The 133,310-nt window shown below is 41.6% G+C and overlaps 3 protein-coding genes and 2 long non-coding RNA genes across 14 annotated transcripts; 1 reads left to right on the top strand and 4 right to left on the bottom strand.

The window, feature by feature from the left end:
• Positions 1-14,752: 14,752 nt before the first annotated feature.
• On the bottom strand, positions 14,753-83,824 carry LOC134226523 (ankyrin repeat domain-containing protein 50). 7 transcript variants are annotated; one of them, XR_009983502.1, is made up of 10 exons: positions 83,670-83,824; positions 82,297-82,723; positions 32,844-37,068; positions 30,743-32,096; positions 30,378-30,683; positions 29,996-30,306; positions 29,688-29,886; positions 29,338-29,623; positions 16,683-17,104; positions 14,753-16,588 (listed from the first exon to the last, which is right to left on the bottom strand). XR_009983502.1 is itself a non-coding variant. In XM_062707358.1 (9 exons), the coding sequence occupies exons 3-9, from the start codon at positions 36,618-36,620 to the stop codon at positions 16,915-16,917; spliced, it is 6,423 nt and encodes a 2,140-aa protein (XP_062563342.1). In that variant the 5' UTR covers positions 36,621-37,068; positions 82,297-82,723; positions 83,670-83,824; the 3' UTR covers positions 14,753-16,914. The 7 variants fall into 7 exon arrangements, 6 of the variants coding, with proteins under 6 accessions (XP_062563342.1, XP_062563349.1, XP_062563365.1 ...); XM_062707358.1 differs by having other exon boundaries at positions 14,753-17,104; XM_062707365.1 differs by having other exon boundaries at positions 14,753-17,104; positions 82,297-82,695; positions 83,670-83,820.
• Positions 83,825-93,260: 9,436 nt separating this feature from the next.
• Positions 93,261-94,159, bottom strand: LOC134209321 (uncharacterized). The gene is made up of 2 exons (XR_009978749.1): positions 93,703-94,159; positions 93,261-93,633 (listed from the first exon to the last, which is right to left on the bottom strand). It is a non-coding gene; the product is annotated as an uncharacterized LOC134209321 (long non-coding RNA).
• A 5,554-nt stretch (positions 94,160-99,713) lies between these two features.
• On the bottom strand, positions 99,714-103,292 carry LOC134226515 (zinc finger protein 14-like). The gene is made up of 3 exons (XM_062707347.1): positions 103,042-103,292; positions 102,192-102,978; positions 99,714-102,125 (listed from the first exon to the last, which is right to left on the bottom strand). Exons 1-3 carry the CDS (start codon positions 103,065-103,067, stop codon positions 99,858-99,860), a joined length of 3,081 nt encoding a protein of 1,026 aa, XP_062563331.1. The 5' UTR covers positions 103,068-103,292; the 3' UTR covers positions 99,714-99,857.
• A 16,024-nt stretch (positions 103,293-119,316) lies between these two features.
• Positions 119,317-121,816, bottom strand: LOC134209195 (zinc finger protein 227-like). Of its 2 annotated transcripts, none has more exons than XM_062685213.1 (4): positions 121,648-121,816; positions 120,804-121,572; positions 119,999-120,082; positions 119,317-119,931 (listed from the first exon to the last, which is right to left on the bottom strand). In XM_062685213.1, exons 2-4 carry the CDS (start codon positions 121,459-121,461, stop codon positions 119,426-119,428), a joined length of 1,248 nt encoding a protein of 415 aa, XP_062541197.1. In that variant the 5' UTR covers positions 121,462-121,572; positions 121,648-121,816; the 3' UTR covers positions 119,317-119,425. The 2 variants fall into 2 exon arrangements, with proteins under 2 accessions (XP_062541197.1, XP_062541243.1); XM_062685259.1 differs by having other exon boundaries at positions 120,804-121,435.
• A 3,127-nt stretch (positions 121,817-124,943) lies between these two features.
• On the top strand, positions 124,944-126,222 carry LOC134209093 (uncharacterized). Of its 3 annotated transcripts, none has more exons than XR_009978725.1 (4): positions 124,944-125,060; positions 125,154-125,292; positions 125,376-125,589; positions 125,878-126,222. It is a non-coding gene; the product is annotated as an uncharacterized LOC134209093 (long non-coding RNA). The 3 variants fall into 3 exon arrangements; XR_009978724.1 differs by having other exon boundaries at positions 125,841-126,222; XR_009978720.1 differs by having other exon boundaries at positions 125,376-126,222.
• Positions 126,223-133,310: the final 7,088 nt, after the last annotated feature.

Raw genomic sequence — 133,310 nt, 5'->3', positions numbered from 1 at the left:
TGCAGCATGGGGTAGATTGCTGCAACACCCAACGAGGGTGAACGAGGCACGAAACAAACGCGGAACAGACAAAACTCGATTTTTCGGAGGAAAAAGCGCTAGCAGGAAGATCGAAACCGTGAAGAGACGGAGCAACTGTACCGCGCTTATAACGAATGAAAGTTTTATGAGAAGTTAAACCGTTCACGTAAGGGCAACGTGCCACAGCCCGATATGTGTAAGGACATAAACGGGAACCTTCTTACAAACGAGCGTGAGGTGATACAAAGGTGGCGGCAGTACTACGAAGAGCACCTGAATGGCGATGTGACAGACAACGGTGGCGGTCTGGAAATGAGCCTAGGAGCACGTGCGCAGGACGTACGACTTCCGGTTCCGAATCTCCAGCAAATCCAGGAGGAGATCGGCCGGCTGAAAAACAACAAAGCCCCTAGAGTTGACCAACTACCAGGAAAGCCTTTTAAACACGGTGGTGAGGCACTGGCTAGAGCGCTGCACTGGGCCATTATCAAGATTTAGGAGGAGTAAGTTTTGCCGTAGGAGTGGATGGAAGGTGTCGTGTGTCCCATCTACAAAAAGGGCGATAAGCTGGATTGTACTATTGTAGCAACTACCGCGCAATCACATTGCTGAACGCCGCCTACAAAGTACCCAAGCATTCAAAAGTTCAGATTTTACTGAAATTTATTCCTAACCGAACAAATTGGTGACCGAACACATTGAGTTCCAAGCACCTTAACGGAACTTCAAAGTTCACTTTTGCACTCCCACCATACTAAAAATTACTTAAAATGCGAGCTGATTAAGCCAAAACATTCCCTCTTATCCGAACTTTTGGTTGCTTGGGTACTCTCCCAAATTTTATGCCGCCGCCGAGTGAGTACGTGGGGCAGTAGCAGTCGGGATTTATGGGTGAACGCTCTACCAAAATCAGATTAAGAAAATTATTTTGAGCTTTTTAGTGGAATGTCTTCGCTTGTCATAAGACGAGTTTGTACCATCCCATTTAATTTTCCACCACTTGATTGTACCTTGACAGATACGTATTTCGACCTCAACGACTTAGTCGAGTAAAGTACGAGTCACTAAAGACGACCTTACTGTTGAGGTCGAAATACGTATCTGTCAAGGTACAATCAAGTGAAGGAATTAAATGGGGAGGTACAAACTCGTCTTATGACAAACCAGGTGCTCATCAGGAATTGCAGAAATGCTGCGAATAATACGTGCCCACACATCATCCATTTATTGACTTCAAAGCCGCATATGATACAATCGATCGGGATCAGCTATGGCTACTTATGCAAGAAAACGGATTTCCGGATAAACTGATACACGCTAACTTTCACCTACTCAGTGACTGAGTAAAATTGTATTGCTTTCTCTTTCTATCCCATGGAAATTTTACTCAATTTCTGTCAAAAGCAGGACAACTCAAAACTATGAGTAATCCTGCTTTTGACGGAAATTGAGTTAAATTTCCATGGGAAGAAAAGAGATGGCAATACAATTTTACTCAGTCACTGAGTAGGTGAAAGTTAGAGTGAAGGTGATGGTCTTTCGTGTCTGCTATTAAACATCGCTTTGGAGGGAGTAATACGAAGGGCAGAGATTGACACGAGTGGTACGATTTTTACGAAAGCCGTCCAGTTATTTGGTTTCGCCGACGACATTGATATTATGGAACGTAACTTTGAGAGGATGAAGGAAGCCTACATCAGATTAAAAAGCGAAGCTAAACAGATTGGACTAGTCATCAACACGTCGAAGACGAAGTACCTGATAGGAAGCGGCTCAAGAGAGGACAATGTAAGCCACCCACCACGAGTTTGTATTGGTGGTGACGGAATCGAGGTGGTTGAAGAATTCGTGTAGTTGGGCTCACTGGTGACCGCCGATAACGATACCAGCAGATAAATTCGGAGACGCATCATGGAAGGAAATCGTACGTACTTTGGTCTCCGCTAAACGCTCCTATCGAGTAGAGTTCGTCGCCATACCCAAACTGACTATCTACAAAAACCTTATTAGTTCCGGTAGTCCTCTACGGACACGAGACCTGGACGATGCACGTGGAGGACAACGCGCACTGGGAGTTCTCGAAAGAAAAGTGCTGCGTACCATCTATGGTGGGGTGCAGATGGCAGACGGTACGTGGAGGAGGCGAATGAACCACGAGTTGCATCAGCTGTTGGGAGAACCATCTGTCGTTCACACCGCGAAAATCGGAAGACTGCGGTGGGCCGGGCGTGTAGCTAGAATGTCGGGCAGTAATTCGGTGAAAATGGTTCTCGACAACGATCCGACGGGAACAAGAAGGCGAGGTGCACAGCGGGCAAGGTGGATCGATCAGGTGGAGGACGATTTGCGGACCCTCCGCAGACTGCGTGGTTGGCGACGTACAGCCATGGACCGAGCTGAATGGAGAAGACTTTTATGTGCAGCACAGGCCACTCCGGCCTTAGTCTGATAATAAATAAATAAATAAATAAATATCATGATGCTAATCTCCCAGAACGGTAATCGAACCAGCCACCTTAAGCATGGTCTTGTCTTGCTTTGTAGAAATTAGCTACAGCAAAGCCGGAAAAAATGTCGACGCTTGATGATTCCAAAAACGGTCGGTGGCGGCGCACACCTCTATTGATAACCCTTTGGTAATGAATTCGTACATTGTTGATCAGAGATATTCGGAAATTGAAGTATCGATTCCAAAAGTACTTGGTATCGAATCAAAAGTATCGAGTATTTAATCGTATTAACTAGTTAGTATCGATTCATCCCTACTGATGTTTTGCCTCGTGTTCACGAATGATTATGAAATATTATCGAGTTGCTCGGCGACCACCTGCATCCCGGCTAGTGGCCCACCGAGGGCTGATAGGGCTAAACCCTGTCATTGCTGGGCAGACTCCGGTGCTGATAAATGCAGCCTCCGTCACTCCGCTATCCGCCTCTCTGAGAGGAGACCTCACCAAACCCCCCTTGGCAAAGGGGACTACCACCTCCATGCTTAACGCATCGTCAATAGAATTATTTTGTTTTGTTTCACTCATTGTAAATGGGCCCCCCTTGTGGCTGTCGTCGAATCCTACTGGAGTAGTCGCCTTTAATGATCCCATGGTTATCTTTGCATGCCTTACGGCATGCAGGGAGGCCATGCAAGGGTTGACACTTACGTGTTCAGAGCCAGATCAGCGCAAGTCATGAAAGGGCATCTAATCCTACTGCACCCCAGCAGGCAAAGCTTGGTGACAGGATTGGATAGCGTGCTACAAGGCCCGCCTCGTTTTAGGTTGCGGAAGACAGCCTAACCATTAGTAATTTTTCATTTGTCCTACCCAAAATTGATATTTTTTTGCTCATGGTGTCTTTGTCCAAAGAGACTTATTTAAAAAAAAACAGTATTTCTGAAACACCCACTACTCAAAAGTATAGGTTTTCCTCTTTCACTTAAGTGTAATTATAAAATGTTCTATCGGGGTCCGGGGATCATTTTTCCATACATTTTTGGTGGAGGTGAGTTTGGTGGTAAATGGGATTTCTATGGAATTAGCACTAAAAATAACGAAAAAAATTAAAAATTGTTCTAGATCCTCCGATAAAACATTTTAATTTACCCGCGACATGAAAGAGGTGGCGGCAGCACTACGAAGAACACCTGAATGGCGATGTGCCAGACGAAGATGGCGATATGGTGATGGACCTGGGAGAACGCGCGCAGGACATAATTCTACCGGCTCCGGATCTCCAGGAAATCCAGGAGGAGATTGGCCGGCTCAAGAACAACAAAGCCCCTGGGGTTGACCAACTACCAGGAGAGCTATTTAAACACGGTGGTGAGGCACTGGCTAGAGCGCTGCACTGGGTCATTACCAAGATTTGGGAGGAGGAAGTTTTGCCGCAGGAGTGGATGGAAGGTGTCGTGTGTCCCATCTACAAAAAGGGCGATAAGCTGGATTGTAGCAACTACCGCGCAATCACATTGCTGAACGCCGCCTACAAGGTACTCTCCCAAATTTTATGCCGTCGACTAGCACCAACTGCAAGGGAGTTCGTGGGGCAGTACCAGGCGGGTTTTATGGGCGAACGCTCCACCACGGACCAGGTGTTTGCCATTCGTCAAGTACTGCAGAAATGCCGCGAATACAACGTGCCCACACATCATCTATTCATCGACTTCAAAGCCGCATATGATACAATCGATCGGGACCAGCTATGGCAGCTAATGCACGAACACGGTTTTCCGGATAAACTGACACGGTTGATCAAAGCGACGATGGATCGGGTGATGTGCGTAGTTCGAGTTTCAGGGCATTCTCGAGTCCCTTCGAAACCCGCAGAGGGTTACGGCAAGGTGATGGTCTTTCGTGTTTGCTATTCAACATCGCTTTGGAAGGTGTAATACGAAGAGCAGGGATTAACACGAGTGGTACAATTTTCAATAAGTCCGTCCAGCTATTTGGTTTCGCCGACGACATAGATATTATGGCACGTAACTTTGAGAAGATGGAGGAAGCCTACATCAGACTGAAGAGGGAAGCTAAGCGGATCGGACTAGTCATCAACACGTCGAAGACGAAGTACATGATAGGAAGAGGTTCAAGAGAAGACAATGTGAGCCACCCACCGCGAGTTTGCATCGGTGGTGACGAAATCGAGGTGGTAGAAGAATTTGTGTACTTGGGCTCACTGGTGACTGCCGAAAATGACACCAGCAGAGAAATTCGGAGACGCATAGTGGCTGGAAATCGTACGTACTTTGGACTCCGCAAGACGCTCCGATCGAATAGAGTTCGCCGCCGTACCAAACTGACAATCTACAAAACGCTAATTAGACCGGTAGTCCTCTACGGACACGAGACCTGGACGATGCTCGTGGAGGACTAACGCGCACTTGGAGTTTTCGAAAGGAAAGTGCTGCGTACCATCTATGGTGGGGTGCAGATGGCGGACGGTACGTGGAGGAGGCGAATGAACCACGAATTGCATCAGCTGTTGAGAGAACCATCCATCGTTCACACCGCGAAAATCGGACGACTGCGATGGGCCGGGCACGTAGCCAGAATGTCGGACAGTAACCTGGTGAAAATGGTTCTCGACAACGATCCGACGGGCACAAGAAGGCGAGGTGCGCAGCGGGCAAGGTGGATCGATCAGGTGGAAGATGACTTGCGGACCCTCCGTAGACTGCGTGGTTGGCGACGTGTAGCCATGGACCGAGCCGAATGGAGAAGACTCTTACAGGGGATGGACAAAATAATTAGGATAGGCAAATTTTAGGTAAAATTAGATGTGTTGTAACTACCTTAGTTATCATCCGATTTTGACAATTCAGGCATGCCCGAACTAGAAAATTAAAGCAGTTTGACGGTACGTCCATGGAACCGACTATGGCCACCGGATTCCGGAGATATTCCGGGTTTTTCGGAGGTAAGTTCAAAACCGTAAATTTAAGGTGGATATTAGGAGAAGTTGTGGTTAAAAATTGAATAATATTAGTAACCACAAATGAAGTAGGGCTCTAGCTGATTGGAACCATATATTGAGATTTGGAATCGGACCAGAATCAAGTGAGATATGTCCATTTCTTTAAAATCGGTTCCGATCGATACTTATCAAAGGGGTCAGGCCACAACTTCATTTGAATCTCGTGTAGAAGATAAAAGATATAGGATAAAAACATAATCCATTTTGGAGAGTTACACTAAAGTAACACTAATTTGAGAAATAAAAATTAGAGTGTAAGCGAGAGTGCTGTCAGTAAAAAAATCAGTTTTGAAACGGATTTAGCTGTGAACGGATGTAAGTGCGTTTCGTGGGTTCACGACAATGGCAACAGTCGGTGGGATTTCCCCTGTTGTTTTTGTTTTGTTTTGACGGAAATTCGGCCACGATGTGCTTGCCTCATAGGAAGATGAGGCAATTGAGAAAAGTTTGTGATATACGTGTGTTTTGTGTATAGATCGGATGACTGATGTAGCTATACTAATGAGGTAAGTTTGGTATAAATAATGAATATTGTGCACTTCCCACCTTGATCGGCTCCGCACTTCAGAAAAGAGCGAGGTCATAAGATGCGTAAGTAGTTAGATTCCTTTGTTCTTCCGGCAAACTGATGAATCAGTGAAACGGTTTTGCGCCATCGAAAATGGTTGACGTTTTCAAATACACTGAAACCCAAAACTACCCAAAAGTGGGTTGTTTTCACTCAAAACCGCACTTTGGGCTAATAATTCAATTTTAAAGGCCAGTATAGACTTAAAAAGTAGAGAGGTTACGGAATTTTGTTCAATATTACCAAGAGGAATTTTTACTTACGGAATAATCAAGCAGAATATTTTTCCGAATGTAATGTGACAGCTCCCATTACTTTGCGTGGGAACCTTACAAATATCAATCTTGTTTTTTGTTCTGTTCATGTGAATACTGTTGTAAGAATTTTGTTTCGATTCTTTACTTTTCCAATTCAGTGAACGGAATTTATCATGTGCTTGAGATAGAAAAAGAAATTTCTTGAATACGATACCAACCTTAAGTAAAAAGTTTTCTAGCACTGGCAGTTTGTCTTATCACATACAAAAATTTGCTCAAAGCTGAGATTAGTTTACGCAAAGTGGTTCAACTCAAAGTTGAGAATATTGAATATACTCAAATGTGGGCTGAGCGGGTCTGGTGAAGTGCGTTGCCAGTTTATTTGTTTCAACAAGGCATAGAAAAATATTTAATGATTTATACTTTAATTCCATTTTATCGGCTTTTATATAAATAAGTTATATAATAGAGCAAACTGACATTTATTACTAATGATTTGAGCAGTGATTTAATTGAAAAATTGACAGAGATAAACTTGAAATAATATTAAATTAAGTAAAACATTGACATAACTGCTCGAAGTACGATTTATAAAATCCGATACGATAGAAAGCTGGAATCGGCAAAACCTGAGAGTACAAATAACGGCAGCCCTGTATATGTAATATTAGGCAACTCGCATCACAAGTTTCCACTATCGGAGTTCGGTTTGGTAGCGGCCTGATGACATTACTATGTGAGAAGTGGTGATACGATTGATCTTAGAGTATTTTATAGCAGCAGTCGATGCTTTTAATTGACCTTAAATAAAATAGAAAATAGACTGAGCGAATAAAAAAATTGACGGGAAAGATCAATTGTTTCATTTTTTTTTTTGATGTTATGAGCAGTTTTCAAACGACATAAGGTTGACTGATCTATTTATGACTTACGAAACGCAAAATATCAGAGAGATGATAGTGTAAATTTGTTACATAAGTTCTATAATCTACATAATTTGGCGATCCACTATCTTATTCATGAATTGAATCATTGTGATATGTTTGACTTAATAGTTTGAGCCTATGAATGAATTGGCAGTTGGTTAGCTAAAATTATACTTTTGATTTATTAGAAGTGGATGCATTCGGCACAAATTCAATTCTATTGGACTTTGCTGTAGTGTCTTGGTATTATAATATTGTAATGATTTGATTTGATATTATGTAAAGTGTTAATGTTAGAAGAAAGGCTCAAAGCTTCAACAATTCACGAGATATGCTCTCGGACTTAGTTGGATCAAGAAGATCCAACTCTGGAGTGGGTTGGTCGGTGGCTGGATATGCCATCGGACCTAGTTGGGTCAAGAAAATCCAACTCTGGAGCGGGTTGGTCGTTGGCTGGATACGCCATCGGACCTAGTTGGGCCAAGAAAATCCAACTCTGGAGTGGGTTGGTCGGTGGCTGGATATGCCACCGGACCTAGTTGGGTCAAGAAAATCCAACTCTGGAGTGGGTTGGTCGGTGGCTGGATATGCCATCGGACCTAGTTGGGTCAAGAAAATCCAACTCTGGAGCGGGTTGGTCGTTGGCTGGATACGCCATCGGACCTAGTTGGGTCAAGAAAATCCAACTCTGGAGTGGGTTGGTCGGTGGCTGGATATGCCGTCGGACCTAGTTGGGTCAAGAAAATCCAACTCTGGAGTGGGTTGGTCGGTGGCTGGATATGCCATCGGACCTAGTTGGGTCAAGAAAATCCAGCTCTGGAGTGGGTTGGTCGGTGGCTGGATATGCCATCGGACCTAGTTGGGTCCAGAAAATCCAACTCTGGAGTGGGTTGGTCGGTGGCTGGATATGCCATCGGACCTAGTTGGGTCAAGAAAATCCAACTCTGGAGTGGGTTGGTCGGTGGCTGGATACGCCATCGGACCTAGTTGGGTCAAGAAAATCCAACTCTGGAGTGGGTTGGTTTCAGATCAGTATCAGTACTTGAAGGTTAGAACATGTAACATCGTAGTGTAGAAAAGTTATTTGTATGTTTTCTGATTTTGATGCTTGACTGATTTTAGAGTCTGGAAAACTCTACCCACGATTGCAAAACCCAGATCAGTACTTTAAGGTTAGAACATGTAACATCGTAGTGTAGAAAAGTAATTTGTATGTTTTCTGATTTTGATGCTTGACTGATTTTAGAGCTTGGAAAACTCTACCCACGATTGCAAAACCAAGATCAGTACTTGAAGGTTAGAACATGTAACATCGTAGTGTAGAAAAGTTATTTGTATGTTTTCTGATTTTGATGCTTGACTGATTTTAGAGTCTGGAAAACTCTACCCACGATTGCAAAACCCAGATCAGTACTTTAAGGTTAGAACATGTAACATCGTAGTGTAGAAAAGTAATTTGTATGTTTTCTGATTTTGATGCTTGACTGATTTTAGAGCTTGGAAAACTCTACCCACGATTGCAAAACCAAGATCAGTACTTGAAGGTTAGAACATGTAACATCGTAGTGTAGAAAAGTTATTTGTATGTTTTCTGATTTTGATGCTTGACTGATTTTAGAGCCTGGAAAACTCTACCCACGATTGCAAAACCAAGATCAGTACTTGAAGGTTAGAACATGTAACATCGTAGTGCAGAAAAGTAATTTGTATGTTTTCTGATTTTGATGCTTGACTGATTTTAGAGCCTGGAAAACTCTACCCACGATTGCAAAACCAAGATCAGTACTTGAAGGTTAGAACATGTAACATCGTAGCGTAGAAAAGTTATTTGTATGTTTTCTGATGTTGATGCTTGACTGATTTTAGAGCCTGGAAAACTCTACCCACGATTGCAAAACCAAGATCAGTACTTGAAGGTTAGAACATGTAACATCGTAGTGCAGAAAAGTAATTTGTATGTTTTCTGATTTTGATGCTTGACTGATTTTAGAGCCTGGAAAACTCTACCCACGATTGCAAAACCAAGATCAGTACTTGAAGGTTAGAACATGTAACAGTGTGGTGTGGTAAGAGGATTTGTATGTTTTCTGATGTTGATGCTTGACTGATTTTAGAGCCTGGAAAACTCTACCCACGATTGCAAAACCAAGATCAGTACTTGAAGGTTAGAACATGTAACAATGTGGTGTGGTAAGAGGATTTGTATGTTTTCTGGTTTTGATGCTTGACTGATTTTAGACCCTGGAAAACTCTACCCACGATTGCAAAACCAAGATCAGTACTTGAAGGTTAGAACATGTAACATCGTAGTGCAGAAAAGTTATTTGTATGTTTTCTGATTTTGATGCTTGACTGATTTTAGAGCCTGGAAAACTCTACCCACGATTGCAAAACCAAGATCAGTACTTGAAGGTTAGAACATGTAACATCGTAGTGCAGAAAAGTAATTTGTATGTTTTCTGATTTTGATGCTTGACTGATTTTAGAGCCTGGAAAACTCTACCCACGATTGCAAAACCAAGATCAGTACTTGAAGGTTAGAACATGTAACATCGTAGTGCAGAAAAGTAATTTGTATGTTTTCTGATTTTGATGCTTGACTGATTTTAGAGCCTGGAAAACTCTACCCACGATTGCAAAACCAAGATCAGTACTTGAAGGTTAGAACATGTAACAATGTGGTGTGGTAAGAGGATTTGTATGTTTTCTGATTTTGATGCTTGACTGATTTTAGACCCTGGAAAACTCTACCCACGATTGCAAAACCAAGATCAGTACTTGAAGGTTATAACATGTAACATCGTAGTGTAGAGAAGTAATTTGTATGTTTTCTGATTTTGATGCTTGACTGATTTTAGAGCCTGGAAAACTCTACCCACGATTGCATAACCAAGATCAGTACTTAGTGTAAAAAAAAGGTTATTTGTATGTTTTCTGATTTTGATGCTTGACTGATTTTATAGCCTGGAGAACTCTACCTACGATTGCAAAACCAATATCAGTACTTGAAGGTTAGAACATGTAACAATGTGGTGTGGTAAGAGGATTTGTATGTTTTGTGATGTTGATGCTTGACTGATTTTAGAGCCTGGAAAACTCTACCAACGATTGCAAAACCAAGAACAGTTCCTGAGGTTTAGAACATGTAACAACGTTGTGTAGAAAAGTTATTTGTATGTTTTCTGATTTTGATGCTTTAGTTTAGATTCTCGAAAACTCTACCCATGATTGCATAAGACGAGAGGAACATAACTATTCATCCAAAAAATTTAAAATATATATTTTTAGAGTAGAGGAGAAGGTGAATGTAGAAGATAAAAGATATAGGATAAAAAAATAATCCATTTTGGAGAGTTACACTAAAGTAACACTAATTTGAGAAATAAAAATTAGAGTGTAAGCGAGAGTGCTGTCAGTAAAAAAATCAGTTTTGAAACGGATTTAGCTGTGAACGGATGTAAGTGCGTTTCGTGGGTTCACGACATCTCGCTTTTTGATAGATCGGCCACTATGATTTTATTCTAGAAGTGCTCCAATGTGTCCAGAATAAAAAACCAATTGAATAAACGGATCCTGGAGTCGCTGGGATGTCCCCGGGGAACCTGTGAATGGGGACATTTAAGTTTTAGCACCAAAATCAGTCATTCGACGGCTCTTTTTTCATGGTTTTCGATCAGGAAGCGAAGTATGAATAGAAAATGGTCCATTGACGGCTCTGACCGTTTCCAGGATCTACGGATTGGCCTCGGGGAACCTGTGGAAGGGGACATTTTAGTTTTACCAAAAAAACAGTCGTTCGATGGCTCTTTTTTCATGGTTTTCGATCAGGAAGCGAAGTATGAATAGAAAATGGTCCATTGACGGCTCTGACCGCTTCCAGGATCTACGGATTGGCCCCGGGGAACCTGTGGAAGGGGACATTTTAGTTTTACCAAAAAAACAGTCGTTCGACGGCTCTTTTTTCATGGTTTTCGATCAGGAAGCAAAGTTTGAATATAAAATGGCCAATTCACGGTTCTGACCGCTTCCAGGATCTACGGATTGGCCCCGGGGAACCTGTGGAAGGGGACATTTTAGTTTTACCACCAAAACCAGTTATTCGACGGCTCTTTTTCCATGGTTTTCGATCAGAAAGCGAAGTATGAATATAAAATGGTCCATTGATGGCTCTGACCGCTTCCAGGATCTACGGATTGGCCCCGGGGAACCTGTGGAAGGGGACATTTTAGTTTTACAAAAAAAAACAGTCGTTCGACGGCTCTTTTTTCATGGTTTTCGATCAGGAAGCGAAGGATGAATATAAAATGGTCAATTTACGGTTCTGACCGCTTCCAGGATCTACGGATTGGCCCCGGGGAACCTATGGAAAAGGACATTTTAGTTTTAGCACCAAAACCAGTTATTCGACGGCTCTTTTTTCATGGTTTTCAATCAGGAAGCAAAGTATGAATATAAAACGGTCCATTGATGGCTCTGACCGCTACCTGGACCTGCGGATTGGCCTCGGGGAACTTGTAGAAGGGTACATTTTAGTTTCAGCACTAGAACCAGTCATTCGACGGCTCTTTTTTCATGGTTTTCGATCAGGAAGCGAAGTATGAATATAAAATGGTCCATTGACGGCTCTGATTGCTTCCAGGACCTACTGGTTGCCTCCGAGGAATCTGTTGAAGAGGACATTTAATTTTTAGCACCAAAACCAGTCATTCGACGGCTCTTTTTTCATGGTTTTCGATCAGAAAGCAAAGTATGAATATAAAATGGTCCATTGTCGGCTCTGACCTCTTCCAGGACCTACGGATTGGACCCCGGGGAACCTGTTAAAGGGGACATTTTAGTTTAAGTATCAAACCCAGTCATTCGAAGGCTCTTTTTTCATGGATTTCGACCAGGAAGCGAAATATGAATTAAATCAAAATAATTAAATGACCATTGACGGCTCTGACCGCTTCCAGGACCTACTGATTGCCTTCGAGGATTCTGTGAATGAGGACATTTTAGTTTTAGGACTAAAACCAGTCATTCGATTTTTGATCAGGAAACGAAGTATGAATATAAAATGGTTCATTGAAGGCTCTAACCGCTTCCAAGACCCACGGATTGCTCCTGGAGAATCTGTGTAAGGGGACTTTTTATTTTAAGCATCATAACCAGTCATTCGACGTCTCTTTTCTAGTGGTTTCGATTAGGAATCGAGAAATCAATATAAAAGGGACCATTGAAACTCTGACCGCTTTCTGGACCTACAGATTGGCCCAGGAAGCCTGTGGAAGGGACATTTTAGTGTTAGCACCAAAACTAGTCATACAACGGCTCTGTTTTCATGGCTTTTGATCAGGAAGCGAAGTATGAAGTAGGCAGGTCCCTTCTGAGCTATTCGTAGGTCCAGAAAACGGTCAGAGCCGTCAATGGTCCATTTCTTGTTCATACTCCACATTCTGATTGAAATCCATGAAAAAAGAGCCGTCCAATGATTGGTTTTGAGCTAAAACTAAAATGTCCCTTTCCACAGTTCCCCGGGGGCAATCCGTAAGTCCTGGAAGCGGTCAGATCCATTAATGGTCCAATTTATACTCATACTTCGCTTTCTGATCAAAAATCACGAAAAAAAAGCCGTCGAGATAAAGGTTTTGGTGCTGCAACTTAAATGTTCCTTTCCACTGGTTTTCCGGCGGGAATCTGTAGGTCCTGAGAGCGGCCTGAGAGTCATCAATGGTCAATTTTATATTAATGCTTTGCTTATATTAAAGAAGAGCTGTCGAATGATTGATTTTGGTGTAAAACTAAAATGTCCCTTCCACAGGTTCCTCGGGGCAACCAGTAGGTCCTGGAAGCGGTCAAAGCTGTCAATGGACCATTTTATCACAGACAAACAGACGTAACACTTCTCATTTCAACATCGTACACGTGTACAACGGTTGATTTAAAAAACATCTGTGCTACGCGATTGTGCCAAGAGAGGCGCTAGTGTTCAATCGCTTTGACATTTGATTAGTGTATATGCTGCTGAATGTTTTCTGTGTTGATGACGATGATGATGATGATTGATATAGATGTATGCGTTAGGAGCAAACGTCAAATGGTAAATAATCATGGCCGGCTGTGTTTTTCGCGATTCTGATTACAGATGGCAGTAGTGTTTTCCGAAAAGCGAATGACGATAATTTTTCAAACAGTTTGTATGAAGAGTTACGTCTGATTGTCTGTGATTTTATATTCATACTTCGCTTCCTGATCGAAAACCATGAAAAAAAAGCCGTCGAACGACCGGTTTTGGTGGTAAAACTAAAATGTCCCATTCCACAGGTTCCCCGGGGGCAATCCTTGGGTCCTGGAAGCGGTCAGAGCCGTCAATGATCCTTTTTATTTTCGTACTTCGCTTTTTGATCGATAACCATGAATGAAGAGCTGTCGAATGGCTGGTTTTTGTGCTAAAACTAAAATGTCCCCTAAAATGTTCCTCGGGGCCAATCCGTAGATACTGGAATCGGTCAGAACCGTAAATTGACCATTTCATATTCATACTTCGCTTCCTGATCGAAAACCATGAAAAAAGAGCCGTCAAACGACCGGTTTTGGTGGTAAAACTAAAATGTTCCCTTCAACAGGTTTCCCGGGGCCAATCCGTAGATCCTGGAAGTGGTCAGAGCCGTCAATGGACCATTTTATATTCATACTTCGCTTCCTGATCGAAAACCATGAAAAAAGAGCCGTCGAATGACTGATTTTGGTGCTAAAACTTAAATGTCCCCATTCACAGGTTCCCCGGGGACATCCCAGCGACTCCAGGATCCGTTTATTCAATTGGTTTTTTATTCGGGACACATTGGAGCACTTCTAGAATAAAATCATAGTGGCCGATCTATCAAAAAGCGAGATTCAAATGAAGTTGTGGCCTGACCCCTTTGATAAGTATCGATCGGAACCGATTTTAAAGAAATGGACATATCTCACTTGATTCTGGTCCGATTCCAAATCTCAATATATGGTTCCAATCAGCAAGAGCCCTACTTCATTTGTGGTTACTAATATCATTCAACTTTTAACCACAACTTCTCCTAATATCCACCTCAAATTTACGGTTTTGAACTTACCTCCGAAAAACCCGGAATATCTCCGGAATCCGGTGGCCATAGTCGGTTCCATGGACATACCGTCAAACTGCTTTAATTTTCTAGTTCGGGCATGCCTGAATTGTCAAAATCGGATGATAACTAAGGTAGTTACAACACATCTAATTTTACCTAAAATTTGCCTATCCTAATTATTTTGTCCATCCCCTGTATATACCGCACAGGCCACTTCGGCCTTAGTCTGAATAAATAATAATAATATGAAAGAGGTTTCAGAGATACTGATTGTTATAAAATAATAATCCTCCATAGAAACACCGTGTGCTGTATTCTTTTACCCAACATATCACATCTTAAATGACAGTGGTGCTTTAATACAATTAAAAGAATTTCGGATTTGTTCATGAAGATAAAGATAACATAGGCGATCATTGGAAATTGATTTCAATTTATATTTTATTTTCACTAGAATCTACTACCAATATGCTTCTGTATTTTTCCTTTACTTTTATATCAGTTACCTCTGCTTGTATCAAATATTAGAGGAGAAGTACGTTTGTTTCAGTTAGGTGTAATAACTTTTGAACTCAACCAGCCTTAGGTGGCTCGCTTAGAAGACGAAAAAATCCGTTATAAAGTAGAATTATGCAGTTTATTGTGGTATACGGTCAATAATAATAAATACACAATTTCGTTCATGATTGACACCACTTAGCGGTTCAGTTTAACTCATTTGTTCATTTGCTTGAAATTTCATACGAGATAGGAAATAAATAATTTCAGTAATTATGTGGTTACAGCGGAACTCGACTAAACGCAAGAATAACTTAATAAATTACATACTTACTTTTATATCATACACACTTGTGCTCGTCTCTATCAGAAAAGCGAACGAAAAAAAAACTGATTGCTTTTCACAAAAACAAGGAACACCTACTACACTGATAATTCTAAAACGTAAACGGAACAAAATAAACAAGGGGACTAGAATTGGCAAACTAACTAAACTTTTCGATTTTGTCGACATTTCCTTGTCTTCATCACACTCTTCATTCTCTCTAATATAAGTCTACCGCTAATAATGGTAGATGGGTACTCATATAACGTTTCCATGGTTGGATTGATTCTCAATTGTTCAGTGGTTTTATGTTCTTTTTTTCATAAACTCTTATAAATTAAATGCTTTTGCTTTTGTTCATTGTTTGCTTCTCTATTTAGTTATTTTTCTTTCTCTCTTTCAAAATACGAATAACATATTTTCCTTCGACAGCATTATCTTTTCAACTAGCTCACACTTTTAAGAATTGGGTTTAGCGTAGTGTAACTTTGATATACATTGGTTGTGTTTAATTACTGGTTAAACTTTGATCACTGTGCTTTGCTTCAGTTTTTTACTGTATTCCGATTCCAGGTTGTTAATCATTAGTTTTATTGGACTCAAAACATGTATTTTACTGCGGAATTAAAAAGTTCGTTGAAAGTACTTTTTGAGGAGTTTTTGGAGTGGGCCCGCCTTCCGTGTCAGTATTGGTACTGCAATACAAACTTGATCGTGTCAATGACAACTCATTCGTTACATTCATGAGGCTTGTATCATTCTATAAATATAGTCTGATAAAATAGGTGAACTCTTGCTTGGTTCAGCAGTACAATGTAGGAATTTAAAAAAACAATAACACACTGGGTTCGATACTCGGCATAATTATAAGTATTCTCCGTATTCTCTTGGAAATTTTTATAAAAAGAACAGAAGTACTTGAAGATAATAAAATCGAAACGAACTAGACGTTTCCAAGTCAGGAATTAAGAGAGATACGGAAAGATAATAAAACAGGGGATCGGTGGACCTTGCGACAAAAGAAGAAATCGTTACTTCGAGTATTAAAAACCCTTTCTTTTAAGGAACTGAGCCTGCAAAACAATAAAAATCAAAAAAAGTTGTAATTGTTTAAATAAATTTTAATAAATAATGTTTTCTGACAGTTACAAGATTATCACATTTGTAAAAATCCAATGAAATAGGTAAAATCATCACAATGTAAATAGAATAAATTACCGAAAATTTAAAAAACAGCTTCATCTGCCTCTCGATAGTACAAGAGTTGACATTCTTCCATTATAGCCACCAATCAATCAATGTTCATCAATAATTGAATCAAGCCTAACAGCATCAATTTCACAACACCTGTTTGCGTCCTGTAATAATTGTTCTAACTTCCTGAAGCAATTGCCTTTTGAATCTCTTGTTTTACCATATAGAATACTAATGTTTACCTAAAATGTAGTACATTTATATTCAGTTCTCAATGTATTGGGGTTTCTGAGATTACTAAATCTTAGTGCAAGAGAAATAAAATTAAATGCTTACCGAACAGGTCTCGCTTGTTGCAGAATTTCTAGCAGCACTACCGGAAATGGAAACTACAGGCGCCACTTGATGCTTCTTGTTTAGGTTCTATATAGTGCTGCACAGTCTCTTTTTTAGTGAAAATTTGTCCGATTAATACTTTGTATTTGCAATTTTCCAGCAGTATTTGATTTATAGCATTTATGTGTGGTACTTTCTACTTCATACCTTTTGCCCTGTTCAATCAAACCTTTTACATCTGGCTCTCCTTTCGCCACTGGAACGTACCGGACTTGACGCCGATACTGGACGAACCCTGACTGCTGCCGCCACTCGACAGTATGTTGTTTGTCCTCCGTATCAACTGCGCGGCCGAATCAATCCGATTGCGGATCAGTCGCATGGCTGGATTCGTTGCGATTCCACTGCGTTTCGATGATTTTCTGTGGAATGTAAAACAAAGACCATGTTTAATATTAGGTTTGAATAAAATCTGCGAACGACAGTTTCTTAGTTAAAGTCTAGGGACGATCGATTGTGATTTAATACTACTACTAGTGATTTTTTTAAACAAAAGCAGTAGGCAGTACTTTACAGGTGTGGCGGAAAAATGGAATATTATGTTGGTTTCGAAGCCCTTGATAAACAGTATTGGATCATTAGATGGGGGCCGTTGCATTGGTAAATTAGGAAATTTCAAACAATTCCTATGGACATTCCAAAGACTTTCCGGAAAATTTCAAGTGGAAATTCTGAAGGGTTTCTCGTAGAAATTTCGGAGAATCCCCCTTACAAATTCCAAAGAATGTATTCTGGAAATTCCAAAAACTGTTTATTAGATATTCCAGAATGCTTCCTTTCTATTTTTTTATAGAATGCGTTGGAGAATTATCCTGCTTATCACAGAAGAATTTCCAAGTTGTAATAACCGAGATACTGCATATAAACGGAGGTGGACAAACGGAGAAATGCGAGAGGAGTTGACATTAAAACACATGTTGCTACGTTGGATATCGCAAATTAACTGCGATCATCGTTTATTCGAATAGAGTATATCGGCTGCTGATAACTCTTATTAGATGTCTATCTCTCTTCTCTAGTTGTCATTGTCGGAGTTCGGTCATAGGCCTGACACTACACAAGAAAAATCCATGATAGTTCTAATCCGAAATCCAGACTATTACTTCAGTGGAATTCATAGAAGATTTTTCTGGAGAATTATTTCGTTATAGTCTTCCAAACAAAATCTGGAAAAATCCTAAAAAAATCAAACATGTGAGCTTCCCACAAAGCTGCTGTGTAGATTGTTTTCCAAAAACAAGAAAAGTCTACGTAGACTGTTAGTATACCCTTCCGTCCCTCTTCGTAGACTAACGTAGACATCAGACCCAAACCGATGCCTTCTCCTTCTTTGGAGGAGCGACTATGGACGGAGCAGATCGGGGTGCAGGGTGCCCGAAGGGCGTAGATCCGAAAAGGTGACTTCTCGGCTAAAAAGGCCATCAGCACAAGGGACCGAAAATTCCTGGCGACTAATGAGTAGGGCAAAGCGGAAGTCGAACGCATCTCGACCCACAAAGAAAGCTAAGGACAGAGGCGAGGCCTTGTTAGTTAAAACTGATAAGGAAAAGTACGCTGAAGTCCTTAAATTGATGCGGGCGGCCGAAAAGCTTTCGGCGCTGGGTCAGGACGCACGAAGCGTCCGACGCACCAAGACCGGTGAATTGATCCTGGTTCTGAAACGCGGAGCGCAGGCTAGTGGGACTGACTACAGGAAGCTGGTTGAAGAGGTCTTGGGTGACGACGCCGAGGTGAGGTCGTTGGGGGCGGAAGTGATCCGCCAGTGCAAGCAACTGGACGAGATCACGAACGCGGACGACGTCGTCTCTGCCTTCAGAGATCAGTGTGGTATAAAGGTCGAGGCGGTCCCTTTGGCATGCAGGTAGTCTACCTTAGGTTACCGTTTGTGGAAGCAAAAAAGATAATGGAGCGAGGAAAGTTGAAGATCGGCTGGTCAGTATGCCCAGTGAGCAAATTTCAGCCGCCTTCAGTGAACAGGTTCGGTGCTTAGAGTCTGGACACAAGTCCTACAACTGTAAGGGCCCAGACCGTAGCAACCTGTGTCGTCGTTATGGGTGGACCTTCGTGTCCCATCGGAGAGACAAACAAGAAGAAGCCGTGCAAGTAACACAGCTGAATCTTAACCACTGTGGAACTGCCCAGCAACTGATGTGGCAGTCGGTCTCAGAGTCGAGGACCGATGTCGCCCTCCTGTCCTATCCATACAACGTCCCTGTCAACGTCGCTTGAGCAGTGGAGAAGAACAGCCGCTGCACCAATCGAAGAGGTCAAGCGTTACTAGAGGCGCTAGCGAAGCTCGACGCAGTGCTAGTCAATGATGGTTCCGCTAGCACGTTCAGAAGAAACGGGGTCGAGTCATGGAGTGACGTAACGTTTATCAGTCCTGGTCTGGCATCAGACATGGACTGGAGGGTGGATGAGGTTTACACCCATAGGTATCATCTAGCAATTCGCTTTAAGACCAACTATGGCATGCAACATCCGAGGTCCGGGGATTCTTGTCAGGTCCGTGGGTAGTTCCGCCAGCATGCCGAGGAAAGCCCTGCCGAGAAATAGAAGACACCAGGGATGAAAGAGCACCGAGGATGAAAGAGCGGACCGCCGTGAAGTGTTTTGAGCTGCGAAACTGGCCTTTAACAAGGCCATCAAGAGTAGCAAGAGAGCGTGTTTCGACAACCCATGCGAAGGTACCAACGCGAATCCGTGGGGTGACGCCTACAGGATAGTGATGGCCAAGACCAAAGAGGGCTCTTCACCTCCCGAACGGTCCCCGGATAGGTTGGCGAGGATTATCGAGGCATTCTTTACGTCCCGAGCCACAAGTCCCTGGCCGCAATATGGGTGCGGCCATATTATAGATAATTATTGAAGGAAAAAAAGTGCCTCGCCCGCCTGTAGTTGGTGCGTATGCCCGTTTGATAATTAAAATTTGAATTAGAAGATTTGGGAGCCAATTGATATCTTTTTTAGCTAGTCCATTAAGAATACACGATTCTCATGTGTTTTCCGTCATTTCATTGGTAGATTGGTTACTTCAGACTTCTATTTATCTTCGGTATGTGAGTATTAAGTTGAACGAGCTTGAACGAGTACGAGGGGCATCAAGGGATAAAGATGAAGAGTTTAGCTTGCAGTGATTTGGCAGTTTTCTTTTAATTATTCAACCCGCAACCGTTCGAGGATCTCCCCTGAGGAATTGTCTCAATAAAATCGGGTAAATCAACAGACTGGTGGTCTCTCGCACGCGAGCCTAAAGCCACCGCAGTTAATAAAAATCTCATACGATTTTGCGAACGGTTACAAGACAACCCAGGCTAGTGTTTGTGTTCGTTTCTACGAAAGCATGCCAACTGGAGATATCCAGTGATTTATCAACTGCCAAATCCGACAGTGCCTCAACCGGTTATTGCTTGGCGAGGCTACTCAACGCAGATATGGGCAACAGCAAGACGGCGGAACAGTTGTTATACAGTTAGAGCATCAAATGGATATTCAACTATGGTTAAAATGTATGAATTGGTACCTCCAGGCAGATGTAGGAACTGAAGCAAACGCTTATGAAAATGTATCAATCACACCCCCTTTGCGCCATGTCTGTTGTCTAAGAATTCCTACAACTATGATGTGCAGACGCCCGAACATTGTTTGATCGATCAGCCGTTGAACCTTCTCCCGGAATCCGATATGTCTGTCGTTCCTGTGGTGCTCCGGATTCACTTTACACTAGTTTTACAGATTCACTTAGGAATATACAAACACGTCTTACTCTTCCAGATGCACAATTTATTCTCTCTCCTAAAATCATGGCCTACTACTACAAACTAAAAGTACTGCTTAGCACATCTTCCTTTTTTTTTAAATATGATATGAATAATAAATTTGATTTTATTGGATGATAATTATAGGCTTCCGCAGCTTCGTCAATTTACATTGCAATACCAGATGTGGGTATTTCACATTCCTCAGGTGTGAATCCCGCAAATGCTTCTTCGATTTCCTCAGTGTTACTAGTTGCTATACTTCCCGATTCATCAGGATTGTTCACTGCTTCCCATGGTACTTTCTTAAGATGAGCCACGTTCCTTTCGTAGGTTCTTCCAGAATCTTGATCTTCAATCGTAACTTTAGGACCCACACGGTCTATTACACTATACTTTGTTTTCTTGAACTTCGTCGACAGTTTGTTCCTTGGGATTAGATCTTCCATGAGTACTGTGTCCCCTTGCGTAATGCATGATTGCTTCGCATGACGTCTGCTATCTTCTCTGTCTTTCCCTTTTCTGCCCCCACTCGCATATCAGTCCCATACCGTTTTTTCGCATACTGAGATAATAGCCATTGAAGTTCCAAATCGCATCTTCCATATGAAACTTCAAAAAAATCTAATAAATTGAAACATCATCGTATCTTGCTCAAACTTTGCTGAGTTGTTCATCATTCGATAGATTACCGTATAACGATTTAGTTTGATCGAAACATGGTTCAGTTTTGTGCAATCAGGTCATGTAAATTCTTAGTGGAACTGTTATGCGCGCACTTTCAATATGGGACGCACATGATTTGGTATTTTTTCACTGATGGGCAATTTTTATTATTATTTATGGAAGTACATTAGAAATGAACCCTATTCAGTGGGTTAACTCAAAAGTGACGAAAAGTCAAATGGGGCTGTTATGCGAGTGTGGGCAGTTTTTGTTTATTCAAAAAATCTTCATCTCGATAATCGGAAGAAGGAGGTACCGTTTCAATGTCTTCGATAGCGGGTAATTTAGACCTTATTGTTCTTACTTGATACTTGATACTTGATGGGCTACAGCTCTTCGATGAGCCTACGCCGAATGGAGTATCCTTCTCCACTGGACTCGATCCTGGGCCATTCGCTTCCAGTCGCCCTGAACATTGAGCGCCCTCAGGTCCTCTTCAAATGCAAAAAGCCATCGTGTACGCGGCCTTCCACGAAGCCTGCGGCCTCTTCCGGGTTCTCTACTAAATATTATCTTCGCTTGACGTTCTTCCGGCATACGAACAACGTGACCAGCCCACCGTAGTCTGCCGTGTTGTATAAGCTTAATAATATCCAGCCCTTTATACACCTGGTACAATTCGTGATTCATGCGACGCCGCCAGATACCGTTCTCCTGTTTACCGCCGAGTATTGTCCGCAGCACCTTACGCTCAAACACTCCGACAGCTCTCCGATCAGCCTCCTTTAACGTCCATGTCTCATGGCCGTATAAAGCCACCGGAAGAATCAGAGTAGTATACAGCGCGAGTTTTGTTTTCGTTTGCAGACTACGGGACTTAAGCTGGTTACGAAGTCCGTAATAAGCCCTATTTGCAGCAGCAATACGCCTTTTTACCTCGCGGGTAACATCATTATCGCACGTCACTAATGTTCCAAGATACACAAATTCTTCTACCACTTCAAATTTCTCACCATCCAGCGCTATTTCGCTACTACCACCACTAATGAACCCACGTTGATTGCCAGCGACCATGTACTTCGTTTTGCTGGTATTGATCGTGAGTCCAATCCTCGCTGTCTCCCTCTTAAAAGGCGCAAAAGCCTCTTCCACGGCACGGCGATCAATTCCGATAATATCGATATCGTCCGCAAATCCCAGGAGCATATGCGATTTTGTGATAATGGTACCGCTTCTTTGCACACCAGCTCTCCTAATCGCTCCTTCGAGCGCTATATTAAACAGTAGGTTCGAGAGTGCATCACCCTGCTTTAATCCATCTAAGGTAACAAATGACGTCGATATTTCATCCGCAACCCTTACACTTGATTTCGATCCGTCCAACGTTATACGAATCAGCCGTATCAGTTTCGCCGGAAAACCATGTTCAAGCATAATTTGCCATAATTCATTCCGTTTCACTGAATCGTACGCCGCCTTGAAATCAATAAACAGATGATGTGTCTGCAAGTTGTACTCCCGGAATTTATCAAGGATTTGTCTCAGGGTAAACATTTGATCCGTCGTTGATCGGCCCTCACGAAAACCTGCTTGGTATTCGCCGACGAAGGACTCAATCTGTTGAACAGAATACGGGACATAATTTTGTACGCCGAATTAAGGAGGGTTATTCCTCGGTAATTGGCGCACTCCAGTCTGTGCCCTTTCTTAAATAGAGGGCAAATGAGGCCGTCCAACCAGCTAGCAGGCATTTCCTCGTCTTCCCATATTCCCATTTTTTCCTGCGCCTCACTAATAACTTGTTCTTCGTACTCTTTTTTCTTCCTGCGGTGGGTTCGTTTTTCGGCTGCTCTTGCTTCCTTGTACCGATCTCTATTCGATCGGGTACCTGACACTAACATCCGGCTTCTGGCAACGTTCTTCTCGTCTGTCACTCTCTGACACTCCACATCGAACCAACCCGTCCTGGGTCGCCTCTGTGCTGTGCCTACCACTTCTTGTGCTGTTGTGCTCACCGCTCCATGGATCGACTCCCATAGATCGTTGATGTTGTCGCTAACGTTGATTGCACTTATCCGTTCGTCGAGCTTCTGGCGGTACTCAGCCGATACTCCTTCCGCCGACAATCGCTGGATATTGTAACGCATCGTTCGCTGTGATCTTTCGTTCGATACAGTTGACAACCGTGATCGAATTTTACTGACAACGAGGTAGTGATCAGAGTCAATGTTCGGACCTCTGAATGTCCGCACATCGATAACATCCGAGAAATGGCGCCCATCCACCAGAACCTGGTCTAACTGGTTGCAAGTTTCACCATTTGAGTGTCTCCAGGTGTGCTTTCTGATGTTCTTTCGTGCAAAGTAGGTGCTACTGATGGCCATCCCTCTGGCAGCAGCAAAATTTACTAGCCGTAGGCCGTTGTCATTGGTAGCGGAGTGAAGGCTTTCCCTACCGATTATGGGACGAAAAAAGTCCTCTCTACCGACCTGAGCGTTAGCGTCTCCGATAACAATTTTCACGTCATGCTTTAGGCACTCTCCATAGGCTTTATCAAGACATTCATAAAACGTGTCCTTCACGTCGTCGGATTTATCGTTTGTCGGTGCGTAAACGTTGATTAGGCTGTAATTGAAGAATTTGCCCCGTATCCTCAACACACAGATTCGTTCGCTAATGGGTTTCCACCGCATCACTCACTTCATCTGCTTGCCCATCACTACGAAACCAACTCCATGCTCTGCTTTTTCACCGCCGCTGTGATAGATGTTATACTTGAATGCAGTATTGGTCGTGGGGTCCACGGCTCGGAATTCACGTTCTCCGGATCTAGGCTATCGGACTTCTTGAATAGCAGCCACGTTCACTCCAACCTTCTGCAGTTCACGAGCCAGAAGGCTCACTCGTCCAGGTTCATTTAGGGTCCTGAAATTCCAGGTACAGAGTTTCCAATCATAGTCCTTATTTCGTTGCCGGGTCGGTTGCCAAAAATAACGTTCTCTTTTTCTTCTATCTCCATTTTTCGTGGTATTTGAGAGGCTTCAGTAAGCTACCTTACCGGGGTCGCGTTACCTACATCGCGATGATGGGGCTGCCACCTTAGGTATAGCTGACGCGATACAGCATTTCGTTAATCAGCCGCTGGGTACCAGGCAGACGCTGTTTGAGCCGCACCTCCTAGTGAACAGACGCTCGAGGCGTACCTTCTCACTCTAGCTGATGTCAGAAGGACAACAGTGCCCAGGCTGCACTACCAGCTAAGTACACAACCCTTAGCTGGCGGTCTTTTGTCATCGGACGACCCGTGGAAGCGTGAGATAGGGACTTGTGGGGACCAGAGCTCTGTTGGGCGCTCCTTCCTTGATGTCAACCCACCATTTTGCAACCCACCTTATTGTTCTACCATAGCACAATTCCGTCGGCGTCTTCCCTGTTGTGGAATGGGGAGTTGTGTAATCCAAGCCCATGACTGATTTGCAACCTCTTCAAAAGCGATCGGTTCTGGCGTTCAACCAACCCGTTCTCCTGGGTCCAGTATGGAGCAGAATGATTAAGAATGATACCGTGTATCTTACTGTATTCTTCAATTTCATTGCCAATGAATTGCTTGGCGTTGTCAAGTTTAATGGTTCTAGGATACCCTAAGCGAGTGAAAATTTTACTTAGGCGATCAACAGTTTCATTATAGCAGTTATGTGAGTCATAATTTCGACCTTTTTGCACCGACTGAAGTAATCTATAACGACCAATAAGTATTCGCCAGAGGGGAGGGGCCCCATGAAGTCGATAGCGATGTCAACCCAGGGCTTTGATGAAAGTTGTCTTCGACACATTGGGACTGGCCGGCTTGGGAGTCCAACCAATTGACATCCTTCGCATGCTACACAACATTCCCGATTTTGCTATCGGGTTATTCCAGTTGCCGGTCCGGAGACATTCTCTAACGACCGTTAACTCAGGTTCATCACGGGTTGCATTTTCAATTTCATCAACATCAACGCCACTGATTCCTGAATAGCTCATAAAGATGTTATCTTTTTCGAAGTCTTCAGCAGTTTCAGAGTACACCAATCGAGAGAGGGAATCTGCAATATTGCTACTATATTTCCTTTGCGATATACGACCTTGAATCTAAATGATTGTAGTCGTAAGACCCATCGTTCAATACGAGCGCATGCTGTAGAAGTTGGGGAGAAAATCATTTTCAAAGGTTTATGGTCTGTTTCCAACTCGAATTCTCGACCAATCAAGTAGGTATAATGAATTTTTTTCCACTGCCCACACTAAAGAAAGCGCTTCCTTCTCAGTTTGGCAGTATCGCTTTTCGGTACATGAGAGACTTTTGCTGGCATAGCATTTTATACGAGGGTTATTGTTATCGTTGTTCGCAAATTGTATTAAGACAGCACCCAATGCAACAGGAGAGGAAGGAATTGTCGAAAAAAGACAACGTATTCGCTATCATTTGCTTCAATTTTTCAAAACTTTGTTGATGTTCCTCCTGTCCCCAAAAAAACCTTTTGGAATTACATATAAGTTCTCTCAAGGGTGCAGTAATGGTTGCTAAATCCGGGATAAATTTTCCGACGTATGTTACAAGACCTAAAAAACTTCTAACTTCGTCAGAAGAACGAGGTTCACGAAATTTCTGTAGCACTTGTACTTTTTCCTCTGTAGGCCGAATTTCGGCCGGAGAGAGAATATGTCCCAAAAACTCTAACTTTATTGCTATGAAGATGCATTTCTCTTGGTTAAGAAGTATATTACGGTCTTTTAGAGCTGAAAGAACTTTGTTTAAAGCATTATCATGCTCTTCCTCAGTTTCTCCGAATACTACGACATCGTCAATATAACTGATTACGTTGACGCAGTCAGCAAGAATCTGTTCCATAACTTACTGAAACATTTCGGGGGCACATGAAACGCCAAACATCAGCCTTTTGTATCTATATAATCCCTTATGGCAAATGAAAGTTATAATAAATCGACATTCTTCATCTAATTCAATCTGTATTTTAGTAGGATTTGTATTATTAATAATTAAAATATATTTCTCAGAATTATTTTTTTCATCCTAGATTTACCTGATGGAACGCGTCTTTAATATCCAGACGACTGAAGAACTTTAGCCGACTTGAGGCGTGGGAGAAAACTCTCGAAAGTTGGCATCATATGACGTTCTCTTATGATGGCCTGATTAGCGCGTCGCATGTCGACACACAAACGAAGGTCTCCATTATATTTGACAATAATTACTAATGGAGAAACCCATGCTGCTGTTGCTGAAATAGGTTCAATAATATCAGAAACTAGCAGTTGCTCCAATTTCTCTTCAATTCGGGTGAGGAGTGCGATTGGCGGAGTTCTAACTCGTTGAGCAACAGGAGGCACATCACTATTGACTGGAATTTTCAACCGAACGTTCTTCATCTTGGGAAAAGGCCTTCCACCTACAGGCACAATTTCGTTGATCGATGTGTCCACAGCATTCAGCCCAATTTTTAACACCCCCAAGCGCTTCGCAGTATCTTTCCCCAATAATGGTTGCGACCCTCCTTCGATGACATAAAAAATGGCTGTTTCTTGCTTCCGATTTCCTCCATCGCCAACAGTGATCACTGATTCAAAAACATGCGACACGACCAAGGGCTTCGCATGTCGACCATAACCTCGCAACACGGTATTCGGGACCTTGCTTGGTTGCCAGCATTGGAAACCTTGCGCTAGCATGCTTTTCCAAGTGGTGTCATCTATAATATTCTTGCAGCTGCCAGAATCAATTAGCATTTGAATTAGGACATTTCCCACATCGGCCCAAAGATTTTCGTCGCCATCGCCTATGTTGCAAATGAAACTTTGCGACTTTTCCCGATCCTATAATAATCGCTCTCACATTGTCCAGTTTTGGCCTTTCGAATCTGGGTCAAAAAAATTACCAGGTGAATTTCCATTTCCAGCAATTACCTGTACCTGGTGCTTTATAGATTCGAATGAGTTAACCATGCGTGTTACTTGTGGTAATGCCAGTGCTTGTTCGGGTTAAAGGTTTTTCCCTCAACTCGGTAGAAGCATAATAGATTTTTTTGTCAATGATTCTGAAATCTCGGCTCTCTTCTGCAGTTTTACCAAAATCACATTTCTAAGCTTGTTCGGTGCATCGCATCAAAAATTTCGTCAATGGCTCACATAATCCATCCGTCTCAGAAGCCATCTTGCAAAATTAATTTCTTTCGAAAGAATCGTGCTGCTTCGAACTGAAATGATCGTACAATTTGTCGATTACTGTTTTGAAAGGATCAATTTTTTTTAGCAATATCTTCTTGAACATCTGCACCCTCTATTGAATAGAACAGATCTTGAAGTTCCAGACCACCCTTAGCCAATAGAATGTTTCTCAATTCGGTAGCGTTTTTCTCTTCACTGACAGCAGCGATTACTTCGAAGTTTCTTTTCCACCGCAGCCATTCTTTACGTATCTGCGTTTCGGGAAGGTGGTTAAATTTGAATGGACAGATGTTCCAATTTTCCATTCCTAGTAGGCATTGACTTTGACGACAGCTGAAAACAAATTCAAACATGCTTTTTTTTTACCCAGCCCGGTGGCATCCCTATCTCACACAATATAGGTTTGTTTTGCAGCCAACATTGCGCGACCGTATCCCACTGACAGTTCTGTACCCTAATGAGAATCAAATGTGATGTTTGTAAACAAAACACATACCATCATGAATTTTACACTGAGATGTTGGCTACAGAAACATGGCGTCGTGCCAGGTGGCTGTTTTTACCTTACTAATGCTCCGGATTAAACAGATTTTCGAATTTTTTTGGAGACCCTTGGCCTTTTCCTGTTGTTTTTCAGCGGATTAGCTTTTTCTGCTTTTCTGCTTCACGCAGCGGCTGCACGCCTCGTTTCTGCTTCCGCGTAGCGGCTACACGGCTAAATTTCTTGAAAAGCGGCTTGACGCCTATCCCTGCTCTACGGCAGCGGAAGAATCTGTTTCTGCTTATTAACAGCGGCTTTTGCCTGTTTCTGCGTAGCTGCAGCGGCTTCTTGCCTGATGGTAAATTAGATTTTTCAAAATGTTTCCTTAATGTGTATGTTTGATTTTAGACTAAATTTTTTTTCACTCTCAAACTATGGTTCCACCCAATCGTCGCCAGATGTAGTGCTCCGGATTAAGGACCGGCTTGTAGTTCACCAGGGATTAAATCCAAAAGAGAATGAACAAGTCTCTCACTTATCATCTCTGTATAATACATATACGATATGTAGCATACCGCGAGAGACTTTTTTCGCAAGCTGTCATGATAGAGAACTGATTCGGGAGGCTATACCCCATGATAAATTTCTTTTAGAAGGCTCCAAATGAGGGGAGCACTAGCTCTAATGATGCATTTCAACTTGTTCTACACAGCTGTGCAGTAACCAACACGAAATGAGCGAAAACAAAGCGAGAATCACGACTGCCGTTATAATACAAGTTTGATAAATTTGTTATCATGGCTTGTTATGATTCGGAACAGTTTTTGCCTCTCTTTTATTGTTGATCAATAGATAACATTGAGAGCGATTTCTGCAAACCCTGTAGTTCACTTTACACTAGTTTTCCGGATTCACTTAGGAATATACAAACACGTCTTACTCTGTCAGATGCACAATTTATTCTCTCTCCTAAAGTCATGGCCTACTACTACAAACTAAAAGTACTGCTTAGTACAGTTCCTACAGATTGATTGTACATGTGGCAAAGGATGTACAAGAAAACCACCGTCTGGAAACGTTGGCAAGCCGGCAACAACACGTAAGTGTGGCACAGGCAAAAAGATTTTGAAGGGAAACCAATCGGTACGATTGGCTGGAACCAATGACAATGCGCAATGGGAGTAGATGGGTATGCAAAAAATGAATACTTCAAGGAATCAAAGGAAGGGGCTGTTTATCTACAAGAAAGTCGACAAGCTGGAGTGTTTGAACTATCGAGCAATCACCACTCTAAATGCTAATTACAAAGTGTTATCCCAAATCAATTTCCATTGCATACTGGGTACCACGACCTCCTGAAGCGGTAGCCACTATACCAGCGAGGTCGTCCAATAATCGTCATAATATATATTTATGCAGAAATACTAAAAACTGACATTGAACAACGCAATGATAAAACACTTACCCTCCCTGCTGTTGCTCCTTCTGATTGTTGCCCAGGATGATGCGCATGTGGGTGTCCCGCGCAAAATGATTGTCCGGCGGGTGCATGATAGTGCTGTTGTTCGACAGGCTGATGTTCATCTCCTCGAACTGCTTGCCGAGCAGCGCCAACGATGACGGGGGTTGATTCTGACCCGGCGAACTGACATCGCTGCTGGGCGAATGTGGTGGGGTCGCATATAGCGGCGACATGCAACCCAAGTCGAACAGATCAGCATCGTTCGGATGGCTCATTCGAATGTTTGAAGCTGAGGAAGAGGATATTTTTTGTTAGATTTCCAGGGGCTGAATGAGCAAGAAAGCTACACTTACCGATGTTAGTTTGGTATTCCTCTACATTTGGCAGAATTTGGGAATGTTTTTTGCCACCATATTTGCTGTTGGTACCGCTGCTGCCTCCGCTAGATACCTGGTGGTGAGGCTGATGTTGCTGCTGTACAATGTGGTGCGATTTGGAATTGTGATGTCGCGAGTGTTTTTGCAGTTGCTGAGTGAAAGACATGGGTACTTGCTAGAAGATAAAGAAAGAGAAGAATATAATGATTTCTCGAATAAAATGCTGGAGAAGTATTTCACGACTCTGACTGTGCATCAAACAAATAAGAATGTGTTCAACTCACCTCATTACTACTACCGGTCGATTGACTAGAGATGACACTTTTCCGTTTTTGCAGACTGCTGTTGTCCGATTGCATTGTATTCTCGTAGAAATTACTATTCTGCGTGGAGCTTGTTGCATTTAACGACGGTGCATTATTGTTGTTGTTGCTGTTGGTATTGCTGCTATTACTGTTGTTAGGCATTAGCAAATTCGGATTCGGAAACGGACCCGAGGGAGACGGGTTGTGTATCGAAGAAGACGGCGGTAGCTCATCTGGGGATTTGAAGTTCAAATTCTGATGGGCTGCCATTTTCCCACCATCGAGATCGTCTGAAAATGAAGATCCAATTAAAGATTTAAGTTTCTCATAATATGAACATCTTGAAACACAAGACACTTACTTTTCGTGAAATTCTCCAATATTCGGAGAACGTTGTTTCGGTTCGATTTCGCCGCCAATTTGATTGGCGTTCGACCGCAGTGGTCGGATTTGTACGGATTTGCACCGTACTTGAGCAAATAGGTGACACACTTTTCGTGCCCTTCCTGTGCAGAAATGCCCAACGCCGTGGCACCCTGTTTACACGCGTGGTCCGGAATAGCTCCATAGTACAGCAGTAGCTGCATTACCTCATGGTTGCCCTGCCAGGCACACGAATGTAGAGGAGTTCGGGACTCGAGATCCATTGCGTTGACATCGGCGTTGCCTAAAATCAAGTCAATTCGTTAGATTTTGTAAGCACAAAGCTAGAAGTGAATATCTTACCTAACGTAATCAAAAGCTTAACCATTTCGGCATGTCCTTGCCAAGACGCCACATGAAGCGCTGATCGTCCTTCGCTGTCTGAAATATTAACGTCCACGTTCGAATACTCCAGCAAGAATTTCACCACCTTCAGTTTATTCTCCAACGCCAATATATAAAGCGTTGTTCGAGAATCAGCGTCCTTTGAGTTGACGTCGCATCCAAACTTAAGTAACGATTGCACGCACTCAAAATGCCCTTCCAAACAAGCCAACCGGAAAGCCGTCTTCCCGTCATGAGCTCGTTGATCGACACAGGCCCGATGGATGTTTAAAATAGCTTCCAGCACTGCGTTGTGGCCTTCTTGCGCTGCTAAATGCAGTGCTGCTTTACCCTCATTATCACATTCATCAATCTTGGCACCAGATTCCAGCAACTGAATGCAAATATCACCATACCCTTCGAAGGCAGCGTAATGCAAAGGCGTCCATCCTGCATTGTCTCGGTGTGTTTCATCCAATCCGCGATCAAGCAGTTGTCTCACCGTTTCCAGATTACCCTGAGCGGCTGCCACACTCAAAACGGTTCGTCCCTCCGAATCCATGCAGTCGATTCCACAACCCCAGAACAGCAATAGCTTCACAACGTTCGCGTGACCTGACGTACACGCTGCCCACAAGGGAGTCCTACCCATATGATCAGCCATATCGGGATCTGCGCCGTTTTCCAGAAGCAGCTCACAAATTTCCGCATTACCCTCGAACGAGCTCACCAGCAACGGTGACATACCTTCGTTGTCTGTTTGATCTGTGTTGGCGCCATATTCCAGGAGAGTCGAGATTACTTTACTGTACCCAGAACTTCCGCACAAGGCTGCAACACACAACGCATTTCTTCCATCCAAGTCGGTATGATTCACATCCGCACAATTTTCCAGCAAGATCTCTACAATATCATAATGGCCCATATAAGATGCAGCAATGAGCGACGTGCGACCCTGTTTATCAATCGAGTTCACATTCGCCCCGGCTTCGATCAATATTTTAACAATGTCCTCATTTCCACTCCAGGCCGCCGCCCGGAGCGCTGTTCGTCCTTCCTTGTCGGCACGATCTATTGCACAGGCGCCACTTTCGATCAGCAGTTTTACCACATCCGTGTGCCCTCCCCACGAGGCGGATCGCAAAGGTGTCCAGCCATCTCGATCCGCATGGTTTACATCGGTTTTGCGGAACCGACCCGTACCGTCATTCAACGGCTGTTTGTAGTTCAGCAGGAGCTTCACAATTTCGATGTGTCCATTTCGGGCAGCAATGTTGAGTGCTGTCTGTCCGTTGAGGTCCTCGATTTCCAGATCGATCGGATCCTTGCAGGCCTGGGAGAAATAAATAAATGTGTGCAAATCAATTTAAAAACCAAAATGGTCTAGAATTATTTCTAAACTAACGTTCGAATATCCAGGAATTCTACTACTAGGAGGACTATGGCATGAATATACAAATTCCTCCAAAATCTTCTCCAAAAGATTCTTTAAAATTCATTCAACAATTTCTCCAGAAATTCTTCAGGAAACACTTTCATAAAATCAGTTCCTTCCGACATTACTCCAAATGCGTCTTCTAAAATACCCCAAAAGTTACTCCTGGAATTCTTGTAAGAGTCCATGAAATTGCCCTACATTTTTTCCCTAGAACTACCTTGGATTTTTCCAGAAATATCCGTAAACTTCTCTAGAAATTCCTCAATGAATTCTTAAGGGTAGTCATTTAGAAATGAGAGATTCGTGATGGATTTTTCAGTTAAGCTCCTGCCAGAATTTCCGAAGGAGATCCTGAGGGATTATTCGAAGGAGAAGAAATCGTGGATGACTTCTCGAAGGAATTTGTGGAGGACTATGGCATGTCGTGAAAAAAAATATGCAGGGGAATTTTTAGAGGAACTACATACTTGAAAAAATTCTGTAGAAAATTCCAAACAAAAAACAGGAAATGTTTTAGTTTGGAAGTTTACACTGGAGTGGGTCCATAACCCATCTTGTCTAATATAAAAAATCAAGTAATGAAGAATGAAAACCACCGAACCTATTCCCAAAATAAAACATCTTTGTCACGAGTATACTCACATTCAATGCCCGCTCCAGCAACGTATGGTTTCCTTCGTTCGCCAGAATATGAATCAACGCCTTGCCCTTGTGCAGCTCTGCGTCGAACATATCGTACTGCACCCTATCGTTCTGTATATCCGACTTGGAATCACCGATTCCGCTTCCATCGCCACCGCCACCACCCACACCACTTTCGCACCGTTCCATCATTTCTGGATGACCCCCGGTACCGCCATCGTAACGGTCTATACCGTATCCACCGGAACCACCCGCCGCAGCCAGACCCAACTGTTCGCCACCGACGCATTGCTGCAGGCTCAAGTTAATCGACTTTTGCAACTCCTGCTGGCAGCTTTTTTCGCTCGAAATCAACAGTTCGGCCAGTTCCGAGTCGATGTTCTGCGACCGATCGGACAACACCGGAGAATTGATGGCCGACGATTCGCACGACAACACCGTGTCGGCGTTGTTGATGCCCGTTTCGATGAGCAGTTTGAGCACTTTGCAGTCCGTCGGAAGATTTGGTTTGAAGAAATCGTTTAAAAATCCGTTGAACTCGTCGTTTAATTCGGCATTAAGGTAGCGCTCGAGCATCAGGCGGGTTTTTGCAGCTAAGTTGACGTCGGTTTTACATTCGTCCTCGCACAGTGCGCAGCAATTCAACAGGTTGGTATAGAAGCAGTCGCTTAGGTTCGATTTCGTTTCGAGAAGGATGAGGAGCAGGTCGAGGTTGATGTTCTTGTTGGTAAGATATTCGCCGGTCTTGATTAGATGGTACAGGTAGAGACGCAGTTTGTTTGGACAGAGCTGATCGGCGACCATGGTGTAGTACATGGAAACCATGACATGGCCCTCGTTGAGATCGCAGAGGAACTTCTTGGTAGAGAACTTGACGTCGATGAGCCAATCGCAGAATGAGTTGTGGAAGATCTTTAAAGCGTACGGATTCCGAGGACTGTACTCGACGATGTTTCGCATGAGATCAAGGCGTTTTTCGAATTCTTCCATTTCTAGTGAGTAGTTGTGGGTGCGGAGACAGTTAAACAGGAAATACTTGTCGACGTAGTTGTTGCACACGAGAAGGATGTTCAGAATGGGTCGTATTTTATTGTACTGCTTTTTGTTGAACGACTTCTGACAAATGTACAGATAAAGACCATTTAGAGTACAAGGAATCAGTTTTATCTCCCGGAAGGTGAAGAAATTCTCCTTGATACCGGTAAGAACTTTAAATAAATAAAGGAGACAACCATTGGATTTTATGTAGAGCTGATTCAGACTTTCGATAATATCTTTGGTTAGATTGATGCCACGGAAATCCGTATTCAGTCTATTGATAATGTACTGCTGGACGTCCTTGACCACGTGACTCTTGCGCAAGTCATCCAGCGTAAGTCGTTTGAATCCAGTAAACAGTTTAGTTATGTTTTTGTTTTGTTTCTTCGCTGTACACACCATGAAGAGCCATTTGGGCATCAGGTGAATGTGGTTGGAAAGCAATTCGGCAATGTTACGACTCTTGGTGACCTGTTTGCCCTTCAGAGTGGAAATAAGGTTTCCATCTTGGATGTAATTCTCATCGATCGAATCGATCAGCAGCAGCAAGGCATTCTTAGGCGGGCATAGCTCTAACAGAGGAAAGAGTATCGCTTTCTTGAAACAATCGTCCGGATTCTTTTCGATGCTGTCAACGGTGATAGACTCGAAAATATCCGGATTACTAAGTAGCATCTCGTAGTAGCCATCGGCAATGACTTGCCTGCAGTTTTTCGACTTTGGTAATGGTGGTGGAATGTTGGAAGGTTCTACAGGGGATGGCACTTCCGCCGGAGCTGAGGGCTGAGGAGATTCTTCCGGTTCTAGATCTTTGATCTCCGTGGTGACGTCCTCGATTATTTCCTCGTCCAGCCTTATGTCGGACAGATCGGCAATGCCCTCACCACCACCGTCCATGATTTCATCATCGTCTACTTCGGATTTCAGTGTTTCTTTGTTAGGGACGGCCTTGGTTGGAGAACGGATGCTGCTCCCGATCGCAACAGGGATTTTGGAAACTTTTGATCGACAAGGACTCATTGTTTTGTCTTTTTTCTCTGTAGATTCATTTGTGGGTTGTGTCTTTTGAAGTGGAGGATGGGTTGTGTACGGATAGCTTGGGGTTTCTTTGTCGCGACTTAGACTTTCTACCGGTTCGGACTGCTGTCGGCAGACTTTCTTTTTCGAACAGAACTCAGCGACCCGTTGATTGATTTTTATTTCCGTAAGAATCATATCCTCTAACTCCTTATCGTATTCGACAGTTTCCTTCTCGTCTGCTTTAGGTTCAACAGCCTCTGGTGGTTTTTGATCTGCTTCCGGCAGGGCTTCGTTGCTACTTATTTTCGTTTGCGGCTCAGCTTCGTTAGACGTGAGATCATTTGAGTTCGAAGTGTTGTTTTGGTTTGTGACCGCCGTACATATAAAGCTCGAGTGACTCAAGATTTGTAGGATGATACTGCGAATGAACATGCTCAGACTATGACACTCCGGGTTTTGCGAATTCACAAAATAGCAGGCCAGAAGGCGTCGATTGAGCATTCCTTTAGTGCCAGAAGTTCCGTCGATAATGTCGTTGCAAATTGAAGTTTTGCCGGAACCGTTGGAGCCCAGGACTAAATAACCAAGCGATGGAAGATCGGCGCCCCGATTTGACTGTTGATGGGTAGATGAAGCCCGAGGAAAAAATCCTGATGTGGAGGATGGCACACATTCGGTAGACTCAGCGCCAGGCGGAATTGGAACTGGTTTTTTAGACGCGCGTTGCTCTAGACACATGGCAATCTTTTTGAGGACCCATTCCCGGTTTAAATAAGCATTAATTTCCGAGTTCAACGATGAATCATACACTTTGGGAGACCGATTGACGCTTCCTTGATGGGATCCACGGCCATTGAGCTGATTATTACCTGACGGTGGTTTCTGACTAAGAATGGGATTTTGCGAGGAAACTGGCACTGGGTCCTGATCCAGCTGTTCATTATCTTCTTGACTTCTCTCAGCAGAACGATTCCTATGCAAATTAGTGAGCATTTCCAGTTTTTCGTTACACCGTGCTTCAAGCTCATCCAGCGATTCGTTGATGTCAACGTCCAAGTTTTTGTCTTCATCCTCATTGGCCAAGCTTTTGTAGCCGAGAAGCGATTGATCAATTTGATCTTCTTTCGCTTGAGTACCACCATTCATAGTTTCGTTGAGGACATTTTGCTGAACCAAATTGACAAAATGCTCCTTCCGTGCCAAGTAGGAGAAATTCGAACTTTGGTATTCTTTGTGCAGTTCGATCTTTTTGTGCATTTGAGAGGTGTCTTTCAAAAAATCTCGTATTCGCCTGTCCTCCAGTTCGGCGTTAATTATTTTCACGTCTCGATCGGAGCAGCTGTTGTTTAAATTATCATCAACCGCACGCGTTGCGCGACGTTGATCACCAGACGTAGGCTGAAGTTGTGCTTTCGGAGTCGCTCCTTGTGGGAGTTTCGGACGGTCCGATTTCTTCAACGGTGTCGCATACAAACTATCTTTGCTGTTCATGGCCAAATTGTTTTGAATTTTGTTGTTATTTTCCAGCTTCTGATGATGTTCGCCACCCGAGGCGCACTCATCATCAACTGCACCGCCACTTGCAGTTGCACTCCCGCGTTCCTCATCATCCTCTTCGCCTGCTCCGTTTCGCAGTTCCCGGCATGGTAGGTTTTCGTAGATATCATCAGCATTCGGCATTTTACCGTTTGTTATTTTTCCATTAAACGATGAAGCCATTCAAGCGCTTAGTTCCAGTATTTATTGGCTTATTTTAAAGTCTTTATTCGATTTCCAAACTCGTTCCATTTAAAAGTGCGCACATAAAGCGTGTAGCTTTCTCTCACACATCATATTGGACGATTTTTGACTCCGTTTGCGCTGGTGCTCGTCATCGCGTCTCTTTTCTTTAGTTTTATTTATTTTTCTTAATTGCACCAGCAAATTATGAAACTGCGCACACTTGTACTTGACGCCGGCTTGGGATTCCAACGGTGGCTGTAAAATGTTACTCAATTTTTACCAGCCGTCGTCGTAACCAAGCTCTTTTCGCAGTCGTGAGTCTGCAAAATCTACAATTTTCGATTCACGGTGGATCGTCACCAACTCCCCGAGTCGGCTAAGGCAGTCACTACCACGCACTAGTTTCACTACTCCTGTTGGTCGAGTTGGTTCCGCACTGATCGATCTAAAAATAAAACAAGAAGAAAACGTTGCAAAGATGCGATATTAGTAAATGCGGCACATGTGTTGGTAGATCTAGCAGAGAAGTAGTCGCTCAGAACGGGGAAGTCAAACGCTGTGCGCATTACATCATATTCCGTTATAAATTGGTTCTCAATGTTGTTTAATTTTTTTTGTGTGGCTCAATGCACTTCGTTGCGAACCGCCAAGCAAGCCGGGGCGGCAAACATGTGGGTTGTTTTAGTTGCGGTATAGCGCCAATGTTTTGCCAACACACCGGCTGCCACCAGCATGTTCGGCTCGTGGGAGGTACGGCACAATACAATACCTGCCTACATGCTGGCTGGTTCGTTGGAAGAGCGCAATTTTGCGGTTCGTTGTCGGATTGGTAGCACATTGCGTAGACGACAGGCGCCACAAGTGGGGTTTAGGGTTTTTATGAGCTCTATTATGAGTGGATGCAAATTTTCTCTTTGTATTCTGGAGAAATTATTCGATTTTATGTTTAGTAGGGGTAATGACGGCTTTGGCAGGTTTTGTTCTATTATTGGCAGGGGGGTTTTTTATGACCGATTATGCTCAAATTTGGCCCAAACATTCTTTGCATATCAAAGAATATTGTGGCCAAATTTCATAAAATTCGGTCGACAAAAACCCCCCTGCCAATAATAGAACAAAACCTGCCAAAGCCGTCTGTTCCCCTAGGTAACATAGACAAAAATATTTTGACTCGCGTTTAGATTACCCATACATTTTTATAACAGTCTCATGTTGATAGGAAATAAGGCAAGCATGGGACTGTTGTATGCATGGGCACTAAAGCCTGATGCGATGCAAAGCTATAGCCATATATGGTTCAAGATCTTACAAATTCCTTACAAAAACGTCTAATAAGTTTTTTTTTGTTAAATATTTTAGCTGTGCATATGCACAGCACATGTTTCGAAATCGACAAATTGATATGAAATTTGCGAAAAAGAATCCACGTGTCTTGGAGGGACTCGAACCCTCAACCTCCTACTCTCTAGATAGGCATGATAACCCCTACACAACAATACCACTTAAAGGTCACGTTTGCGGAAAAGCTATCAGAATCAGAGTACCAACCTCCACCGATCGCTTACGTAAGGCAATCAAAGTCATCAAATGCTTCAGCCAAGCAAGCCTATGACACAGCAGAGTGCGATTGATTCGCATTCTATACCAGTCTGCCCAGCCCGTTGTTGAGGAGCATGGAGGGCGATCCTCTCGTTTAATAAACAATGTGCACTCGCTTGACTGTGGAGTCCCTTACTGTTCGAGCCGCGAAAAGTTGATTTGATTTTTGCAATAAATACCTATCCCAACAAGCAGTCAACGTGGAGGTATGGCCAGAGTGAGCACAACCCAGTGCTATTTTTGTTGGTGTTCTAGGTTCGAATCCCATTGCGGTCTTAATTTATTTTATAAATGTACACTGAAAATGTTCGCGAAAGATGAGTGAGGCGTAAGAATGTTGAAATAAAAAAGGAATTTCATCAAGTTTTTTCATCACGATTTTCGTTTATTTTCCAGGCATGCTCTAGAGAAGAAAAAAACCGAGTGAAAGATGTTTTTCGCCACAGACTGCCAAAAAAGATTTTCTTTCGACCCAAAAATCGCTTGTTTTTGTTTCACTGAAACGAAAAGTACGAACCCTGCAAATTTAATACATCCGAACAACAATATTCATGGATGTTTGTACTAACGAAATTTTTAAGAAACTACTTTAACAACATTAAAACAGTTACAACAATTACAACAGAATCGAATTAGCTTCATGGTGAGTGAGAGTCATCCACCGTATCTCATGAGTCATAAGAACGAATTTAGTGATGAACTTAAATTCAAAATTAAAAAATCACTTAAATAAAAGAAAAAACATCATAAGAACGAAATTATTATTGTTGATGTCATACGCAGGGGCGTCTCGTGGACTTTTGCTACACCTGTTCTACCATGCTGATAAAAAAAATATTCATCAAGCTGAGTGGTTTCGAATGAAAGTTGAACATTTAATCTAATATTACAACCTTTTCTTGTACAACTTAACCAAATATTAGAAAAAAAACAATTTAAATAGAAAAGATTTACAAAACAATAAATGACTCATTTTTGTTACAAAAATGTTTTAAATTTAGATACACTTAAAATTTTAGACTCTCGCAAATCGTCTAAAATCTAACTTAGTAACAGTTGGCAATAATTGGATATTGCTCAGAATAAAGCTCTTTCATATCGGATCATTCCACCATTCAGGGTACACGGGTCCCATCGCCGCTAATATTTAAACTCTCACATATTTTGTTGCTATGAAAGAAATGTTATTAACCATTATTAGTATAATAATTATAGTATATAATTAGTATATAATTATACAATTATTGTTTGATGCGACCCCAGATTGTGACGGCCAATGAGTCACATTTAGAAGTTGAAATGTGTTCCAGTTATTTAATTTTTCAAATTTAGTGAAAACTATACCTTTTTCTCTATTATTTCTCTATTAAATCAATCAATTTTGAGTATTCGTAAAAAAGCATTATTTAATCTCTCTTTTCAAAACGCAAACATTAATTTAATATTGTTCTTGATGCTTTGCATATTCATCACGAGAAAAAAGAAAACCAAACTGTTTCCAATCATCGGCGCGAAAGCGTGCGCGGCAAAGCACAGCCCGACACTACGATCGAGTTCAACCGAAGGTGCGCGCATCGTTGATTGTTCTCGCAGCGCGTCGAACGGGTTTGACTCCTGCGCGCATAGCAGAACTTGCATCTAAACGTGCTTGCTTCGCATGCGAAAGAGGATGATGTGAGAAAACGGAGAAAGCTGGCAACGCTCACGCTGGTTCTCTGCGCGCGGAGAACGAGTGAGCATACCAAGGAGGAAATTATTTCAAATCTCGCTTAACTTTTCAAAAGGTCCTAAGTAACATTTTTTTCATGAATTAATTTGAATAGCGCAATCAACAGAACAACATGAAAGCTATTGATAGCAGTATTCAAATTAATTCATGAAAAAAATGTTACTTAGGTCCTTTTGAAAAGTTAAGCGAGAAATCATTTATCATGACGCAAAACTTAAAATTTGACTTATGGCAGCGCTGCTGTTGGTTCTTCATTATAGATCGTACGACTGGCAAAAGCTTTATATGTGATGGGGTGTGGTTTTTCGGAAAAACACACATTCAGCTGTACGGCATTTGACATTTGACTGTACGGCATGTGGCGTTAACTTGATCTGCCTACGAAATATTTTGTTTCTTTAGATGTTAAAATCATTAGAAATATTACGTGAAGCTTTGTTTAAAAAAATTATTGAGTAAATTATTTGCCCTAATAATTAATTGCCAAGACATTAATTTCTTACTTCTGACCTAAAAATGGTTACCTGTTCCATGAACAGGTAGAACGTATGGACGAGTCGCCCCTGGTCATACGATGCAGGATTGAAAAAAATAATGAAGTTCGAATAAAGCAGTGAATCAGTGTTGAAACAACAAATTTGAAGATTAAAACAACAGTGCCCTTGTTGTTTGATGCAACAAACAGTTGTTTCAATCGTACAAGATTCTTCTGCGTGTATAGAAAGCTTTTCAAAATTTCCACGAGGAATTTTCCGGAATTTCCGCTGAACCTTTTCAGAATTTAAACATTCAATTTTAATTAAACGAATTGCTTTGGATTTCTACGGGACATTCTTTGTTTTGCATATATGAGATTCTTCAGAAAATTACTAAAAATACGACGTTTGGCTGAAAATCATTCGACGCAAAAACATTTCGTGCGAAACGATTATAAATGATGAACGGTTTGACCAAAAATTTCATTTGGCCAAAGCGTCTATCGGCCGGAAAAAGAGTTGTCTCTAACAGGTTGTTGACCAAACACGGTCGTTTGGCCGAATAAGTCAGCAGGCCGAAAGTGCCGTTTGGTCGTAATGGTCGTTTGACAGAAAGGGCCGTTTGGTCGAATGGATCATACGACTAAATGGCCATTTTCTGCCGAATGACTAATCGATATTTTCGGTCGTATGTCCATTTCGTTAAATGACATTTTCGGCCAGATAGGTCCAATGATTTATTTGGTCAAACACCTTTCGGCCTAATGGCCATTCCTGTCGTTTGGTCGAAAGTCAAATGGCAAAAAGCCATTTGTTCGAATGTCGCTTGGCCAAATAACACGGTAAGCCAGGTCGAAAATGGTTAGACCGAAAATGTAATTTGGCCAACAAAGTTGTTTGCCCTAGCCACCCTGTAGTCTGAAACTGCCGTTTGGTCGAAATAATCGTTTGGTCAAAAATGTCGTTTTTCCGAATAGATCATTTAGTCGAAAATTACCTTTGGGATCGTCCACAAATTACGTAACGCTTAGAGGGGGAGGAGGGTTTAGTAAAGTGTGACGATCCATACAAAATTTTCATTTTCTTCATACAAAAAGTGTGACATTGGGGTCTATTTTTTGCGTTACGTAATTAATGGATCTTCACTATCTCCAAAACACTCCGAAACTTAAGGCATGATGCCCATTTCGGCCAAATGGCCCTTTCTGTCAAACGACCATTTCGGCCAACGGATTTTTTCAGACAAAGGAACTGTTCGGCCGAACGACATTTTCGAGTCGAAAAATTGTGTAAATGATAACACGTTTTACTAAATGAAGATTAGGTAGCCGTTTTTTACTAAAATTAAAAAACCCAACTTAACTCATCGAGTTGTGATACTGCCTTTCTTACATTTAGCCAAGACACCAACCTTCTATGGCGCTTATATAGTTAAATTTCATTTTAATAATAAATTTTAAATGCAATGAACGATCGTTATCAAATTCAATAGTTATCAACAAGGTTTTTTCCTCTGTCGAATGCAACTTGTTGCGAGAAAATCGGTAAAGAATTACTATATGATATGAATATGAAAATATGAAAATGAAAATGAAATGAAAATAATAATAAATAGGTGGGAGCTCAGGTGAAATACCCTGGGCGTCCATGAAAAAGCACCATTTCGAGTAGGTGGGAGCTGAAGGCCCAATTCCTAAGCACCAATGAAAAACCACCCTCGGGCGAGCACTGGCGCTTGAACCTAGCTATTTAGCACTGCAAAGAATTAAATAACTTTACAGAACCCGTAGCTTCCGGGAATGAAAGCACACCCAGATATGGAGTTACGCTCAAGAAGAATACCACCCATGCGATTGCCCGAAGAGGGAGCCCCTACTGAAGCTGGTCCTGGAACGGGGGACAGAGCGAGCGGCCAGCAGCTAGAGGAAGGAGAGGTGCAACAGCGACCCTCTAGTCATCGGGCTCAGCCCGTGCCGACAAGGCAAAACAGAAACGGCAGCAAAAGAAATCACCAAGGCAATGCTGCACCTGCTGATGTTGCTGTGGTTGATTGACGTCAATCACTCACGTTAGCAGGCCGCCGACGGCAACGGATCATGTGGACAAGGGAGATGAATCAGTACGTGATCCGTTGCTACTACGTTTGCACCAGGATGGAGACGGATATGTCCGGCAGACTGGCGATGCTGGAGATGTTCAATGAGAGGTTCCCTCGGTTTGCACCCCAGCTTGACCAGAACAAGTTGTATACATGCCAGAGAGCTATTATGTCACATAATATGCTGACTCCAGAAGACGTAGAGTACATCCAGCGGGAAATGCAGGGGGAATTAGGAGAGGAGGAGGAGGCAAGATCGAGCGATACGTCGAGAAGGAGTTCTGTTGGGTTGGATGCATCAATCGCAAGTAACCGTCGCGATTCGATTGCACCCGCCGCTCCAGGACCAACAGTGGAATTGCAACGACAGCAATTGAAGGACGAACTGGCTAATCATATGGGCACAGCAGTTACACAGTTCCGTGGAACAGACCCCATGTCCCGACACCGGATACCCAAGTTGCAGTACTCCTATCGGTTGACGAGTACAGTAAGCATCCTTAACCAGGATATTTTGCCACAGTACTTGGAATTTCCTAGTACTGTGGCAAAAACACGTTCCAAGTTGGAAACCGTGGAGAACCTTGAGGAGCTGCAATTTATCGTGTATTCAGCTGCAGTGGCTGTTGTAAGAACGTTGGGATTGCAAACGCGCCCACAAGGTGAGAGTGATGGACGCGCACGCCCCAAAGCACGAAAACCCGCGTGGATGCGACGTCTGGAGACCCGCATCGCCACACTGCGGTCAAAGGTTGCTCGATTGACGCAGTACAAGCAGGGGAATCGATCAACCAGGCTTGTGAGGAAATTGTGAAACCCACAAAACTCTGATCTCACCGAGGCGAACATAAGTGAGATCCTCGACACCCATGTACAGCGGTTGAGTGCTCTTGCTAAAAGACTGCGACGTTATGGAGAATGTTCGAAGAGGAAGGAGCAAAATGGAATGTTCAACATCAACGAAAGGGAGTTCTACAACCACATCCGAAACGACAAAGCCGATTTTGGCGAGGGCCTTCCGGAGATTGGAGAAGTCACGCAGTTTTGGTCCAATCTATGGGAGAACTCCGTCATACATAACGGCGATGGGGTGTGGATGGCAGAAGAAGAGCAATATTGTGGTGGAATTGGAGACATGACCGCTATCAACGTGACCGCCCAAGACATACGTGAGGCTACCCGGTATACCAGGAATTAAGCTGCACCAGGACCCGATTTTGTGCATAATTTCTGGTATAAAAAACTCACAACGGTCCACGGGCGGATGGCGGAATGCTTCAACACGGTACTAGATAACCCCGGGCAGCTACCGGAATTCATCACTAGGGGTGTCACTTATCTTCTGCCGAAGGATCGGAACACTTTGAACCCAGCCAAGTACATACCAATAACGTGCCTTTCGAGTCTGTACAAAGTGCTGTCATCGGTAATAGCGAGGAGCAGAACCATGACCGAGGAACAAAAAGGTTGTCGACGTAACACACGAGGCTGCAAGGATCAGGTCATCATTGATGCAGTCGTTGTTGGGCAGGCCACCCACAAGCAAAGAAACCTGAGCATGGCGTATATCGACTACAAAAAGGCATACGACTCAGTACCTCACTCGTACCTTCTTAAGGTACTGCAGTTGTATAAGATAGACCGTAACGTCATCAGGCTAATGCAGCACGCTATGGGGATGTGGAGCACATCCGTACACATTACCGATGGAGAAAAGGTGTTACGGTCCAGGACTCTCAGCATCAGGAGGGGCATATTCCAAGGCGATACCTTTAGTCCTCTATGATTTTGCCTTGTCATGAACCCTCTTAGTAGAGCACTCAACCAACACAACTATGGCTATCATTTGAAGAGTGGGGAAAGGAGTACAAACATTACCCACACCTTCTTTATGGACGACTTGAAGCTGTTTGCGGAATCTGTGGAGAAGCTGCACCAATTTCTGCGGCTTGTAACGGTATTCAGCAACGACATCCGGATGGAGTTTGGTATCGATAAATGTCGATCCATACATCTACACCGGGGTCACCTGGTGGATGCCGACAGTTTCCGCGTCAACGAACAGGAGGAGATTCGAAACATGGTTGAAGGCGAAACGTACAAGTTCCTAGGTTTCCTGCAACTGAAAGGAATTCGCCATACGGCGATCAAGAAAGAGCTGCAGGAAAAGTTCTTGTATCGTGTCAACGGTATTTTGAAGAGCCTCTTGTCGGCAACAAGGTGAAGGCGATAAACACGTTTGCTGTGCCCTTGTTGACATACAGTTTCGGGGTGGTGAAGTGGACCAAGACTGACTTGGAGGTGTTAGAACGAGCAGTACGAGTGGCGTTCACTAAGCATCGCATGCGCCATCCAAAATCGTCCATTGAGAGAGTCACCCTGCCACGTACAGTAGGAGGAAGAGGCATCACCGATATACAAACACTATGTGTTTCCCAGATCCAGCAGTTGCGAAGATACTTCGTGGAAGGCCAGAACCGTGTGTGAAGCTGACCACGGATTCAGTGCCCTGCATCTTGCGCAGGAGGACTATCAGCTGAATTGCGACATCAAATCTGTCAACGAGATGATCATATCGTGGAAGCAGAAGGAGTTGCATGGGACGCATCCCCTTCAACTGGAGCTGGATATATCGACAAAGTGGCGTCGAATACGTGGCTGGTGCGGGGTGAACTCTTCTCGGAAACAGAAGGATTCATGGTAGCCATCCAGGACCGGGTAATTGCGACGAAGAACTATCGGCACTATATATTGCACGAAAACGTGGAGGATCGCTGCAGGAAGTGCAATTCAGTAGGAGAGACGATCGAACATATCGTGTCCGGATGTTCAGCCTTAGCTGATTCAGCCTATCTCGGTCGTCATAACGAAGTAGCCAAGATTGTGCACTAACAGCTTGCTTTAACCAGTTTGTCGCTTACTACAAATATGTGCTTGTCCCGGTTCTGGAAAATAGTTTCGTGAAGCTGTACTGGGATCGCGAGATCATAACGGATGTCCTCATTCGTGCCAATCGGCCCGATTTTGTGGTCTACGACAAAAGGATGAAGCGGGTAACCCTCATCGACATTGTTGTACAGCTAGACCATAATGTCCAAACAACATTCTCCAACAAGATAACGAAGTACCACGACTTGGCGGAGGAGTTGAAGCAGATGTGGCAACTGGAGGACGTGCGTATAATTCCGGTTGTTATCTCAGCAACCGGAATCGTCCCGAAATCTATTCTGAGATCCTTAGGAGAGCTGGAACTATCTCATAACCTCCATAGCATCCAAAAGACAGTGGTTTTTTGAACTTGCAGCATCGTAAGAAGATTCCTGAACCACCATAACTAATACATCCGGTGCAAACGTTTATTATAGGATTTTAAGTCAACCGGCGAATGAGATCCACAGAGCCTAATCCCCTTTGGCATTCAGATTGCCCGGGGTAGGTGAAAATTCCCAGCACGCTTGCTGAGGAAGTGCCAAAACTCTATAATAATAATAAGAAGAACAGTATGGCGTAGCGTCTTGCTCGAGTTGTGGTTTGTCAGTGAGCATCTAACGGATGGCCATAGCTCCGTGTTACACGGAACAATAAGACGAAGACAAGAAAATTTATGTCAGATGAGCAAAGAAAGGCATAGATAGCGTGCATATAAACCACATCGCGATCCCCTAAAACAACTCGTACTTCCCTGTAGGGTTGGTTTACCTCGGGCCACAAGGGTTTCCAATAGTTGCTCCCTGGAGGCGTCGTTTTCCGAACAATACCAAACTAACTGATCGATGTCATCGTAACTAGGTCCGTACCTACATAGGTTGCTATCGACCAGGTTTATTCTGTAGAGAAGTGCGTTTAGTGAATAGTGATTAGAAATAAGCCTCGCACGATAATAAAGCCTCGACTTAAGTTCTCACCTCTGAACCATGCTCGCGCAGAAACTTTAGGAATTGTGGAAAATAGCCACCGTCTAAGTTCATTGTGTGACCTAATCATTTGCCAATTTTGAAGAGTACTCTGACGGACTAATGACTAATCGGAAGAACTCGTTGTTCGAGATTTGTCTATCATAAACTTCACCTTCCTGTGCGCCCACCTTTGCTGGAGACCCATACAAAGGTAATCTTGAATAATCTATCGACCAAATCACGCATCTGCTCTCTTTTAGTTGCAAGAAAGTAAGATGCGTGCTTAACTGGTTTCATCAACCGGAGTGCCACGATATAACTAAGACTATCCGAGAAGATGAAATAATGGTCTATGAGCTGATTGGAAATTAACCCCAAAGTGAAGTTAATCTCTGCCAGCTCAACAGCATAAACCGAACACGGGTCTTGAAGTTTTCGGAAGGTGGTTGAATTTACGTTGAAAACACTGAAGCCAGTGGATCCGTTAATGCTAGGAGAACCATCAGTGAAATATCTGTTATTGAATTTGACATGTTTATATTTTTCAGAAAAAAGGGAGTATATAGATATTTGCCGAAGGTGATCTGGTATTCCTTGAATAGCGTGTATCATGGACAGATCGTATTCAATGGAGGAACTGTATTTAATTAACTCGAGACCGGTTATAACATGGAAGACAAAGATCTGACGATATGTAGTTGAGATAGACTCACAGGTATCTTGACCGATGAACCAGATCAAGCATATTATCGAAGTTTGATCAGTAGTCTAAGTGAGAGCTCCCAGTAACGGTGCTTTAAAGGAGTTACTCCAGTAAGCACCTCCAGAATCATGTTATGTGTTGAATGCATACAGCCTCGCTTTGATGGAGCCTACTTGCGGATACATGCAGCTTTTTATAGAAGATTAACAGAGCCCACTGTCAAACCCCACCACATCCTAGGCAGGCGTCACAACTCGCAGATGGTCTGGGGAGGGATTGTCAAGCCCTTGGACATAGTCCCTGCTGCCTTCACTACTTAGCGTGTATTGAATGAGACCGAGTTTCCCGAATTGGACGCATAGTCGAATCACTCACAATATGACCATAAGGACATACCCAACAAACAATTTAAGCTGAATGAGCTAGTTTTTTGGCTGAAGAAAACTATTTTTGGTTGAATAAGTGCTCTGTGTTTCAATGTTTTTTGGGACAGTATCGTTATTGGCTGAAAATTCGTGTACGTAAAGAATAGATAGCTCAAGTCCTACTAAGTTGGTTATCCGTACCATTGTGCAACTTCTTGTCAATCACATAATAGCAACTACGAGTTATACAGGGGATGGACAAAATAATTAGGATAGGCAAATTTTGGGTAAAATTAGATGTGTTGTAACTATCTTAGTTTTCATCCGATTTTGACAATTCAGGCATGCCCGAACTAGAAAATTAATCCAGTTTGACGGTATGTCCACCGGAACCGACTATAATACCGGATCCGGAGATATTCCGGGTTTTTCGGAGGTAGGTTCAAAATCGTAAATTTGAGGTGGATATTAGGAGAAGTTGTGGTTACAAATTGAATAATATTAGTAATCACAAATGAAGTAGGGCTCTTGCTGATTGGAACCATATATTGAGATTTGGAATCGGACCAGAATCAAGTGAGATATGGCCATTTCTTTATAATCGGTTCCAATCGATACTTATCAAAGGAATCAGGCCACAAATTCTTTTGAATCTCGCTTTTTCATAGGTCGTCCACTATAATTTTATTCTAGAAGGCCTCTAATGTGTCAAGAATGAAAAACCAATTGAATAAACGGATCCTGGAGTCGCTGGGATGTCCCCGGGGAACCTGTGAATGGGGACATTTAAAATTTTAACATCAAAATCAGTCATTCGACGGCTCTTTTTTCATGGTTTTCGATCAGGAAGCGAAGTATGAATATAAAATGGTCAATTGACGGTTCTGACCGCTTCCAGGACCTACGGATTGGCCCGGGGGAACCTGTTGAAGGGGACATTTAAGTTTTAGCACCAAAACCAGTCATTCAACGGCTCTTTTTCATGGTTTCCGATCAGGAAGCGAAGTATGAATATAAAATGGCCCAATGGCGGCTCTGGCCACTTCCAGGATCTACGGATTGGTCCCGGGGAACCTGTGGAAGGGACATTTAGTTTTACCACCAAAACCAGTCGTTCGACGGCTCTTTTTCATGGTTTTCGATCAGGAAGCGAAGTATGAATATAAAATGGTCCATTGACGGCTCTGATCGCTTCCAGGATCTGGATTGGCCCTGGGGAGCCTGTTGAAGGGGACATTTTAGTTTTACCACCAAAACCAGTCATTCGACGGCTCTTTTTTCATGGTTTTCGATCAGGAAGCGAAGTATGAATATAAAATGGTCAATTGACGGTTCTAACCACTTCCAGGACCTACGGATTGGCCCCGGAAAACTGTGGAAGGGGACATTTTAGTTTTATCACCAAAACCAGTCGTTCGACGGCTCTTTTTTCATGGTTTTCGATCAGGAAGCGAAGTATGAATATGAAATGGTCCATTGTAGGCTCTGACCGCTTCCGGGATCTAAGAATGGATTATTTTATATTCATACTTCGCTTCCTGATCGAAAACCATGAAAAAAAAGCCGTGGAATGACTGGTTTTGGTGGTAAAATTAAAATGTCCCCTTCCACAGGTTCCCGGCCAATCCGTAGGTCCTGAAGCGGTCAGAACCGTCAATTGACCATTTTATATTCATACTTCGCTTCCTGATCGAAAACCATGAAAAAGAGCGGTCGAATGACTGATTTTGGTGCTTAAAATTTAAATGTCCCCATTTACAGGTTCCCTGGGGGCATCCCAGCGACTCCAGGATCCGTTTATTCAATTGGTTTTTCATTCTTGATACATTAGAGGCCTTCTAGAATAAAATTATTCAAAAGAATTTGTGGCCTGATTCCTTTGATAAGTATCGATTGGAACCGATTATAAAGAAATGGCCATATCTCACTTGATTCTGGTCCGATTCCAAATCTCAATATATGGTTCCAATCAGCAAGAGCCCTACTTCATTTGTGGTTACTAATATTATTCAGTTTTTAACCACAACTTCCCCTAATATCCACCTCAAATTTACGATTTTGAACCTACCTCCGAAAAACCACCATATCTCCGGAATCCGGTGGCCATAGTCGGTTCCATGGACATACCGTCAAACTGGATTAATTTTCTAGTTCGGGCATGCCTGAATTGTCAAAATCGGATGATAACTAAGATAGTTACAACACATCTAATTTTACCCAAAATTTGCCTATCCTAATTATTTTGTCCATCCCCTGTACGATTTAATGCTAATAGTCATCATAACAACAGTCCAGCCTACACCGTTAACATTATTACCATTGTAACCCGGTGCTTGAGCTTCGGTTGGTTTTTTTTTTCATTCCAGCTGCTGTGGCCTTGTTACTAAAGGTCTTTCTGGGTTATGGGATTCGTTTCACATCTATTCATCAGAAAAAGCAAAACATTTAATATTGGTCAGATTCGTTAGGCTTCAGTCTTAACTCTTTCTTCTTTTCTATACGCATCATACAACTAATTATTGTCAGGGTTAAATCTTTTCAAACTCTGTATGAAGACATAAAATGTGATATATCTTTGACAACTCAAGCTTTTGTACAAATCTGTGTCAAGCTCATAGAACATTTGCTCTCTACTGAGTCTCTCTAGTTAATATAGGACTGATATGTAAACATCTTCAGTATACCAGATATAATATTGTATGGCTGCTGCTGATGGATAAGCAGTGCAAACTAGTGGCACTATTTCTCCGCCAAATGAGATCATAATCTGTGTTGCACGAAACATGGACAGCACTACGAGGAACGGAAGCACTTACTTTTACATCACGATTGCCCGGTAGCGGTTGATTCAATGCGTTATTCATCGTGAAATTACATCCCAACCACGATAGTGCCTGCTCCAGAAGTGCTTCCCATTGGTTTATTCAAGCGGTATGTAGTAGTAGTCGCAATTGTGCATCAAGCCACTTAAATCACGGCTTTCTAAGAAATAAACTCAGTCTTTCGCGGAATGTATTTGCAATTTATCGAATGGCCTATGGGGGGAAACCTCTACCCAAGCTCTAGACCTAGGCTAAGTAAAACACAGTCACGACGAAAGCGTTAATGAGTGGAAAGCCAATTATCACTGACCACTCAACTGGTTGTATATCAGATTTCACAGCTCGCCAATGACCTGCTGTACCATCGTCATGCAAAAAATACCGAGAATCCGTCACTGCACCTAATAACCACGCGCCATGTCTGCCGTCGATTCTCCTTCGGAGTGAGCGTCGGTCGTCCCACATGACATTGAACCTGTTCTACGTTTTTAATGAATCGACTGCTTTGAGCGTGCTTACAGCGGCACACTAGGAGTTAACTTTCTGAAATCAGTATGGCGAAAGGCATCTAAGGTTCGATTTCTTCAAATTAAGCACTTTAATCGAAAAAATATTTGGTAGGCGTAGTAGCGGACACCATCCCTCATAACCGGTACCAAATAGTTTATCATGAAAAGTTCCTTGTTTTGAGAAAACCAGCGTTAGATGTCTTTCGCCATACAAATTTCTGGCGGTTAACTCTTGCTGGCTATTTTCGCATATACGATAGCGCCTGGAAGTGGAAGCGGCGAGTAGCAAATCAGCCACTGCCAATAATTCATTGCTTCGTTTTCGATAAATAAACAATGTCTGGTCGTCATACTACGGAACTATGCTTGCGGCCCTCCGTGAAAAGTAAGCCCGAGTATAGAACACGGAGAATGATTGGAGGCACTTGAGTTTCAGTTGAGCCACGAATGAACGATAGGATGTTTTCATTCCCAATGAATTATTGGCAGTGGCTGATTTTCTACCCGCCGCTGTCACATCCAGGCGCTATAATATATGCGCAAAATAGCCAGCATGAGTTAATCACCAGAAATTTGTATGGCGAAAGACATCTAACGCGGGTTTTCTCACCAGTAGGAACTTTTCGTGAAAAACTATTTGGTACCAGTTATGTAGGAAGGTGTCCGCTACTACGCCTACCAAATATTTTTTCGATTAGGGTGCCTATTTTCGAGATATTAACCATTAGATGCCTTTCGCCATACTGATTTCCAAAAGTTAACTCCTAGTGTGCCGCTGTAAGCACGCTCAATGCAGGCGATTCATTCGAAGCCATCGCCCATCAGCTGCTACCTTTGCGTCGTAGATGCCTGCCCAGCGAGTCATTGAAAAGAGTGAAATATCGATTTTTGGCTGTCAGCGGTGCTGCAAAAAAGCAAACAAAATATGATACATAGTGGTGCAGATAGGGAAGTTTCGTTGTATTCACTATTCGTGTACAGATATACTTTTCGCTTTATCTAACATTTGAGCTCGGAATGATGGAAGGGTAGAACTTTGTCTACTTGTTTGTTTTTTTTAAGTATTCTTATCGCAAACTTAAGAATGACCAAATATAGGAGCGTAACTTTGGGGGCAGCAATTTCTGTGTGAGCATGATATAAATGTTTGGTTTGGAAGAAGGATGTGGAAACAAACCTCGTGTTTTATCATTCGCTACATAAATTGACTCTTCTCATATAAAAAGAAGAGGCCATCAAATGGCTTGTCGTAACACGGAACCTTGCAAACCTCTGAAGTACGAACAATGATAAGAAAAATATACATACATTGAGGCAAACGATGCATCTCCAAGAAAGGTTCACTTTACACATTCTACCTCTCGAACAACAGCATGGGTTGAGCTTACCAGGCTTAAGAAAACATTTAAGCATCTACCTACAACATAGGCTGTTCTAACTCTTCATCAACGGCTACAGCTGATTTGCTTAACATGCACATAAAAACATGCAGGTGTCCCTTAACCTTCTGTCTGTGCTTACAGTTGTCATATTGACCCAAAATTGAAATTGCTATATTTTTTTAAAATATGTATCCAATTTTGGATTTTTTGGATGTTTTGAATTATAATTTAATCATCTTTCAGGGCGTTACCTAAGATTGAGCACTGGGCATGTACCTCACAGAGTAGGGTTACTATAAGGTATTGGAAAGTCTACAACCGGTTGTTGATAACAGTTGGATTGCCGCCGGGCTACCAATCATCCAAAAATTTCTTAGTTTGAAATTCGATATTCCTGAATTTTGTGAAGCATCACAGGGAGGCCTTGCAAAGTATACGGAGCAATCCAAGTACGAAGAAAGCCACCCACCTAGATTTCTATAATATCTGGTAAAACTACAGAATGCCAGATGCAAGTAAACTGTTATCCGCGGTGGTAGAATATAGCAGTGGTCACATAATGTAGACGTCCATTAGGTTTCAAATCAACTTTCAAATAAAGAACATAAATACTACTTTGAACTAGTTCGTAGTTTTGTGTTTTTGTTGATTTGAAATGTTAAAAAGTGATATATTCTTAAATTCATTAATATATTTTTGCCTTTCTCGTATACTAAGTATACGAAAAGGCTATATGATCACTCCAAAAACAATTTTTTTATAGAAGGCCCGGAGACCCATAGTGTTATATACCGATCGACTCAGTTCGACGAATTGAGGTGATGTCTGTGGGTTTTTTTTTCTTCCTAAGCAATGGAGGGGGAATCTGCTCAACAGACATCCTGGGTTGTCCAGGAAGTGCTGGGTTAGGGACCACCTCCAACAGCAAACGAGGGAGGCAGGACTACGCTAAACCGTTTCGATTGCCGCCAAGTCCAGAGTCCCTTCGGTACAACCAGAAAGTAATGCTTCAAAGGGGGGCCAGTGCACAACGCACCCTCGAGGTTAGCAGCGTGTCCTTGCAGCACCGAACATCGTGACTCGCTTTTTTTAGAACAACACCATGGTATCGTGCCAGCGCATTACCGACTTTCCAGGTGGCCTTACCACGCCCTATGTCCTCGGAAGGTGGGAAGGGTCGACTTCGTATCAAGATGATGCCGCGTGCACCCCAAATTGACCTCTCTGCGATAGTGTCTATTCTCCGACACACAGAGGGACTTGCCGACGCGGTGCCTACGCCTGCCCCAGCCTTGACGAGGACCCCTTTTCGTCCTCGGGCTCGTATCCCGCCCGGTTGACCGACGCCGCGAAAGCGACGATACCATGTTGTTCTTCGCGCGGCCACTTGTTCGATAAAAGGATCGAGTTCGACCACAGGGCACCAGTATGACCCATGAAGTCGACTCCGAACCCTTGGGCCATCTCTTATTTGCGCCAGAACTAGCCATCCTTGAGTTCACGCGCCACCTTCTGTGTAGCTCCGAGACGATTTGAACGATAGCCGATAAAACGGCGTTCCAGCCAACTTCATCTTTACACATCCTCCGAACTAGGTTGTCCGGGGTAGTGTGCAGACCACATGTGGCAAGCATGCAAGCGAAAACGTGGGCACCTGCGCACACCGGGCACTCGGGCGAGGCCGAGCAAGCCAGCTGCGTTACCTGCACTGTGATTTTGGAGCACGCTTAAACGCCGGGCACATCGAACCCCCCATGGGGTGCTTGCTGTTCGCAGCTTTGCTGGAACAAATTAAACAATTGGGAGGGTTCGTGCAGCATTCTGCCTTATCCATTCCGCAGCGTCGGCAGAGCTTGCTAATGTCAGGGCCTTTGCAGTCCCATTGCTTGGGCCCGGGTCCAGGCACTTTAAGCAAACTTCAGGTTGCTCGTATATGCTCACAGGGCACACCGACCATCTCACCTTGACGCTCCCTAACTTGACTACCTTGGAGGCGTCCGCTGCAGATAGCCGAACCAATGCTACCTGCGTGCGTGAAGCTTTTATCCGTGTATCGTTTTTGGCTTGATTATATGTTATTTTTATTCTCGTTAATTCGTTTAATGCGTGTAACCAAAAGTGCATTCGAAGCTCTTAAAAAGAAAAACATTTCTTGACAACGCCATCGGATACATCATCGACATCGTCGTGCTAGTTGAAACTACCGTCAAAGTGTCATTACCGTCTACGACATAGCATCCCGCTTAACGATGCGCTTTGGTTGCGGTAAATGCTCCCTACCCATCGGTGGACTAGATGAGAGTATAGATTGTGGTGGATGCAGTGTGTGATACCATTTACACTGTATGAATATGAACCAGTATCAGTGGCGTGTATGCGTCGATTTTGAAAACGTACTTTGGCTGTGTGATGACTGTCTGTCGTCATTCCGCAAGAACCATTCGCCGTCAGCAAAAGATGAGCCCAATGTGCTAGTACAAGATAAGGAAAATGAGGAGTGCAAAATCGAGCATATTGTTAGTGCACTTCAATCAGAAATGACGACATTAAAACAAAGTATTGCAGACCTACAGCAATCGATGAGCAGTGGTTGTCAACCGATTCGTAACAGAATGGCAAAACCGTTCACTTCTACGCCTCAAAGCAGTTCAAATCGCTTAGACTGGTCATCGAATTCAAATGATTCGGGTCAGCTGTTGAGAGGATCAAATGTAGAAAATATCTCCGTCGGCGTTCGTAAGTTCTGGATATTCTTTACTAAAGTGGCTAAACATGTTTCTGCCGATGCGATGCGCGAAATGGTATCCAATGCTTTGCAATCAACGGAGCAACTAGAAGTTGTGAAGCTGGTCCCGCGCTGGAGTAATTTGGAGGATCTGCGATATGTATCGTTCAAAGTTGGTGTAAACTGGAAGGACAAGGAAAAGGCGCTGGCAAAATCAACGTGGCCAACTGTTCTTATAGTTTGTTTTTCATCGTTAAATTGTTACATAATCGTTTTTCCAAGTTAATGTGAATTATTTGTATTAGATTAAGTAAACAATCATTGGGGCAACATTTGCCTGTTGATTGAGATCAAATAAACAAGAATACATAAGTGCCGTGACGAGCTCTTCGACTTCGGTGATCTCGTCCAGGTCTTCAACCCTTAGATTCACCTCCGTCGTGAGTGCCCTCACCTTGACCGTCTCGCCTAGGACTTCCTCCGCCAACTTCTTGTGGGCGGCGCCCTTTTGCGAGACGCCCCGCTTTAGCTCGAGGATCATCTCGCCCATCCGGGTACGTCTTATTCGTACGTCCGTCGTGATGACTAGGGCATCGCCCCTGGAGTGAATGGCGCCTACCCTAGACTTCTTGCTACCCTCATTCGCCTGGGTCTTCTTTTCGGCTCTTGACGTCTTCGGTTTCCTCTGGACCAGGGTCCAGGAGGCGTCATCTCCCTCTATTTCCCTGGTCTGGTGCGGCTGAGAGCTCTCAGCCTGCCGTAACCCCTTACCACCGTCTTTCCCGGGTGAACGGATCTTTCCAGGTTTTGGTACCTGGCCGGGGTTCAGCTTCCCAGCCCCACTAACCTTGTTCGGGGTAGTAACCCTCCGCGTTTTGGAGCGGCCCCGAGGAGCTCATCCCCTGGAGACTGATGAAACATCCGCTGCTCGAGTTCCATGTTTTTCAACGAACGTTTTCTTCACAGGGACCGACTGTTTAGTTCGATGACATTTACTTCCAGGGTGCAGCAGCCGTAAAAAGTGTAGACAACAACCTCCCGTGCACCATGTTTACGGTACTCGTCACTGAGTGGCGATACCGGCGTTTCTATCTGTGTTGTGATTTTCATAATTTTCACCATGAGCTCATGGAAGAATGGTAATTGGAAATCGGTAAAATGTATGGAAAAATCAGGTATTTTGCAAATTTATGGAAAATGGTTGTGTTTTAGAAGAAAGTAGAAAAAACGTAGTGTGCTGTGGCCGCGAACAGTCGTAGATTTTCACGACTCGTCATTTTTATCGAAAATTTATGAAAAGAAAATGTATTTGATGAAAAATTATGTTTCCCGGTCAAGTGCTCTCTAATGATTGGATAGTTTTTGTTGATCGCAATCCCTCTGTATTACGAGCAACGTCTATAAAAGGCTCTATCCAATCGATTTTTAATGCTACATAGCGAAAATGAATTTCACGGACATCGCGATACAGGTATGTTCCAGGTGAGTATAGGATGCGTATCAGCAAATATCTCTCGAACCGGATCCATTGAACCTGTGGTCTGAGGATGACAATATTATCGCAAAGAAGGAAAGCCGTGTTTTGTATGCAGTCGAAATCTTGATTGAAGTGCATCCTAAATCAAGCGTCACACCTGATGTCCAACCGAACATGTCCATCGCGATGCAAGCATGTCCCATCAAGAGCACATTTTTAAGGGTAATTTGATTCCGTGCGTTGGTTGCGGAAGGAGATGGTATGTATTTTTGGGACCAAAGTAAGTACCTATTTCACTATTTTAGCTATATCACTGAATATAATGCCGCGATAGGAGAAAGTTGTAAGAAAAAAGATTGTCAAAAAATCCTAAAGAAAAATCCGCTCAATAAATCACAAAATCATAAATTGTGTGGGAACGAACTCTTAGTAGAAGAATTGTACTATAGTGATTGGTGGAAATAGCTGAAGGTCTGATATATTTTTTCTACACTGGGCCCAGTCGTCCAATGAATGTCAATTAAACGCTCGGGCTCGAAGATCTTCCAATACGCAAGAGACTTCCACCTGGACTTTTATACATGGAACATTAGGGCGGACCAGCGAAGCCTTCAGCATAATGTAGGATTGGTATTTACTGGCATCGAGCGGCGGATCATCGGAAGATTAAAAACTTGATCACATCCGTCTTCACCTATGTAGATAAGGAGGCCTTAGTAATTTTCATTCAAAATTATTCCGCTGAGATCAAACCATTATATTTTTGCGTTGACAAACGTTTTAAGTTTGAATAATTTTAACAGACATAAAATCGTGTAGTGTCATTTCTCATTCTTTTGCATGATTCTATCTCAAGGGTACCATTTAAAACTAAATTTACTAAATTTTACTTTAAATTATTTTACCATTTTCATTTTGTGAATGGAAAATGGATGGAATGGAAATGTGAATGGAAAACTAACTGTGTTTATTAAAAAGGAAGGATGTGTTTTCTATTTTTCCTATAAGTTTCTATGCTTCTGCTTTGCTGAATAATTTTACGTTTCACTCACTTTTTTGTAACACTGTTATACCTTACTCAAATTTTCACCGCATTTTAAAGCACCTAAATAATTTATACTGTCAATTGCTATTATTAGCTCAAACCACTCAATTCGTTCTTCAAACCTTGAGCACGATAAATAGGTAACGGGCGGCGGCTGAGTTTTACAGTATGTCAATGTATTATTTGTCAAATCCTACTAGAACCGTATTTGTCAAATTCTTCTAGTATCGTCGTCGTTTGAGGCGTTAGAATTATTTTACGTTCAATATTTGTATTTCCTTTTGCCCAATAAGTGTACACTTCTTCCAGCACTTATTTCTAGACTTATTTCTAGAGCGTTATACAAGTGGCGTGGCTTTATAATTATTTCAAACTGAAACAGGCTTCCGAAAAGAAAATGCTCACAAATAATTTTAATTGATTGAAAGATTGGTTAATTTTGATATGGGGTAGGCGATATTTTAGCTCGACTCTAACGAATAAGGGTGAATTCGAATCCTAAAAAATAAACGTTTTGAGTGGGTATATAGATTCTTGAAGTTGCTTTTGCTTTCGAGAAATTTATTAAAGGTATACAATTATTGGAAAATCTTTCAATAATTTCAATATAAAATATTCCATCTTTGTACGCAAAGCAAAATTTGATTTACAAATTTATATAAATGTTGTATTTTGTTCCCCCAAAAAATGTTGTGATTTTATTAAAGCATACAGCCCCTATAAACACATAATAGCCCCATCTTTGCTGAATTTCCTATTCATTAGGAACAAACATGTGATTATGAGCAGTATGTTTGTTATAAAACGAGGTTGTTATCAGAACAAATAATACAGGTATTTTGGAATTGGTGAACTATTTATCGGAAGGATATAGATACTATAACATAATAATTTAACTTGATTAGGAAATAAATAAGGGGAAGGGGAGTGTAATAAACTTTCTTTTCTTTCTCGTTTCAGAGAGCGAGCATTGGCGCTTAAACCTAGGCTAATTATCCAGGGAAATTTAATATCTTTGCCTTTCTTAGCATGGTCACTTCCAACGTTCGTTCAATCTTATTATATCATTTGCTTATAATGATATTCCTAAACTATATCCCTACCCACCATCCAACTCCTTGACATCTATGAGGGCGTCGGTGAGTCGCTGGCCTCTCGTTAAGTAGATGTCATATCAACATTTCCTTCCCTTCCCTAGTAACGGAGAAGATGGGCGTGGCCAGCAATGGTAGCTTTCATGCTTTATCATTTTAGACCCCCAATTGGATTGCTATTAATTCCAAAATAGTAATCCATAAGCAGTTGGGGTAAGAAAGTTAAAGAAAATACATGACAGCTATCAGTATGCAATCTACGAAATACTCCGTTACAACGCAACGCAACGCAATGGTTGTGTTTTAGAAGAAAGTAGCGATAAGGAATGAAGTATGATGTGAAAAGATCCTGCACTTAGTTTGCACTGATTAGTAGTTTAGTGAAGAAATTTCGATTTTACTACCATTGAAAAAACGCCCATTCTTGCATTAATCATTTGACTGCTACCTTGTTGGAGCCGCTAAACGGCGTGTGTTGAATCACGGTCCGAGTCTCTCCTTCCACTGTTGAATCCGAATAATGCGGGATAATGTGCACAGAATGTCGGATAATAACCCGGTAAAAATTGTTCTCGAAAGCAAGCGGACGGGCACAAAGGAAACAAGGCGAATCGATCAGGTGGGAAACGAGTTGCGGACCCACAGTAGACTGCGTGATTGGCAACGTGCATCTGTGGACCGTGTTGCATGAAGACGACTTGTATGTCCTGCAAAGGCCACTCCGGTCATAGTCTGAATAAATAAATAATAACAATATTAGTTCCCTAAACTCGCCCTTTTGTATGGAATGTTGTTGCACAATGCAAAATTTGTCTTCACACCAGTATTTGAAATTTGATTACAGCTGTTATGGTAAGTCGAATAAAAACTTGATTCGTCATACAAGCAGATGATTGTTTTTCATTTTCTTAAAATTTCAATCTTAATGACATTCAAACAACATAAACCAATAAACAATTGACTACCAAAGCTACACTATTAGTCGTCAATTATTCAGTCAGTTTAGATTTTAATTTAAATTCCACTCATTCCGAACCATTCAATTAAGCTGCATTCACATCGACTCCAACGTCACGTACTCGCTTGATTATTGATGTTATAAACAAAGCATCCAATAAACACATTGAATTGGGGTACCAGTTATTCTAGGTTCTGACCACCGCAAACAGCTTAGGCGCTCTGATTTCAATCGCTTGATGACACATAATGCAGTCGGACTAACTAATATTGATTCTTTTGCTTATATGCCATCGTTTGGATATTTACTTTCAAGCTGAACTAAACCGATAATCTATGTATATATCTACGAATCTAAAACCACCGCTCGGTGTGACTGCTGTTGAAGCACTTGCACACCGCATACCGGTTCGGAAACTAGCTCTGAAAGTTCCACACCAAGGGACTCAAAAGGTGGGTAATATATTCGAAGATGCCATCCACCAAACGCCGCACATCTGAATCAGGTCACGTGTTCGGAAACATCAACAATCAACTCTTACTGCCGAGCACGAATCGATTCTTTTACCCGTCCGTCTCTCGTCGCCTGCGTTGTCACTGACTATAGGGGCCAGTCTCGTCTCTATCTGCACGGTGTGGTATGCCCCACATTCATCTTCTATATCTGTGTAGCAGGAGAGCAGAGGATGCATTCACAGCTAATCTATACATCACCTAGTTATGCAAACTATGGGCGCGTGTCTTCTCTTCCATATACTGACACTCTGTTGATGGGGTCGGTTCTTATTTCGCCGCCGATAACCGACATCGTTATGTCGTTCAGAGTCGTTAGTTCTGGCTCGTTTGGAGAGCGGTATGCCATAAGGCAGTTTGCTGTCAAGGGGAACCAGAGGTACTGGTTTGAAACACATTAATCATATTTATGATGTTCAAATGATCCAAATGTTACAACATATTACCTGTTATAATAGTTTAACGAACCAAATTCGGTTTAATAAGAGTTGTCTGTTCACTGATGTACGATGTTCACGTTCAGTTTGATGCTGAAACGATGTTGGTTGATTGCCAATTTATAGAACATCATCACCAGTTCGAGTTTCTTTTTTTTTCGAAACTCTCTGAAACTCAAAGACACTTTTTCTACGTTTTACGAGCTATAAATTTCAAAATAATCAGATATGCATCCGACTGTACGGGACCGAGATCAAAGAACGATCAACGCACCACCACCGGTAGAGCGAAAGTTAACACCTATTTATCCACGACGCCTGCCGCTATTGCCACCGGATCATTCTCGGTTTAATGTTTCTCTTCCTTTCGTCATCAACGTTCGTTGGCCCAGCTGAGTTGTGGGCCCGGCCTATATGTAGTTATCCAATACCCACTCGCTGGCATGACGGCTGATCGGCGGACGTCTTCTGCGTGATGATGTTTTGATCGACGGCCGATGCTGCTGAGTGTGATTGTTTTCGCGTCGATACCAGCTCGTCACTGGTCTGGCTGAGCACTGGGGCATAGATGCCTTCCGAGGTGATTAGTGTGCTGTGATGCGTGCATTATGCCTATTGAATAGCAATTACGAAATGCTGGAGAACGATTCGAATTGTTCGACGGTATATTGAAACCCTTGTTCGGTGAGCGAGATAAAGACCAGCTGTGACAGCGATGATGAGTTTTGGCACGTGGAGAAAATTTGGGTGATAAAAATGTCTTGAACGTGAGGCACGACGTTATTGATCCAAATTCATACATATTCAGGCAGTTCCATGTGTCTCCGATGTTTGCAGAATTTGTCGTTGCATTTCTGTCGTTGCATCGTTGCATTTTGAAAATAATTAGACCCGTAATTTTTATTTAACCAATTTTAAGATAGGGCGGCCACAAAAACGTTTTCAATAATCCTCTTTCTTAAAAAAATTCTATCCAGCTCTTTACGCTAGCCATAAATTTCATAAGGGGTTATTCAACCATGACAGATGCTGTGTACATTTTTTTTTATCGAATGATCAAGGTAGTCGTGACCAAGATGAATACACCACTAGGTGTTCCAATGTGCCAAACTCACGATTCAGCCATCTTGGATTTTAGTATGGGAGAGCCAGCCGGTTTGTTTTCGTTTTGCACTGAAAATGAATTTTTCACCCCCGCCTTCTTCTCTTCCACAAACTAAGCACATTGCAACACCTAGCTGTGTATTCATCTTGGTCGTGACTTTGAATTCGTTCCGGAAATGATTCTTATTCTTATCTAAATCATATATTTTAGTATAATTAATTGCATATTATTCGGCAACTCGGCCATACGAAAATCTTTTTTTTTTGTTAAATATCACGGACACAGGACATGTTTCGAAATGGATAAATTGATATGAAATTTGCGAAAAAGAATCCACGTGTCTTAGAGGGACTCGAACCCTCAACCTCTTACTCTCTAGATAGGTGTGATAACCCCTACACAATAAGACCACTTAAAAGTCCCGTTTGCGGAAAAGCCATCAGAATCCGAGTACCAACCTCCACCGCGATTAGCTCTTTTTTGCAAATTGTATATCTTTCGGATATTTTATATGCCCATTCGTCACATGTGCTTTACTGTTGTATATCCACAGTCAAGCGAGCCCACATTGTTTATTATCGAGAACATCACACTCTATTCCGGATTCCCCCAACAACGGGCTGGACGGATTTGTATATAGTGTGAACCAATCACACTCTGCTGTGCCAACGACTTGCTTGGCTAAAGGATTTTGATGAGTGTGACTGTTCTACACATGCGGTCGCATTTCTGCTGTTTGCTGTAAATGAAGCCTTTTGAAAGGAGGCTTCCGAGCCTCTTTAAATGAGGCTTCAGAGCCTATTGGAAGGAGATTTTCAAGCCTCTTGAAGGAGGTTTTCAAGCCTCTTGGAAGGAAGTTTTGAGCCTGTTGGAAGGAGGCTTCTGAGTCTCTTGAAAGCAGGCTTCCGAGTCTCTTGAAGGGAGGTTTCAACACGCAGAAAAATATGACATAATTGAATTTAAAATATCATGTAGTAGAATCTATAATCATCGTATTTTTTTAATTAAACGACATTATTTTATTATTTCAATAAATCCGTATTTTTTAAACAACAAAATTTCCAGTCGAAAACGATCGATAATATTTCAATTTTCTGCATGCATTAATTCAACTCTGCAAATTTGTAGAAACAACAAAAAATATGTTTAACTAAAAAATAATTGACTTTTTGTTTCGGTGTGTATCATTGCGTATAGTTTCAACAGCCGCCATTTTAAGTTTTTCAAACAATGTCTGCGGAAGCAAAATTGGAGTTGGAAATTGTAAGCATCGACGAAGAAACCGTAGAATTTGTCGAGCTGCTCGAGAATTTTGGTTTATCAGTTGATACCAGGGAATCAATTTTTCTGGAATGCGCCTACGAAACAAGCGACAAAAGCGAACCAACAACAAAGCTTTGTTTTTGTTGGAGATAATAATGACAAAGATCCGAAAAATTTTGTCAGCAACAAGAAAGAAGACAATCTTGTAGCTAACTTTTCAACACGTTATTTTGCATTATTTCTAGAGCAAATTTCGGTTTTATGCTATCATAGTTTCTGCTTTTATGGAAATATTCGAGAATCGAACAATGATTACAAAATTAGCATCGTATTCTCGGAAATATAAGAGCATGCAAGGCAAATGATTCTTGTCATATTGTGGGTTCGGATAAAGGTTTGTCGCTAGGTGCGTTTGTCAGTAACAAACTATGTTGATGACAAAGAGTATATTGTTAGGCGTTGCCCGAATATTGATTCCCTGGTTGATACTATTAACGTAATTTAGGTAAGTTGAACAGAACATGAAAGTTTGAAAATTTCACTTTGACAATTTTTTTTCTCAGCAGATCGATACACAGCCAAAACGTTTAAGATCGTCGAGCGGAAAAAATAGGAGGAACTTATTCCTCAACCTTTCCTAGAGGAGAGGACCAAGTTCATTCACGCTCTTAACGGGTAACGAAAGCAGCAGGTACATATATTAAATTTGTTATTTAATTATCGTATGGATTATTCACAATCAAGATGAGTGGGAAGAGCTCAAGGCTAAGTGAAAACAAATCTCAAAATTAAGAATCTACGAACTATCAAAGAACAGCCACAAAAGCACCGCCTCGGTCATATCGGAGTATCCAGTTCTGCGTAACCACAAAGCATACCAACTTGTCCAAATCGACTTCCAGCAACGATATCCAGGGAAAGAGAAATTATTTTATGACCGTTCGGACCATTTCCTGTCGGGCGTTTTTCCTATTTTGGAGGTTGAAATTACTGATGCTGAAGGCAAGACTTTGCTTAATTTACTGAGAGATCAATAAATAACAAATGGTATAATATAATCATTTAATAACATAATTTGGAACATAATCAAATATGCTCTTCTCTAGATGGCTGAGGTCTCATAACAGTTATGCTGCTAGCCCACATGTTACCATGTCCTGTGCTGACAACATATCAAAAGCGACGCTGGAAGCCATCAATCGTGGAATCGCGAGACAGCGTGATCGTTGTGATTAAAAGTTTAACTGACCTTCAGACGACGTTGGCTAAATACTTCAACTCATGTCGTGAAAAGGAATTAGAAACAACACCATTCATCGTAGTTCATGGAAGCGACCCGAAACGTCCCGAAGGGTTCTCGGTTTGGAACAACGCAGTTTTATACAAGCTACCAAACCTACAGAAAGCTTTCGACGTTTGCATCAAGCTATATATATACATCTTACGACATCGAATTTTCTCGGCAATCTTTGCAGATATGGAACTTACTGGCCACGAAACTCTACGGTTTTGAAGCTCCGCCTGGTCAAACTGTCGTTGGTGCCCTCTGCTCTTCCATTCGTAACAATACAACGACAAAATGATTCGTTGTGTACCACGATGCAAATGGACAAACAACTCGCTACATCGGTTACATGATCACCTAAACAAATACCACGGAAATCTTCAAGTCTACGAATGCAATATTGGTGATTGTACCAGAAAATACAATGTAAAATATTCATTTTATCGCCACCTAAAAACACATTTTAAAGAACCACCAAAAGCAGAAACAGTCCTAAACGTCGAAAAATCCAGTAATACTTTAAACGGTTTCGCTACAGCATATGCCGAAAAATATACACCTGACAATGTACATGGACAAACTGAGAATGCTCCTTTGTAATGAGCCTACTGCAAGTAGTAATGTAAACCTAGAACCTCAACAAGACGCGCTATGCACTACAAAATTGAATTCATTAATACAAGAAATAGAACACCTTTCTCTAGATTTTGGCTTGAAATACTTAAATGCCAATACAATTCCACGAAAAGTTGTTTTCGATATTCAAAAAGATGTTAAATTGAAAATATCTCGGATCTAGTTTTCAATCAACATGATGGGTTCACACGGCATGATAAAAGATGAAGGGAAACAAATTCTAAGCCAAATGCTCTCGGCAGCAAATTTCGTAGAAACAGAATATAAGTATCTCAAGAGATTGAAAGAGCTTGATCTGTATGTTGACCCGAAAGAATTTGTTATAAGCGACGAGTACACAATGAGCAGATGATGGATAACGACCCGGTGACAGGTAGAGTAATAATTAATAATTAGTTGTCCAGTTTATTCATGATATGTACACTTTTACAGGTATTCTTCTGCCTTTGTCATTCACTTTGAGAAAATACTTGGAATCCAAAGGAGTCATGGACACTTTAATTAATAGTATCATTCCATCTGGTGATAACTATATTCGGAGTCTAATAGACGGGAGTGTTTGGAAAACCAGAACAGCAGGTCTCGATTCAAAGCTTATAATTCCGTTGAACTTATTTTCGACTTCACTACTACCGATACAGTGTCACCTCATGCAGCACGTACCTCTATATGTGGAATTTATTGTTACATAGCATGTCTACCTGCAAATGTTTTAACAAAATTAGAGAACATACTTGTTGTCGGTTATGTATTATCAGAAGATAGGAAAGAATATGACAATGAACGACTATTCATCAATCTCGTAAACACACTCATCGAACTAGAAACAGGTGGCCTCAAAATCAATGTCAGAAGGGAAAAAGTCACAGTATATTTCATGTTGGGGAATATTACTGGAGACAATTTGGGACTTTCTAGTATACTTGACTTAGTAGAATCGACACGAGCGAATTTTTACTGTCGGATGTGTAAACAAAATAGAGAACACCAGTTGAACACCAATTGAACACCAGAGCTCTTTTAGGACTATACAAAATTATCAGGAGGATTTAATTTTAGATAACGTATCGATTACTGGTATTAAAAATAGTAGTGTATTTAATCGCATACCACCTTTCGTATACTGCCGTAAATCGCATATTTGTCCCATATGAATAGGAAACCCAGCCAAAATGGGACAGATATGCGATTCACGGCAGTATAGATCTCAATGTTTACTTTGATTTAATGCATGACCTATGGAAGGGCATATGCATCTATGGATTAGGGCATTATTTTAATTACTTTATCAAAAGTAAAAAACTATTCACATTAGAGGATTTAAATTACCGAAAGAACTTATTTGTTTTTGGAAACCATAACTCATCTAATATTCCCAATGACATTAAAGAGATAAATGTTGCGAAAGTAAAGTAAAAATGACTTGCGAGTGAAATCAAAAGTCTAGTTACATTCCTTCTGCTTATCATCGGTAGTCTAGTGTCCGCCGAAGATCCAGTTTGCAATCATTTCTGCGTATTACTAAAAATATGCCATATTCTGATGCTGCGGGAAATTTCACATGATCATTTGAATACATTAAGAGAACTCGTACAAACACATCATACTCAATATATAACGCTTTTTAATGATAATCTTAAGCCAAAGCATCACAACTTAATTCATTACGCAACATTTATTAAGTGTTCTGTACACCTCGTCATCAATGGACGATGAGAAGGGAGGCAAAACAGAGAAGCCAAGAATAGTAGAGTGAATAATAATAAAATCAACATTTGTAAATCACTCGGTATAAAGGCTAGTTTAAAATTTGCATTCAATATTTTCAATAAACAGTTTATTCCTGCAACTGTTGACTTCAGCAAATCTAAATTTATGGTCAGTCAACTCAAAAATGATTCCACTTCACTTTTTAATGATAATTACAAAATTGACAGAACTGCAGTGAAATATGTTAATAAGTTTTTCAAACACGGATCTGAATTCACAAAGAACACCATTGTTTTAATACGACAGAAAGATCTGGAGAGTATTTATGAAATAGAAGACATAATACTGGATCAAGACGATAACGTTCACTCCCGTTGCTTTGATGAACATTTTCAATCTTTTGAGATGTATAAAACAGCGATCAAGACTGTAATTTCAGGTATAAACGATATAGAAATATGTGCCATTAATTTGCATAGGGTAGACGATATGTTATATTTTAGATGTTATAATTTAATGATAATAATAAATAATGTATAAATACGGGACGTTGTATTTTTCAATTTCGTTTTACAAATTTATTACAATTCATACAGCCTTACAAATATTTTTCCATTTTTTTTTTGGGCCAAAATCTATGCGAAATGCACTTTTGGAGGATCCACTTTCAAGCCAGTGACGCAATCCAGGTAAGCGTCTCGCGTTTCGCACGACGTTTGCTGGTCTTATTGCATTACTTTGAAAATTGAAAAACGGAATGTATCGCAATAATGAAATCAACAAAACCTTTTTTCTCCAATGCAAGAATATTATTTAAACCAAAGAATTTTTTTTCCAAACTAAAATATCTTCTTCTTCTTATTATTATTGGCATTACATTCCCACACTGGGACAGGGCCGCCTCGCAGCTTAGTGTTCATTAAGCACTTCCACAGTTATTAACTGCGAGGTTTCTAAACCAGGTTGCCATTTTTGCATTCGTATATCATGAGGCTAGCATGATGATACTTTTATGCCCAGGGAAGTCGAGACAATTTCCAATCCGAAAATTGCCTAGACCGGCACCGGGAATCGAACCCATCCACCCTCAGCATGGTCTTGCTTTGTAGCCGCGCGTCTTACCGCACGGCTAAGGAGGGCCCCAAACTAAAATATATTATTGTTGAAACATTTGTTTCAACAGTTACGTAGTTACGATTTTTATTTATTGAACTACTATGTAATATTTTTGAATAAACAATGCGGATTGTTGTTATTTGACAGCTAAATATTTCATGGCATGTTTAGAAACAATATTTTGTTTAGTTGAAATAGATGATCGAAATTTTTTGAATCAAAAATTATAGCCGGTAGGCCGTGACAATAAATTTTGTTGAATCAATAATGAATTCTTTTGGAAATACAACAAACTTATTTTTCTGCGTGAAAGCATAGTTAGTTCTGGATGCAGAAAGATTGAAGAACGAGTGCGTTCGTAGGTTACGGCGGCATGTGTTGATGTCCAGCATGCTAAGCAGTGTTGGAAAGTCGATGTCTGCTTGTAAAAAGTCACCGATGACGCAAATTTTGGCTACATTACGTCTTGCCTCAAGTGAATCGAGATTGATAAGCATGCAACGGTTACTATAGCTGGGAAGGTTGACTGGATCTATCCATCAAATATCGTACAGCAAAGTTGACAGATTTTCAATGCGCTGAATTTCGTTCTGATAATACAGGGACCAGACGACCGAGGAATATTCCAATATTGGTCGAACACTGGCGCAAAATAATAATTTTAGGCAGTACACATCCCGGAATTTCTCAGCAAATCGGAAAAAAAGCCCAGCTGTGAATATGCCTATATTTTGTGCCTATATGCTACGTGGTCCTTGAATGTCATTTTTGTATCGACCAAAACACCTACGTCTTTGACTGTCGATCCTTGTTGAAGTTGTTCATCTGCCAAAGCCTATTCATGCTGAAGAAGAGAGTGTTTGCGCCCAAAAGATATATTGTCTATCCGGAATAAATTTATACCGCTTTTTATACCGAAGTTGGATTCTTCTCCAGATACAGGCAACTTTCCCAACTTCGGAAGTAGTGCGCTGGATTCGTCTAAAGATGCGCTAAACAACGCATCAAGTAGTTTGACAAATAAAACTTCTTCAGAAGAAAGTTCGGTTCGGAAGTCCCGACTTCCGAATTCTAACTTGGTGCTACGCCGACAATAACAGAGCATTTAGCTACATTGAGCGTCATTCGGTTAATGCGGCACCATTCTGCAAAGGATTCAAACTGTTTTGCTATGGCAATCTGGTGATTCATTTTATTGAATGTAGCAGAAAGAAATGTCTCTATTTGTCTTATTACAAAGGAAGTGAAGCACGCTAGGTGAGTGGTCGTTGAACGTTTGGAGATAAACCCGTGCTGATCGTTACAATCAACTCAAATAGCATGGAAACGGCGCACAGAGCAGCTATTCCCCGGTAGTTTGATACGGTCCACTTGCGGCCCTTTTCTGAAAACTGGAAATACACATGACTGCTTCCAACAAACCGGAAACACCCCGGAAGTCAACGAGAGGTTGAATACTGCAGTAAGAGGTCTGAAAAGCCACTTTGGGCAACGTTTAAAAACAAGCGATGGGATACCGTCTGGGCCGCATCCCGTGGAGGATTTCAACTTCTTACTGGCAGCTATTATTGAATCGCCTTGAGGCAGGAAGCCTGGGAACATTTTTGGTGGCAATAACTACATCTTGCGGGTCGAGATACTCATTAGTACATACACTACTGAATTGAGTACGGAACAAATTAGCAATGTCGTTGGTAGTTTGGGCTTCAGATAAACCGTCAGTTGAGGGCAATCCAGATTCCTTCCGTTGTTCGTTGACGTACCGCCAAAAACTTTTGGGATTATTCCTGAGACGACTTTGCAACTGATTTAAAAAGTCGTCTTAGAGATGATCGTTGAATTGCTGATATTCGGAGTTGTCTTGATATAACTAGGTTTTGTAGAGTCCGTACGATACTAGCAGTTTTGTCTGAGGGCCGCTTGTTTGACTCTTTTCAGTCTTTTGAGATGAGCATTAGACCAGGCTGGTTGGACCGGTTCTTGTATGGATCTCACGGAAACAAACTGGTCGATGGCGTAAAGTAGTATGTTTGACATGGTCGAAGCAGCTGGTTTGACGTCAGAATCTCGAAGAGCCGCATCCCAGTCAACTTGAGCAAGAAATGTATTCATCCCGTTAAAATTGGCCTTGTAAAAGTCATATGAAATGCTTTCAGACGGCTCGTGGAAGTTATGTAGCGTTTTTATCTTGAGTTGCATCTGAACGGGAGGATGAGTATTCGGTTGTTTTCATTTTCCACGTCATTCATCCAGCTGTGCTATACGCGTCAAGCAACAAACGAGACGTTTGGTGGATCAGGGATCTCGAAGCATCGGGAAGAGAAATCCCGACTTATGGCGCTGTCAATTGATTGTGAAATTGTTGAAATCACAGAGGATAATCATTTTGTTTTTGTCCCTTGGTCCTAATTGCGAGATCACCCAGTTAAGCGAAGCGCGGTGACTGCCGATCAACTCCATATCATTGATTCGATCGGGAGGGATGTAAAGAACGCAGATGACGAGAGTGGCATCAGCAGTAGTTACTGTGACCCATAATTGCTCAACCGACGAGTTGTCAGGACTCACTGAGCGAGATTTGAAGCAGGAGCGAACAGCTAACAGAACACCCCTCCAGTGTTTTTGTTACTGTTAGAAGATAACCTATCTTGCCGATGAATGCTGTATGATTCGTCGAAGAGTTGATTTACGGTAGTATTGTTGAGCCAGGTTTCGGTGAAGGCAAAGACGTCGTAGTATATCAAGACATTCAAAGATTCTGGAACCGCACGCCTATCACTGGAAACATTCGGTAACATGAAGTTGAACTGGTGTGGACCGGGACGACTGCTGGTCGCTGGCAGTAGAAACTCGAGTGCGTTGAGAGGAATAGGGGCTTCCTTACAGCTAAAATCGATTGTGTGTCACGGTGAACAATTTGACGACTGAGCTTCAGTGGCTTGATGATAAGGTCCAGAAGTACTGTGTGATGCTTGTAGGCACGGCATTCGGGTGGATTAGCTGAAAATCGGGAAACTTTCAGCCGGAGACAGAGATGATGGCTGATCATTAGGGTGGCTCAAAAAACACTTTTTCAAATTTTTTGATGGGCCGCCCTCTTATTCGGTTCTATTTGATGCCCTGATGCTCTGGACAAAATTTCAGCCAAATTGGTCAACGTTTGGGCGGTGCTAAACTCGTTGGAAGTTTATATGGAAAAATGTATGCAGAAATATCCAAAAACAGTGATTTGCAGTTGGACGGTACAATTTACGATCAAGAACCATGATACTCATTCAGTTCTTGTAGAATTAAATACAGAATGTTATGTTGAAAACTGCGAGAAGTTTAGAGTTTAATAGGCAAAGATATTAGCATTTTACTGGAGTGTTGTAGGGGTGAATTTATTTCTTTTCAAAGGTAAAAGAAACGAAATTTGCTCAAACCCCACTTCAGAGAAATGCTAATAACTTAGCCGGGCAAACTCTAATCTTCTCGCGGTTTTCTGCATAGCATTCTGTGGTTGTCCGGAAGACCTCGACTCCCAACTTACACGCAGGGCCGGGCTGTGGGTCGCTGGATGGAATGGCTCAACTGTGTTGAGTAGAATAGATACTTCCTCACAGCTGGTGTCAAAAATGCGTCCCGGATGAGAACTAGATGAATACCTGACGTTGCGGTGGTGAAAAGGTAATTGATTCTTGCAAATGCCGCGATCCTGTTCGTTTGATAAAACTCGGACTCAATTCCGAATAGATGTTAGCAGAGATAACAGAAGTTTGGCTAGGCACGAATCGGAATCTTGGAATAATTTTAGGCGACAAACCAGCAGAGGTTGAGAGTTGATCGGTGATGCTGAAATTTGAATCGGCATCAGGCGTTAATTTTGTCGATAAGAGATGCACTTGAATTGAATAACAAGTTGGGAGTCCCCTAATCCGCCTCTAAACTCAGGGCCAGGACGACTATGGGGAACACTGGCTGCAGTAGGCGCGACTGAGTAAGAGGAACAGGGGACTCCCAAAATGCTTTTGTCGATGCGTCCTGGTGCAAAGATCTCGTGCATTGTGGGTACCGAATTCAGCCCATTGGTTCCGGAGCTGAGGTAGGTGTCGACAACAAGAAGATTCCGCCAACAGGAAAAACCATGACGGTTGGAGTATTTAGCAGCGGCTTCCACATGTTTTTGAGCTGATATCCTCGAATTCTCGAAATCTTCCGAGCCTCTTAAAAGGAGGCTCCCGAGCCTCTTAAAAGGAGGCTTCCGAGCCTCTTGAAAGGAGGCTTCCGAGCCTCTTAAAAGGAGGCTTCCGAGCCTCTTGAAAGGAGGCTTCCGAGCCTCTTGAAAGGAGGCTTCCGAGCCTCTTGAAAGGAGGCTTCCGAGCCTCTTGAAAGGAGGCTTCTGAGCCTCTTGAAAGGAGGCTTTTGAGCCTCTTGCAAGGAGGCTTCTGAGGCTCTTGAAAGGAGGCTTCTGAGCCTCTTGAAAGGAGGCTGTTGAGCCTCTTGAAAGGAGGCTTCTGAGCCTCTTGAAAGGAGGCTTCTTAGCCTCTTGAAAAAAAGCTTCTGAGCCTCTTGAAAGGAGGCTCTGAGGCCTCTTGAAGGAGGCTTCTGAGCCTCTTGAAGGGAGGCTTGAGCCTCTTGAAAGAAGGCTTCTGAGCCTCTTGAAAGGAGGCTCTGAGCCTCTTGAAAGGAGGCTTCTGAGCCTCTTGAAAGGAGGCCTGAGCCTCTTGAAAGGAGGCTTGAGCCTCTCTTGAAAGGAGGCTTCTGAGCCTCTTGAAAGGAGGCTTCTGAGGCCTCTTGAAAGGGAGGCTGAGCCTCTTGAAGGAGGCTTCTGAGCCTCTTGAAAGGAGGCCTGAGCCTATTGAAAGGGAGGCCTGAGCCTCTTGAAAGGAGGCTTCTGAGCCTCTTGAAAGGAGGCTTGAGCCTCTTGAAAGGAGGCTTCTGAGCCTCTTGAAAGGAGGCCTGAGCCTCTTGAAAGGAGGCTCTGAGCCTCTTGAAAGGAGGCCTGAGCCTCTTGAAAGGAGGCTTCCAAGGCCTCTTGAAAGGAGGCTTCCAAGCCTCTTGAAAGGGGGCTTCTGAGCCTCTTGAAGGAGGCTTGAGCCTCTTGAAAGGAGGCTTCTGAGCCTCTTGAAAGGAGGCCTGAGCCTCTTGAAAGAGGCTTCCTGAGCCTATTGAAAGGGGGCTGCTGAGCCTATTGAAAAGAGGCTTCTGAGCCTCTTGAAAAAAGGCGTGTGAGCCTCTTGGAAGAAGGCTTCCGAGCTTCTTGAATAGAGGCTTGAGGCCTCTTGTAAGAAGGCTTCTGAGCCTCTTGTAAGAAGGCTTCTGAGCCTCTTGGAAGGAGGCTTCCTGAGCCTCTTGGAAGGAGGCCTGAGCCTCTTGGAAGGAGGCCTGAGCCTCTTGGAAGGAGACTTTCGAGGCTTCTTGGAAGGAGGCCTGAGCCTCTTGGAAGGAGGCTGCCGAGCCTCTTGAAAGGAGGCTTCCGAGCCTCTTGAAAGGAGGCTTCCGAGCCTCTTGAAAGGAGGCTTCCGAGCCTCTTGAAAGGAGGCTTCCGAGCCTCTCGGAAGGAGGCTTCCGAGCCTCTCGGAAGGAGGCTTCCGAGCCTCTCGGAAGGAGGCTTCCGAGCCTCTCGGAAGGAGGCTTCCGAGCCTCTCGGAAGGAGGCTTCCGAGCCTCTCGGAAGGAGGCTTCCGAGCCTCTCGGAAGGAGGCTTCCGAGCCTCTCGGAAGGAGGCTTCCGAGCCTCTCGGAAGTAGACCTGTGCGCCGCCGCGCCACGCCGCCGCCGCCGACACTTATTGACGTACGCCGACGCCGGTCAAGGTGTCGGCGGCGCGCCATACGCCGATTGGCTCCACGCCGCCGAATTTCGTATTTCACGCCGATGATTGGCCAACACAAAAATCACAGTATGTAGTGCGTTTGCATCTACCGGACCAAGCTGTTATACCTTTAGCAGATTTGTTTTTATCTCTGTCACTTTTACCGGCATTGGCGTGTTAAATGCTAGGTCATCCAAGAACTTCTTGACAACAGACCTACAAATCATGAGCGTAGCGATGAACTTCTAATCTCATATGTAACTTCATGTGGAATAACCTCATTCTGGTCGCATTGGGTGGTTCATCATCTTTTTAAAGATTTGAATGTTACATATCTTAATTGGTCTAGTGCTTATATTTGCTAGTACACTATGAAAGTTGAATTTGGATTCCCAGCCTGGTAGGATTTTTTTTAAATTTCCCTGAGCATGGAGTATCATTGTGATAGCTTCGTGATATGCGAATGCAAAAATGGTAACTTAGCTTCTGGAGCTGGAGCACGATGGGACACGTGACCCATCAAATTGAACATTTTCATTCACTCCTCCTTGTACTGAAATTGCCAGAATTGTTCTAAGAGACGGGTTTAATTTATTTAAAAAAAAAAATCCCAAAGAAATTTCTTGGTTTTCCTGAAATAATGTCCAAAGGACATCCTGGAGGAAGTTCTGAAGGAATAAATGAAGAAAGTTCTTAGAGTTTTGAGGAATTTTTGGATTCATCCCTGTGGATGATTGTCTGGAGAAAATTCTGAAGGAATTCTTGTCCCACAAAATTCTTAAGAATAGTTTAGAAAGTCGGCAATTTCTTTAAGAAATTCGTAAAGAAATTCGTACGGAGATATCCGAAATTTCGTCCTAGAATTTCGGAAGCAAATGGCGGAGAAAATTCCGAAGGAATTCTTGGAGGAATGTCCAAAAAATTCTTGAAGGAATTTAAGAATGTCGGTTATTCATTTGGAAATTATATCTGAAAATTCGTCCTAGAATTTTGGAAGGAAATGGCGGAGAAAATTCCGAAAGAATTACTAGATAAATTTCCGAGGGAATGGAATGTCTTATGGAATACCTGGAAAAGTTTCAGAGGAATTGTTAAAATAATTTCCGAAGGAATTTTTCAAAAGTATGTGTGTATGTACAGTTATCCATCATTCTGGCTTGAGTCTTGCTCTGCATACGGCTCCACCCAATATTACAGTCGAATTTAAAGACCATTCTGCTTTCAATGCACTGCTGCATGACGGCCAAAAAATGGAGGCAGCAGACCGGTAAGCAGAGACACTTACGCGAAGTCCGCGGGATCTCCTTTCAACAGTGTAAGACGATCCCCACCGATGTGTATCCAAATGAGTGTCTAGTATAGGAACGAAATGCGTTCATATTTTATTTATTCACTTGTTCTCGCACCGGTTGTTTCTATCAAGGTTGTTGAAGTGCAATCATGCTTCGCACCGGTGGTGAATATCCGGTTGCTATTGAGGCAAACACGGAAATAAATAAAATCACGAAAAAAATATTATTATTTATTTTCAAATCTTTCAGAACGCGCTCCAACTTTTGTAATATAAATATGTGCGTAATGCATTTTGTGATTATCAGATTAGCTAGACACACATCTGCTAGGTGACGCTAGCTTATATGCAATAATTTAGTGAGGTGGATATCTCGAGATCTATAAGACTTTGTCTTCTACAAAGTTGTTCGGGTAGCCATAACATTTATGATGGAGACTAGTTTAGTTTGGAATTCATACGCATATCTGCGCTAGTGTATGAGAAATAACCTATTAGGTTAAATATTTCTAAATCTGTTAGAGTTAGAAAGTGGCCATCTTTTACAAAGTTATCCGAATTATCTGTTAGGTTGGTTATTATGTAAGATTTAAAAGGGTAGTCAAAACCAGAAGTTTAGTTTGAAACCGCAATACTCGTTGGTGCTCCAGTTGAGTCGAATAGAGTCAAGTACGAGACACTGAAGATGGCCTTACTGTAGAAGTCGAAATAAGTATCTGTCAAAGGTACAACCAAGTGGTGGAATTGAATGGAATTGAACGAACTCGTCTTATGGCAAGTAACTTTGTAGAATACGGCAATATTCTGAAAATTCCAGATTTTGAGATATTTAACCTATCAGTTTATTTCTTATACACTAGCGCCACCAAGCGGTTATGTCTTAATCTAAACCTGCGTTGGTCATAATGGTTTTGACCACCCGAACAACTTTGTAGAAGGCGGCAATATTCTAAAAATTACATATTTTGAGATACCTGACCTATCAAGTTATTTCCAATACACTAGCGCCGCCAAGCGGTTGTATCATTAACTAAACATGCTATCGTCATGATGGTTTTAATCATCCGAACAACTTTGTAGAAGACGGCAATATTCTTAAGATTTCAACTATCGAAATATCTAACCTTTTAGGTTATTGTCGATGCAGATAAAATCAAGAACATGTATGAACTTGTCTCAACTACGTCGCTCGACTGAAACGTCGCTGGTCGCTGGCGACCCTTTCCAGTAAGTGCTCCAGCGACGCAGGCAAATTCAATGCGTCGCTACAGCACCAAACTGGAAAGCGCTCGCTGGTTGAGCGACGCGACGGTCCAGCGACGTTCCAGCGATGACCCGCATAGACAATATTTCCAATTCACCAGCGCCGCCAAGCGGTTGTATTTCAAATTAAACTTGTTTTCGTCATGATGGTTTTGACCACCCGAACAACTTTGTAGAAGACGCCAATATTCTAAAAATTCCAGATTTCGAGATATCTAACCTATCAGGTTATTTCATATGCACTAGCGCCGCCAATCAGTTGAAATCCAAACTAAACTGACCTCCATCACAATGATTTTGATGATGAATAACCGAACAATTTTTCAGAAGGCGGCACATTTTTTATTTATGCGTTACTCTATATTTCCGTGTGATGGTTTGGCAACGGTTGGAGCGGGTCGCCAAATTTGCCAACTCGCTATTCACCGAAGGTTGCGTTTACATTTCCCAAACCTGTTTACCAACGACCGGTGCGAGTTCGCGTCATGATAGAGGTTGCTATTTTGGCTTTATTTACGCACTGGTGGGGATCGTCTAATCCAACAGACTTATAAATAGATTCGCTATCCTTTTTGAGCTTTTCGAGGGGTAGCTTCTTTGAGGAAGGGCGCGTCAAATCCATTACAACTGTGGGAGTGTACCCATCTACATGGGTAGAAATTTTTATATCCAATTCCAAAAAGAATTTTTGAAAGAATTCCTGATGGAATTGTCAAGACCAATCTTAGAAATTTTTTTATAATAATTCCTTAAGATATTTCCTAAGGTCCTCAGAAGTTCAGAAACAATTCCTAAGGGAAATTTCAAAGAAAAAGCTAGTTCCATTTGTAAACGTTTTTTGAAGGAAATCCTGAAGAAAATCCTGAAGAAATTCTCGATGGAATTCCTGACAGAATTTTTGAAGGTATATTAGAATGAGTTTCTTGATGTCTTACCGAAATTATTCCTGAATATATTTTCTAGGGAATTATTTAAGATATTTTCGAGAAAATCTGTAGAAATTTTGGATGGAACTCCTGCGATAAATTCCCAAGAAATTCTTGAGAATATCCGAATATCCACCATCTCGATAGTTTGGGAGTTTTTTTTTGGCATGTAGTCTTGATTTTAGAGTCACAACTGACCCAGGTAACATTTTGATACGTATAGCTTTTGATACAAGTTGTCTTATACAAGCAAGTAAACTTGAATATAATGCACTGAATCGCTATATACCTACTAAAGTGGAGACCATATGCGTACTAAACAACGAATTTCTTGAGTTTTCGTAAGCATTATTACAATCTAGCAAACACAAAAAAACATATTGTTAGCAAATATGTCTCGAACATTTGACCTTTGGAACCAACGAATGCTCTACCGATGTGCTAAATAGTAACTGTTGAAAAGCAGCAACATTTTGATGCTCTACCGATGTGCTAAATAGTAACGGTTGAAAAGCAGCAACATTTTGACAATCATAATCTAGATGAAACTCTAGTGTTGACTACGATATTCCAGTATACGATGTCTATCACATTTATACGATTCAAGCACTATGTTGTTGTACGTACAAATGTAGCTTGAGTCTTATATGGAAACTTTTTGTAATTGTTCCGATAATGTTTATACATAAAACGATTGCACAGCATCCCAAACGATTCTGCTAACATATTAACGATGATGAAATGTCAACATCAACATTTCGCCGTGTTTACCACTAGTGCTGAGTTATTTTCATTTGTTTGAAGTTACGGATATACGGAGATATACGGAGCACAAATAGGCAGGATTTATAAAACGGGAAATAACAACATTTATCCTATGGAATTAAATTACATCGGATAGATTGAAGTAAGTAGAAATGAAATTTATTTTATTGCTGAGCTACAGTGGGCTTTGGTCAACGCGCAGAAGTAAAAACTATTTACGTACAACGCACATCCGCACACATCCGATTTTTATGAAACACGTATGTGGATATACGATATTTGCGATTCAATCTTATTAACTAGATATTGTTTATATCAATTAACGATTTTGTTTAACACAATCGTTAATATTCTATATGCAGGTATTACATACGATAGTAATCATATTAGGGCTATTTTTATAAGTAATCATTTACGAGTCTGATAAAAAACTGTAGTATATGCAATCAAATATATACTTTCATATACGATCTGTGGTTTACTGGGGAGTTTGTTTCACTACTGTCCAAATTTTCGAAGAAATTCTTAGAGAAAATATTAAAATTTCAATAGCTGTTTGAAACATCCACTGAAAAATCCTTCATTTAAAATTCTGTCGAAAATCTCTTCAGGTTCTCTTTTGGTTATTCCTTCAAGAATAGAGTCGGAAGTTCCTCCAGGAATTTCTTCGAAAATCTCTGTAGAAAAGCCACAGGAATTTATATGGATTCAGAATTTATGGATTTATATTTATCCAGGGATTCCATCAGAAAACCTTCCGAAAGGCTTTTTAGTTATTTTCAAGAAACTCATTTGGAACTTCCTCCAGGAAGTCCTTAGAAAATTCCTTCTGTAAACTATACAAAATTTCTGCAGGAATATCTCCGGAACGAATCATAATATGGAGGAATTTTTAAAGGAATTTTCGAAGAAACTCCTGAGGGAATTTGAGTGTTAAACTTATTGTTAATTTAAAAATAAAACACGTAAACAAATATTAAATAAAATGAATGAATTTACAAACAAAATTTCGGAAGATTTTCCAAAAGAATTTCAGAAGAGATTCCCGAAAGAGTTCTTAGAGGAATTTTAAAAGAAATTTGCGGAGATCTACAGGGATTTCTGGAAAAGTTTCTAAAGGAATTGCAGGGAGGAATGTCCGAAGGAATTCCTAAAGGGAATTTGGAAAAAATCCTGGAGAAAGTTCTAAATAAATTCCAGAGAGAAATTTCGAGAGAATACCAAAAATATCTTCCTGGAGTTTCAAAAGAAATTGTTGAGGAATTACTGGAAGAATTTTTATTAGAAATTGCAAAAACAAATTCCTGCAAGGAATTTCTAAGAAAAAAATCCTAAGTCTAATTCCAAAGCTTTTTTTTTTCCAAAAGGGATTTCCGATTGTATTCCTAAATCAGTGTCCGTAGGTATTCTATATAGTTCTTAAAAGATTTTCCATGGGAATTTTCTAAGGAATTCTTAAAGGAATTTACAAGAAACTCTTAAACAAGTTTTCCAATGAATTTCTAAAGAAATTCCCAAAAGACTCCGTAAAGGAATTTCCGAAGCAATCCCTAAGGAAATTCCTGAAGGAACTTTTGAAGAAATTTCGGAACGAATTTACGAAGAAAAACCCAGATAAATTTTCAAGGGAATTCTTAGAAGAAGTTCTGAAGGAATTCATTAGGGAACATCTTAATTAATGCTTAGAATTCCTTTTTCGAATTTTCTGAGGAATATTTTGAGGAATTTTCAAACGAATTTCTGGATTTGTATCCAAATTGCTTTCCAACGAACTTATGTGCTGTGATGCGGCAATGTCCTAGTGGAGGATGTGATGTAAACTTTTGCTCTGGACATACAAGCTACACCTATTATGATGTTCACCCCATCAGTCTGACTGTAGCTAGTAATTGTACAAAAAAATAAAAAGCATCATCTGGCTTGCTGCGTGAAACTTTTTTTCTCAGCTCAAAATTCTTCACGCCGATACACGCCGCCGCCGCCGCCGAACATTGCTTACGGCGTGACGCCGCTGACGCCGCCGCCGCCGGTGTAAAAATGGCCTTACGCCGCCGCCGTTCACAAATACTTCGGCGCACAGGTCTACTCGGAAGGAGGCTTCCGAGCCTCTCGGAAGGAGGCTTCCGAGCCTCTCGGAAGGAGGCTTCCGAGCCTCTCGGAAGGAGGCTTCCGAGCCTCTTGGAAGGAGGCTTCCGAGCCTCTTGGAAGGAGGCTTCCGAGCCTCTTGGAAGGAGGCTTCCGAGCCTCTCGGAAGGAGGCTTCCGAGCCTCTCGGAAGGAGGCTTCCGAGCCTCTCGGAAGGAGGCTCGAGCCTCTCGGAAGGAGGCTCTGAGCCTCTCGGAAGGAGGCTGAGCCTCTCGGAAAGAGGCTTCCGAGCCTCTCGGAAGGAGGCCTCCGAGCCTCTCGGAAAGAGGCCTCCGAGCCTCTCGGAAGGAGGCTTCCGAACCTCTCGGAAGGAGGCTTTCGAGCCTCTCGGAAGGAGGCTTCCGAGCCTCTCGGAAGGAGGCTTCCGAGCCTCTCGGAAGGAGGCTTCCGAGCCTCTCGGAAGGAGGCTTCCGAGCATGAAATAAGGTTTATGAGCAGCTTGGAAGGAGGAGGGAAGCATTCGATCTTCTTGCAACGAAGCAATTGAGCTTTTCGGGAAAAAATCTCTCAAGTGAAGGCTTCCGAACGTTCAGACTCTAGATTTTAGTTCATAAGCATATTCTTAACATATTTTTCAACATTTTATTTCAAGAATAGAATGGTAGAATGCATTGAAGATTTTGAAAATTTGTTTATTGGACGTTTTGTTCTTTCAATCTTTTGTCCCACATCCCTTCATACACTGTGATGGTTGTGGAGGGCAAAATTCAAATGGCTATGATTCACTGATCGCCTTGCATATTACAGTAATACTATGTTCGCTTTCTTTGTCGATGTGCAAAATACGTCTACGGTACCCGTTATTTCTTGTCGTAAGGGTGTACAAAATTCTTAAAAGGCACTTAGAAATGTCTCATAAAAATCATAGGCGGGGAAAGTTATTTCATGAAAATCATTGTTATCCGCCATTACACATTTTTGTCCGGTTTTCTAACACCATTTCGCACATGATCAACCCGAAATGTAGATGATAAACTTATCAAACTTTCTAAACACCGGCACCGGTAGCAACAAACTAAGTATGTATTAAGCTGGTTCAAAGAATAAATTTTGCTTCGTCTCGATTCAGTCGACTCTGTTTCACATTCTGGGTGTGATCCGATTGTTTGGGCTGATTTGGATAGAAGCTGCTTTAGGTTTTAGGTTTGTATGAGGATTGGTATGATGAGGTGGAATTTTTCATTGTACTGACTATGGCGCTTCCCCATTGGGCACCGGCAAGGAGCGATTCTATATGACTGGGGGTTAATAATCATGAGCTTCAACACTACAGGAATCGCATATCAATTCGTTGTTTAATATTGCACGAAGACTACGAGATATATTAGAATCGATTACTGATTGTTAGAACGATTAGTTAAGATATGGTTTTCGGTGAGTAAAGACTCCGGAGTGTAGCCTTTAGCTATGTGGGTTTTTTTTTCACACGCTGATTCGAGTAGGCTGCCGACTAAAATTCTTTCTTTCAATCGGCGTTTTCAGCAGATGATTTTCAACCAAACAATTAAGTTGATGAAAGTTTGATAAAAAAAAACAAAATACTGTAAAATATGCAGTGCAGACATTCTACGAAACAAATTCAGAAATAAAATTGGAAATAAATTAAGTTTAGTATATGAAATACAGTTTACACTCAATAAAATGTTGTGGAATCTATCATTCACTGTTCAGAACAGATATGCGAATGCAAAAATAGTAACTTAGTTTTGGAAACCATGCAATTAATAAATGTGGAAGTGCTGAGTCCCAGTTGGTGATGTAATGCCAAAAAGAAGAAGGTGTAGAGCAAACAACAGCAACAACAACATAATGATCTAAAAAAACCTAATTCGAAACATCTTATAAATAATTCAAAGCAATCACGAAAGCAGTCTGTAGGTGTAAAATGTTGTTAAATAGGCAAGAGAAAAGCAAAAATGGTAGAAACATAAAAAATCAACCCCAATTACAGAGTTGAATCGTAAACTTTTCTCATTACTTTCCTACCTTTGACAAAGTTGATGTCGCATACATACGCATACGTCGCAGCCCATTGAGCCAATGCAATAGGCATGAATGACTCCACCTAATTCAATTCAATTTCAAAATGACTCAGATGTACCTTCATACTGGTATGAGGCAATCCATCACATTAGATGAAGAAGACCAGGCGAGGAATTTTCTGATTATTATGATGGAGCTTCACTCTTCTTTCAGGCAAGCGAAGAAGATTGGTAAATAGTTGCGGTGGGTGGATACAAGAATAGAACCACGAGTAAAACAGAACGAAACAACGTAGGTATCATTGGGCAGCGACAGCAGTGCGGTGGCTGCTATTCGGTCGGTTGCCGGATTCGTCGGCACGCCGCATGGATGAAGTGCTCTAGACTTTATCGATTTTTTGCCTACACACTTTTTCCCTTGCAGAAGGCAGTCCTGGCTGCCATTATTATTCAGAAATGCAGAAGGTAGTTAGATCCTTTCGTAGAATGAATATGTGAATAGATTGTTTCCATTCTGAGCAACATATTAACAATGCAAAACAATTATAATTCATTTATTTCATACCTGTTTGAACACAGAGCGCGTTGTGACGTCTGAACGATTCGAATCAGGAGAAGTAAACCGGATGAAGGCAGCAGCAAGAAAGTCCTTTTTTGGCAATGTACGTCGACTGGCACTGGAAAGATTGATCAGCCAATAGTGTCGTGTGGTGTAGGAGTGTTCTCCACCTTGCACATCAATACATCACCGCTCTGCTTAGCGATGCAACAAACAGCAACGACGGCAAATGCAGGCGTTCATATCCACAGCATCATCAGCAGCATAATACGTGATCCCTTGTATTGCAGTCACTTCTTCCGCATCAAAAACATGAGTAACACTCTGCCACCAGGGCGTTGTAGGCGCTTCTACTCGGCACACAATTGCATGCAGTCCATCTTCGCTTTTCATGTGGTTTGATGGCTAAAATTTGCACAATTGGCTCTCAGACCTATCACCATAAACCATCCACTAGAGCTTCTTCCACCAGCATATTGGACGCCAAAGGGCCCACTCAATTCAACAAGGAGGAACAGCGATAACACTAGTTTACAGAACTTTTGATCTCAAATTAACTGAAGAATGCTTTCAATACATCAATTATAAAAGGCTGGATTAACGCATTTGATGATATAAGATCAGAATCCAAGTTATTTACCGATTAGACAATTTTACAAGTCCAATTTCAGATTTATCAGAATTGTTGTATGAAACTCTATATTCCAATAGATACGAATACGAGTTGGATCCGCAATTGAAAAATAATATTAATCTGAATATTTAGATATGTTCTTTACCGGAGTTATATCACCACATCATACTTCATAAATCGAGACCAAATTTAACATCTTAAATTGGAGTTCAAAAGTTTAGATTCATTCTGTAAGCCAGTGTATCGTTTGCACTTTTTTTAACTCTTCCTTCGTCGTTAGTTTTCTCCCAACATCTTCTTTGTGCTCCTGCTTAGTGCCCTGCACAGAAAACCGGATTGCCCCTGCCTGGAGCCCTTTCACAAAAAACTGTACCCTCACTTACTACTTGGACCTCTTGCACAAATCCAAAAGCAAACTTGCTGCCGAGATTTTTTTTCTCCAGACCAAATTATTTAATATTACGTTCCCGTTGAAAACATAACAAACTTTCAGCACAATTCTATGCTGATTCCATTTTCACCAACACACCCAATTTTTATCCGTGAGCTTTTCCTTCACTGTTTCCTTGAAATTGATTTTTGTTCCATCCACGCAAATTTAATCTAACCAGCGTTCCGCCCCTTCTGATGCTCCTTCTTCTGACCTACGTTCGCTTCCCAGCGGGAGGTTCCAGTGCTTCACTTCTGCTGTATTCAATGCACGAAAAATCGGTCGAACCCTCAGCCAGAGCTGGCATTTCCTTACCCATTGGATTTGTTACATCACTGGCTTTGCGAAACGGATCACTGCGTACCGGAAGGAATGCATTTTCCACCGAAAATAAGCGTAAAACCAGGCAGCACTCGCGTCGCGTCGCGCACGGATTCACTTGCACTTCTGATTTGGCTCTTTGGGAAGAAAATAAATTTTCACCACTGTTTTTTTTTCTTCTTCATCGTCCCACCCTTCTTTAGTTTGGACTTTGGAGATAGCGTCTGTCAAAAAAAAGATCCACAGCTTGCATGCAATTATGATCCACATTAGGGTAGTTCAAAATAAAAAGATGGTTATTCACTGTTTATAAATTTCTCGAGCAACATATGATTAGGGCCGAAAAACCAGCAAAGCTGAACCGAGAAAAATTGAGGTTCAAATTTTCTATGACTAATTTAGTTCATTTATTGAAGAAGAAACTCATTTCATTGCCAAAACCATGTCAATACTATACGTAAATGGTTATATTATTAAGATTAATCGAAAAACCATTCGAAATGTACAAAATTTCAGCTAAAACTCGCATTACTCGCATCACCGGCAACACGTCTGGTTTTTAAGCCGTTTGCTCAAAGCTACTAACACCATCGGATTTGTTTAGATTTGTTAGCCAGAGCAGTTCTGCTATGCGATATATAGAAAACCTCCCAGGTAACCATTAAGCACTTTAATAAGCCTTATATAAACCATATAACAACATTTCAGTGCCTGTAAGCTGTATATATGATTTTTAAGTGCTAATTAGCCGTATCCAGCTTTCCACGCTAGCCATAATGGCGAATGCTATAAATAATTCTGACAGTAACTGCTTCCGACGCTCAAATAATTCCGACGCTGAGCGATGCCATAGCAACCATTTTATCTTGTTTATTTACTAATGGTAAAAAAAATTGGAAAGGTGCAGGTGCCATTTTAATTTATTTAATACAAAATTGTATCCTTTCAGGCCTCAACTTTGAAGCATCGGAAGAAAATCTTTGTAATTTGCATTTCATTTTTTATGCACGGCAGCAACTCACAGGATGTTTTACACAAAACGCTGGACATATCGCTCACGCTCGTCAAACATGAAGTCGCTCCGAAATCTAAATATGTCTTGGCTTTCGAGTCCCTGGTGGCCCTTATTATATTCAGAAATACACGCTCTGTTCTTATGGGTGTTAAAATCAATCGTTTACTGAAACCTCAACAGTTTTTTTTCTTCCATGTTCCTGAAAAACAGAGGAACTTTCCTAGTTCCATAAACCAGACCTTCAACTAAGTTTAAATTCACAGAATATAACTAAACATGCCCGGTAGCAGCCCTTACCTATACGTAGAACAATGAATAGAAAAATGCTGAGGATAAAAATATAGGAGAGATTATAAATTTATCGCCATAACGGAAAAAAATCCAAGAAAGAAACGCCTGTACTGAATGATTGATTTTCAATTAAAGTTGCCTGCATATAAAATTGATCTAAGCATTGCTCTTACTTGACAACACAATGAAATTGGTAATGCTATAGGCAGCCAGATAACGGCTTATTAATTTACCTCTTAAGAAAGATTATAAATCATCATACTTCCTCAGCACACCGGTTGACTTGAATAGCTCATAATTTGAATATTCACAGTACTCAAAAAATATGTACAAAAATATTCTATTGCTAAATATTAATTTTGTTTTTGTTAAATTGCATTTTATTAAATCCAATTTGTTTTCTTTGAATTTATTTAAACTTGATTTCACAACCGTTTGTACCGCAATCACTTAAGCATTCTAAGAACCAACTGCTTCATCACCGCTGAACTCTGAAGCCCTGCACGCAATGGAACGAAACGGCGACGGTAACGGCAGAATTCAACATATAATATGTGTGGCCAATAGTCAAATCTTACCGTTACCGTCGCCTGTCCGTTCCATTACGTTTAGGGCGTTATACGGTGCTTATCCATACGCTTAAATCTGGTTTAGCGCCTGAAGAGGGGTAAAGAGATTCGCCCTGATAGTTTTTAAACACAAATTAGCTATGCAAATCCTTCTAACTTCATCTTCTTGAACCTACAAGTATATTATACAGTTTGCATGAAATTACAGAAATTGGGCGCTGTCTAATAACTTAATTGATCGACCAAAAAACTGATGAACAATCAAGAGAGCTTCCAGAGCATCTAGCAGCGAACCCGGTCCAATAGAAAATCAACGTAATGACGTCATAATAGCTTCTCTTTCAGTATTTAGCATTAAAGCTAAATCATATGTTATCCTCGCAACATAGGTAGAGTTCATAACCATTCGTCAAATGAAGTTTCATGCTTCCATGCTAAAATATGCAATGCTTTTCTATTACAAATTCACAGGCATTTACCTTTAGGATAGTTTTTTCTGTTTTCTCAGCTTACTCAATAAAATAACTCAGTAAACAAACAATGTGAAATGGTTGCTAAGATACCACTCAGCGTCGAAATCATTTCAGCGTCGGAAGCAGTTAATGTCAAAATTATTTATAGCAGTCGCCATTATGGCGAGCGTGGAAAGCTGGATAAACTTCAAGCATGAAAAGAAGCCGTATATCGGTATATAACGCTTTGATATAAGCACTGTGGATTCAAGCCGAATAAGAGAATTATTGTTACCAATTTAGAGCTACTATCTATGACGTTTTGGTAGAATCAATAACAATCACACCTAGAATATTATAACCTGTCTCTTTTACTCGCATTAAAAACATTTGTTTTTGTAATCAGTCGTGTATGCTTTTCAATATTGCTACAATGATAAATAATAATCTGCAGCCAAGTCTGCATCATATTACATGGAAAATGCCATAAAAATGTTTCATGAGCTGTGAATTTATTCTACAGCAATATTTATTAATCTTCACCTGAAAGATATTTTCTAAATGGGTTTCTTAAATACAAACAAATCCATCTATAAATAATTACAGATTGTATTATTTTCCTCGTCATTTTTAATACCTTCTCGCCCTTGATAAAGAGGCAGATGAAATCCTTCTGCTTTTTATCCCTTCCAATCATACATCCATGCAGATCCGTGTTGGATCAGATGGTAAAGCAAGCGACAAACCTAAACAAAAAGCATCAAACACAGCTCCAAGCGTTCAAGTCCGGAGTTAAGGCTGCCTTACACCTCGGGAAAATTTTCCGCCGGATTTTTGCCCCGTGTATTTTAAATGGGGCCGGAATTTTGATTTTCCGTGCCCAAATCCCGAAAACATCGCATATGTAAAAATGCATGGGGAAAAATTCCACGAACCAAATTCCCGAGGTGTGAGGCTACCTTTAGATTTAATTAGCAAAAAATTGAATCCCCAATAGGAATAAAAGAGAAAGAACGCATTAGAATGTAAACAAGTATTTTCCATTTCATTTTTTTTCTTCCGTTCCAACTCGTCTAAAAAAAACCCAGTTATAACCCATTACTCGTTAGTCACATGTAAGCGTGTACACTAAATCGATTCCCGCCGTGATTTGACGTCTATTTGTTTTCAGATTGAGCACTCACACCCAAATATTATACACGGAAAATCAAACTTTTTTGAGTGTATTGAGTGTGAGAAAAAGATGACTGTGAGAAAAAAAATCTCGCAATACTCTTATAAAGTGCAAAAAGCGCAATATTTATCATTTTATTTTATTTAAATACTATTTTATTTATCAATGTAACCGAAAACCGGAAATGCTTTTTTTAGGCTCACTTTATTCCCCACAATATTCACTGTCTCTACTCTTTCACTGTTTAAGGCTACCTTACACTTCGGGAATTTGGTCCGCGGATTTTTTCCCCATGTGTTTTTGCATATGCGATGTTTTCGGGAATTGGGCACGGAAAATCAAAATCCCGGCCCCATTTAAAATACACGGGGGCCAAAATCCGGCGGAAAATTTTCCCGAGGTGTAAGGTGGCCTTTATTCTGATAAGCAAATTATTTGGAGCTGTTTATACGAAAACATAAATTTATTGCCGATTTCACCAATTTGTAGAGTTATGTGTAGATTGTGATTTGTTCGTACCTTTTTCTCACACTCACTCTTATTTCGGGTTGATCGATTTTTGTTACTGAAATTTACCCAGTTATAACCCATTACTCGTTAGTCACATGTAAGCGTGTACACTAAATCGATTCCCGCCGTGATTTGACGTCTATTTGTTTTCAGATTGAGCACTCACACCCAAATATTATACACGGAAAATCAAACTTTTTTGAGTGTATTGAGTGTGAGAAAAAGATGACTGTGAGAAAAAAAATCTCGCAATACTCTTATAAAGTGCAAAAAGCGCAATAATTGTATTATTTTTTTTATACCCACGCATGTGTTTAAATATCAATAACAGCTGTAAATTGATTGCTTGTAGCTATAAAGCATTGACGCTGTCCTAAAACTGCTCAGTAATTTCTGTTTAAAACAATTGGTTTACTATCCAAATTTAAATTTGGTATTTCCAAATTCCAAATTCAATCCAAATCCAATCAAAATTCAATCCAAATCCAATCCGAATCCAATCCAAATCCAATCCAAATCCAAACGAAATCCAATCAAAATCCAATCCTAATCCAATCCAAATCCAATCTAAATCTAATCCAAATCCAATCCAAATCCAATTCAAATCCAATCCAAATACAATCCAAATCCAATCCAAATCCAATCCAAATACAATCCAAATCCAATCCAAATCCAATTCAAATCCAATCCAAATCCAATCCAAATCCAATCCAAATCCAATCCAAATCTAATCCAAATCCAATCCAAATCCAATCCAAACCAATCCAAATCTAATCCAAACCAATCCAAACCAATCCAAATCTAATCCAAACCAATCCAAACCAATCCAAACCAATTCAAACCAACCAAACCAATCCAAACCAATCCACATCCAATCCAAACCAATCCAAACCAACCAAACCAATCCAAACCAATCCAAACCAATCCAAACCAATCCAAACCAATCCAAACCAATCCAAACCAATCCAAACCAACCAAACCAATCCAAACCAACCAAACCAATCCAAACCAATCCAAACCAATCCAAACCAATCCAAACCAATCCAAACCAATCCAAACCAACCAAACCAATCCAAACCAATCCAAACCAATCCAAACCAATCCAAACCAATCCAAACCAATCCAAACCAATCCAAACCAATCCATATCCAATCCAAACCAATCCAAACCAACCAAACCAATCCAAACCAATCCAAACCAATCCAAACCAATCCAAACCAATCCAAACCAATCCAAACCAATCCAAACCAATCCAAACCAATCCAAACCAATCTAAACCAATCCAAATCCAAACCAACCAATCCAAACCAATCCAAACCAATCCAAATCAAACCAAACCAATCCAAACCAATCCAAACCAAACCAACCCAAACCAATCCAAACCAATCCAAACCAATCCAATCCAACCAAACCAATCCAATCCAAACCAATCCAAACCAATCCAAACCAATCCACATCCAATCCACATCCAATCCAAACCAATCCAAACCAATCCAAACCAATCCAAACCAATCCAAACCAATCCAAACCAAACCAATCCAAACCAATCCAAACCAATCCAAACCAATCCAATCCTAATCCAATTTAAACCAATCCAACCAATCCAAACCAATCCAAACCCAATCCAAACCAATCCAAATCCAATCCAAACCAATCCAAACCAATCCAAATCCAATCCAAACCAACCAAATCCAATCAAAATCCAATCCACATCCAATCCAAATTCAATCCACATCCAATCCAAATCCAATCCAAATCCAATCCGAATCCAATCCAAATCCAATCCAAATCCAATTCAAATCCAATCCAAATCCAATCCAAATCCAATCCAAATCCAATCCAAATCCAATCCAAATCCAAATCCAATCCAAATCCAATCCAAACCCAATCCAAATCCAATCTAAATCCAATCTAAATCCAATACAAATCCAATCCAATCCAAATCCAATCCAAATCAAATCTAAATCAAATCCAATTCAAATCCATCCAAATCCAATCCAATCCAAATCCAATCCAAATCCAATCCAAATCCAATCCAATCCAAATCCAAATCCAATACAAATCCCATCCAAATCCAAATCCAATCCGAAACCAATTCAAATGCAATCCAAATCTAATCCAAATCCAAATCGAATAAAGTGAGCCTGAAAAAAGCATTTCATACTCAGCCGCTGGATGCCAGAACAGACGCTGTTGGAGCCGCACCTCCTTGGTGAACAGACGCTCGGTCATGTCGTAGCCAAGCAAATCCGTTCACCAACTTATTTTTTTGTTGAAAATAAGCGTTGGACACTTGCAAACAAATGACGTGTTTATGCCTCAAGAAACGAACACTGAATGATCTTCATATATTTTCTTTATCCCCTTCTAACAAGTAACAATCTAGAATTCTATGTCAGCCAACTGAGATTCAATTTCAAATTTCTACTCATTAGCTTCTTAGTATGCTGGCATTTCAAATGCCTACCACGATAGAATTTCAAATTCGTTATTTATCATTTTATTTTATTTAAATACTATTTTATTTATCAATGTAACCGAAAACCGGAAATGCTTTTTTCAGGCTCACTTTATTCCCCACAGTATACACAATTTAAAATAACTTGAAGCTAGTTTTTCTAAATAAACAATATAAAGTGAACGGCCTAAAACCCAAAGCAAACATTCCGCATGGTAGTTAAGGGCGCCAACAAAGGACTTAAAAACTACTACGATGCAAATGGTTTATAAGACGTTCACTCAAAATAGCAATTAATGTATTTCTTAAGAGATATCAAGTACGGAGTTTTAACTAGCATGAAGAATAATTTACAAAGCAATCGTTCATGCCAGAAAATCAAAAATCATGGTTTTGGTTTATAAGCCGTAATCATATGTTATGCGAGATTTGAAAATATGTTCAAAGATGATTTAAAAAAAAAATTCAACTGAGTTGTTTGATTCACTTGCCCAGTTAATAGCCCAGTTTATAGTTTAAGCTTCTATAAAAAGCTGCATGTATCCGTAAGCAGGCTCTACCAAAGCGACCGTGTTCCACTCGAAGCACACAAGTCCAAGTCCTGATGGTATCAGGTGGAACACTAAACAGATCTGGCACGGCAGCCCTCCGACGAGACAAGAGGTTTTCGCAGGCCCAATCGCCTGTAAAACCACAACTTATGATCGAAATAAGAGATAATACCACTTTATATAATCGGCACAGTCTCAGACCCGTTGCCTGAGGATCACGATTGGAATCTTGGAACATGGAACTGCAAATCGCTAGGTTGCGACAGGATAATCTGCGATGAATTACATCCCGCAACTTCGACGTCGTAGCGCTGCAGAAAATTTGCTGGATAGGACAGAAAGTGAGAAAAAGCGGGCATCGATCAGCTACCTTCTAACCACCAACTCGCTGGGAACCGGCTTCATAGTGCTGGGCAAGATGCTCCAACGCGTGTTTGGGTGGGAGCCAATTAGCGCAATGATGTGCAAGCTGAGAATGAAAGTCAGCATCATCAACACACGAAGGGCGACCCGACGACGAGAAAGAAGCGTTCTATGCACAGCTGGAGCAGACAATGATGAATGTCCACTGCGGGACGTCAAAATCGTAATCGGCGAAATAAACGCTCAGGTAGGAAGGGAGGAACCGGACAGTCTGCATACCGTATCGAAGCACTTTCTTCCTCTGCAAATATATCCACAAGGCCACATGGAGATCACCCAACCAGGAAAAGGAAAACCAAATAGACCATTCTAATCGACGGTAAATTCTTCTCCGACATCACGAACGTCCGCACACGCCTCGAAGTCGAACGCTGCGGCTTAACATTGAGCGGCTACAAGACGGTAGACTAGCCCAAGACTTCGTGCTGCAGCTGGAAGTGACACTCCTAACGGAAGAGCAGCTAGGCGCAGCTTCTCTTGAAGATGGCTGATAATGACCTGCGACTTGTAACCTTTGCTGCTGCTAGAGGGATGGCAATCAGCAGTACCTACTTCGCACGTAAGAATATCCGCAAAAACAACTGGCAACATCCGAGTGGAGACACTTGTTCACAGATAGACCACGTGCTAATCGACGGACGACATTTTTCGGATGTTGTAGATGTAAGGTCCTTCAGAGGTCCGAACATTGATTCGGATCACTACCTTGTAGTTGCGAAAATTCGTGCGCGACTTGTCAGTTGAAGGAGTTGCTGAACTGTACCACCAGAAGTTGGACGAGCGGATAGGAGATGCCACCGGATCTGGCGACGTCAACATATTGTGGGAAAATATCCACGAAGCTGTGACTACGACAGCGCAGGAAGTGTTAGGCACTGTACAGCGATGCCAACGAAATGGTTGGTTTGATGAGGAGTGCCAGCGAGTGATGGACGAGAAAAATGTTGCTAGGAGTCGAATACTAGTGGCTCTTAAGAGCCCCGCACATAGGATACGTTTGCGTTGCGTTTGACACATTTCCCATGGGAAAACTGTCAAACGCAACGCAAACGTATGCTATGTGCGGGGCTCTTTACCCGTTCCAACAGAGAGCGGTACAGTGTAGCATAGACTGGCCCAGGAAACAAAAAGTTGTCTAATTCCACGGGGCACCCCCCAGGATTGTGTCTTTGGGTGAGAAAATCAATCTCTGAAAATTTCAGCTCAATCGCTTGTTGCATAAGCTGGCGCATTTGATTTGAAGTTTGTATGGGGATTTCAGCCAAAATGTATAGGAAAATACACCTCCGTCACTCATTCGATCTGGAAATTGGTTCTGATTGCTCGATTGACCTCAGAATTGCAAAAACGGCAGTTGGTATGCTACAGAACAATTTCACAGAACATTGCATGATGTTTAAATGAACTTTTATATAATTTTCGGCTGATTTATTAGGAGCTGATTTTTGTATTTTTGGGTGTTTTGATCGAATCGCATACGCATACGACAAGTCGAGTCAAGTACAAGACACTGAAGACGACCACACAGTTGTGGTCGAAATACGTATCTGCAAAGATAACGAAAATTAACTGGTGGAATTAAATGGACAGTACTTAATTCGTCTTAGACGGTTTAATACATTCCACTAATAAGAGCTTAATATATTTTTCTGACTACTTTTTAATCAAATCAATATCACTAGCTGAGCCCGTCGCATTCAAAGACCACCACTTCCATTTGACGTACACAATATTTTGAATATAAAACAACAAAATAAAAAAAAAATAGAATTACCTCAGCTCAGATTTGAATATCATACCTTTGCTTGAAAGTCCTTCGTCTTACCATATGACTCCATCTCACACTTCGAAAAACCTTTTGAAATAAGCAGAACAGATGAAAGAACTGTCATCTATTTTTAGAACAACATCAATATCGCTCCATTCTTAAATCAATAGCCTTGAACCTGTAAATTCAATAGCATAGCACTAGCAATTCTAGTGGAGACATTATTGGTGCTAATCGAAGTGCTAATCATTTCAACATCCAGTTGATCAATCGTGTTGATGTTATGGAATTGTCTGCATTCAACACACTTGTGAAAGGTGTGACACCACTTCAAAATCAAAGGAATATCATTTTCAATAATAGTGATTGTAAAGTTTCATTCAATAGATGTAACAGTGACATCTTTTTAGTTATTTATTTTCGTAGTTTTATAATTATAACATTTCAGAGTTCGTGCTTATACTGCACTTTATGAATAAACTAAATGAGTGTATCATATACATCAAATATTAGGAATAATCTTTGTGGTCGAATCCGAATAACTTTGAAACGGCTGGATAGATTTTCCTCATTCCTTCAGCAAATTTTGTCGGAGAATATTTATCACTATTCATGATAACGTCTGCCGAGTCAGTTAGTTATAAGTGAAGAAACTTTTGTCCAGAATCCTTGTCGTAGCTCGCTTTCATTACAGAGCAAACGGAGGAGCTCACAGAATACATAAGCCTTGAGCTCGGCCTTGAGCATCTATAACGTGAAAAATAGTACTAATCTAATTTCTTCCTCTATTGAATCAATAATATCAGCTTTGCTTACCGTCATATGAGCAGGAACTAATAATTGGTTCCTGATATGAGGATCCGGTTGATTTGCTGGGGTATCCGGCCATAGGACAATAAAGACCTTTCGATTGAAAATGATGGATTCAGAAAACTTGAAGGCAAATGGATTACTTTGTTACTTACAAGTTTTGCACAATCTCCCTATATACCGCTCAGCATCGAAGCCTCGATCGAAAAACATTTAAAATGTTAATAATTTAGCAAATAAATTGACAACAGCCGTAAAAGCTAATTTTGGTAATGACAACAGACCGGAAATTTTCTTTTCTCACTATAGGTTACTTTTTACGCATTTTAAGTTTTGTATGCATACTTCAAAAAGCGTAAATAATACTCCTCAACTATACCTAAAAAGTATGCATTTTTTGACGTATAGGCGATATTCTCTAAAGTGATTTGAAAGTACTCCTAAAATGTGTATCCCAATGTTACCGTGTATGTTCATGTGCACGCGTGTGTTTCTTTTGACTTCATTACATTTTGGCGACGATTGGAAAAAAAATGGATTAAATTTGTTGCAAAGGGCCATACATGTAGTGTAGCATAGATTAAATTCGATGAGTGATTGGCGATTAAAGGTTGCATGAAGAAGAAGAAGAAGTCGAAGGATGATATTAGAAAAATATTGCACGGGAAAGCATACGGAAATTTTTTAAAAACTCTTCTCAAAAATTCTAGAAGCAATTTAATTAAAAACGGAAAGCAGTACGGAGTTGGACTTTTCTTATACTGTGTATTAGATATGATATCATAAAATAAAATTTGAAATCTAAAAATTGCGTTTAATATGCAGTAGAAGGATAGTCCAACCCCGTACTGCTAACCGTTTTTAATTAAATTGCTCCTAGAATTTTTGAGAAGAGTTTTAAAAAACTTCCCGTATGCTTCCCCATGCAATATTTTTCAAATATCATCCTTCGACTTCTTCTTCTTCATGCAACCTTTAATCGTCAATAAAGAATTCGTGGTTTTTCTTAAGAAAAAGCCCGAAAAATTGTGTTGAGGGGGTGAACATAACCTCAAGCAGGCGTCGGAGCGGCAAAGAAAACAGAAGTCGGAAACAAAACGCTTCGCAAGGTGAAGCAAACTTCTGCGAAGAGGAAACAAAACAAAAGCAAGTAAAAAAAATGGTTCGCCATAGTTGCGTAAAACGAAGATGGAAAGCAGCAAACCAACCCTGCTGGCTTTCGATACGGCGGATACTTCATCTATCGGAACGTGCTGGAAGAAGTGGAAGCGATCACTCGATTTGTTCCTCGAAGTGAATTGTGTTGCTCTTATCTGAAGAAGTCTTATCTGTTGCATTTCGGTGGATCACAGATACAAGACATCTCTTACGATACACCTGGATACGATAATCCTCCTCCGGCTAACTCGGATGTATACAAAGAAGCGATCAATTTGCTAGACGCTCATTTTGCACCTTTTTCCAATATTCCATATGATCGTTACGTGTTTCGGCAAAAAAAAAAACAAGCAGAGGACGAATCCGTCTTCGAGAGCAAGGTCGGTTGTGTGACTACGGAAATGCGCTCGATATGCGCGTAACAGAACAAGTATTCGACAATTCCGTGTCGGATGAACTGCGTGAACTTATTATCAAGAAGAGGTTAATGAATGTGGAAGACAGAAAAGTGCTATCGATGCGGAAACGTTGGACATTTCACAAACGATAAGTGTTGTCCGGCGAAGAACAAAGTGTGCGATGACTGTAAATTAGTGGGTCATTTCCGAAAAATGTGTAAAGCCAAGCCGGAAAACCGAAAAGTGAAAGATAGAAGAAACAAGAAAGTGTGGCAAGTTGAGAAGTCAGAGTACAAGAAAGCCGCTTCGGGCTTCAGCGACTCCAGCACTGAAGATAGCGACGACGATGTACAACATATTTATTCAACTGGGAACAAGAACGACCGGATTGCATGTTACACAGGGGGCGTTAAGTTAGATTGGATCGTGGATACCGGATCTCATGTCAACGTAATAAGCCGAAGCACATATCGCCACCTGAAGGCTTCCGGGAGTAAACTCAGCGACGTCCAAAAGTCGAGCAAGATACTCCGTGTCTACGGGGACGGCAAACTAAATGTTTACAAAACTTTTAAAACGGAAATTGCCACCCGGACGCAAAAAAAGTGTTTCACGAAGTGTATGTTGTGGACATCGGAACAGGCGCTAATTTGCTGAGCAAAACTACGTCTATAAGGATTTGGGGATACTGGGAATCCATGAAGAGGCATTCTGCGTTCCAGGAGAAGACGACATCAAAGTAGGAAAAGTCAAAAATCTGCAAGTGAAAATACATATCAACAAAGACGTGGTACCAGTCCAGCAGCCCTGCAGGGTTTAACCGATTCCTTTGCAGAGCGTTGTCGAAGATAAACTGAATGATTTGCTGAAACAGGACATTATAGAACTGGCACCATTGAAGATTACTTGGGCGTCGCCGCTTGCAGTGACGCCTAAGGATGGAGGAAAAAAATGTACGCCTTTGTGTTGACATGCGTATGGCTAATAAAGCCATAATTCCTGAACGACATCCGTTGCCAACTTACGACGAAACAATGCCTCATCTGAATGGCTGCAGGTACTTCACGAAGATCGATCTGGTTAAAGCGTTCCACCAAATTGAGCTGGCTCCGGAATCTCGCGAAATTACGACTTTCGTGCCACCGAACGCGTACTACCGTTACAAAAGGCTAATGTTCGGAATGAACTGCTCAGCCGAAATATTTCAACGAGAAACCGAAAGAATTTTGAAAGGGTTGAAAGGCGTCTAGGTATTTATCGACGACATTCTTATCTATGCGGAGACAAAGAAAGAGCACGATGTAAGAGCTCAACTAGTTCTACAAAGACTCAGCGAACACGGACTGACAGTTAACATCAAAAAGTGTGAGTTCGGGAAGACGTCAGTGAATTTTATGGGTCACACCTTGTCGGAGCAAGGCATATTACCTATAAACGCTAAGATTAGTGCTATCTAATCCTTCAAACAACCGCATAATACCGCCGAAATGCGTAGTTTTCTAGGCCTAGTGAACTACGTGGGCAAGTTTATTCCAAATCTTTCAGAAATGTCGTGCCCACTGAGGCAAATGACACTGAAAGGTACCAAGTACGAATGGACTAGTGAACGACGACGATGCTTTCGGCAAATAAAACTTGCCCTTTGTAACCCTAAACACCTCGGATACTACAGTCCATCGAACCGCACACTGCTTATCACCGATGCCAGTGACAACGGACTGGGCGTTGTCTTGCTCCAGATGATTCACAACGATGCTCGTGTGATCAGTTATGCAAGTAAAACTTTAACCAATGTAGAGCTTGAGCTTGAGCTTGATTGACTGCTCGTAGTTGCTACTCCATTATGACCAGATCAGCTGTTCTTGCACAGGGAACCAACAGATGTTTGCTTGGGACTAGCACACAGCTTCAATGTACAAGTACTGGTGATCTCATTTGTTAGGTCATACTGGCACCTGCCACGTCAGAATGCAAGTCAATGTAGGGAGGGGGAGGACATGATGATGCAATCACTCGCCCACTGCAAGCCGAATATACCTCTGCACTTGCCACGAGTTCATGCGGAATTTGTTGGAATTTTTGGGTTAGGTTCGAGAGGCAGACGTCCGTCTTGGTTAACGAGCTGCCAATGTGATAGATAGGAGAATGAAGGCAACTGATGGAATTTCTAATTGGATGTAGGAAACGAGCTCTAGTTCATTTCCAGTGGCGTCGCGTAACCTCACTTTTAACCTCTGCACTGATACGAAAAATGAAAATTTTGATATTTCTACAGCCCAAATGGAAAATAAAATTATCAGAGTCGTTTAAACTAATCAAAATCTAGTTGTTCTATACATTTCCGCACAAAAATTCCTTAAATTTAAATCCAGTGCACAGGTAGATTGAGGTTAGGGAAACGCCACTGTTCATTTCCAATTCTAGCAGATTACTATTAGAATACTCAAGTTGAAGCCATAGGAATAGTAGTAATGGAAACGGTATGGAAGTCCATTTCCAGTTCGAGCGATTGCTAGAACATGGGAAATATAGAGAAAGATACAAAGTAGGAGAATGGAACGGACTTGGGATTGGACTCACGAAATCCTGCGTATGAGGCAGAAGCAGTAGCCATATGATTACCAAGCCCGCTTGTAAAACTTTAACCAATGTAGAACGGAAATACTCAACACTTGACTAGGAAGCTTTGTCTATCGCTTGGGCGACTGAACGCATTCAAATGTACTAAACTGGTTTGGAATTCACGATACAAACGGATCACAAGCCCCTTGTTGATATGTTCAGTGACACATCATCTCCACATAAGAGGCAAGAAAGGTGGGTGTTAAGGATGCAGTGCTTCCGGAATCGTATGATACATGTTCCAGGAAAAAACAATATTGCGGATCCATTGTCAAGGCTTCCTGAGGAACTGAAATGTAATACGTTTGACAAAGGTGCTGAGGCAGCTCTTTACGGTGTAGCAGAGGTCAGCAGGCCGACAGCGGTAACGATGAATGAGATCATAAATTGCTCACAAGTGGATATGGAAATACAAAACGTTCGGAAAGCTCTTCAAGACGACAAATGGAAAGGTGTTTTGAAGCGGTACGCGGTACGTACGGACAGACAAACCTACAAACGCAACACATCACATGTGAAACCTTTGATACGCCAACAGTCTATCGTTGAGGAGGATTCATCAGCTGTTGCGACTTCATCCACGCCCATGGATTGAAAGGGCGCACAATCCGTGGAAAATCCTAAGCCTACCAGACCGAATCGCTTGAAAATGCGACCCCAGCGCTATGATGACTACAACATTGATTGAAGAGTGATAGAAATAAAAGTTCTTCAAAATATGATAAGTGGGGCGATTCAAGTATGACGTCCACTACTTTTTGGGATTTCTAGACCCCCCCCCTCTGTCACGCTTTTTTGTATACCTAGTATATGTACTGTCACAAAGTCTCAGACCCCCTCCCCCCCTTAAACCTGTGACATCATTATTGAACCACCCCAGAGAGATATGTTGTGATTCAAATTGCCTGGCAACACAGTCGTATGAACGAGATCAGAAATAAAAAGTTATGTTCATGTGCACGCGTGTGTTTCTCTTGACTTCATTACACAGTTGACATCCACACCGATGCCAGCGAGATTTTTATTTATGGAAGGTCTTGCTCCATGAGACATTCAGCCCCCTTTTTTTGGTGGGGACATTCGCCCCCGGCCGTTTCTTAGGGTCAACCGGTTTTCTGACCTTCTCCCGACGTTTGTCCAAATCCTTTCTCTCTGGTGCTACTGGCTTGGCACTAGCTCCTTTCTGATCGGCTTCCAACCCGACCTTATTGAGTTTAGGAGTTGCACCGGTGGAGGCCGGAGTTCTGCAGTCTGTCGCTTCGCCAGCTGTTTTTCCTCAGTAAGGAGTCGAATCTTCAGTTGGGTTCAGTTAGCTCTCACTGCCCAGATCTTTCGTTCCGCCTCCTTACTGGCCTCTAGTAATACGTTCCATGGCCCCCTGATGCCACATTGGAGCAAGTGGATGGTAACTGCAGCAGACATCGCTGGGAAATTCGTGTTTTTTTTTTTTGGGAATATGGACCACAATGCTGGACTTCCACTGCTTAGGGAGGGTACCAGACATCCACTTCCCGTTGCTGCTTATTATAGGTGGAGTCATTTTCGGCCGGTTAGCAGATTTTTTATCATCGAGTGACCGCATTGGCTGCTTTTGTTCGAAAATTCTCATGGCTAAGCAATGAAGCTTAAAATATCAAAATTGTTCGTTGAGCGGTTGTTTCAATACCAAGCATATCATTATTTTTGAGAATTCTTCTTATTTATATCGGAGATTCAATGTTGCGACGATAATTTAACGACTCCGAAAGTTAGCAATAAATGACATGTAACTTTTGTGTATGTTGTTTTGCATTGAATTGTGATGGACCACTGGAGATTTGAATGTTACAAACAAACCGATTCGAATTTCTCAAATTCGCAAAACTTTATTACTAGATATTTCTCGGGATTAGGATGTAATTATATTTGTCGGGAATCATTTGAAATAAATGCATCTCTTACCTGTCTAATACACGCCCAAACACACAAATGACGACATCTACCTTAGTATTCGTTAAATTCCTTCCGGGCGGCCATCGCTTCCTCCTTGATCGAAACCACATTGGAGATCGTTGGCACCGAAGCATTCTGGCCGCCGTCATGCTCGGAATGATACTGTTCATCTTGGTGCTCTTGCGCCAACTCTGCGGACGCCTCCTGCTGTTCGTCATCGTCGTCGTCGTCGTCGATTTCCTCCACATCGCTGGAGATGGCAAAGACTTTTTTCGTCGGCGGGGACGTTTCCTCCATCGGTTCACTTGCTTCCACTTTTGTTTGTTCCACCTCAATCTTTTCCTGTTTTATTTTGAGTAGCAATCCTTTTTTGCCACCGGAAGATGGTCCAGGGCTGGGTGCCGGCTGTGATCCTGTACTCTGCACCTGATAGTTGTGCACGACGATCTGATGACGTACGCGGTCCTGGTTGCGGAGAAATTCGCGATTGCAAATAGTACACAGAAATCGCTGAACGTCCTTGGAGTCGTCCGAGTGGTACCGCTTTTTGTGTTGAATCAGAAGAACTTTTCTATCGAATTTAACATTACACTGATCGCAAGGGTAACGGTAGCCACCGACATGTAAGCGAATATGAGACACGTACGCATTTCTGTGAACGGTGCGTTTCGGACAGTGCGGGCATTTGTAGAAGAACTGTTGATCCGCATGGTGCTGCTGGTGGTGGGTCTGTAGCATTTGGCCGGTGACGAAAACCAGGGAACACAGAGCACACGGATATTCTGTAGTATCCGGCTCCAATTTAATTCGCTGTCGCTTTTGACCGCTGGCGGTCGTGGACGAGGCGACTTTTGCTTGTCTTTCAATACCGTGGAATACGGTATGGTGATAGCGGCGAGCGGATTTGCGGATGAAGATGCGAGGACAATAAGCGCACTTGAAGCGATTGGCAAGGGATAGGGAAGACCCTCCGGTGTGGTATCGCTGTTTGTGCCGCAGGAGATCAGCTGGTTTATAGAAACCAGCATCACATTGGTCACACTGATGAGGCAGCTTGCCCAGATGATTGAGGATATGCAATTTGAGGGTGTTTCGGTTGGTGAAAACCTTCTTGCAGTACTGACAAGCCATTGACTTTGGAAGGGACGAGAGAACTTGTTTAGCGATGGGTTCCTTGTCAGCGTGGTTGTGTGTTACGTGAATCGCACGAGCTGTCTTCGTCATCAGCTTCCGGGGGCAGTAAGGACAAGGGAAGCGAACCTTCTTTTCGCCATCATCGTCGTCCGATCCATGCATCTCTTCCATGTGGCGATCAACGTCCTTCTTTCGAATGAATCTTTCGTCACACTGATCGCACCCGAACGGATGCTCGCCAGTGTGGTTCATCATGTGCTCTCGAAGAGACGTCTTGTGTTTGAACAGTTTTGAGCAAACCGTGCATTTGAAGCGAACCGGAACGTCCGGATGTTTGAGGGCGAAATGTATTCGCATTGTTTTCATCGATGGAAATTTCCGCTCACATTTGGAGCAGGGGAAGTTGCTTTTACGACCTTCCCATACCGTGGGCAATTTTGCGGGAGATTCGATATTATGCACAACTTGCTCGTGACGGAATCGATCCTGATTGCGTACGAAAAATCGCTCGCATTGGTCACATTTGTAGCGCTCCAATACCTTATTCTTAGAATCTTCCCCGTGCCAGTTCTGTTTGTGCTTCTCCAGTTTAGTTCTTCGCTCAAAGCTGCTCCCACAGATGTCGCACTTGTGAGGCATAGTTCCATGATTTATGACACAGTGAGAACGAAGAGCAGTTCTATGCCGGAATACTTTCGGACAATCCGGGCATTTGTGCCGTTTGGAGACCTTCGGTTTCGTTGCTTCGTCCTGATCAGCATGATGTTCGGCAAAGTGAGCATCGATTGCTTCTCTGGAATCGAAATGCTCATTACATCCATCACAGGACAACACCTGCAACACCGGAATCGCTTCCGTCGGCGGAAATTCCGTAGGTTTCGAGTCGTGGAAATGCAGCATATGCAAATTACGGCCCGACTCCTGTAGGAATATTCTCGGACAAAGACTACACTTGAAGCGCTTGTCCGTGTAGCTCGGAGAGTTCTTATCGTGGTAGCGTGAAACGTGATTATCCAGTCGGGCCTTCATCGTGAACTTCGCTCCACATTCTTCACAAGAGAAGGGGAAATCCATCGTGTGGAAGCGGGTATGAGCCCGCAAAGAATTAGTCTCTGAGAACTTCTTGGAGCAGAAACGGCAAGAATATATCATCGACTGTTCAGGGTGCTGCTTACGGATGTGATTCTAGAAGCAGGAAAATGATAAAAAGTTTTGGGTATGAAATTAACAAATCCTTCCAATAATACTTACTTTGATCTCCTTCATCAGCCTGAACGTTTCCTGACATATCTGACAACGATAGGCTCCATCCGAGCTCACCTCAAATGGCAACGGTTTGAGCGGTTCCTCTTTTTCCCGTTCTTCACCTTTCGCCTCACTACTGGCCCTGGTAGAGGTTTCCATCGATTTTTCGTCTTCTTCTGAATCTTCCAACAACACTACTTGTTCCCCATCCAGGTTTCTCGGAGTCGTCTGCTCTCCCTGGCCATCGTCATCATCATCGTCGTCGTACTCATCTTGTTCCCTTTCCCCGTGCTCGTCCATTCTATATGGCTCAGGTTTTATCAACATATCGCCCTTGATCAGTTCTTCCTCTACCTCTTCGTCCAGCTCTTCGCCATCATCCTCCACCAATCCTTCCCCGTGAAGCGCCATTCCTCCTTCATTGACAGCTCCCTCATCATCGGTATCGCTCAAACAATAAACCATATCCTCTTCAAACCCGATTGCATTCTGTGCCAATTCTTCTTGCTGTTCCACTTTCACCTGAAAGTGCATAAACTCCAATCGTTTCCTCTGCAACACATCGTCCAATGTTCGGCACCGTTCCCGGTATTTGTGGAACCCCTCCAGCGTCATTTGGCACATCCGACAGACCGCACAGCGATAATCCACCTCCATCGTCACGTGAATGTCCACCAACTTGCCGATCAGTTCAATAACCGCTTGCTTCGGTTCTCCGTCCGGTGGAAACAGCGGTTCCACGTAGAAGCCGGAAAAACACAACCGGCAGTATGTCTCCGGGTTGTCATTGGGGCTGCAAAAAAAAATATTTTCATTGCTGCGGAATCTAACCACAACCACCGCATTCCATACTCACATATCGGGAATTGTGTCCGTGTCCATTTTTCAGCGGAGATAACACAAGACGACCCCCGTAAAACCCGCAATAAATCGATTAAAAGTCACAGCAGCAGCAGCTAATGATGTTGGACATTTTAGTTTTTCTTCCTTTTTCTTGTCGCGGTGATGCACTGATGGACTGCTGCGCTTTACACACTTCACACACCTCCCACACCGCACCAAACATACCTGATGCCACCCTCCACCACTCTTCAGATACCATAAAACAACCGAATGTCAAAAAATGTTGCACTGCGATGCACGATCACGAATGTCGCACGAAAGAAGAAAACAAGAAAAAAATTTCAAAACGACTTATCTGCTTTTGTAAACAAAGATTTAATCGACGATTTGACGAATCTGATAGCTCTCCCACGCAAACCAACACCATCAATAGGTAGGTGAAGGTTTCCACTTCCTGTTGATGGTGTTGGTTTGCGTGGGAGAGCTGTCAGATTCGTCAAATCGTCGTTTGAATCTTTGTTTACAAAAGCAGAGAAGTCGTTTTGAAAATTTTGTCTTGAAAACATTAAACAAATTTTGCGAGATGAGCCAACCCTGGCCTGTCACGAAGCAAAGTATCTTTATCCTCAGGTGAAAAAAAATATCAAATTTTCAAAAAAAAATGTATTGCAATTTGCAACGAAAATTAGCATTGCAGACAACCTGCAAGCAACTTTCACAGGAACGAGCTGTCAAAACACATGCTGATGTGTCCGTTTTAAGCGTGTTATTCATCGGATTTACGTTAGGGTTCATTAACAAATTACATAACGCTAAAATAGATCATTTTCAACCCCCACCCACCCCCTCGTAACGTATTTTGTATGGAGGGGTTCTTAAATTTGTATGGGCCGTAACGTTCGGATAGACACCCTCCCACCCCCTAAAGCGTTATGTAATTTGTGAATGGTCCCTTAGTTTTGGTTCGATGTGTACATCGGGGCAGTGATGCTAAAATGTTTTTCATATTTTTTTGGAAAGTTATATCAAGCAATTCCACTTATTTCCGCTTTATTTATTGACTGTTTCCTTCACTGCCAAAAATATGTATATAAGATATATGTGTCGCCGTTATAATTTTTTGCAATAGCTCCACCCTAATATAATCGATATAGAACCACACATAAATTAAATAATTGCTAATTCGAGACCACACATAAAGTTTATTTGTATATTGCGCTTTTTGCACTTTATAAGAGTATTGCGAGATTTTTTTTCTCACAGTCATCTTTTTCTCACACTCAATACACTCAAAAAAGTTTGATTTTCCGTGTATAATATTTGGGTGTGAGTGCTCAATCTGAAAACAAATAGACGTCAAATCACGGCGGGAATCGATTTAGTGTACACGCTTACATGTGACTAACGAGTAATGGGTTATAACTGGGTAAATTTCAGTAACAAAAATCGATCAACCCGAAATAAGAGTGAGTGTGAGAAAAAGGTACGAACAAATCACAATCTACACATAACTCCCCGAATAAAAAAGTCCAATAGAATTACAATAGAAATTATTGAAACAATACGATAAATTTAATTGAAATTACAATAAACTCTAATGTTGCTCACAATAGAATAACAATTAGGAATATTGTTTTCCACCATAAATCCTATTGTAAATGGAAGTTTTACAATAGAAAATAGGGGTTGTTAGTTACCGTAAAAATAAAAAAATCGTTTATTTCTCGAACAAATTTTTGCAATTACAATAGAATTTATTGTAATTCTATTGCCAAAAATTTCTGTCAATAGAGTTTATTGTACGTTTATTGGAGCAACAATAAGGAAATTTAATTGGTACAATATAAGAACAATAGAATTGAATGTTCAAAAATAAAATGTATTGTAATTTTATGATATTTTAATGTAATTCTATTGTAATTTCTATTCGGGTCTACAAATTGGTGAAATCGGCAATATATATTTTATTAGTAGTTCGCGTGGAGAATGGTTATGTGTGCGCTGATACACATCATAAGTTAAATCTATGGATTTTTGCCAATAAATATGTGTGGATTTTTAGTAGTGTTGGTAACAAAACGCGCCGACCATTTTTTAGGCACTATCAAAATCGTCGCCAACATCTTTATTCTAAAATTATGTTAGTTTTATTGACCAGTGCAAGATGACGTAGGTTGACAGTTCACAGAGCTTGTTTACAGGGACTTAGTCTCTGGAGCAGCTTTCGGAAAAACTGCTTTGCGATTGATTAAGAATATTGATGTCTTTCGTGATTGATTTATGGTAGGAATTAAAGCATATCACTAGAATATTCGGATCAAAATGATTTTGAGCGAAAATTACGGATTTTTATTTCCGGCTGATCGATTTTAATTCTAACACCCTGTAAACTAGAAATACTAGAATAAGAGATCGGCGAAGACGCCATCTTGTTTCCAATCGAACCGTCAAAAGCGGTTCCATTTCGACTTGTTTACTTTTTGCGTCCATAAGAAGCAAGCAAAAAGTTCAAGTGCTGCCAGTATCATTTTCACGATTTCATGCATTTTCATACGTTGCCATTTCGACAGTTTTTCACTCCGCCGGTCTCTGGTTATAGTGTTGCTACTGTAAACAAGCTCTGTGAACTGTCAAATAAGTGAGGTTAAGTCAAGATCTTGCATTGGTCTATTAGTAAATAATGTCAATCTGCATTAATAACAGGGCTCAATTTTGGGAAATAATGTGATTATTGAATATATAAAATTTTGTTCACAGTTGATTTGGCAGATCTTATGGCCATTTCTGCTGGCGACGATTTTGGCGTCAATTTGTTTTGCGACGATTTCAAATCGTCGCGGCCGATAAGGTGGGAAATTGATAATATTAGTTTCATCACGCTTTTCCTAGAAAAATTAACTCTCTATCACAATATCTTGAATGTAGAGTAAAGCCTCATTGTATTTTGCTTAAATTGCATGGCATATTATTACAACTTCGGTTATAAAATAATATTCTTGAATGATAAAATATCAAGCAACACTGTATGCAAGATCTTTTGCAAGTTTGTTGCAGCTTCATGCATTTGGCGATATCAACGCAAACTGCAATATTAAATAAATTTTAAATGTTAAATATCAAGCTCTATCTGGTAAAAGGGCGAATGTCGCAAGAGAGGATTCTCTTCGTCGACTTCCCCTCTCTCGGGTACTTATTCAAAAGGACGTATGTGATTTTGTAAACAAAGATTCAAACGTCGATTTGTCCTATCTGATGGCACTCCCACGCAAATCAACACCACCAACAGGTAGCCGAAGCCTCCCACTATCTGTCTATGGTGATGGTTTGCGTGGGAGGGCTCTCAGATCGGACAAATCGACGTTTGAATCTTTGTTTACAAAATCACATACGTCCTTTTGAATAAGTACCCGAGCTCTTTTAAATAAAAGTGACAAGCAGAGGATTTCTTTTTGGTTTAACATCTCAGACTGTAAGTTTTCATTGTTTTCTTTCATTCTGAGGTAATAAATCGTGAAGAAAACAGCTGCTTGTCACTTTTATTTAAAAGAGGGGAAGTCGGCGAAGAGAATTCTCTCTTGCGACATTCGCCCTTATTCCAGATAGAGCTTGATATTAAATGATCAATTAAACTTTTAAACTACGCTGAAGGCGACAAAGGTTTTCGGCGCTAGAGTACCCACAAGCGAGTGTAGCGTTGGTAGCGTTCATAAAACGGCTTATGAATACTGGCCAATCAGCAGAAAAGGGGGGTAAATCACGTGGCATTACTTGCCTGGCGGCTAACTGCGAGGGGGAGGGGGCAAAGGTGGATATGTTTGCATTAAGCAATGGTGATTGCGTGGGTGATAAGGTAGTACTACCAAATTGCTAATGAATGAATGTTGGATATTGCCATCGTTTTTATTTTGCGGTACATGTAAAGGATTTTTTTATTTATTTTTTATTTTTTTTTTAACTAATTTTATTTGCTAATTATCTAATACATGCATTCATCTCTTAGACTAGGTGTTCCGTGTTTTCTTAACACTATCATCCTTATTTGCTATGTTATATTTTTAGTTATTATTAATACATTTCAATTGCCTCTGGCAGTTAGAATTTTTCCTCTGGTTGAATTGAACCATGTAGGAATTACAATGTTTTCAATAATCTTAACCTATTTTATACTAAGGGTACAAGGAGTTAATCGTTGCAATAGAAGATTGCAACGATTTTTTTCTAAAATTGGAAACCTGTAAAGGATTATTATCTGGTACAAACCCCGATGCTGGCACAGACCAGTTAGACGCCACCGGTTGATACATGGGTGGATGCTGAGGATTTGCTGATGTGTGTCCAGGTAGCGACGCAGTCGATACTGCGTGTGGTCGTGACGTGATAGTCCTGTGGCGGTCTGTGGAGGCGCTTGCAATTGCGATACCTGTACAAACCGCGGAGGCACTACAGATGCGTGCTCAGGTGCGGAAGGTGGAGGTGGCACCATAGAAATCTCGAAATAAAACGAATGGTGACTAGTCGAGTCGGTGGTTTCAATGAAAGTATATTTAGTAACTACATATTAAACATAGTATACTGTATCGTGATTGGGTTCGCTTCCCTAACACTCCTCCTCAAGCGCGATAAACTGTAGGCCCAAGGATTCTCTCAGCTTTCCATGTTTGATGCGTGACAATCAGGGATTGCAGAAATCGCTCTCAATGAATCGCCGGCTTTGAGCATGCTTACAGCGGCACACTAGGAGTTAACTTTCTGAAATCAGTATGGCGAAAGGCATCTAAGGCTCGATTTCTTGATCGAAAAAATATTTGGTAGGCGTAGTAGCGGACACCTTCCTACACTACTGGTACCAAATATTTTTTCGTGAAAAGTTCCTACTTTTGAGAAATCCCGCTTTAGATGCCTTTCGCCATACAAATTCCTGGCGGTTAACTCATGCTGGCTATTTTGCGCATATACTATAGCGCCTGGATGTGGCAGCGGCGAGTAGGAAATCATGGCTGCAGCCACTGCCAATAATTCATAGATAACGAATAACGATAAAAGAGAGGCAAAAACTGTTCACACTTAATTTTATTCACCGAGGCCGGCAAAATAAATTGCCGAGAATCCAACAGCTGAGATTTCGGTAAAAATCTCGGTAAAAGTTCAAAATGCCGAATGGTCGTAAAATGTGAGATACCACTCAGCTGTCAAAATTTACCGTACCGTTCGGTAGTACATTGCCGGAATAATCGGTAAAGTGCTTTGCCGAGATTCAGTAAATGATTATTGGTTTTATTTGTTTTCAGTTAATTCAAAATAAAAATGAGATTGCCAATCAACATGAATTTAGAATATATTTAAGTGATTTATTTGCAATTGTACATTAGATAATTAGACCACAGAGAAACAGACGTCTCACTTAGAACAAAATGCAATCAAAATCATCGTCACGAAAACAGTACCGCCCAATTCTAAATGCACTGTAGGTGGACAAGCGGCAACCAGGTGGCGGTAGTGGGCAAACGTCAAACACAAGTAAAACCGATGGAAGCGCCATCGGTGGCCGATCGACCACCTACAAAAAATTGAATCCACCGTTAAAAAGATGAACGATGGAACATTTGTAGAGTGAGACGTCTGTTTCTCTGTGATTAGACATTAGACATACTAAAGAAAAACTTATGGAGTTCGTGGTAACACCAAACTGTCGATACGATCTTTACCTCCGGCCGCCATCCAATGTTCTTCGATTTCTTATATTTATCTTTCTCATATATGGCCTCGGGGAATGCGATTTCCGTCGACATTACTGCGTCTGTAACGTGGTGTGAAAATGAATAGCTCCATTTGTATACTTCATAGCGAATCCGCTGAAATTAATTACGTATAGAAATTTAAATACATGTTCAATTATCTTCAAGTCAACGTAAAATTGAATTAAACAAGTTTAGTATAAGCAAAAAAATGAAATCAGAATAAATACTCACCGAGAAAAAATAAAGATAATGATTTTTCCATTTTTTTTAGTTTCCGCGTGTTTTCATTTTCAATTGCGAGGTTAAACTTTGACAAACGAGTTTGCCGAAACTCGGGTAAATTTCAAATCACCGATTATTGTTGCAAACTTGATTGCCGAGTTTCAGTAACTTGTGTAAACGTCACATCTTTTAACGAGATATCAGTTAAAATTAACTTTAACGATCATGCTCGTCAATATGTTTTACCGAGAAGAAAATTGTCGATTAAGTGTGTTCCGAATCATAACAAGCCATGATAACAAATTTATCAAACTTGTATACAAGTGCGAAAAAACAGAATCGGATAGGCAGCCCCCACAGAAAAATGGTGATTTTCGCTTCGTTTTCGCTCCTTTTGTGTTGGTTTCTGCACAGCTGTGTAGCAAAAAATGAAATGCATCATCAGAGCCATATGGGGGCAGCAGGGACTATGTCCAAGGGCTTGACGATCCCTCCCCAGCCATCTGCTAGTTGTGGCGTCTGCCTAGGATGTGGTGGGGTTTGACAGTGGGCCCTGCTACCTTCCACCAAAGCTGTGGCACCACCAACGAGCTGGGAACCGGCTTCATAGTGCTGGGTAAGATGCGCCAACGCGTGATTGAGTGGCAGCCAATCAACGCAAGGATGTGCAAGCTGAGGATTAAAGGCCGTTTCTTCAACTATAGCATCATCAACGTGCACTGCCCACACGAAGGGAGACCCGACGACGAGAAAGAAGCGTTCTACGCACAGCTGGAGCAGACATACGATGGATGCCCACTGCGGGACGTCAATATCGTCATCGGTGACATGAACGCACAGGTAGGAAGGGAGGAAATGTATAGACCGGTCATCGGACCGGATAGTCTGCACACCGTATCGAATGACAACGGCCAACGATACATAAACTTCGCGGCCTCCCGCGGAATGGTAGTCCGAAGCACCTTCTTTCCCCGCAAAAATATCCACAAGGCCACATGGAGATCACCTAACCAAGAAACGGAAAACCAAATCGACCACGTTCTAATCGACGGTAAATTCTTCTCCGACATCACGAATGTCCGCACTTACCGCAGTGCGAATGTTGAATCCGACCACTACCTCGTTGCAGTATGCCTGCGCTCAAAACTCTCGACGGTGTACAACACGCGTCGAAGTCGGACACCGCGGCTTAACATTGGGCGGCTACAAGACGGTAGACTAGCCCAAGAATACGTGCAGCAGCTGGAAGTGGCACTCCCAACGGAAGAGCAGCCAGGCGCAGCATCTCTTGAAGATAGCTGGAGAGATATTCGATCCGCCAATGGTAGCACCGCAACCACTGCACTTGGCACGGTGCCCCCGGATCAGAGAAACGACTGGTATGACGGCGAATGTGAGCAGTTAGTAGAAGAGAAAAATGCAGCATGGGCGAGATTGCTGCAACACCGCACGAGGGCGAACGAGGCATGATATAAACAGGCGCGGAACAGACAAAACTCGATTTTCCGGAGGAAAAAGCGTCAGCAGGAAGATCGAGACCGTGAAGAGACGGAGCAACTGTACCGCGCTTATAACACACAAAAGTTCTATGAGAAGTTGAACCGTTCACGTGAAGGCCACGTGCCACAGCCTGATATGTGTAAGGACATAAACGGGAACCTTCTTACGAACGAGCGTGAAGTGATCCAAAGGTAGCGGCAGCACTACGAAGAACATCTGAATGGCGATGTGGCAGACGAAGATGGCGGTATGGTGATGGACCTGGGGGAACGTGCGCAGGACATAATTCTACAAGCTCCGGATCTCCAGGAAATCCAGGAGGAGATTGGCCGGCTGAAGAACAACAAAGCCCTGGGGTTGACCAACTACCAGGAGAACTATTTAAACACGGTGGTGAGGCACTGGCTAGAGCGCTGCACTGGGTCATTACCATGATTTGGGAGGATGAGGTTCTGCCGCAGGAGTGGATGGATGGTGTCGAGTGCCCCATCTACAAGAAGGGCGATAAGCTGGATTGTTGCAACTACCGCGCAATCACATTGCTGAACGCCGCCTACAAGGTACTCTCCCAAATTTTATGCCGTCGACTAGCACCAATTGCAAGGGAGTTCGTGGGGCAGTATTCATCGACTACAAAGCCGCATATGATACAATCTATCGGGACCAGCTATGGCAGCTAATGCACGAAAACGGATTTCCGGATAAACTGACACAGTTGATCAAAGCGACGATGGATCGGGTGATGTGCGCAGTTCGAGTTTCAGTGGCATTCTCGAGTCCCTTCGAATCCCGCAGAGGGTTACGGCAAGGTGATGGTCTTTCATGTCTGCTATTCAACATCGCTTTGGAAGGGGTAATACGAAGAGCAGGGATTAACACGAGTGGTACAATTTTCAATAAGACCGTCCAGCTATTTGGCTTCGCCGACGACATAGATATTATGGCACGTAACTTCGAGAAGATGGAGGAAGCCTACATCAGAATGAAGAGGGAAGCCAAGCGGATCGGACTAGTCATCAACACGTCGAAGACGAAGTACATGATAGGAAGAGGTTCAAGAGAAGACAATGTGAGCCACCCACCGCGAGTTTGCATCGGTGGTGACGAAATCGAGGTGGTAGAAGAATTGGTGTACTTGGGCTCACTGGTGACTGCCGAAAATGACACCAGCAGAGAAATTCGGAGACGCATAGTGGCTGGAAATCGCACGTACTTTGGACTCCGCAAGACGCTCCGATCGAATAGAGTTTGCCGCCGTACCAAACTGACAATCTACAAAACGCTCATTAGACTAGAGATGGGCAAAATGGATCACTTTGATGAACGGATCAGATCTGGGTCATTCATTCTAATGATCCGGATCTTTTAGTCAGATCGGATCCTTAGAACAAAACGCAAGAAGAATACAAAATAGTGAAACGTTTGTCATTCAGGCTCACACTTTTGAAGCGTACTGACAATAACTTCATCCTTTCTTGTTTGCAAGCGTTAAATGGTCAAATAATTTGCTGATCTGGTGATCCGGATCTTTTATAAAATGATCCACGAATCATTCACTCACTTTAGAGATCCGGATCATTTTAACGGTTCCGGATCAGAACGCCCATCTCTACATTAGACCGGTAGTCCTCTACGGACACGAGACCTGGACGATGCTCGTGGAGGACCAACGCGCACTCGGAGTTTTCGAAAGGAAAGTGCTGCTTACCATCTATGGTGGGGTGCAGATGGCGGACGGTACGTGGAGGAGGCGAATGAACCACGAGTTGCATCAGCTGTTGGGAGAACCATCCATCGTTCACACCGCGAAAATCGGACGACTGCGGTGGGCCGGGCACGTAGCCAGAATGTCGGACCATAACCCGGTGAAAATGGTTCTCGACCACGATCCGACGGGCAAAAGAAGGTTAGGTGCGCAGCGGGCAAGGTGGATCGGTCAGGTGCAAGATGACTTGCGGACCCTTCTTAGACTGCGTGGTTGGCGACGTGTAGCTATGGACCGAGCCGAATGGAGAAGACTCTTATATACCGCACAGCCTTAGTCTGAATAAATAATAATAATAATAATAAGGATGGTATCGGTGCTGAGCTCATCAAGATGGGCCCGGAAAAGCTAGCCACCTGCCTGCACAAATTGATAGTCAGAATCTGGGAAACTTAACAGCTACCGGAGGAGTGGAAGGAAGGGGTTATATGCCCCATCTACAAGAAAGGCGACAAGCTGGAGTGTGAGAACTTTCGAGCGATCACCATCCTTAATGCCGCCTACAAAGTGATATCCCAGATCATCTTCCGTCGTCTGTCACCATTAGTGAATAAGTTCGTGGGAAGTTATCAAGCCGGCTTCGTTGACGGCCGCTCGACAACGGACCAGATCTTTACTGTACGGCAAATCCTTCAAAAATGCCGTGAATACCAGGTCCCAACGCACCATCTGTTCGTTGATTTCTAGGCGGCATACGACAGTATAGACCGCGTAGAGCTATGGAAAATTATGGACGAGAACGGCTTCCCTGGGAAGCTTACCAGACTGATCAAAGCAACGATGGATGGTGTGCAAAACTGTGTCAAGATTTCGGGTAAATGCTCCAGTTCGTTCGAATCGCGCCGGGGACTAAGACAAGGTGATGAACTTTCGTGCCTGTTGTTCAACATTGCGCTAGAAGGTGTCATGCGGAAAGCCGTGTGAAACAGCTGGGGTACGATTTTCAACAGATCCAGTCAATTTATTTGTATCGCGGATGACATGGACATTGTCGGCCGAACATTTGTAAAGGTGGCAGAACTGTACACCCGCCTGAAACGTGAAGCAACAAAAGTTGGACTGGTGGTGAATGCGTCAAAGACAAAGTACATGCTTGTGGGCGGAACCGAGCGCGACAGGGCCCGCCTGGGAAGCAGTGTCACGATAGACGGGGATACCTTCGAGGTGGTCGAGGAATTCGTCTACCTCGGATCTTTGCTAACGGCTGAAAATAATGTCAGTCGTGAAATACGAAGGCGCATCATCTGTGGAAGTCGGGCCTACTACGGGCTTCAGAAGAAACTGCGGTCAAAAAAGATTCGCCACCGCACCAAATGTGTCATGTCAGTGGCGTAGCCAGAAAATTGGTCTGGGGGGGGGGGGGGGCTTTCTGAACATTTTTTCTTTCAAAAAAAAAAATTGTTCTGAAAATTTGGTCTCTGGAGGGGGGGGTTATGCCCAAAACCACCCCCGTGGCTACGCCACTGTGTCATGTACAGGACGCTAATAAGATCGGTTCACACTTAAATTATTTCGCCGAGGCCGGCAAAATAAATTACCGAGAATCCAACAGCTGAGAGCTCGGTAAAAATCTCGGTGAAAGTTCAAATTACCGAATGGTCGTAAAATGAACGATACACACTTAATTTTATTCACCGAGGCCGGCAAAATAAATTGCCGAGAATCCAACAGCTGAGATTTCGGTAAAAATCTCGGTAAAAGTTCAAAATGCCGAATGGTCGTAAAATGTGAGATACCACTCAGCTGTCAAAATTTACCGTACCGTTCGGTAGTACATTGCCGGAATAATCGGTAAAGTGCTTTGCCGAGATTCAGTAAATGATTATTGGTTTTATTTGTTTTCAGTTAATTCAAAATAAAAATGAGATTGCCAATCAACATGAATTTAGAATATATTTAAGTGATTTATTTGCAATTGTACATTAGATAATTAGACCACAGAGAAACAGACGTCTCACTTAGAACAAAATGCAATCAAAATCATCGTCACGAAAACAGTACCGCCCAATTCTAAATGCACTGTAGGTGGACAAGCGGCAACCAGGTGGCGGTAGTGGGCAAACGTCAAACACAAGTAAAACCGATGGAAGCGCCATCGGTGGCCGATCGACCACCTACAAAAAATTGAATCCACCGTTAAAAAGATGAACGATGGAACATTTGTAGAGTGAGACGTCTGTTTCTCTGTGATTAGACATTAGACATACTAAAGAAAAACTTATGGAGTTCGTGGTAACACCAAACTGTCGATACGATCTTTACACTCCGGCCGCCATCCAATGTTCTTCGATTTCTTATATTTATCTTTCTCATATATGGCCTCGGGGAATGCGATTTCCGTCGACATTACTGCGTCTGTAACGTGGTGTGAAAATGAATAGCTCCATTTGTATACTTCATAGCGAATCCGCTGAAATTAATTACGTATAGAAATTTAAATACATGTTCAATTATCTTCAAGTCAACGTAAAATTGAATTAAACAAGTTTAGTATAAGCAAAAAAATGAAATCAGAATAAATACTCACCGAGAAAAAATAAAGATAATGATTTTTCCATTTTTTTTAGTTTCCGCGTGTTTTCATTTTCAATTGCGAGGTTAAACTTTGACAAACGAGTTTGCCGAAACTCGGGTAAATTTCAAATCACCGATTATTGTTGCAAACTTGATTGCCGAGTTTCAGTAACTTGTGTAAACGTCACATCTTTTAACGAGATATCAGTTAAAATTAACTTTAACGATCATGCTCGTCAATATGTTTTACCGAGAAGAAAATTGTCGATTAAGTGTGTACTGTGTAGCTGTCAAAATTTGCTGATTCGATCGGTAGTGTGCTGCCGAGGAGCTCGGTATAGTGTTTTAACGAGAATCAGTACAATTTTGGTTTTCTTTCTTATGATTGTATAATCAAAATACAAAACTGAAAACAAAACTCATTATGAATTCAAAAATAAACATTTATTCAGTTTAGTTTTGTTGTAAAGCTCTCAATTAAATGATGAACAAATTAATGTATTCATGACAAACGTTTTTTTGCATGTTTTCAAATGTTTTTTCGCAATGTATAATGAATTTCGGAGCAGATAGAATTTGTTCTACTTAGACAATGGCATGACGCATGAAAAACGAAGAGCTAATAATATTGATTTCCACAAATTGGGGTTTGCTCACAAGTTTCCGCATACAAAATAATCACCATAAACAGCTATGCGTGAATAGAAAGAGACAAGGACACTCCATATTCTTTTCTTTTCGAAATGACTCTTCATTTCCCGGCTAATAAAACACAAATTTTTGGAGGAGAGGAACGGTATCCGTGCCATTTTGACTTTTATGCATTCAAATTGCAGCATCCAATAGTATCCACGCTAACTGAAATTTAAAACAAGAAACGGAAAACAAAAACCATATATACTTTCCGAGCGAAAATATATCTTTATTGAAATGTAATGCAATTACAGTCGATTCAAATAAAAATACTTACAGAAATAATGATTCCAATGACGAGCACTTGTGTGCCAACTTGTGCTATGAGCCATCTTGTGTGATGCACGCATACATTTGTTTTCCAACTTTTGACACATGAGTTTTACCGAGATTCGGATAATTTTCAGATTACCGATGACTGTGGTAAACTCGTTTCCCGAAATTCGGTTATTAATTTGACAGTTCTATTTTCTAACGAAATATCAGTAAAAATATGCTTTACCGACTGCGTTCGTCATTTTGTTCTACCGAGAATAATTCTAGCGATTAAGTGTGTTGTTCTCTACGGACATGAAGCATGGACAATGCTCGAGGAGGACTTGCAAGCACTCGGAGTATTCGAGAGACGGGTGCTTAGGACCATCTTTGGCGGTGTGCTTGAAGACGGTGTGTGGCGGCGAAGAATGAACCATGAGCTCGCCCAGCTCTACGGCGAACCCAGTACACCCAATATTTTTTTTACACGGCTGGTATTATTCCCGGTCAACCTGATTTTTCATAGCTTTTTAAATACCACCTGAATTTTCTTTGATTTTTTGTAAATTTTTTCATGGGGTTTACTCATAGTTTCATCAACGCTAAAGGTCGTAATCAACTAAAACCTGTGGGGAATATATTCCGTGTATGGTATATTCCCCACAAAACCCACCCGTGTAAAAAAAGAATCGGGTGTATTCAGAAGGCAGCTAAAGCCGGAAGGGTACGATGGGCAGGGCATGTTGCAAGAATGTCGGACAGCAACCCTGCAAAGATGGTGTTCGCTTCCGATCCGGCAGGGACGAGAAAACGTGGAGCGCAGCGAGCGAGATGGGCAGACCAGATGCAAAACGACTTGGCGAGCGTGGGGCGTATTTGAGGATGCAGAGAAGCGGCCTCGAACCGTGTATTGTGGCGTCAAATTGTTGATTCAGTTGAAAACGAAGGGAACCCCACTTCCAACTTCAGAGTCAGAGCTTCCTTGATCGTCCAGAGGAAGAGACGAGTAGATGATATCAGAAACAACCGGTGTAGCGACCTAAGTCGAGACCGCTGCTGGAGAGACCGTTTTTGGCGAATTCGCTGCAGTATGTACGTCGGGCAAGCTTCAAGAGCATGTGGAGGGTCGTCGTTGCAATAGACACATTTCAGTGCCGTCTTGCATGCGCCATCCACATGCTTCTCTGCGCATGAGTCACATCGAGGTTTATTGCAACAATACTGAGCAGTGTGGCCCAGCTGCTTGCAATTAGCGCAATTTATTCATCACCTTCGATACATACAGCCGCACAGGTAGACGAAGTTTGCCAATCACTACGTAGTCAGGCAGCGCGAACCCGGAGAAGGTGACGCAGAGATACTCAGACGGGGAATAAACCCGCTTCTCTTCTTCCAGCGAAACCGAATGCATTTGTTTGCATTCCAGTATCGCAACCGGAGGCAGAGAAACGTTCTTGAAACGTCCGAAACCTTGTTTCAAATCGTCGTCACCCCACGATCTCGCAGGCCACTGATGGTAAATAAACCTTATATTCGAGAGTGAAATGCTCAGAGGTAGCAATCTCGTTGGCTAGTTTGCGGTCACTGACCGTGACGCGAAGTTTACTGTGCCCAACCATGTCAATCAATGTTCGTGACACACGATAATAGCTTTTCCAGATCTTTCCTGATCTGGCTGATATTCAAGCGTTTGCCTTTGGGTCGAAAGAAAACAACATACTAGAGCTCTAGCACAACTAGAGTTGTGAGGGTAGACCTTGGGACGGGGGCTCGTAGGAGAAAATTTTAGCGTTACTAGTGTCCATTATGTTTTGGTGTGGAACACCCGAATGCAACGAAACATCTGACATGGAATACGTAGTACCCTCGCCATCTTCGCCTTCGCGCATTGTGGACACGAAATACGCCGCTGCAGCGAGGCACAATTTATTTTAAAACTAAACAATTATCACAAGGACAGAAAAAACACACACAAAATAATTATTTGAAACAGAGGGGAAGACGAGTAAAAAATAAAGAAAAAACATTTCCAATAAGATGGAGAAGAGAGGGGAACAATGAGAGGGAGCTCAAGTGAATACTTGCGTTCACACTGCTGTGTCGCAGGCGAACGGTTCTGGCAGCACACACTGGCTGGATGGACACTAGCCGGTGCACAGTGGCGAGCCCTCATACAAATCCCGGACAAAACCTGAGATTGCGTTCAAAACTTCACCACAGAGTTATTTTGGAACGTTGAATTCATTTTGAGATTAAAATGGTTATCCGACATACTTTATGTTATCCAAGGGCTTCCGCAAGCCCAAGCCCTAGGATCTAAAACAAAGGCAGCGTCCTCATTCTAACATTGCACCAGTCAATTTCCCATTTTGTCGCAGCTATGCGCAATTCACCACACTAACCACCGGAAAGTAGACAAAAACATAGATTTTAATACATAATGCCAGGCAGGGCGGCAGCGTCTTGGTGGACACACGGTGGTGGAGACGCACGATGGATGATGATAGTGATGGGACTGTCTGCGTGGGGCGATGATGCTTGCGCCTGCGATGGACGCCGAAGAAACTGTAAAATTTTGCGTAGTCTTGCAGAAACAACGATATGGCTACTTAACTGCTTCAGCTAAGCATCACTTCCCCTGAAGCATTATGCTTCAAAACACTTTCGGAAAAAACCCTCTACCAGTACTTCAGGAAAAAATCGAATGAGAAGTTGACCGTACGCAGACTTACAATCGTCTCGCACGGATGCTCGACGTAGAATGAGTCTAGAGGTTGTTGCATTAATTTTCGGCGTTTATATTTCCTGTTAGATTTTTTTTTCCAAAATTGAAAATAGCTCAAAACACTACACCGACTTGGGCCACCTCGAAATTTTATCCGAATTAGCTGAAAATTTGTCAGGAGGCTTATTTTAGCATAAGAATTGTTAGTCTGGACTGACCGGATGAATTTTTGATACTTTTTGAAAACATGAAGAGGTCTACTGAAAATGTATCATATCAAATAAGGATGATAGTGTTAAGAAAACACGGAACACCTAGTCTAAGAGATGAATGCATGCATTAGATCAGGCTATAGACATCCCTACCTAGCTCCCTTAGCCTAAAAATAGCCACCATGTCCCGGGCACAGTGTGCAGATAGACCGCTGTCAGTTGCATGAGATGTCAACAATCGTCAACAACACCAATGATTGTAGCTTGATAATTAAAAATATCCACAACAATAAAAAAGCAGGATTTATTTTTAAATTCTGCTCAAACTTTTCACGTTGAAATAAAAGACAAATTGTTGTTCTCCATGTAAGTAAAATCAAAATCGATCATGTAGATAAGTTTTGAATCAATTAAACTCATTAGTCATATTTAATGAATATTCCCGATGAAAGTTGCATATTGAAGAAAGCTGAATTTGGATGTTTTATGATGTTAAGCTTTTTTTAGATTTGAAGTACGTTGCTCGGCGTTGGTGTTGGTGCTAAACATGAGCTCTTAGCATAGGCCTGCATTAGATAATTAACAAATAAAATTAGTTTAAAAAAAACAGTTTGATTTGGTAGCACGGAAAGTTCTCTTCAAAGATTTCACAGATCATTCAAGATTGCGTTCCACATTTGTGTTTATATTTCAAAAAGTTAAAAGAAAGAATAAACTTTTGAAAGTGAGCATCGACTGTAGTATTAGGGATATAAAGTTTTAAATCTCAGCATTCAGCTGCACACAAATTTCTGCTCCCGATCTTCAGGGAGCTCCTCAAACTGATTGTGCTTACTGCTCATGTGGTACACCACGCTCTGTTGGTGCTTGAACTCCTGGCCACAAATTTGGCACGGGTACACCGTGGAATCGCCCGTCCGTCGAGCCTTCTTGCACTTGTGCATAAAAGTGTACTTCTTACCGCACGTTTCGCAATCGAACAGCTTCCCAGCACTGTGTAGTTTTACGTGCAACTGAAAGCTTTTCAACGAACGGTAGGTTTTTCCGCAGTATTCGCATTTATGCTCCGAATTGACTCCTACCTCGCGACCCCGGTAGAACGTGACCTGGTTGTGCTGGTTGCGAAGATGCAGAGTCAAACTGTACGATTGGGTGAATCCGCGTTCGCATATTTCACACACATATGGCGTTTCCCGGGTGTGTATCCTAATGTGGATCTTCAGTGTTATGGACTGGGTGAAGCCTTTGGAGCAGTAGGGGCACACATAGGGACGTTCACCTGAAAGTGTGAATGAGGAATACAGATTATACTGTGGGGAATTGATTCATATGGTATTCGGCATTACCTGTGTGAGTTCTCATATGGAGAGTGAGTTTCGAGTTTTCAGTAAACCCTTTGCCACAATGCTCACATTTGAATGGTTTCTCGCCTGAAATATTAAAAAAAAAAATTAAACTATAAAACAAATACCAACGGCAACGAAACATGTTTTTACGAATGTAAGGAAATGGGAAATGTTATTTAGATGTCATGAAACTGATTCGCTAACAATTTTTTCCCAAGTTATTTACTATTGTTTTTTACCTAAACATGTAGCCCTCAAAGGGCCCTATAACTTTTTCTAATAGGTCATTGCTCTAAATTTGAAATTGGCGGCGTGAGAGCCGAATTAGTGTAAAATGACATGATAGCCATGACATTCCGTGCAATACAAAAAAAACTTATTAGCAAATTAGTAATTTTGAAAAAAGTTATTAGCCAAATAGTAATAGCAATCCTATGACATTTTTGTAACATTTCCCATCACTGGTTAGAGAAAGCGTGGTTAGTCGACAACTAACAAGCTGTTTCTGGATGATTTTTTTTAAAGACTCAACATTCTTACAAAAATACTTTTCTGGTAACTTCTCTTCAAGAGAAGAAAAAAAAACTAACTAATTATCCGCATTTGCCGTGTGATTACAGAAAAGAACAGAATAATGGCAATAGATAGATAATAGTGCTGTCCAATGAGCAGCTCGAAGTAGCTCGAAGTTGTTCCCGTCCTGCTTGTTCTTTTTTGTCAACAAATGGGCATGAGCAGGACAGGGAGAAACTTCGAGCTACTTCAAGCTCTCATTGGACAGCACTAATGAATGAATTTGACTCACCTGTGTGCCATCTGATATGCGTTGTCATTACACATTTATCCGAAAACCCTTTATTGCAAAACGGGCACCTATGCCGAATAGGAGAAGCCCGATTTTTCTTGATCTTGACACCAAAAGTTCCTGCTTCTGCTTTTTCTCGTTTCCTGCGCTTTGTTCTACCGCTGGAATTCTTGCTGGAACAGCTTTGCTCCTGTTCTATTTGAAAGCCACCGTGACAGTCCTCCACGGTTAACCGATCATCCAAACCATTGAACGTGAAATCTCCCTCGTCATTCTCATCGACTTGCAATACCGTCTCCGGCACAAGCGGTAGCAGCTCATCGTCCATTTCATCCTCTTCCGCACTGCCCTTCCGTAATTCATCGAAATCCACTTCTTGTTCCACCTTGATGCTGACCATTTCCGAACTGGGCATAATTTGGAAGAAACTTTCCGGAATGCAATACGAAGAAATTATCCGGCGTCGACATTTGTCGCACGTTTGGTAACCTTGACCATCCGGTATCGGTGAGGAATCATCATTTAGTTCCAGTAATACCGCTCTTAATCCTTCATAATTCTCCCGGGAAACAGTTAGAATGTGGCGGAACGGCCCGGTACACTGGTGGGTGCAGAAACTGCATTCGTCTGTGCTGCGGGAGCGAAAAAAGTTGGCCATGTTTAGTTCAATCGATTTTAGCACTAGTCACAGTACGCCATGACAACCACGAACCCAGAAAAAACTGCGTAATAGTAGGCTGTCAGTTGGACGATTAAATTTCGTCATAGGCTACACAGACATATCACAGTAACAAATGTTCCCCAATTAATTTACCAATAAACATAGTCATTTAAAAGTACTTACGAGCTCATAGATGCAATGATCGTATTAACGATCTCTTCAGAACATGAGACTTTAAAAACTAATATTTAATTGGGCATATAGAAATCCAATCTCAACAGAATATTTTGTATAGGTACCTAAAATAATCTTTACCCGGCAGACGAAATTTGACTTCCACCGCTTTGAGAGTTGTTTATTTTCTTAAATTACATGTGTGTGTGCACACGGAGAAAATGAAATTTATATCATTGTTATTTTCGATATGAATAAAAATATTTACTCTATAAAGATATCGGATGACGTTAAGAAACCTCCATAAATGAAAAAAAAAAAATTAAAATAATTTATATTAATATGCGCTCCAAAATTTATGATCACGCTCATCATTTATTAAACTTTCTTTCTAATTCTCGCTTAACTTTTCAAAAGGACCTAAGTAACATTTTTTTCATGAATTAATTTGAATAGCGCAATCAACAGAAAAACATGAAAGCTTTTGATTGCACTACTCAAATTAATTCATGAAAAAAATGTTACTTAGGTCCTTTTGAAAAGTTAAGCGAGAATTCATTGGTTCGATTCGAATAAAGATTCGGTAGCATACTTTTACTGACAGTGTATTAGTATATCTCAAGCCATCAACAGTCGTGAAATGCGCACGATGGTGGTTTTTGTTTATTTCCAATCTGTCCAACGTGCAAGAGAAAGATGATAAACGTCAGATTGCCTTATGATTGGCTGTTTCAGCTACTCCCTACTAGGTGGCCTTTATGTTACGTTTAGACAAGGCAAGTGAATTGAGCAAGTCGCTTGAATCGAACGTGAATTGAACGTGTAAACACTTTAATTCAATTCACTTGAACGAAAAGAAAGTTGAACATGTTCAACTTTTGGCAAGTCAATTGAATTCAACTGAGTTGTTCAATTCACTTGCCCTGTCAAAACGTAGCATTAGATCATATATACACCCAAGTATAAACCATTGTTACAATTTGTTACTAATAAAAATTCTGGTACCTTTTTATGGAACTGATGCAAATCAAGATAAACCATCTTATGGCTCAAATTACCGTCATCCCAACATTGACGAGAAATACAGCCACGTGCTCGTACCACCCCCCAGTAATAAAACCATCCACCGAGGAGAAAAAGCAGTCTCCAGCTGGACGGGGGAAGTATGTTTGTTTCAAAACTACATCATCCAATAGCGAAAACATAATTATATCCGGTGAATGCTTCATTTGGTTGTATTTCGCTTTAGTTTTCAAAAAAAAAGCTGCCTTTTGCAGCATTTTTTCCCAAGAGGGGAAATCGACGATTTAGGGCCGATGCCCACGTAGCGGTTTTCCAACGCCACGTGCATGCAGCGTTAAAATAATGCTGGTGTGCATCGGCGTGGTGACGCTGCGCTACCGCTTTTTCCCGGTGCACACCTGCGTCTTTTTGACGCCACGTGCACTCTGCGTTGAAATCACCGACAAACCGACGTGCCTTCCCATATACAGTTCTTCAAATTTCTTGGCAATTACTCTCCTTTCATTACCTAGCTCCATCTGTGCGATGGTTTACACAACAGCTCTCTCAAATGTGCGGGCTAATTTGGTCATGCACTCTTTAATTTATTTCATCAGCTTCCACGTAATAATCAATATTCGATATTATAAATATCAAGAGTTTTATGATATAGGATTTGTTAGCCAAATGAAAAACATTCGATTTTCAAAAATGTGTGTAATGATCGTAAAGACTTAAATGTCGATTTAAGCATCGAAAAAGATTTTCTATTTCTTGGTTGTTTTTATCCTCATCGCTGTGTAGATTGTTTGAAACGTGCATATAATGTTTACGTCGACCAGCTGGTGGATTGCGCGCATTTTGCTTTTTCTTTTTCTCAACTTTTTCTATCTAAAGGACGTTAATGTCAGTATATGACAGAACGAGTTACTACACTCGGAGTAAAACCATTGACGAATACATAGACGGAGTGGTGGCCATTTTTTCGGGCACCACTATATACCCCTGGGGAGTGACGGATTACAATTATTACAATCACTCGACCATTGAGAAGCCCCTCAATTCAAATCACGTCAGTTTGACAACAGTTGTCATTTCCATTTTTGTGTACACTGTGCCACCAAAGTACTCTTTAATGGGTAAAAAAATACCCATTATGAAGTTAAATAGTTCAACTCATTAAAAGAGTGAACAGCGTTTACTCATTATTGAGTAAAAGGCCTATACGTCAAATCTAGGAGTAAATTTTACTCATTATTCAATACGCCAGGCTGCCGAAAATGGGTATTTTTTACTCTTGTTCATCTACAAAAAAATATTTATATTTTCAATTAAGTAAATATTATGTAATATTAAAACAAGCGACTCATTTACATAGGGTACATTGAATAATTCTTTATTTAAGCAAAAATTTTAATAGTAGTGAAGATATGGTTACCGAGCTCCGAGTCCCACACTATCTTATTTGTTTACATTTTTTTTGCCTTATGCCGGATCGCGTACCATATTGCATATAGATCCCAGAATATTCCCATAGATATTCCAGAAAGTGGTGGTCAGTGCGAAGGCTATTCCCGTCGTCATTCGATTGCTACACTGCCAAATATATATATATATATAAATATATATATAAGATATATGTGTCGCCGTTATAAATTTTTGCAATAGCTCCACCCTAATATAATCGATATAGAACCACACATAAATTAAATCATTGCTAATTCGAGACCACACATAAAGTTTATTTGGATATATATTTTATTAGTAGTTCGCATGGAGAATGGTTATGTGTGCGCTGATATACATCATAAGTTAAATCTATGAATTTTTGCCAATAAATATGTGTGGATTTTTAGTAGTGTATAGTATAGATAGTGGAATATATAGATGAGCGAAGATAAATCCTCTGTCTCCAAACGAACTGTCAAACGTGTCTCCAAACGAGCATGACGTCACGATTACAATGGAAACGTTAAGGGCTGTGACGTCATATGCGCGTGTGCACGGGCAAAAAAATCAACTCAGCCATGCTTTCGCTCATCTATAGATTCTACTATCTATAGTGTATAGTATATGGAAAATAATCAGTTAGATTAGAAAAGCATTAACTGAGAGTATCAAAATTACCTTGAAAAATTCATCCTCCGGATGTTGAATCACCGGGAGCCGGATGACTATAAACAAATGAGCACCGCACAAGTTCTCCAGATTTGGCACCTGTTTACTCTTTTAATGAGTTGAACTATATATTTAACTTCATAATGGGTACTTTTTCACCCATTAGAGAGTACTTTGGTGGTACAGTGTAGATCGCATCTAAGTGCATAAGTGCATAATCAAAACAAGTATTTTTATTTACGCCCAGAGACAGATTTATTAATAATTTGTTGTCTAAATTTCGATTAAGTGCATTATGATACGTAAGTAGTTCTAAAGAAAATAAATGGGCTATTCAAAATAGATTATATATTTACCTACGCTCGAATTTATATTTCTTGTTTTCCTATACATAGTTTGATTCTTCCTATGATCATCAACAAGAATTCCATCAAGGAGTCCAGATCCGTAATATTTCAGAACTAGGATTATAGAACCAAAAAAATATAGTGCTCCGGGATTTCACTCAACTCCGGGATTCATTCGGATTGATCGGTGAGTATTTTTTCCGGAAGTAATACGCGCAAGACTCTGGATTTATTTTAAAGCATGACTGTATTTTTTTATTTGTATTGCAGTTGGATTTTCCGTTCAAATCTCCATCCGATGCGAATTACTTTCGGAGTCATCAAGTGAACGGAAGTGATCCTGGTATGGAGCCGTAATTATATTTGCGTTGGATTGAATGATCAACGGCACCGGGCGGAAACGGATCGCTTGATGATGTTGCTACCTGAAGAATAAAATTCCGCACCGAAGTCAAAGTTGCCATCGTTAAGGCGTCAATTGATGGTTCGTTGATATTCGTGGCCTCAAGAGTGTAGCCGATTCACTATGGACAAAAGATACTTTAGTTACCAGATAAAGATTGTCGCTGTCGTCGCTGTCCGGAACTTTTGCTGGCTAAATGTCTAAGAAGAAAAATCCATACGTTTTTATAGCTTGGTACCCAACATGCTACGGACAGCAGAATAAAGGGAACCGAAGCGGCAATCTTTATCTGGTAACCAAAATATCTTTTCTATGGACCAATTTTGTTATAGCCGCAAGGCCTTGGCGGCATTTGTGTGTTGGAAGCAGGAACTGACAAGTGACGTTGGAAAGCAAAACAGTAACCTTGTTGGCAGCTATATGAACTAATTGTTGAGTGCTACCGGGCCGTCGATTTTTTAGTGCTTAAGAAGTCTGAGATCTTTAAGATCTAACGTTAACGATTGTAGATTCAATATGTTTTCTATGCAATGTAGTGAGAATATAAATTGGTATTTATGACCATATATGGCATATAAGATAGTTAAGGAATAGCGCCAGTGGGCGAATTAATGATGATCCCAGTCTAACCAATGACATTAAACTATAACTGAAATGTAAATCATAAATTATTATATTGTTGTAATAAAAACAAATAAAATATGTCCAATTAAAGCCCCTTTTTTCAAAACAAAATAAATACGTAAGATTATCTTAATTTGGATTGTAAAGATTCTCCCGATAAAATTAGTAAAAAATCACCCAAATATGGGTGAAATTTACCATTATATTTTCCTTGTAAAAGTAAATCAAGCAGCAACCAACCAACCCATCATCCAAATAACTAACCAATCAATCAACTTGTTTATTGGCTGGTTGCTTGATTGGTTGATCGGTAGCTTGCTTGATTGGTTGTTTGCTGGAATTGTCGATTAGTTGGATATTTAGTTGATTGGTTGGTTGATTAGTTGGTTGGTTGATTGTTGATTGGTTGCTTGATGCGTTGATTATTTGGTTCGTTGCGCTTGATTGCTTGCTAGGATTGGTAGCTTGCTTTTTTTTTAAAATCTTTATTAAGGTGTTTTTGAATTGTTGGTTTTGGATTGTTGGTTATTTGGTTGATTGGTTGGTTATTTGATTGATAGGTTGCTTGACTGGTTGATTGATTGGTTACTTGATTAGTTGGTCGGCTGGTTAGTTGATTAGTTGTTTTGTTGGTTGCTTGGATGGCTAATTGGCTGGTTGCTTGATTGATTGATTAGTTGGTTGGTTGCTTGATTGGAAGCATGCTTGAATGGACGGTCGTTTGATTGATTAGTTATTTGGTTGATGGGTTGCTGCTTGATTTGTTAGTTTGTAGAATGGTTGGTTGCTTAATTGGTTGGGTATTTGGTTGATTAGTTGGTTGGTTGATTGGTAGCTTGCTTGAATGGTTAGTTGATTGGTTGATTGCTGGGTTAGTTGGTTGATGGTTGCTTTATTGTTGATTGATTGGCTGATTGTTAGTTGGTTGCTTAATTGATTGGTTATTTGGTTGATTGATTGCTTGGTTGATTGGTAGCTTGCTTGAATGGTTGATTATTTGGTTGCTTGATTGGTTGGTCGGCTGGTTAGTTGATTAGTTTTGTTGGTTGCTTGAATGAATGATTGGTTGGTTAACTGGTAGCTTGCTTGAATGGTTGGACGCTGGATTGGTTATTTGGTTGCTTGATTGGTTGGTCGGCTGGTAAGTTAAATTAGTTTTTTTGTTGATTGCTTGATTGGTTGTTTAATAGCTTGCTTGGTTAGTTGTTTAATAGCATGCTTGATTGATTTGTTAGTTGGTTGAATGGTTGGTTGCTTGATTGGTGGGTTGGTTGATTGGTTAGTTGCTCGATTGATTAATTGATTGGTTAGTTCATTGGTACACTCAGAAATAAATATATACCAAGTAGTTTAAAAGTCATTCTAAATGGCTGTTCGCCTGGTTGACCCAAACACGTTTTCAATCCAACAATACGGAGATAGTATAACTTTGAAAAAATCGTTCTGTAGTATAAGTAAGCTTTATGACTATTCAGATTACTTTGGAATTGAAGATGGTTTCAAGGTTATGTTAGATTGTTTTTATTTTTTATAACAATTAAAAAAACAGAATGAAAGTATTTATGGTATAGTATAATTTCGGTTTTTGTTATAATCTTTATTTAAAAAAAACATGCGATAGAAATACTAATGTTGTGCGATCGATCATGGAGCACCCTGGAAGTACAGAATCGGGACCTAGTACTCGCTGAACCGGAGCTGGAAGTGTGCGGCTGGTGGTAATCCTGTGCTTGAGTGTCTTCCAAATAGGACGGTAGAGCTGGACGTGCTGGAACACACAGAATAGATGCATGCGGCTGGTTTTGACCCTATCTTCAACTGGCTGGTTTTGACCTTTGGCTTTCACCGACAATTATTCATTTAGTACCAAATAAATACGAGTTGTAGATCATTTTTGGGCGAGACTTTTTTGCTTTGAGCTATTCGATCTGAAAAAAATATGAATAATTATTGATTATAAAAAATCCTCCAAAAATTATGCAGGCTTACCAAAATAACATTCGCACGCCAATACAAGTGGGTAGATTCTTCCGATCGGATCATCCGCGGCGGTAAACATCACTAATTGTGATTATCTCGCGTTGTCGCAACATCTCAGGAATGATAGGGAAATTCAATTGTTTCCAAACGTGATACTCGTGTGCGTGGCAAAGATTCAAAACGGGGAACAACATGGCCAGAATTCCACAGTCATCATCAATGAGGAAAAGTTGCAGTTCTGTTTAGAAATTGGCCCAAAGAACGGTCGTAAACCGGGTACAACTTTCTTAATGCGGGTAGTAAAAAGGGGATGAACTCGCGGCGGAACCGAAACCGAAACGACGACGCAAGGCGAGGGAGAAAAACAAACAGACAAACTGTCAAAACGTCGAGAGGGGTAAGTCAGCACTCGTAAAATATTTATATAATGTAATCCGTCACCCACGAGGGGTATTTTCTTTAAAATGAAGAAGAAGACATGGTGCCTGATTTTCTGATGGCTTTGTACCGGACATTTCGGTCTATGTATTCGTCAATGGTAAAACGATTGAAATTTTGTTTGCCAATTTTGAAATCAGAGAGGCCCGTCGGTTTGTCGGTGTTGAAATGACGCTACACGGATAAAATTTTTAAAGCTAAATAGATTAAAGTTTAATCTAAAACCATATTCGGTCTATCCACTCATTGCAAGGATTATTTTTGATTTAATCTATTGAAGATTAAATTTGATTTAATCATTGGAAGGCTTTCTTGGGTATGCTTTTTAAGCAGCGGTGTGCATATTATTTATTTACAACCAAATGTCAATATTTTGAGAAAAATAAAAAAACTGCAAATCTGTAAATCAGAACCAACAAGGTAACTTTATGCCTCGGAATGCCAATTTGCAAAAAAATGCCGTTAAGCCGTGGTAGCCGATCGCACCAGAGATTTTGTGGTAAAAGACGGGATCTTTAAATGATTCGAAAATCGATTTAACCGTAAAAAGAACGAGTGCGAAAAGTGAGTGGTTACGATCAAAGAGAACGATAGCGGTCAAGGAGAACTGATTAATCAGCGACAAATCTGCGAAAATCGAACCGTAACAAACGACACAAGTTTTTCCAAACATAAAAATCCCGAAAAAGACGACATATCCCACTGCACGGATGGGATATTCCGTCCTTTTCAGGATTGTTCTGCTTGGAAAAACTGGTGCCGTTCGTTATGATTCGAGTTTTGCAGATTTATCGTAGACTAGAATAAACGTGCGTGTCATGAGAAAACCAGTTGTATTTGTGGGGTCGCATTGTTAATTCAGCTCCGGATTGTGCGCAAAAAGAGTTTCATTTGATGGATATTTCAATATTCACATTTATCGCTGACTGCGCAAAGCCATCGAACTGACCTAGTCCTACAAATAAGCTGGGAAAAATAGGAAGAAAATTTTAAAATATTTACGTGGCTGCAATTCGACCTACCTTGCTGAACGATGAAAGTACAATGATATTTTTTCTCAACTTCTAAGAGTAACAATGCGAGCTTGCTAAGCATTCCCAACATTATATTTCATTAAATCATTTCAATGCTTTAAAAGCAAGCTTAGCAAGATTTATTTATAATCATTGTAATGAATAAAATCGAAGAAAGCTTTAGAAAACATAAATAGTAAGCTATATCGCTTTTTTCTATTTATCCGTGTACGTGGGCATCGAGCCTTACTCTCACGCTCTCTTTTATATGGGAGACCGTGAGAGTAAAGCCCCAAACGCAATTCAACGGAACGGCGACGGAAACGGAAATTTTGACAGTTAGCCCATATATTTTCTGTCAAATTTGCCGTTTCCGTCGCCGTTCCATTGTATTACGTTTGGGGCTTAAGGCTCGATGCGAAATATACAACCAAATGAAGCATCCACCGGATACAGTTATGTCTTAGATATTGGATGATGTAGTTTGGGAACAAAAATACTTCCTCCATCCAGCTGGAGACTGCTTTTTCTCTTCGGTGGGTGGCTTTACTACTGGGGGGTGGTACGAGCACGTGACTGTATTTCTCGTCAATGACTGAATGACAGTAACTTGAGCCTTATGGAACCAAGGTTTAAGATGCTAGGTGCCGTTCCTAAGCAACGTGCGTCAGTGGTTCCCCAGGTCACGCCTCAGAAATCTGGACCGATAAAATGTTCAAAGACAAAATCTCTCAATCGAAATTTAATCCAACCATGCAAATTTGTTCAAACGAGCAGCAGCGTTCAGCTCACGCGCGCTCTAGTCGAATAAACGACATTATATCAGGAAAACAGATTTTTCCACAATCACCCAACAAGCACCCCTATACCAGCAGTCAGTGAAACATTTTTCAAAGAAGCAGCCTTCGGTGCAGAACATGGAGCTCAACTCATCGGTCCAAGCGATTGACGCGCAGCAGCCACCTGGACAGCAGTTTGCAGTGCAGCAGCCTCAAGTGCAGGATACAGTGCATCACTCCTCGATCCAGCAATTCGTAGCGCAGCAGCTTTCGACGCAGCATTTTTCAATGCAACATCCAAAGATGCGGGACGCAGTGTATCAGCCCTTATTCCAGCAGTTTGCAACTCAGCAGCCACAAATGCAGGATTCAGTGCAACAGCCCTCGGTCCAGCAGTTTGCAGCGCGGCATCCATTTAGGCAGCAGCCACAAGTGTAGGAATCAGTGCATCAGCCATCAGTCCAGTGGTTTGTCGAGAAGCAGCCGTCTATGCAGCAGCCACAGGTGCAGGACGCAGTGTGTCAGCCCTAATTCCAGCAGTTTGCAGCGCAGCAATCTTCGGTGCAGCCTTCTGTGGGGTTTGAGTAAAATGCCTTCAGCGTGTGTTAATAGATTTACACATCAGCATGCCAATCGGCGAGCAGCAAGCCATGACTTTTCCTCTTCTAGTCAGACCTCCGCGGCATCCACGGAGAGTCGCTATCATAAGTTCGTTTGGGCCATTTAGGGCCACACATTTTGGCGATCCTGCCAGTCTATTTTTTAGATCCTATGGCTGATTTCATTAGGTGAGCTGAATTCAGGCGGTTAAATTGTGAGGAGTGTTATATTTTGGTTTGCAAAATCACAAGACGCGCCTCGAAGTCCGTCGGAAAATGGTTTGTTGTTTGCTAAATCACAAGACGCGTCTTGAAGTCCGTTGGAAAATGGGTTGTGGTTTACTAAATCATAAGACGCGTCAAGGAAGCATTTTCCATCTATTTTTAAATTTCAAATTAATCAATGTTCCTTTGGACTTCCGAGTCAGAAAAAAATCTGACGCGTTCAGGACGACCAGCTTCATCCGATGCAACCGATGTTCAACTTCGTCTCATTTAAATAACCCCCAGGAGAAAAACAAGCATTGCATCCTATGTTAGAAGATTTTTTTTTGCGTTTTTTAATGAGAGAAGAAGGGAAATTTGGAGTTTGAGTAAAATGCCTTCAGTGCGTGTTAATAGATTCACACATCAGGGTGCCAATCGGCGAGCCGCAAGCCATGACTTTTATTCTTCTAGTCAGACCAGACTTCCGCGGCGTGCACACGCATCCACGGAGAGTCGCTGTCATAACTTCGTTCCGGCCATTTAGGGCCACACACCTTCGAACCAGACGTTTCTAGAGCAGCAACCTCAAGAGCAGGAAACTTCAAATCAACAGCATGTAGTGCAGCAGCCTTTGATGCAGCAAATTTCTGCATACCTGCGACATGTCCGAGCCATGCATCAACCTCCAGTGCAGCAGTTTCTGGTGCACCATTCTTCTCCTGGTGGTAACCAGGTTGGTTTTCAAGCTCAATCATTAAACCTGAATAATCAAGAGAAAGCAGTAGAGTCGATGATGCCTACCCAGCAGCAGTTGACATCTCGCCAGTCTTTAGCCCGAGATCTTCCAACTTTCACCGGAGAGTGGAGAACCGGCCAAATAACCGATATTCATTTCCAATTTCGAGTACACTACTGTGGTAGTAGCGGATTGTGTTAAAATAATAATCAAAGATACGAAATGGAAGCATGAATTATTTTTGATTATTATTTTAACACAATCCGCTACTACCACAACTACGAGAACCTGTGGATATACTAACGGGGAGAACATGGTGGGACTCTAAAGATGCGTGCGAGGTCGTGCGCTAAACGGCGTTTGAAGTCGTTTAGTGTTTCCGGCGGCGGTCCCACAAGTGATAGAAACATTATGGATGATCAAATATCTGGGCGTTCATTTGAATATTACTCTTTCATGGGATGTCCATATAAAACATGTTTGTATCATCATTGTGTGGAGTTTTATTATGTGTCAGTAGTTTTGTCCCTTAAAAAAATACTTCCACAATTCTATAATGTACATATTCACTCAATATTGAGCTATTTGATTTTGAATTGGGGCCGTGCGTGTAAATCGAAACTCAAAAGGTTACAAACTTTACAAACTTAGATGCATAAAAATATGCTACTCATACTTTATCCACAGACAAACAGACGTAAAAGCTTCAACATTTTTCTGAAAAATCCATCGCTCAACTCATCTACCACCATCTTGCGAGCATGTTACACGAAACAATGTTTCGTGCGACATTCTCACCAGAAGGCGCTGGAGTGAAGTGTCAAACTCGAAGGATTACGACTCCAGCGCCTCTAGTTGTGAAACGCGCAATCAATCAAATTCAAATTGATCGTTAAAGCCATGGTCGGTGGTAACACAGACAAACAGACATAACACTCGTCAAGTTTCCATCGTTCACTGATTTACTGGTCAATTCAAATAATCATTAGTTGGCCGATCGATAACTCGTGGCGCCCACATAGTTTTTGCTCGAGTTTGACGTTTGCTCACTATCGCCATCTGGTTCGTGATTTGCCCAACTAACTGAAAATAACAGATGTCGTTAGTGTTTGCACGACGATGAATTTGATGAGTAAATGTTCAATGTGTTATGTCTGTTTGTCTGTGGTGGTAATTTATCTAGTGTTACGTCTGTTTGTCTGTGCTTTATCCTTCAGTCAATCTATATTCGAACTTACCTCATAACTAATTGGAGTATGTGAACTACAAGCTCTTATGCTTGTTCATGATTTTATCAATAACACAACTATCCATCATAACTTTGCATTACAAACAACTTCACTTCGAATTCATAACACAAGGCGAGTAAACAATCTTGTACAAATTCCAGTTTTGGTCAGAAACGATTTTCAATTATTGGCCCATC

This window comes from Armigeres subalbatus, chromosome 1 (genome assembly GCF_024139115.2).
Source record: "Armigeres subalbatus isolate Guangzhou_Male chromosome 1, GZ_Asu_2, whole genome shotgun sequence".
Taxonomy (NCBI): Eukaryota; Metazoa; Arthropoda; class Insecta; order Diptera; family Culicidae; genus Armigeres; species Armigeres subalbatus.
Note: the sequence above shows the minus strand (reverse complement) of the source record. Positions and strands in the feature narration are given on the sequence as shown.

Bases quoted from the DNA above. Each gene is read 5' to 3' on its own strand.
- LOC134226523 (XM_062707358.1), bottom strand. From the start codon at position 36,620: ATGGCTTCATCGTTTAATGGAAAAATAACAAACGGTAAAATGCCGAAT. The intron at 32,097-32,843 runs GTGAGTATACTC...TATTTCTCCCAG, and splicing joins TGCTGGAGCGGGCATTGAAT to GCCTGCAAGGATCCGATCGA. The intron at 17,105-29,337 runs GTAAGTGTTTTA...TACATTCCACAG, and splicing joins AAGGAGCAACAGCAGGGAGG to AAAATCATCGAAACGCAGTG.
- LOC134226515 (XM_062707347.1), bottom strand. From the start codon at position 103,067: ATGGACACGGACACAATTCCCGATAT. The intron at 102,979-103,041 runs GTGAGTATGGAA...TTTTTTTTGCAG, and splicing joins ACGGACACAATTCCCGATAT to CCCCAATGACAACCCGGAGA. The intron at 102,126-102,191 runs GTAAGTATTATT...TCCTGCTTCTAG, and splicing joins GGCTGATGAAGGAGATCAAA to AATCACATCCGTAAGCAGCA.
- LOC134209195 (XM_062685213.1), bottom strand. From the start codon at position 121,461: ATGGCCAACTTTTTTCGCTCCCGCAGCACAGACGAATGCAGTTTCTGC. The intron at 120,083-120,803 runs GTGAGTCAAATT...TTAATATTTCAG, and splicing joins GCATATCAGATGGCACACAG to GCGAGAAACCATTCAAATGT. The intron at 119,932-119,998 runs GTAATGCCGAAT...TCACACTTTCAG, and splicing joins CCATATGAGAACTCACACAG to GTGAACGTCCCTATGTGTGC.